Genomic DNA, 143166 nt, shown 5'->3' on the forward strand with positions numbered 1-143166 from the left:
CACTTCAGAAGGCTGGTGGTTGTAGAAGCTACACTGTAAAAGAAGAAATGGCTAGTGTAGTAGTCAGGAGTGTGGTATACAAATACTGTCTCTCCTTCAGAGCAGGCTGCAGTTGCACATCCTTGTCCCTTTGAAGTCAGGCTTGGTCACATGACTTGCTCTGGCCAATGAGATGTGGGCAGAACTGGCATGTATCATATCCAGGAAGAAGTTGTGCAAGTTACTCCCCCCCCACCCTATTTTTCCCCATGGCCAAGGGTCCCAGTGCCTGCATTCCCTCTGCTATGAACATATAGAGTAAATGAGAAAAAAAAGTGTTCAAAGGGGCATGAGTTTATAGCCCCTTTGGTAAACTCAGAGTTCTTTTTTGGTATAAGGGGGTTTATACTCATATAAAAAAAAAAATCCTGTTGTTTGAAACCTCTGATTTAGGGGCTACTACAGCTTAGCATAGTCTTCCCTAACTGGACAACTAGTGAAGAAACTGAACTAGTGAATGTAAGCCGCTCTTTGGAGGTTTTTTACTTTAAAAATGTATCATATGATCTCACTGATACGAGGAATTCTTAATCTCAGGAAACAAACTGAGGGTTGCTGGAGGGGTGGGGGGTGGGAGGGATAGTGTGGCTGGGTGATAGACACTGGGGAGGGTATGTGCTATGGTGAGCGCCGTGAATTGTGTAAGACTGTTGAATCACAGACCTGTACCTCTGAAATGAGTAATACATTATATGCTCAAAAAAAGAAGATGTAGGAAGGGTAAAATGAAGGGGGGAAATCAGAGGGGGAGACGAACCATGAGAGACTATGGACTCTGAGAAACAAACTGAGGGTTCTAGAGGGGAGGGGAGTGGGGGGATGGGTTAGCCTGGTGATGGGTATTAAAGAGGGCACGTCTTGAATGGAGCACTGGGTGTTATATGCAAACAATGAATCATGGAACACTACATCAAAAACTAATGATGTAATGTATGGTGATTAACATAACAATAAAATTTTAAAAAATCAACTTCGTTGAGGTATGATTTATGCACAATAAAATGCATCCATTTTATGTGTTCTCTTCGAAGAGTTTTTTAATAAATATATACATTTGTGTAACCACTACCCTAATTGAGATATGTAACATTTCCATCACCTCAAAACCTTTCCTCATGCCTCTCTGAAGTCTAATTCTTTTCCTCCCTCCTCCCACCCTTAAATCCAGCCTCAAGCGAGCTTTTTGTTGCTATAGATTAGATTTGCTCATTCTAGAATTTCATATAAATGCAATTATATAATATGTATTTTGTTTTGAGAAGTTTTTGTTTTGTTTTGTTTTGTTTTAGGATATATTTAGAGAGAGAGTGAGTGCGGGCGGGGGGGCGGGGAAGAGGGACAAAGGGAGAGAGAGAATTGGGCTCCATCCCAGGACCCTGAGATCATGACCTGAGCCAAAACCAAGGGAGTTGGCTGCTTAACCAATGACCTGAGCCAAAACCAACAGAGTTGGCTGCTTAACCGCTGAGCCACTCAGGCACCTCTGTTTTAAGAAGTTTTAAAAGTACAAATGGGCTTTATAATTCAGCATGCCTTTGCACATATATAAAAGGTGAAGGTTGATTCAGGCTAACTAGGGTAATTAATCTGTACCACCCCCCAATTTTTTTTTTAAAGATATACTAATTACAATTTCCTTTGCTCCATTACAATGGAGTTCCTATCCACCCTAGTAAAACTACTATTTTCTACTTAGGTGAGAATTTTACAAGACTTTGAGCTCCATGAGACGTTAAATTTTTTTGATTGCTATATATATACTCAATGCCTACAACAGTGTCAACAGCATAGTAGTTCAATAAATATTTGTGGACTAAATTGATGTATTTCCCTTGAATTGCCCTTATATAAATCTGTGTTAAATTGATGACTTAAGGTTAGAAGTTTAATTACCATGCACTCCCTAAGAAAAACGTGTCTAGTGCCTCATTCCACCTTAGGTGGAGGAAGAGGATGGAGATTGAGACTGGAGGAAGCATGGCCAATCGTACTGTGGAGTCCGTATCTGTAAATCCTGAAACAACATAGTATTGTGTGTTGTCCGGTTGTATTAAAACGATGACCAGGGCACCTGGGTGGCTCAGTTGGTTAAGCGACTGCCTTCGGCTCAGGTCATGATCCTGGAGTCCCGGGATCGAGTCCCGCATCGGGCTCCCTGCTCAGCGGGGAGTCTGCTTCTCCCTCTGACCCTCCCCCCTCTCATGCTCTCTCTAGCTCATTCTCTCTCAAATAAATGAATAAAATCTTACAAAAAAAAAAAAAAAAAAACGATGACCAAGAGAATAAAACTCCACTAGCAGCTTGTCCGAATATCTTTGTTTACCCATTCCCTGTTTTATTCATCTTATGTCGTGACAAGAGCCTCAGTCGAATTCTGCGTATTTGGATTTGTCATGAACAAATTTTTGGCCCTTGACTCTCACCTGTAAAATAGACACTCTGACTTTCTAATCTCTGAGGAGTGTGGTAAAAATCAAATGGGAGGAAAAGTGAGCGAGAACTTTGGAAAAAGTTACCAAGGTACGATACGTGATAATAATTTAAATCCCTACCATCCCTCTTCTCTGCCCCGACCGCCGCCAAGCGGCGGTGCGGACTGCGCAGGCGCGTCCCAGCCAACCCCGCCCAGCTCCCCGCCCGGTGCCTGGCGCCCGGCGCGCGCACGCCTCCCGGCGTCCTCGCTCCCGGGGCGTCGCCCCGCGTGCGCTGGAATCGCCGAGGCCAGCCCCAGCACCGGAAGTGACCCTGACGGGTTTGCCTTCAAATTCTCGGCGAGCTGAAGCAGCAGTGGGGGCTGGTGACGGTTGGCCACTGCCGTCCTGGGGCCGTGAGTACGGAGCAGAGTGGTTGGGGCTGGGCAGGGCCCTACTTCCTAGCCGCCCTGAGCCACGCACGGCTGTTCCCCTCCGCCTGGCGGTGGGCGGTTTCCCAAGGATCCTCCGCAGCCACAGGTGAGTGTTCACGCTCCGGGGAACCCCGGCCCCCGTGGCCAGCTTGGCGAGATTCGGGGCCGGCAATGAGAGCCGTCTGCGTATCCTGCCATGAGCCTGCCCTTGCCTGCGCCGAGGTCTTAGGTCCTCGCTGTTGTCGCTGACACCTGTAGCTCAGGTGACGGGTCCCCTACCTGAGGAATCCTGTCCAGCCTGGGACTTTCGGGGGTTCCTGGCGATCCTCTTTCTAGGCCTGTGTCATTAGAGAAGTCTCTGGTCGGAAAAACACATCTCTCTTTATTTCTTCGCTTTTTTGAGCAGTTCTCTCCCGAATTCGTCCACGCCCCCGCCCCATATTCTCACCCCTGAAAAACCTCGAAAGCCTTGAAATGGGATGCAGCTTCTTTTCTTACATTTTGTTAGGTAGGTGTGATATTGTTGAGGGTGTTTCTTTATTCTGGTGCTGGGCGTCCTCTGGGAGGTTTTTGGCCCTTTTGGTTTAGAGTTGGTACCTTTTAAATATATGTATCCCTCGAAACATTTGTTTCATATCGTATAGTATATGGTGACGAAGTTAGAGATAAACGTGGATCCTTAAGTACCTTACAGTGGATAGTCTCAGCCCTTATTTAATCAAAAATAATTTTTTCTTTTGACTGCGAAGTGCCATTTTATATCAGTTACTAAATTCCAACAGCACAACTTTGCATCCTTCTCTCTTGAAAGCATTCATTTATGTGTTCCTCTTTGAAATCAGACCTTTAGTTACTGCTGAAAACATTCCTAATGTTTTAGAATCTTTGCCACAATGATAGAACACCACGGTGTCAAGAAGATTCTTGTAAAGTTCACAGGACTAAATGTCTCAATGTGCAGCCCTATTGTCTTTTCCAAAGGAGATGATTTTTGTAATCAGTGAGTTCTCACACAGGAATCGAGTCAGAACTCTTTATTTTGTATTTCTATTACTATTACTGTATCATGCTTTAAAAAAAAAGGCAGTGCTGATCAATTTCCAACATTCCTAGACTGTGGAAAGCTATGTAAAGCTCCTCTATGGCTTTGGTTGTTCAAGAAGCTTTTACATTTTACAGATTCAGTACTTGGCATATTATAGAACAGATTCTGCATTTTATTTTGAAAGTGGTGTCCCAGTTCTGACAAATACTAAGAATTAGAGAATCTTGTAAAATTTGCTGTACTAACAGCATTGTTGAATTTCTGTTTACAACAATGGTTTAGGTTTTTCTTTTTAGGTACATGATTGGTTAAAAAGATAATATATCAAATCAATGTGGTCAATGTTGATTATATGATAAATAGATTTTGCTTGTAGTGTTTACTGATATGGCTTGAACATGGATTTTGAATTACATTTTACTTGTTATATTCACTGATTTATTTTTGTTTTGTTCAGGGTAAACAAAGTTTACCAAATACAGATATATGTATTCTTTTTTTTCCTGAGCAGGCATTCTTTTGATAACTTTCTCATGCTTCTTGAGAATTTATTATACAGTGATTATAAAGGTAAGAAGAATGTATTCCATGCTGTAATTGGTCATGGTTCACTCATTTATTGTATGTATTTATAATCATTAGTGACTGACTGTAAATTAGCATTATGGTTGTTTTCGTATCCCAGAGATGAACATTCTGAACACTGCTTAACAGTGTATTGTCACTTTTAAAGTTACACTCCATTTATTGAAATGCCTTCAAGAAAGTGTATGATTGAGGTTCATCTGTTTTTGTTTTAGGACATCAGTTTTACAGATAAGTGTTTTTAACATAGGTGTTGATTGCCTGTGCTTAATACTATGGTATGCTTGTTTCCTCCTCCTAAGTGAAGAAAATACACCTAGGATAGATCAAATGATGTCCCTTCTACTAAACTTCAAGGATTTAAAGGCTTAATTCTTATTTTTGTCTTCAGTGCAATTCCTTGCAACTGAGTAGGTGCTCTGTAAATACTTCTTGAATGAATGACCTATGCACATTACAGTAAAAACTGAAATATTAGTGGAACCCAGTCTAACTCCTTAAAAAATTAAGTGGATATGATATCCTTTTTAGGTGTGGAATAGGGAAGGCCCCATATTGGGAGAGCGTAGGAATCTTAGAACCTCAGATGTTTGGATCTATTGCCTATTCTTTTTCTGTCTCTTTAATCACTTCTTTTCCTTAATTCTGGAGGAGAAAAAGACACCCTAAGTCTCTTTGTAGAGATTCCACACCACAGCAACTATTAAGCTTGCTAGAAATTTTGCTGTAATATTTTTTATTGTCTAAAGTTTTTGACTCTTACTTGAATTAAAATTTCGTGTTGCACCTTACTTAGCTTAAAAAAATTGATTTAGTCATTAGTGAAAATGAATATATAAGCTGTGTAAGCAAAACATTGGTTCTACAGGATAATGTAAAGGAAATGCTTGCTGTGAGATAAAGTAGGCATCACATATGGTTATTTTTCTCTTTAGTAATCTGTCTAATCAAGAATCTGAGTTTTTGGGCAATATCATGTTTATAAGTGTTCTATTAATTGAACCAGTAGATGCCTTTTACTGTTATGGTGGTTAAAATTTGACTATAGGCTTTTCTCCAATATATTCATTTCTTCAAAAATTGCCAGATATTATGCCAGGTAGACCTCATTTTTGTACTCCTGCAGTGTAGTTTTAGCAATGATAAGAATATATTCTTGAAAATTGGAGTCTCGTAAATTTGCAGTGTTGATACTCATTTGAAAAGAAAGCTGTCTTAGAGACTACTACTAGAAGAATAGGAAAATTTATTTCTGTCTCACATTTAGTCAACTAAGGGTATTTTGATACTATTTTTCAGTAAACACATTGTTTCTTTGATAATCAAAAATTTTTCAGGTCATTTTTCAGGTGGCCTTGGATTGACTTTATATTTCTTTTTGTTAGAAAATGTCAATTCATTGGATGCTAAGGAATTTTATCTGACTAGAAAGAAGTATTCGTAACATAGAACCTTCAAAGAAGGCCTGGAGTGAACTCTATGCATTGTGGGACATTGAATCATGATCCTTAAAAAAAAGTAGGGGGGACACCTATATATCAGTAGCGACTTGATTTAGATTTTTTTTAGTAGAGGGGATGGGAAGAAAGATCTGGAGGGAGTCAGTTGAGGAAAAGAGGAAGAGAAGGGAGAAGACAACAGAGTCTTGCTATCCAGGCTCATCTAGATACACTGTATACTGGCAGCACCTGACCCCAGCTGTACTCTTCTAACATTGTTTCCCAGACTAGGTGTCACTATAGGGCATTTAGAGCCTTGGGGCAGAAGCAGTCACAGTTCTGGTAGGGATGAGTTGAGGATCAAGGAATGTGAGAGTGCTGAGTGAGGGTCAGGAACTAGACAAAGATAAGAAATCTTAGTAGTTCAAACAAAAACCTGGCATTCTTCATTCAAAGATTGTTTGAATATTTGCTGTGTGCCAGGCATGGTTCCAGGTGCTGGGGGTTTATCAGTAGATAACAGGGAGCCATGCTCCCTGGCCATGGAGCTTTTATTAAGATGGAATATTATCAGTGGTCATGACTCCATGGAATCACTATGTAGGTCATGGGTTTTTTTTCTTTTGGACCTCAAATGCTCAATCTTGAGTAACTTACAAACCTCAGTTCATAGCTGTATTGCTTCATAACAAATTACTCTAAAACTTAGTGGCTGGAAACAACAAACATTTCTCTCAGTTTCTTTGGTCAGGCTGTGGGCTTGGCATAGCTGGGTGCTTGTGATTCACGGTCTTTCACAGGCTGTAATCAAGTTATCAGTCAGGGCTGCAGTCGTCTGAGGACTCAACTGAGGAAGGATAGGCTTCCAGGCTCCCTCACTTGGTTATGGCAGGATTCAGCTCCTCTGGACTCTTGGATTGACTGCCTCAGTTCCTCACTGGCTTTTGGCCTGGAGCCTCGCTCAGTTCTTTGCCACGTGAGCCTCTGCACAGGCAGCTTAGAGCAGACCAGCAAGAGGCAGTCTAATCTCAGAAATGACATTCTGTTATTTTTGCATATTCTGTTTGTTACAAATTCACATTCAAGTGAAGGTGATGTCACAAGGGTATGGAAACGAGGGGACAGAGGCTACTGAGAGCCATCTTAGAGGCTGTCTCTAATTGTATATTGATAGAAGACCCTTCTTCTGTAGTATTTATTGTTTCTTCCTTACCCTTCATCCTCTTTCTCCACTTATATTTCTGTATCTTAATCCTCCAAGGCACTCTAATATATTTAATGTGTTTTTGGATGTGTGTATATCCCTGACAAAAGAGTGTTTTGTATAGCATATGTATTTTTTTAATTTATAAAATGGTATTGTAATCTAGATCTTGTTCTGTATCTAAGGCTTTTTTTTTTTTTTTTTTTTACCCAACCCTGTTTTTCGATGATCTGTGCATGTTGCTATTTGTAAATTTTGTTAATTGCTTCCATCTTTTTCATGGTATTCCAGAGTATGCATCCAGCACATTTTCTTTTCTTTTCTTTTTTTTTTAAGATTTTATTTATTTATTTGACAGGGGGAGAGAGAGAGCAAGCATAAGCAGTGGGGGAATGGCAGAGGGAGAGGGAGAAGCAGACTCCCCACCGAGCAGGGAGCCCAATGCAGGGCTTGATCCCAGGACCCTGAGATCATGACCTGAGCCAAAGGCAGAGGTTCAACTGACTGAGCCACCCAGGCACCCCTCCAGCACATTTTCTTACCCCTTTCTCTAGCAGGGACTAGATTGATTACCTCCAACTCCTTCATTTCTCAAACAGTTCTGTCATTAACATCCCAAAACAAGTCTCTGTGGATCTGTGTGAGACTTTCTCTGGAATATTTACAGAAGAGTGGGATTGCTGGGTCATAGGATATATGCATATGCAACTTCTCTAAGGACTGCCAGATTGCTCTCCAAAATAACTATACCAGTTTATGTCTACAAATTGTATGTGAGGGTTTCCTTTTTCCCAAATCCTTGCCAAGACTTAGTATTATTGGAGTTACTAATTTGTTTTTAATCTGGTGAATGTATAAGAGGGTCTCTGATTGCTTTCATTTGCATTTATCTGTGAATAGTATCTGTACTTTTAGCCATTTGGCTTTTCTTTTTCTTGAATTGTCCTTTATGCTCTTTACTTGTTTCTATATGAAGTCCTTTTGTCCATTAGTATGGGGAATTATAAGGATGGATTTTCTGATCTTAAATTATCCTTGCATTCCTGCAGTAAATCTTTTTTTTTTTTTTTTTAAGATTTATTCATTTATCCTAGAGAGGACAGGGGAGGGGCAAGGGAGGGAGAGGACCCCAGGCAGACTCCCTGCGGAGCTCAGGAGCTCACCCCAGCATCCCCAGATCATGACCTGAGCTGTGAAACCAAGAGGTGGACACTCAACCTACTGAGCCACCTAGGCACCCCTCTGCAGTAAATATTCTTGATCAGAGAGAGTGTGTGTGTCCTTTGAAAAATTTAGCTCCTATTTTGGATTTCCACATCTATATGTTCATAAGCAAAACGGGCTTTATATTGTTCTTATTCAATTTAAATTGAGGTGAGCCCAGCCTCCTAAAAAGAGTTGGTCAGTTTTTCCCTTGTTTTCTCAGTCAACTTTTATGTGATTAGAATTACTTTCTGTTTAGAAGGTAGGTAGAACCCACCTATAAAAAATCCTCTGGACCTGAAGCCTTTTAAAGGTAGAGGTCTTTCATTAAAACTCCATTTTCTAAGAAATAAGAGAAGAAAAATTTTTAAAGGAGAAAAAAATTTCCGGCACCTGGCGGCTCAGTTGGTTAAGTGTGTGCCTTCAGCTCAGGTCATGATCCTAGAGTCCCAGGATCCTACATACATACAGAGTCCCAGAGTCCTATACCAGGCTCCCCGCTCAGCGGGAAGTCTTCTCCTTCTGATCCTTCCCCCCTCATTGTCTCTCTCATATAAGTAAATAAAATCTTAAAAAAAAAAAATTTTATCTTTTTTTTTTTTTTAAGATTTTATTTATTTGACAGCATAAGCAGGGGGAGCGGCAGGCAGAAGGAGAAGAAGCAGGACCCCTTCGGAACAGGGAACCTGATGCGATGCGATGCAGGGCTTGATTCTGGGCTTGATCCTGGGACCCCAGGGTCATGACCTGAGCCAAAGGCAGTCGCTTAACCCAATGAGCCACCCAGGTGCCCCCAAAATTTCATTTTCTTTCAACTCAGATCCGTCTAGTTATTTTCTCTTTTTCATTCTGTTTTGTTTATTTGCATGTTCTTTTTTTTTTTTTTTAAGATTTTATTTATTTTTGACAGAGACAGCGAGAGAGGGAACACAAGTGGGGGAGTGGGGGAGGGAGAAGCAGGCTTCCCTCGGAGCAGGGAGGCCAATGTGGGGTTCAGTCCCAGTTCCCTGGAGTCATGACCTGAGCCGAAGGCAGACGCTGAGCCACCCAGGCGTCCCTGCATGTTCTTTTTTCTTTTCCTTTATCAGTTTTGCCAAGATTTGTTTCTCAATTTTTAAATGACCCATAGTTTGATTTTTTAAGTCTTTTCCAGTGTTTTGGGGTTTTCTTTCTCTTTTCTTTCTTTTTGTAAGATTTTATTTGTAAATAATCTCCACACCCAACGTGGGGCTTGAAAGCACATCCCTGAGATCAAGAGTCAAATGCTACACCAACTGAGCCAGCCAGGTGCCCTTTAGTTTTTATTTAAATTTGGCCCTTTAGCTCCTCCCTTCTTGTGCTTTTCAGTCTGCTTTGTTAGTCTTTTTCTAGCTTCCTGAATTGACAGCTTAGCTCAATTATTACCACGCTTTCTTATGGTGGCGGGGTGTGGTGAATCTGCAGTCATCTTCAACCACCCCTCATCGCTTCCTGATGTCCCGATTGTGTGCCATAAGGGATTCTCAGCCTGGGAACTGATCTTCCTAAGAACTGTGTTTCTCAGTTGTTCCCATCTAGCCTAACCTGAGTGGGAGAGTGGCAGCAGGAGACCACTCACAAGAGCTGTCCTGTTGACCTCTGTTTTTATCAGCTCCCCACTCTGTCCAGGCCTGGCTTTGCCGTGATGTATCCTGCTATCTCCATCAGGGACTGGGCTTGCACTGCTGCTTCTCTGTCCTGCAGTGGAAAGTGTGGGGAGGGTGAGCAAGGTTGGCAGGACAACAGACCTCAGAAAAGGCACAGTTAGAAACTCTAACCTGGCCCTATTTCCCTCTGAGCTGCCTTGTACTTTCCGACACACTAGGACCCAAATCACCATCTATTATGTCAGTGTTTTTCTGAACTTTATATTCAGTTCAAGGATCCATCAACCTTCTACGAATCAACTGTGGCTCTTCTAGGATTGGTTTTCTGGAAGGGGGCCAGTCGCTATCTTGGCTTCCTGGCTTGCCTTGTACTTAGGAATTGAACCTGATACTGAGATTCAAGATGTTTGGGTTTAAAGATCATAATAAATATACATGACATGTATTAATCAAACCTAACTGGGTAGAGGTGCAGCAGTTGTACCTTTAGCTGGTTAGAAATGAGAACTGCCAAGGACTGGCCGAGAACAGAAGCCTGAGGCTGTTGGTGTGATTTTGACATCTCTGCTTCTCCATTGAGGTTGTGATCCCATCTTCTCTAATCTCTGTCCTGAGGAGCATAGTACCCTCCCTCTTCTGCTCTGGTATGGATAGCAGTGCTGGTTTGTAACTCTTCTGCCCGCCAGCATTTCCCATTAATCTTGATTTATGCAGTCCTCTAATTCTGGGTTGTCTGAATATGATTACCTTCTCTTGTCTATTTGTAGACAATCTTTTGTCTGTTTGGTAGAAAATCTTTTTGGTCCTGTGTGTAACACATACTGTTAGATATTCCTGGTTGTCCTGCTCTGTGTGCCAGCTAAACAATCTACATTAAATTAAACTCAGGAAGTTTGCTTGGCATGCTTTTTCACAGAAAACCTCCTCCCTGAATGAAGGATTTAAATAATAAAAAACATAAGAGCCATAGTGGTCTCTATGGGACTTAAACTCTGTTGCATCACTTGACCTTAACCATAGGTGGGGTGAAGGAGGGAGGTGTCAAAAACCACAGTTTTAGGAAATGCCTCTGGCTAGATTAAATTAAGCTAGGTAGAGAGGTCCCCACGTTGAAGTTTTCTCTGTTCATCTATGAGATACATCTGTTTGAATATCCCACTGACAAACAAAAGGAGTAAAAAAAAATGATCCTTAATTTTTCCTTCATGCATCTATCTCTTCTCAGCTTTCCTGTGATCTTTTCACGATTCCTTCATTTTTTAGTTCCACCACCTTGAAACTTCATATTAACTGAGCATTTCTTTCACCAGGTGTTTCAAATTTCTTTTTATTTTGAAAGCCACAACCCTAACTTATTGCTCTCTCAAAAATATGCAGATCTTTCAGACTTTCAACTACACCATGCTATGTACAGTTAATAAATAATAGTAATTGTCAACATCAATAGAGCTGACATTTATCAAGTGCCTACTTCTGATGCTTTATATCCACATCCATATATCCATATCCTACTAATACAAAGACTGTGTTTGGTTCTCATATATAGCAAGTTCCAGGGAAGATGTAGTTAGCATTTATTGACATGCTATTATTTGCCAAGTAGTATGCTCGGTACTTTAAATAGTCATTTATTCCTTGTAGTGCAAGTCTTGGAAGTAGTTACTATCTCAGTTTTACATATTGAAAAACCGAAGCTTAGAAAAGTTAAGGGACTTGACCAGGGTGGCAGAATTATAATTCTAACCAAGAATTTCTTACTTTGAAACGCATGTGCTTTCTGCTGTTCCACACTGCCTTCCAAAAACTGTATCTGACATGGTGCATTTGTTCTTCAGATGCTCAGTAAGACTTGTGTGTCATGGGGCGCCTAGGTGGCTCAGTCGTTAAGCGTCTGCCTTCGGCTCAGGTCATGATCCCAGGGTCCTGGGATCGAGCCCCGCATCGGGCTCTCTGCTCAGTGGGAAGCCTGCTTCTCCCTCCCCCACTCCCCCTGCTTGTGTTCCCTCTCTCGCTGTGTCTCTGTCAAAAAATAAATAAAATCTTAAAAAAAAAAAGATTTGTGTGTCATGCACTGAGCATACAGTCTCATACCTTTCAGATATAAATCCTGCTCTCCAGGTAGAGATAAGATGCATATAGATGAGTAACTATAATTCAGAGTAGACAGGTGCCTTGAGTGAAAGGTCCAGGTAAAGCGCCAGGGGGTTTTAGAAGGGGGAGAGTTTATTTTAGACTGAGAAGTTCAGAGGGTAGACATGCTGGGAGAACTGCCCTCTGAGCTGGGTGGGGTTTGCTTGTGGGAACCAAGAACTTTCTTTGAAGGAGGAGAAAATGCTTGAGCAAATGGAGATGGAAAGTGCAGTGTGTGTGATTGTGAGCTTCTTGAAGGAGCCCCGCAAAGTATACTTTAGAGAAGGTCTTTGTATACTTATTTTTAGGAGACATATAATATTTCTTTCTTTTCTTTTTTTTTTTTTAGCTTACGATTGAGCATGAGTCTTGTTATGATTAGTGAGAATGTAAAATTGGCCCGTGAGTATGCGCTGCTGGGCAACTATGACTCTGCGATGGTGTATTATCAGGGCGTTCTTGACCAGATGAACAAGTATCTGTACTCGGTCAAAGATACCTATCTCCAGCAGAAATGGCAACAGGTGAGACTTGTGCTGCTGTGTGTTTAGTGGTTTCAGTACTCAGAAGACTTAAAGAGATCGTCACTGTCCTTTGCAGTTACACGTGAAGAGTGTATAACCATACACGTTACGTGGATTTGTATATAATGTTACTTGAAATTTGATTTGTTATATTAGTAATAGTCCATATTCACTGTCATCAGTAATTTGAGTTCTCAGTTTTAGTTGTTGGAATCTAATAGATTAAAAAAAATGGTTTTGACATATTTTTCTATATCACATTTTTTTACCTGTTAAAATCAGAATTGACTTTATTAAGCCATTATTGAAACTGCAGATGACAGCTGAATCTCATGGCTACAGTATTTTCTGTAGAATATTCTAAAGCAGACCATATTTGAATCCCATATGAGGAATGTTAGTCACTGGGGACCAGTACAAATTTACAGATGGAAAGTGTAGAACTTACAAGTCCACTTGAAGGTGGCATTTCTAACAAGTTTCAGCTACATCACAGAAGAAAGAAATGTTACAGAATTTGGGGCACCTGGGTGGTTCAGCCATTAAGTGTCTGCTTTCGGCTCAGGTCATGGTCCCAGGGTCCTGGGATCGAGCCCCGCATTGGGCTCCCTGCTCCATGGGAAGCCTGCTTCTCCCTTTCCCACTCCTGGTTGTGTTCCCACTCTCGCTGTCAAATAAATATATAAAATCCTTTAAAAAAAAAAAGTTACAGAATTTAATAGTCTTTTTGAGCTGTTCTTCTCGGTAGAACGTTATCCCACAGATTCTGCTAAACTGTTTTTTTTGATAGTATTCCATTTTTATACTTAATTTCTTTGAGAGAAATATCCTACCTCTTTGAACTTAAACCTTTTTCCTTAATCTGCCTCTGCATATCCCTTACATTACCAGAAGAGGAAAGTATTTTATTTCATAAAGAGTCTTAAATTTGTCACTGAAAGATTTATGTTCATTGGCTGGAGACTTTTTTTTTTTTAAAGATTTTATTTATTTATTTGAGAGAGAGAGAGAATGAGAGACAGAGAGCACGAGAGGGAAGAGGGCAGAGGGAGAAGCAGACCCCCTGCTGAGCAGGGAGCCCGATGTGGGACTCAATCCCGGGACTCCAGGATCATGACCTGAGCCGAAGGTAGTCGCTTAACCAACTGAGCCACCCAGGCGCCCTCATTGGCTGGAGACTTTTTTTTCAAGTAGGCTACACACCCATCATGGAGCCCAAGGTGGGGCTTGAACTCACAACCTGAGATCAAAACCTGAGCTGAGATCAAGAGTTGGACACTTAACTGACTGAGCCACTCAGGCGCCCCTGTGGGCTGGAGACTTTTATTTTAAAAGTCTAAGCTTTTTTTTTTTCTTTTTCTTTTTTTTTTTTTTTTTTAAAGATTTTATTTATTTATTTGACAGACAGCGAGAGAGGGAACACAAGCAGGGGGAGTGGGAGAGGGAGAAGCAGGCTTCCTGCCGAGCAGGGAGCCCGATGCGGGGCTCGATCCCAGGACCCTGGGATCATGACCTGAGCCGAAGGCAGACGCTTAACGACTGAGCCACCCAGGCGCCCCTAAGCTTTTTTTTCTTTAAGATTTATTTATTTATTTGAGGCAGGGGGTGGGCAGGAGGGAGAGGGGCAGAGGGAGAAAGAGAATCTCAAGCAGACTCCCTGCTGAATGCCTGGGTGGCTTAGTTGGAGCCAGACGTGGGGTTCAATCTCACAGCCCTGAGATCATGACCTGAGCCAAAATCCAGAGCCTGACGCTCAACCAACTAAGCCACCCAGGCACCCCTGTTAATTTATTTTTAGAGAGTAGAGTGCACACATGAGCAGGGGAGGGGGGGCAGAGGAAGAGGGGAAGCAGACTCCCTGCTGAGCACAGAGCCCAACACAGGGCTCTATCCCACAACATGAGATCATGACCTGAGCCAAAACCGAGAGAGTGGGACACAACTGACTGAGTCACCCAGGCACCCCAAAAGTCTACGCTTTTCTTGTAAAGATACTTAAATCATTTAGTTTTAAAACCAAACATTACCAACTTTTTTTCAATATTTTATATATATTATTTATAAATTGAGTCAAGAATGCTTAAAAAAAATCTTGGCTATATGTGATTTGGGCCATTTGTCATATGAAGCCATATTTTTCAAACTGTGGGTTTCAGTCCATTAATGATCTATGAAATTAGTGCATTCTCATCACCATTTTTTTTTTATTTAAAGATTTTATTTATTTGACAGAGAGAGACACAGTGAGAGAGGGAACACAAGCAGGGGGAGTGGGAGAGGGAGAAGCAGGCTCTCCGCCGAGCAGAGCCCGATGCGGGGCTCAATCCCAGGACCCTGAGATCATGACCTGAGCCGAAGGCAGACGCTTAACGACTGAGCCACCCAGGCGCCCCTCTCATCACCATTTTAAAAGTCCAGTAACATAGCATAAAAAACATCGAAGAAGCAATTTACAAAAGGATTATTTTTATCAAAAGTTCCGAAAAGAAAGTTAAAGCTAACTTCAATATATTATGCAGTTTGAATACGAACCGTAAGTTAGTAACATGGTTTAATTGGTCAGAATATTTAATTCATTTTCTCTTGCAATTGAAAACAAAAATTTAATGAACCATCCTTAAAATTTCAGCAATATTTTGGCGTGATTTATGGGATAACTGATGTCAAACTAGAAGTTTCCAACATCTCTAATAAATCGCCCTGGTTTAATCTTGGCAGTGATTTATTGGTTACCGATATTTAAAGAGCCATGTTCTCCTTTGAAACCAGGTTTGGCAGGAAATAAATGTGGAAGCTAAACATGTTAAGGATATTATGAAAACACTGGAGAGCTTTAAGCTAGACAACACTCCACTGAAAGCTGCACAACATGAGCTTCCAGCCTCTGAAGGAGAAGTCTGGTCCTTGCCTGTACCTGTTGAACGAAGGTAAGTCGAGACCTTTTAAGAAACAGATTAGCCCAGGAAACTAATAGCTTTGGCTATATCTAGAAGCGCTGGGTGGCCGAGAGACAGGAATGGGAGGTTTTTTACTGAATACCTTTTAGAACTCTTATGTTGTATATCATGTAACTATGACCCATATTGATAAATTAAACTTAGGTGGAAATAACCCAAAAATATGCTTTTGTGAATGAGCTTACAGTAGTGGAGACAACATTATCTTATAGAAGGAGCTGGGAATTGAAATATCTGAGCTCTCGATCTCTCTTTGCCACTATCTGTAGTTTTGGAAAAAATATGTAACCTTTTGGGCGCCAGGGTGGCTCAGTTGCTAAGAGTCTGCCTTCATCTCAGGTCATGATCCCAGTGTCCTGGGATCGAACTCGCATCGGGCTCCCTGCTCAGTGGGAAGCCTGCATCTCCCTCTCCCACTCCCGCTGTGTTTCCACTCTCGCTGTCTCTATCAAATAAATAAAATCTTGGGCGCCTGGGTGGCTCAGTTGGTTAAGCGACTGCCTTCGGCTCAGGTCATGATCCTGGAGTCCCTGGATCGAGTCCCACATCGGGCTCCCTGCTCGGCGGGGAGTCTGCTTCTCCCTCTGACCCTCCCCCCTCTCATGTGCTTGCTCTCTCTCATTCTCTCTCTCTCAAATAAATAAATAAAATCTTTAAAAAAAAAAAATAAATAAATAAATAAAATCTTAAAAAAAAAAGTAACCTCTCTAGGCTTCAGATTTTTCTAACGTAAAGTGAGGGAGTTAGATTAAAACACTGGTTCTCAAACAGGCTATCACAGAATACTGCTGTTCATCAAAATTGTTAAAATGAAAAATGGGCTTTTTAATTCACAGGAAGAAAAGGATAAAATGTTCTCTGTTTTAAGGTTTTTGTTTTTTTTTTTAAAGATTTATTTATTTGAGAGAGAGCATGAGAGGGGAGAGGGTCAGAGGGAGAAGCAGACTCCCTGCTGAGCAGGGAGCCCGATGCGGGACTCGATCCCAGGACTCAATCCTAGGACTCCGGGATCATGACCTGAGCTGAAGGCAGTCGCTTAACCAACTGAGCCAACCAGACCACCCATATTTTAGGTTTGTCTTCGGCACTTTTTCCCTCCGCTTCCTATTACCTGGAGCTGGCAAATGAACAATTAGTGAAAGTGATATTTACTGAAATTCTCTACACAGCCAGTAGTGCTTAGTTTCACTGCATATTTTTTACTGACAGGGATCAGATGGATGTTACTTGTCTATTCCACTCACGTAATAGATTTCCTAGTTTGTATTGTGGACTTAAACATGTGAGTGTATAATAGCATTCTACAAAAAACACTGACTTGCAGGTCCTTTGCCCCCTAATCAGTTTGAGAACCTTGCACTAAGGAAGACATTGTTCAGGTGTTTTTCAGTTTCACATTGTCATTTGTAACTCTCAATTCTTTTTTTTTTTTTTTAAAGATTTTACTTATTTATTTGAGAGGGAGAGAGTTAGCGAGAGCAGAAACACAAGCAGGGGGAGCGGGAGAGGGAGAAGCAATTCCCTGCTGAGCAGGGAACCCGATGCGGGGCTCGATCCCAGGACCCTGAGATCATGACCTGAGCCAAAGGCAGACGCTTAACCGACTGAGCCAGCCAGACGCCCCTGTAACTCTCAATTCTTGATTGTATTTTATGATAGGTGCTAGATGTTGAGTGCTCATGTGTCCTAAGCACATTAGAGGCTACACATGTTATTTCATTTATTCACAGTTAGCCTTTCAAATAAGTCATGTGTTCTTTATATTTCAGATAAGATAGTTTGATGTACAGTGAAGCTAGGTAACTTTCCCCCATTATCATAAAGCTAATAACTGGTGGAGCTAGAATTTCAACACAGATATATTTGATTACAAAGCTGGCATTCTCTGCCATACCAGTTATTCTCAAACTCTAGTATACCTAAAGATCTCTTGGGGCACTTATTAAAATGTGGATTCAGGGTTTCCACTCCCAGAGAGTCTGACACAACACAGGCATACCTAGGAGATATTGTAGGTTCAGGTCCAGACCACCACAATAAAGTATCACAGTAAACAAAGTCAAGTAAGTATTTTGGTTTCCCAGTGTGCACATAGAAGTTATTTACACTATACTGTAATCTATTAAGTGTATAATAGGATTATGTCTAAAAAACACGGTTTTTAATTGAAAAATACTTTATTCCTTTTTTTTTTTTAAAGATTTTATTTATTTATTTGACAGAAAGACAGCAAGAGAGGGAACACAAGCAGAGGGAGTGGGAGAGGGAGAAGCAGGCTTCCCGCCGAGCAGGGAGCCGGATGCGGGGCTCGATCCCAGGACTCTGGGATCATGACCTGAGCCAAAGGCAGACACTTAACGACTGAGCCACCCAGGTGCCCCAGAAATTTATGTCTTTATTTCTCACAGTTCTGGAGGCTAAAGGTCCAAGATCAAGGTGCTAGCTAGTTTGGTTCCTGAGGACTCTTCCAAACAGACAGCCTTGTCTCTGTCTTTGGGAATAATCAAGCTCCCTGGTGTCTCTCACAAGAACAAAGTCCTCAGATCAAGGCCTTATTTAACTTTATTTCATTTATTTATTTATTTTTAAGTAGGCTCCATGCCCAACATGGGGCTTGAACTCACCACCCAAGATCAAGAGTCACATGCTTTACTGACTGAGCCATCCAGGTGCCCCTAACTTTAAGTACTCCCTTACTCTAAATGGTCTCACTGGGGATGAGGGATTTAACATAATGAATTTTGGGGCACACAAACATTCAGTCCATAACAGCCCTGTAACTCCTTTCTCACTTATTGGTAAGAACTTTCCGATGAATACATGTGCCCAATGAAAATTTAGTTCATCTCAAATTTAATGAGTTATTTGGTCACCTCAATCTAACAAGCAGAGGCAGGAGGATTCTCTCTTGGGAGTGGTAGGAAATTGAATTACATGAGCCTCTTCATCTAGGAAATTCTATGATGATGAGTCCTAGTTTCCGTTCTGATTGCTTTTTGCTTTCTTCAGTATCTTTTTCTGTCCCTTATCTTAAATGCCTTGGATGGATCACTATTAACTGTAAAGTTCTCCTCTTTGACTTTCTTTGCTGCGTCTTTGCTTATTCCTGTAGTTTATTTTACTTGCTTCCTCAACTAGATAGCCCTCAAAACTTTTTATGTTTTGTTAGTCTTCATTTGTACTCATGCTTATGAGAACCTACTCTTTGTTGAACTGTTGGTGATTCTAACCTTGTCATCAGCTAGATTTTAGTCCCATTTAAAGAACAGATTCAGTCTCCTCTATGGTCATGCACAGAAATGTTTGTACAAGGAGGTTCACTGAGCCTTTTAGAGCAAAGATTAGAAATAGCTTCAAAGCTATTAAATGTGATTATTTAAAAATGTCTTTTAAAAGCCATTTAGCATCCCTCAGATATCTCATCTCACAATAAAACCCAAAGTTTTCATCATATCCTTCAACAGCACATGCAGTCCGGTTCCACACTACCTCTAGAACCTGAGTTCTTTTTTTTTTTTTTTTTTTTAAGATTTTATTCATTTATTTGAGACAGAGAGAATGAAAGACAGAGAGCATGAGAGGGAGGAGGGTCAGAGGGAGAAGCAGACTCCCCGCCGAGCAGGGAGCCCGATGCGGGACTCGATCCCGGGACTCCAGGATCATGACCTGAGCCGAAGGCAGTCGCTTAACCGACTGAGCCACCCAGGCGCCCTAGAACCTGAGTTCTTACAATTCTCTTCCTCCTCAAGCAAGTGAAACACACAGATACTTCAGTTCTTTGCACTTGCCTTTCCTTCAGCTCAGATGTTTGATGACTTGTTCTCTCGTTTCCTTCAGGTCTCACCTTAAATGTTACCTCAGAAAGGCCATCTCCAACCACCCTACCTGAAATACCCCCGCTCCCCCAATGGGAGCTCCTACCCTTCTTTATTTTTCTAGACTGCACATAACATCATATGATGTACTGTTTATGTCTTCATTGAGGCCTCCTCTCCACACACATATATACACACACGGATGTAAGTCCCTAAGGGTAAAGGTTTTATTAAACTTACTTGAAATTTTTTTATCCCCAGTGCATAGAATAATCAATAATAATATTTCAGTAAATTAGTTTTTGGAGAAATGAATACCTAACAGTAAGAAGTGGATAAAATGTGGCATATTTTACATGTAACTGCCATCTAGTCATTAAAAGCCATTTATGAGGTAATGATACAGGAAATGCCTTATGATAGGATCAGAGATAAATATGAATGCATGTGTATATAACAGTTCCAGTTCTGTTTAAATGAAAGACAGCTACAAGAAAATAGACTAATATGTTAAGTGGCTAACTCTGGGTAATGGGGTTACAGGTGACTTCTATTCTTATACTTGATTATATCTCAGTGTCTGTTTTATATTATTTTTCTAGTAAGAGGGGAATACATATTTTAAAAGAATATCTCTACTTGGCTATCCAGATGTCTAAATCGAAAATGAAACCCCCATCATTCCTTTTTGTCTTTATCATTCTGCCAAATCCTCATTATTTTTTTTTTTAAGATTTTATTTTTATTTTATTTTTTTAAGATTTTATTTATTTGACAGAGAGAGAGATAGCGAGAGCAAGAACACAAGCAGGGGGAGTGGGAGTGGGAGAAGCAGGCTCCCTGCTGAGCAAGGAGACCGATGTGGGGCTCGATCCCAGGATCCTGGGATCATGACCTGAGCCGAAGGCAGACTCTTAATGACTGAGCCACCCAGGTGCCCCAAGATTTTATTTATTTATTTGACAGGAGAGCAGGCGAGCACAAGCAGGGGAAGCGGCAGAGGGAGAAGCAAGCCCCCCGTCGATCAGTGAGCCCATGCGGGGCTCAATCCCAGAACCCTGGGTTCGTGACCTGAGCCGAAGGCAGTCGCTTAACCGACTGAGCCACCCAGGCGCCCCCCAGATCCTCATTCTCAACTTCCCATGTCTAGGAGTATCTTTTTTGATAGTGTATCTCTCGGACTTCCATTGCTCATTGCCTTAGGCCAGGCACTCATCTCAGGCCTCCATAACATTTGTAACCTGCAAATATCCCCCGGCTTTCTGTTTCCTTTATTGGTGTATCTTACTCAGCACTGGCCCCATCTTTCTAAAACCTTTGCAGCAGCAGTTAGCTAAAAGCTAAGCCTCTTGAACTAGTATTGAGATTTTCTACTTACCGAACCACCTTCTCTGTCCAGTACCCTCCCTGACTGCTCACCATTGTCTATAGTTAGTGTCTTTATAAACCTTTACGTAGATGAAGCTCATTTTGATTTTTTTGCTTTTCTACACTGATTTTCTTGTCTGCAGTTATACCCTCTTGTTTAGTTCATCTCCTGTGTTTCCAGGCCCAGTTTATTTTCTGTCCTCTAGAGGTTGTAGCACTTGGTCTCTTTTACATTTTCTGGCATACTTGCCTAGTTTTACATACCTTTTTCTTAACTATACTTGAGGTATTTGAAGATAGGCCTCTTTTACCTTTTTTATTTTTCACTTTAATGGCCCCAGCCAAGTCGAGGAGCCTGAGAAATATTTGAGAGGTCTGAGTCCTGCCGCAGAAATAAAGATGACATGAGGTGATGTGTGTAAACGTAAAGCGCTCTACATCACTTCTTGTGACTGTCCTCAGCCAGTGGTTATGTCAGTGTTTTAAGCGGGAAAATGATTTAATTTTATTAATTAAAATATGAGAACTATGATATATTCTAAATAAAATAGTTTCAGCTTGCACATGTACCAGTGGATAAATGTGAATCCTGTACCTGTGCTGTGTTCTGGTTCTTTTGATAAAACTCTCTTTGATAATTGCTGTCTTTTCAGTTTCTAAGAATCAGACTAAGTTGTCATTCATCCTTGATGTACACCAGTGATTTCCTCTCAAAAGAGAGGTGATGATCACTTGCCTTCTATTATTCTACCATATAACCGTATTGCAGTCCATTCTTCTCGTTAAATCACCACAGACCGCTGTGTCAGATATAAACAGCAGATCTTAGATTTCAGTGACTCGTTCATTCAGTGCTATCTTGTGTTCCGTTATTGCCTCTTTAGTTCATAGACTCTAACTTACACATGATATGTGTACGTCTGTTTTTGGACCACCTCCAGTTCATTATGATTTTCATGATCTTGTGTCTAATTAGACCCTCACCGGGACCTAGAAAACGCCAGTCTCCTCAGTACAATGACCCTAAGCCACACGGTAACCGTCCAAGTACAACCATCAGAGTTCACCGTTCATCTGCACACAATCTTCACAACGACAGAGGGAAAGCTGTTCGTTGTCGGGAAAAGAAAGAACAGAGTAAAGGAAGAGAGGAAAAGGTAAATGTTATTGGTTTTCATAAATGAAATATTTATTAACCATAAAAATGAAGACTGTATAAATTTTAATAATTTTTAGTCATTGAAACGACCAGACTGTATTAGAACCTTAGTCATATTCCACCTAGACTGGGATTTTTCCCACTCACTATTAAACAGATATTTTGGAGTATTTTTTGTATCTTTATATCTTGAAATAATTCCAGACTTGCAGACAGGTTGCAAGAACAGTATAAATTTACCCAGTTTTACCAATTATTAATATTTTGCCCCTTTTGCTTTATCTTCTACTTTCTATATACATTTTTTTCCTGCAGCATTGAGAGTAAATTGTAGATATCATGCCCTTTTACCCTTAAATACTTTAGAGTGTATTTCCTAGGTACTTGGACATTCTTTTACATAAACACAATACAGTTGTCAAAAGCCATACATTTTACAGTGATACAGTGTTGTATCAATCCATAGACCCTCATAAAATTCAGCTAGTTATCCCAGTGCTGACATACGTAGCTCATTGTGCCCCCGTGCCAGGACGCAGTAGGGAAGTGTACATTACATTTGGTTGTCATGTTTCTTTCATCTCTTTAATGTGAAAACTTTCTCAGCCTTTCTCTTTTTTGGTCTTTGGTATTTTTGAAGAGTACAGGCCAGTTGTTTTGTAGAATGCCTCTCAGTTTGGGCTTTTCTGATGTTTCCTCGTGATTAGATTAAGGGTATGCATTTTGGGCAGGAATACCATGGAAGGGAAGTCTTGTTCTTCACAGTGTATAAGAAGGAGACACAGGATGTTTATTGGTTCTGTGACTTGTGATAAATTGGAGTGCTTCGTTAGGGTGGTGTCTGCCTGGGCTTTCCACTATAAAGTTACTCTTTCTCCCTTTATATTAATTTGGGGGGGAGATACCTTGAGACTGTAAATATCCTATTTCTCATCAAAATTTTATCTACTTGTTTTAGCATTCAGTGATGCTTGCCTAAATCAGTTATTCCTGGAGCAGTTAAAAAATCATGATTTTCTAATGCTATTATTTCTTCTACATTAATTGGCATCCTGCTGTAAGGAAAAACTTCATCTCTTTCTCTTTATTTAATGTTATCAGTATGGAGTCATGGATTCTTATTTGATTCAGTGAATTATAATCTGTTGCTATCTTTTTGATGCTTAAATTGTTTAAGATTTGAGGGGTGACCTTTGAAACTAGATCACTATGTCTTTTTTGACATGTACTCATCATTCTCTGAGTACCTCCTCATTTTCTGGCACAGTAGTAATCAACAAATCAGTTGTCCAAGAGATTTTAAATTAATATGATCTTGCTGATAAGGCAGGAGAATATAAAGCTTTTCAAAAATATAGCATGACGATTAAGAGCATGGGCTTTAGATACAGGTAGACCTGCGTTGAAGCACCAACTCTGCTCTGTGTTACCATAAGCCGTTTGGTCTTCCTAAGTTTTATTTCCTCATATATAGAATTATTTTAACACCTGTCTCCTAGAGTTTTCGTAGGATAAGTGCAATAATCTTTTCTGGCCCCCAGCACATACTTCGTGAGTGTTAGCTGTTACTATTTCCCACACATTCCAGGTAACTGAGATTTTACTGTATTTACTGTTGCTTAAATAGTTTTATTATTGCATTTTTTCAAAAGTTTAATGAGATATTTTCAGATGTTGGCGACTACATTGAAAATGCTTCTTAAAGGATACAATGCAAAAGTAGAAATATTGGGTTAAAATCAAGACAAAAATAAATCCCTTAAAAGGAAACTCACTTAAGAAAAAAGTTCTTGTTTATCAGTGAAAGTATTTTAGCCTTCAGTTTTAAAACGTATAGTGTTTCCACCACTCTTTGGTTCTCTATTGTTTCAAGAAAGAGTAAGAGAAGAAAGTATACTAAATAAACATAAGATTAGCTGCAATAAGAGGAGGTCTTATCTGTGTCTCTGCTTAGTGTAGACTGCTTAATTGCTAAAATCCTCAGGACTTTGAGCGAGGGGTATAGGACAGCCAGAGAACAAATGTATAAAATAGGTTTTCTCCCTGAGTCAGCTAGTGTGTCTTGAAAATATGTACCCATTGTTGAGAAATTGTACTTGGGGAGACCAGATTAATATATTTCAGGTAATTATAGAATAATTAGATGCTTAACAGTGGTAGTAACTGATGACTACAAAGAACAGAATTCTTTTTTTTTTCTCTTTTTTTATGTTATGTTAATCACCATACATTACATCATTAGTTTTTGATGTAGTGTTCCATGATTCATTATTTGCATATAACACCCAGTGCTCCATGCAGTATGTGCCCTCTTTCATACCCATCACTGGGCTAACCCGTCCCCCCACTCCCCTCCCCTCTAGAACCCTCAGTTTGTTTTCAGAGTCCATAGTCTCTCATGGTTCATCTCCCCCTCTGATTTCCCCGCCTTCATTTTTCCCTTCCTACTATCTTCTTCTTTTTTTTAACATATAATGTATTATTTGTTTCAGAGGTACATGTCTGTGATTCAACAGTCTTAAACAATTCACAGCGCTCACCATAGCACATACCCTCCCCAATGTCTATCACCCAGCCGCCCCATCCCTCCCACCCCCCACCACTCCAGCAACCCTCAGTTTGTTTCCTGAGATTAAGGATTTGGATTTTGGGTTTATAATGTTGCCAGCTTTTACAATAACTGGTTTTAAACCTGGGTATTTATCTCCTGGGTAATTGGTTCATCTTTAGCATTATTTTGAGCACAAGAAGGAGGCGTGTTCTTTTTAGCCCTTCTCCTGCTCTGTTTCACCTACTAGTAGTTGTTAGCATTTTTACTCAGAGCAGGTTATTGAATCAATATGTGCTTCAAAGAAATGGTACTATTTCAGCTAATTAAATAAAATCCTATCAAAAACGTCAACACTTGAAATTCCATAGCTCCCTTTGGCTGACCTATTATTTGTTTCTCCTTTCTGCCTAGCTTAAATTCATTTTGCTTTGTCTACAGACATCCCTTCAGCACTGTGTTCTGTGGGAGGAAAGAAAACAACTAGAAAGTGCTTTTCTATCTGTGTCTTCCTAGGCTCACAGTGTGAGTTCCCACTATCAGGGACAGTGTCTTCTTTCTGTCCCCCACAGCTGCTAGCACAGAATGGGTTCTTGGTAAATATTTGTGAATGAATAACAGCTGCATAAATACTTAAAGATAACCATCTCTTTCTTTCTTTCCTTCCTTCCTTCCTGCTTTTCTTTTCTTTTTTCTTTTCTTTCTTAAAATTTACTTATTTGACAGAGAGCACAAGTAGGCAAAGCGGCAGGCAGAGGGAGAGGAAGGGAAGCAGGCTCCTTGCTGAGGAGGGAGTCCCACACGGGGCTCGATCCCAGGACCCTGGGATCATGACCCAAGCTGGAGGCAGATGCTTAACTGACTGAGCCACCCAGCTGCCCCTTATTTACTTTTTAAAAGTTTTTGGGTTTTTTTTTAAAATATTTATTTATTTGATAGAGAGACAGCAAGAGAGGGAACACAAGCAGGGGGAGTGGGAGAGGGAAAAGCAGGCTTCCCACTAAGCAGGGAGCCCGATGTGGGGCTTGATTCCAGGTCCCTGGGATCGTGACCTGAGCCAAAGGCAGACACTTAACCGACTGAGCCACCCAGGCGCCTCTGTAGGTCATTCTTGACATTAATAATAGGTGTTGTCTGTTTTTTTCATTTTCAGTGTTGCTAGAGGTTTGTCATTTTCATTCACGTTTTCAAGGAACTAGTTCTTTGTTTTATTGTTTACCGACTGAGCCACCCAGGCGCCCCTTATTTATTTATTTTTTTAAAGTTGTAGGGTTTTTTGTTTGTTTTTTGTTTTTAAGTAATGTCTACACCCAACATGGGGCTTGAACTCATGACCCTGAGATCAAAAGTCTCATGCTCTTCTGTCTGAGCCAGCCAGGTGCCCCAACCTTCTCCTAAAGGCTGCACAATACCTTCCTTGAATTTTTTATGTTCGCATTGGATAGTGAATATGTATATTGTAAGACAGACGCTTTTTTGACCATCTAGTTTAAGACTTTGAATATATAAATATTGGTTAAGCATAGATGTTAATACCTACTTTAGATAGCACCACTGACAAATCATGTATGGGCAAAACAATGTTAATGAGACAGGGTAAGAATTCTAGTACAAGACCAAGTAAATGACTGTTTACCCTAATGCAGAGCTTCATAAATTTTCTTGCCTTATAAAATTCATGAGTGTCTGTATGTTTTCACAGCACCTCAAGGACCAAAAGAATACCCGTCCATTGGTGAAGAAGTTAGGTTCAGACAACTTTGCTGTGTCCTAACAGCGCATGTTGGGCACTGCTCAGTTTCTCAGACTTTGGAGGCAGAGTGGATATTTCACTCTGATTCCTCTTTCACCTTGATTTTTCCCACTATTTCTTTTATCACAGAAACTGCCAGAAACCCAGCTTCACAAAAATATGGCATCATTGAAAGGAATGTAACAGGGTTTTTTGTTTTGTTTTGTTTTAAAGATTTTATTTATTTATTTGACAGAGAGAAACACAGCGAGAGAGGGAACACAGCAGGGGGAATGGGAGAGGGAGAAGCAGGCTTCCTGCTGAACAGGGAGCCCGATGTGGGGCTCGATCCCAGGACCCTGGGATCATGACCTAAGCTGAAGGCAGACGCTTAACGACTGAGCCACCCAGACGTCTGCCCAGGAATGTAGCAGTTTTAATGTAGAAACGGAACTACCTGGAGCTGGTAATTCACCCAGTGTTCAACAGATAATGCTGGGTTTCACTAAAAAATGTAAAATACCCTGCAGTGCTCTGTCAGTTTGCCGTCGTATCCTGGAGTACTTTAGTACAGGGCTTTGGAACTGTGGTCCTAAAGGTTGCCGTCACAGAGGGTGGGAGGGATTTGCACCGGGGAACTGAGAAGTCTCTTTTGCAGTGGGGTGGGAACAGTGAAAAAAGGAAAATTTTAGGAGCATTGATGAGGGCTGGGTAGGTAGTTAAGAGTGAGCCGTAGATGGGACGCCTGGGTGGCTCAGTCGGTTAAGTGTCTGACTCTTGGTTTTGGCTCAGGTTGCAACCTCGGGGTTGTGAGATGGAGCCCTGCATGGGACTCTGTGCTCAGCGTCAAGTTTGCTTGAGATTCTTTGCCTTTCCCTCTGCTCTTCCCTCAACTCAACGTGCGTACTCTCTCTCTCGCTCTCAAATAAATTAATTAAATCTTTAAAAAACAAAAAAAGTGAGCTGTAATCTTAGCTACATAAACCATCTGTCTTTAACCTTATCTCCTCTAAAGTTTTGAGATAAATGCCACACATATCTGATATTCACCAGTAACCACAGTTCATCTCAGTGTTGATTTTTTTGATTCTCACCAATTCGTATGCATAATATTTTTGTTTTTCTTTAACCCCTTTGTTATACTTTTTATGTAAAAGTAAAAGTTGAATATGAATCTGTAATAACTCATTCTGATGTTGGTATAGAACAATGACTTTAATAGTCTTTGACTCTCTCATTACTTGTACTATTATATTAGCTCTTCTAAAAATATCACTGGAGTCCAGTCTGTGTTTCTGAGTATAATCTTTGGGTCAATCAGAAGCTCTTGTGTTTTTCTCCCGATGTAGAACAAATCACCTGCTGCAGTTACCGACCCAGAGACAAGTAAATTTGATAGTACTGGATATGATAAGGACTTAGTAGAAGCTTTGGAAAGAGATATAATTTCTCAGAATCCCAATGTTCGATGGTAAGTTATATCATAACAAGATAATTGGGTGTTGATAATGCTTTTAGGAAAAGCAAAGGGAACCATTACTTTTTTAGTAAATGCACTGAAGATCAGTCCTTGGAGATGGAACGAGAGTGCATGCAATGTGAACCCAGGACTTGGTTCAGGCTATACCAAATTTTTGTCTGAGCTTTTTATTTAATAAAGTAACAAATGATACATAAGTTTCTATTAAATAAAAAAAATCTTCTAAAGATCACAGAAATTTCATCTTCTTTTGGGGACATCCTCTAATGGTGAAATGGCAGGGATTCTTACACATGTGCATTGTTTGCTTTTGGTTTTTGTTCTTATGTAAGCTCTGTGCTTGAAGTGGGGCTTGAACTCACAACCCCGACCAAGATCAGGAGTTGCAGTGCTCTGTTGACTGAGCCAATCAGGTGCCCCATTGTTGCTTGTTATCTATAGTTTATCCCATGGATGTTGCTTGTATTTTCTGACTTTGAGCAGTGATTCTCAACTTGACTTATTATATCTAATCGAAGAACTGTAATTATCACTCTGAGTTCTAAAAGCTCCCTTTCAAAAAAAAATTAAAAAAATAAGAGGCCCCCTTTCTCACAAAGGTACATTCTGTTAAATATTTTTCATTAAAATCTTAACGATTTTTAGGGGCGCCTGGGTGGCTCAGTCGTTAAGCGTCTGCCTTCGGCTCAGGTCATGATCCTAGGGTCCTGGGATCGAGCCCCGCATTGGGCTCCCTGCTCAGTGGGAAGCCTGCTTCTCCCTCTCCCACTCCCCCTGCTTGTGTTCCCTCTCTCACTGTGTCTCTCTCTGTCAAAAAAAAAAAAACAAAAAAAAAACCTTTGAAAAAAAAATCTTAACGATTTTTAGGTATGCTTTTGGGGATATTTTAAAAATATTTTTTGGTATTTGGTACTTACACAGTGAACATATATTTTCATGAAAATGCCACATATGCCAGTAATAGTAATAGCAGTAAGAGTTTTCTAGTGGTTGGTGATGACTTCATAGTAGTCTCTATGATACTCTGTCCTTGGTGTCTATCTCTTAATAGGGTTGGGGGCAAAGCAGCAAGACTGTAGCCTTGTCTCTGCTTTATGCCCTTTTTGGTACTTTTTTTTTTTTTTAATGGGCTCATTGTTTTTAAATCATGGAGTTTATGGGATGAGCATCACAGGGGCAGGAATTTAAAATGAGACGGCATGATAAATACTTGGGTGCCTATAGACCAGTGGTCTCATTCACCAAGTTGGAAATCATTATTGCCAAGAATTGAAGATTCCGATTGTGCTCCATGTAGACTGGCTGGTGTGGCAGGCCTCATCACAGTGTGCCGGCTCACCGCGCCCAGGCAGGGGCTTCGCAGTCTGGTGGCAGTGTAAGCCATGCTGCTTTGGTTTGTAAGGATGCCTGCATACAGTTAAATATGTCATCTGAGAGGGTACTGATGAAATATCTCCTCTTTCAGGGATGATATTGCTGACTTAGTAGAAGCTAAAAAGTTGCTTAAGGAAGCTGTGGTGTTACCAATGTGGATGCCAGAATTCTTTAAGGGCATTAGGAGACCATGGAAAGTAAGTTTATTGTTGTTAATGGTGTTGTCAAAGTGAATGGCAAGTACATTGCTATAGAAAACCAGTATTTATCTTACTCAGGGGAGTGAGAGGATAGAATTAGGTAAGGAAAATTTTATTTTATTTTATTTTATTTTATTTTTATTTTATTTTAAGGAAAATTTTAAATTAAAAAATATGTTACTCCAAATTTTATTTAGACCAAAAGCTTATTGCAAGGTTCCCAGAATAAGAAATAGGTATAGTGTGACCTTTGGAAAGTTGATTTAGAATGAGCTCGTATTTGCAAATAAGAACAAGTTGCCTAATGCAGAACTCCTCCATTTGGTGTATCTGCTACAGAACTTGTATCCTCTACTTCTTGCAGTTGTCCTTAAGAAATTGAGACCTGTCTGCATCAAATGGGTACTGTTTAAAAAAGTTGTGAGCTGATCTGAAAAGAGACTGAAAGAAACTTTCTTGGATTTAGAAAATGTGCCAATGGCTAACTCTGTACTTATTAAGTGAGAAGCAAGCTACAAAATTCTGGACATTCTTTGAGTAACAAAGTTTGTAACAAAAAAACTAATTTGTTTGACCTAAAGACTAGCAGGAAATATATCCAAATAATATTGGTACCTGGGTTAGGGTATGATTATTATAATGTCAGTGTTATAACATTGATTATATTTTTCTCATTTCTGAGTTCCAAATTTTTAATAATGTGGTTACCTTTTATAATGAAAAAGTAATTTGGTGATAAAGTATCCTTTTGTTTATTTTTTATTTATCTTAATATTATTTGTTAGTTGAAAATTAATTCTTAGTAATGGAATTCTTGTGAATTAGAACAGTGGCAGGTAAATCTTTTCACTTATGGGGCGCCTGGGTGGCTCAGTTGGTTGGGCGACTGCCTTCAGCTCAGGTCATGATCCTGGAGTCCCGGGATCGAGTCCCGCATCGGGCTCCCTGCTCAGCGGGCAGTCTGCTTCTCCCTCTCCCGCTCCCCACTCTCGTGCTCTCTCTCTCTCTCTCAAATAAATAAATAAAATCTTTAAAAAAAAAAAAATCTTTCACTTATGTTATTCTTTTCCCTATAGGGAGTGTTGATGGTTGGCCCACCTGGCACAGGAAAGACCCTCCTTGCTAAAGCAGTAGCTACGGAATGCAAGACAACATTCTTCAATGTGTCTTCGTCAACTCTGACTTCCAAATACAGAGGGGAGTCTGAGAAGCTTGTTCGTCTTCTGTTCGAAATGGTGAATGTTTGAGACCACTCTGATGATGCTCTACCTCTAAGCAGGGAGGAAGTGAGTCGTACTATCTCCAGTGTGTAGAAAAGCTAGGCAGGATGGCACTGCGCCCAGAGTGTGAGTCCCGTGCCCTCGAAGCACATGAGTAGTTGGGAGTTTTTCTGTCTCCTTTCCTCTAGAGGAAGAGCCATCTCTCTTGGCTTATGGGCATGCTCACATTATGGGATCATTCCTAATCTGTCCTGGGAGTTTGAAATTACTATGTTTTTTTAAATCAGTAGGCTTATTTATAATATGGTAAATTCAGTGTTGTGACCGTAATGTGGAACAGTGAAAATCAAGTAGTTATGGAATTGAGATCACCTCCAATCTGTTAACTGTGCTGAATACCTTGAGTTTAATGATCCAGACTTTGGATTGCTACTCCTTTACTTGTTACTTTGAGTTCCTTTTTCCTTCTTCAACTCCTACTAATCTGAGTATCAGTAGAAGGAATCATAATTCAACAAGTTCGTAGTAAGAGTGTTTGGATTAATTTCAACAGCTTTTTAGACTTCAGACCCTGGTAAGCTTCACTGATTGTTTCAGTCTTGCCTCATTTAAGAAATAGTGTAGTTATATGTATCAGGACAGAGTTATGCTTATTATGTGGACAGTGACTTGGCATTCTTAACTCTAAAGACTCCCATTGTGGACAAAACCTTAGATGACCATGTTAATATGATACTAGATCTTACTTCCTAGACTCAGAATAAAACAAAACAAGCAAATGAAAACCCATACAATTTCAGGTTATCCATTTTCATTTTCTGTAAAGGTTTCTCCCTGTTTCAATTCCCATTTTCTCCTTCAAGTTTGATAATTCATATGGCAGGATGCAAATTCTAACAGGTTCTTAATAGTTTATCAGTAGTTTATACTGCAGTAGGGGAATCTGGTGGAGAACCTCTTAAGTGAGTTTGGAAAATTAGTTTGCCCTTTGCTTCAGGGAGAAAGAATTCTATTGCCAGGATTCCAGAATATCTAGGCTTTTTAAAGATGTAAGGTAAATAGAATGAATGGCTAAGTATGGAGTCTTTAGGGTCAGGTCACCCGGCTTCAGATCCCACATCTCTTGTCACTTTCTTAGCTGGCTAACTGTGGGCATATTCCCTGATCCTCAGTTGCTTTCTCTGTAAGAGGATGAGCGTAATACAGGAGATACCTCTGTAATGTTCGGATGGTGAAACGAGCTAATGCATGTGAATTGCTTACTACAGAGTCTGACTCACAGGGGCTAATAGATATTAGCTGTTCTGTTTCAGGATTATTTGATATATTTTCTAATGGAGAGTTTATATTCAAGAAAAATGACCATTTTCTTCTGTGTGGGGAAGCCTCTGACAGAGTGCTAATTTACATTATTTTATATGGTGAGATTTATGAAGGCATATCAAACGGCTTGTTTTTTACCGGCTTCCCTCATGTTAGCCATCTTTAAATATGTGCCTGCTTCTCTGGAGTCTGTGACTTTGAGTTGCCTACTACTGAGTAGGGGCTCAGTCACAGGCCAGTTTGGAACTTCTGCCTTTGGAACTTTTGATTAGGGCTCATATTTAAAACTCAAATTAAAACTGGCTTAATTTTTTTTTCCTGTTCATCCTATGGACTCTCCCCAGGAGTGAAGTTGTACAGCCTCTCACATCTTGTTTTGCCTGCTCTGTAGATGACTTGCCTCTCCCCGAGGGCCCAGGCCCATTCCCCAGAATCCCTCAAAGCAAACATGTCTCAAGGCCTGTATTTTCTTTTCTTTTTTTTTTCTTCAAGGGCTGTATTTTAAATAATGCCACTTAAATATAAGTCTGTCCAGGAATTTTCTCATGACATGGTAACAAACACATACCAAAACTTAATGGTATAATTTTTGTTGTATTGTCAAGAATTTTCAAGTATCAGAAACCTAATCAAATGAGTTTAAACCAAAAGAATAATATATTGGGTCATGTAAGTAGGAATTTTCAGAAGTTATGTTCCAGCTTTTTAGACCTAGCAGGATCTAACAATTCACATGTTTTGGGGGATGTCTCTTTGACCTTTGCCTCTCTGTTTACCTGTGCGTTGGCTTTGATTTTATGTGGTGGCCACTATAGCCATGAGTGCCTTAAGCCTTGTTTTTATTGTCTTTATTGGTAATCCCCAAGAAATTAGCCCTCGTTGGATATTTCATTTAAAAATAATTAACTATAGGGGCGCCTGGATGACTCAATCAGTTAGGTGTCCGACTCTCCATTTTGGCTCAGGTCATGATCTCAGGGTTGTGAGATTGAGCCCCACACTGGGCTCTGTGCTCAGAGGGGGAGTCTGCTTCTCTACCTCTCTGTCCCCCTCGTCACTCTTGCTCTCTCATTATAAATCTTTAAAAATAAAAAAGATTAACTGTGAACTTCTTTAGTTACTGTATTGTCATTGTCAATGACAATGTCAAATGAAAAATGGCAATTTAATTAGGATTTCTTAGAAGGAATCTATATGATTTTATTTAAGGTACTGATTCTCTGAAACCAATTTTTTTTCTAGAACTGTAGAACACTTACCAATATCTGTAAATATTTTCCCACCATTGTTGACCTTATTGTTGTAGCATACATGATAATTCTGTATTTATATCACTCATGAATAAACAGATATCACCTGCCATGTAATATTTAAGTCTATGGTAAGTTTCCATTAGAAGCTGTCCAGTTTATCTTTTCCCAATATTAGGACCAGAGAGAGATGTGGTGTGGTAGGCTCCTGGGCTCTTTTCTAATTGCTGTAGATTATTTTTTAAATGAAATAAAAATGAAATAAAAACCTGGTGTTACATGGTTTCTTTATTTAGGCTCGATTTTACTCTCCAGCCACCATATTTATCGATGAGATAGATTCCATTTGTAGTCGCAGAGGGACTTCTGAAGAGCACGAAGCAAGCAGAAGGGTGAAAGCCGAGCTGCTGGTTCAAATGGATGGTATGCATGTGTCTGTGCATTGACTAAGCGCTACTCCTAGGGCTAAGCCACACAGCTCCTGCCAACTAGAGAGGGCTGGCAAGTAGGTCCTGGAGATCGACAATATACTGGGGACACGGACTGTGGGGACATGCCAGAAATAATGGCTGTTCATAGAGCACTCATGGGCATATGCTCGGATTTCTTATGTTCAGCAATGAAACTGAAATAAATGCAAATAAATTTGCCTTAGGGATATGTATGCTTTTGAAAAATTTTAGAAATTGGTATGTAGTTAAGCTGAGCTGGTCTTTTGAATAAATCTATTTTGAGTCCTATTTTTTTGCATATTAAAATTTACTTTTCTTGGGCCACAAATTCATATATGTGCCATTTAGCTTTAGAAGTCCTAGGGAAGCTTAACAATTACACTACTTTGCAATTTAGTGCTAAATATATGATGATCTTTTAAGTAGTTGAGCTTTATTTTCTATACTCTGACTTCCTGTCTTTTTACATTCTCCTCTCCCTTTTTTTTAGGTGTTGGAGGTGCTTCTGAAAATGATGACCCTTCCAAAATGGTTATGGTTCTGGCAGCTACTAATTTTCCCTGGGATATTGATGAGGCATTAAGACGACGTCTTGAAAAAAGAATCTATATTCCATTACCATCAGGTTATCTGCATTTGAATCTTGTCTGAAAGCTCATGTTAACTCTTAGGTAGTTTTGCTTATAGATTTTAAAATTTGGTAGTAATTAACTTTCCTTTAAAGAGACAAATGTAGGATGTCTTTCCTTATATTAACTGATTTGGCTATATCTAGAACCTGAAAGCCTTGGTACCAGAAATTTTTTTTTTAAGATTATTTATTTATTTGAGACAGAGAGCGAGTGCACAAGCAGGGGGAGAGGGAGAAGCAGACTCCCCGCCAAGCAGGGATCCCGGCGCGGGGCTTGATCCCAGGACCGGAGACCATGACCCAAGCTGAAGGCGGACACTCAGCTGACTGAGTCACCTGGTACCAGGAAATTTTAAATTTAGAAGGGCTCTTAAATTTTTAAGCAAATGAACTCTAAGAATTGGAAAACAACTTCTCATACAAAGTAGACTTGAGAAAAAAATAACAGTATATTTATGTTGAAGGCTTACATTTTTAAATTTGTTTCCATCATTAGCAAAAGGCAGGGAGGAGCTGTTACGAATAAGTCTACGTGAACTGGAATTGGCTGATGATGTTGACCTTGCAAGCATAGCAGAAAATATGGAAGGTTATTCAGGTGCAGACATTACCAATGTGTGCAGGTATGAATTATTTTGAAAGCATAGGGTTTTGTGGGTATAAACTTCTGTTACGAAGTTTTGTGCTGAATTAATAAGATGGGTGAAGAATAAAGACCCACATTAGAATCTCTAGTCAGCGACACGAGTTTTGGTATGAAGTTTATGTGATAAGGTGCTGGTAAGAACTTGGGTATCTTGCATGTCACTGAACAGTCTGCAGTGCATTTGAAAGCTACAAGTTCAAGAAGCTAATGTTAGAACAGTTGATAGAATATCGAAAATCAGTAATTGTCTTGGATTAAAAAAATGTTGGGTCTACTTATTCAGTATACTTTTTACTAAGAAATGTGAAATGGATTGGGCATACTCCAGGAGAGTACAATCTCTTTCAGTACAAGTGTCCTAAATATGATAGGAACAGGAGTAAGAAAGAAAAAAGACAGTCTCTAATCCAGTTGATTCAAGTAGGTTTTGTCCTGAGTATTAGTTCATATGTTTATTAGCAAGGTACTCGTTACAAAGTAAGCATACTACACAGGCTTGTGGGCGTCAGAATGTGTGTGAATGGAAAGCAGCTGCAGGTTGCTGTCCCTCTGCATAAATGGTGCCTGTTATTAAAGATGAAATTTGGTGAAAGGAGAGGTCCTTGAGTGTAAAGTTTCTTCTTTAAAAACAAAAAACACAACCCCCCCCCAAAAAAAAACCCAAAAAGACAAAGCTAATACAGAGGGGAAAGCTGAAACATGCTAACTTGATCATTTAGTTTTTCCTACACGTGTAGAAAATAGTTTTTCTCTGGTTCTCTCCTGTCTCTCTGATGTTGTTTAGTCTTCATTTTATTGGACACTTACAATGATTCAATTGCTAGCTTCTTTATTACACCTTTACTCTTTCTTGGGCTCCTTACCTCAGTATCAGTTATTTAAATTGATTAATATCCTTAATTCATCATGGAAGATTTAACTGCTAAAAAACAACTCCAAAGAGGTTCTGTATTCTTTTTTTTTTTTCCTTAAGATTTTATTTATTTGAGAGAGAATGAGATAGAGCATGAGAAGGGGGAGTGTCAGAGGGAGAAGCAGACTCCCCGCTGAGCAGGGAGCCCGATGTGGGACTCCATCCTGGGACTCCAGGATCATAACCTGAGCCGAAGGCAGTTGCTTAACCAACTGAGCCACCCAGGCGCCCCAGGCCTTGTATTCTGATAAAAGATTCTGTGCAGTACTAAGTATCTGTGGTCGGATAATTACAAAATAACACATACTGAAAAGATTTTCTGTTCACGGGTTTTTATTCAATCAAAATAACACTTTGTGTGTGTGTTTTAATTAACCTAGGGATGCATCCTTGATGGCAATGAGAAGGCGTATTGAAGGTTTGACCCCAGAGGAAATCAGAAATCTTTCAAGAGAAGAAATGCACATGCCTACAACTATGGAGGATTTTGAAATGGCTTTAAAAAAGGTCTCTAAGTCCGTTTCTGCTGCAGACATTGAAAGATATGAGAAGTGGATATTTGAGTTTGGATCATGCTGAATTCTCACATGTAAACTGTGAGAAGCCTGCCTTAAGTGTTTGAGTAATAATTAAATGTAGTATTTCATTGCACTGAGTGCTATATTTTTTTTAAACTTTGATAATGGTAAGATTAAAAAAAAAGTGTGATTCTGAATAAAGGCAATTTTTTAAAGCTGAAAGCAAATTTGTTTTGAGTATTACCCCACTTCTCTCTCACTGCCCACGTTGTTTGCAGTGCAGGTGCGATTACTTAGCTTGCAGAAGTGTCTTTATGTGCGCTTCTGAGTACAGCATCTTCTCTTCCACTGTCCAGCTGCCATTCCTTCTAGGGAGTAAGACTGGCTCTAGCTCCTTGGGTGCCAGTGGATAACTGAAAATTCCCGAACATTATTACACAAGTAGCCAATTGATGCACAAACCATGCCCCCGTTGTGCCTCCCTGCTTTGGGTTACAGTAGCTTCCATGCTCTTCCTGGGAGAGCTTTAAAGACCCTTCATTTTATAATGCACTTAAAAAGAAAAAAAAAATACATACATATACACACTCTTGCTTGACCTTATCCTGCCTACATACGAGGCTGCCCTGTAGGCAAGCAGATGCTCATAAGCCAGTGCTGCTCACTGTGCTCGAATGAATGAAACTCATGAACCCGTTCACTCGTGGATACAAAGCATAATGAAAATAATGGTGCAACGGTAAGTTAATAAATGAAAGTTAATGGTATAAGACCTTATAGGTAAGATACCCATTTAGGACTTTTTAAAAAATAACTTACTGTATCATCCCAACCATAGAAAAGAGCAGCATGCCACGGTCCCAGGTCTCACTGGTAGGGAGGGAAGGCAGGACAGGACTCTGCTGAAGCCCACACTGTGCAATGGGCCACGTAGCCCCCTGCGTGAGTCTCCTCACTAGAGCCTCTGTAAACTTAATGGATGCAGTAGACCCTGTCATTACTTGGAGTCAGAACTGGAGATTTCTAGCATCTTAAAGGACAGAGGAAGGACGTAAAGTGTTACTAGCTGGGTGATGTGAGGATCAAACAATCTCCTGCTATTATTTCTTCTTCTATAATATGGAGAAAGTGTGTTTCACAGGGCTGTTTTCCTTATTAAAAACAGGCAAAATGAAACCTCACTTCTTCACTCTGCTACCTGTCATCCTTCCCCCATACATACATACCTATTTAGCCTAACTCTAAGGGGGTTTTACTTTTGCCCCCCCTCCCTGCTTAAGGTGGTTTTAAAAACCAGTCATTACTTTCTTGAACGATACGTTTAAAATGATGAGTTGCAATAAAAAATTAATAAAATGGTAGGAAATATCTACCACTTGGAATAAAGGTATTTTATGTACTAGATCACATAAAATAGATGTCAGTGTGAGTGATGGTTAAAAAAAAAGACCAAACACTGCTGAAGGGTAAATAGCACTAAGAACCACGAGAGCAAGGGCACGGTCAAATTCCAGGACACTGATGGATGGACTCCTTAACTCATCTGAGCCCTGGTTTCAGCCAGTGTATGTGAAAGGAGCTCTTAAACACAGAAGCAGTTCTTGCCTGGGAAATGTTTTTATACCAAAACTCTATACTGTTTCCTCAAAAAAAAAGTTTATTTTAGAGTGAAAACATGTCACTACTATTTTTAAATCCTGGTGCATTCAGGTAAGTAGTCTTGGTACAGGATACAATCAAATCATGATACACTTCAGTGATTTTATACTGAGTCACATACTTAATATAAAGGCACATTTTACTGAATAAAAAAATATGTTAAATTCTTGAGCTTTTAAATTAGAATTTCATAAAGTGCTTTTCATAAAGTCTCATATATTATAGTAATTAAGTGGACAGAATTTCCCTTACAAAGGCACCTTGAAAAGTATTGGCACGTGGCATTTTGTCCTGCCCTTTTTTTTTTTTTGGTAATTTTGAAGTTTCTTCACATCTTCTCTTCTACTTCATTTAAATTTCCCTTAATTCATCATCTGAATAGCCAGCCCTGTTATAGAATAAGGTGAACTTTAACCTGTCACTTCAAGGTCAAGTTTTAGGCAGTTTTAGGAGTTCAGCAATTTCCCTAGTGTATAAACAGATTCTTAGCGATTTAAAGAAAATTCTATTCAAGTGGCAAATTTAGAGCCAAAAGACTAATTCAGAGTCCATGATTTGAGATGGTGTTTTAAACACATGCTTTATCTTCAAGGTTTTCTGCTCTTTTCTCAGGATTATCCGGAAATAAGTTGATAGCTGTGACAGGTATAACACTTACTTTATCCAATTGAAGAATTCCTCTGAAATATAAAAATAGAAATTAAATATTTCCTCTGTCTACAGTTTGATAGTAAGACAAGGCTACCTCAAGGATCTTTAGGCAGTATTTTCCCTTTTGTTACTTAAGTATCTGACCAAAGAGGAGGTCTCTGGATTGGATCCAAGACCTGTTCTGCAAGTTCAGTCTCATCCCAATCAAGATGTCAACAGAAGTTAAGTTGTTTATAGAACTGACCAAGCTGATTCTAAAAGTTCACAAGGGAGTATAGCAAGAACAGCTGCAACATTTTTTTTTTTTAAGTATTTTTTTAAGGATTTTATTTATTTATTTGACAGAGACAGAGGTAGCGAGAGCAGGAACACAAGCAGGGGGAGTGGGAGAGGGAGAAGCAGGGAGCCCGATGCGTGGCTCGATCCCAGGACCCTGGGACCATGACCTGAGCCGAAGGCAGATGCTCAACGACTGAGCCACCCAGGCGCCCAAGAATAGCTGTAACATTTTTTAAAAAGAACAATGGGGAGAAGAGACAGTTGCCCGGTTTTCTTAAAGCAGTACAGTGATTAAAACCGTGCTACCGTCACGGCATGAAGAAGAGTCCAGAAATAACACGAATGTATGTGGGAATTTGGTTTATAATAAGGTAACGTTCCGATTCAGGGAAATGAAGAGGTATTTTAAGTTAATTGCTCTCTGTATTTCTGTACTGACGCAATCTTTTACTACCAGAAAGTATCCTTAGTACAACTGCCATTGATAAAAGTATACTGCAAATCTGGTTTTTAATTTTGCACTGCGTCTCTTCCCAAAGAGAAGCCCATAACAAAACATTTGGTAAAAGAACTGTAAAAAAAAAGTGGTTTTCTAGGCAGATTTACCTAATAAAGTTAAAAAAGGTCCTGAGCTTCCTGGAAGTCAAAGGAAAAAGGAAGAAACTATTAAGTTCCAGAATTTTCATTTTCAGAAAGAAACAGGAAATGGGAATTCTTCAGGGGAAACCAAACTAAAAGGTGGGAAGGATACTAGTATTTCTTTACTCCGCAGGCTCTCTGCTTGCATGATGGCCTTTTAACAAACCCTTTAAGGGAGGAATTAGTTCAATGTTACACATGAAGAAACGGGAGTTTCAAAGACCTTACGACAAGCAAGTGCTTGAAAAGTGAATGTTTGAATTGGGTCTTTTTTCCTATAAATCCTATGGCTTTTCCAACATAGTACAATATAATTTAAGCCAAAAACTGTGGCTCACTGTGTGAGATTTACTTCAGTCAAGACTACTAAAATGACTATTTAACTTCTTTTTTTTTTTCTTCTGAGTAAACTCTACTGCCAACATGGTGCTCCCACTAATGACCCCACGATCATGAGCTGCATGTTCCACCAAGTGAGTCGACCAGGTGCCCCCTGTTTTAACTTGTAAAAATGCTAACAATAAATTCGCTTTTACATTTATAAAATAATTTCTTATGGTTAAAAAAATCAAGGGGCACCTGGGTGGCTCAGATGGTTAAGCGTCTACCTTCGGCTCAGGTCATGATCCCAGGGTCCTGGGATCGAGTCCTGCATCAGGCTCCCTGCTCAGCAGGGAGTCTGCTCCTCTCTCTCCCACTGCCCCTCCCCCGGCTCTGCTCTCTCTTGCTCACTCTCTCTCTCTCAAATAAATAAATAAAATCTTAAAAAAAAAAACACGAATGCTGGGGCAACCCTCTCGGTCCCCTCCCTCCTTGGGAGCTTTGTACCATCACTTTGCTATCACTCAACAAACCTTGCTTTTTTTAAAAAAATAAAAACACTAATGCTGTTTCAAAAACAATAATTACTTACTTGTATTCACAAACTGGGAAGAGCACCTTTAAGATGGTTATTACCATAGCTGCTCCTGTAATTCCAACCACCATGACGTTGAGAAACATAAAGAATACTGGAAAAACACTGCTCCAGAACCGACACAGATCTTTTCTGAATTTTTCCATCCACTGACACATCACCTAAAAAAGGAGTTTTGATTAGACAAGCCAAGTATCATTCGATCTCTAAGAGACTTTAAAAATCATGTTCCAGTTTTAGGTGATGATAAAATTCTGTATCTTGACTGTGATGCTGGTTTCATGGGTGCCTACATTTACCAATAACTGTACATTTTAAATGGGTGCATTTTATTTTAAAATGTACCTTGATAAAGTTATTTACAATCTTAAAAATTATGTTCTAATAATACAGGCATAGGAATGTTACTTTGTTATCCTTTACAATTATTTATACCATTGTCTATAAATTAAGTGGAAGTTATTGCTACATGGTAAGAGGTTCGGCTAGTCTACGCAAAACAGACCAAATTTGGGCAACCGTGGGTTTCTAATAGTTGGAGGACAACCGCAGAAGAGAAAGACAAACGTCTGTTTGTGGCTTTTGGCCCAGATGGGGAATTCACTGTGCACAAAACATGTCATTGTAGTTAGAGACTCAGAGGAGACACTAAGGCGCACGGATGGTGTGGGAGGCCTCGCTCCAAGGGAGGCAGGTGGGCAGGGTGAGGGTGCTGGCGTTCGGGCAGCAAAAAGTGACCAGAGTTTCTCCAGCAACCCCAAATAAGCAATCCCAACCTTCAGTGGGAACTTAAAAGAAGCCTCTGGAATCCTTTGAGACTAACCACAGACCTTGCTCACTTAAAGAGAAATTATTTCAAGTAAGAGGCCTAGCTAATACATACAGAGGTATCAAGATACTCAGTATGAACCACGAATATATTTCCAGGCAGCCATATCATGCCCTTAGTAATACAGGAATACTTAATAGGTAGAAATACACACTTACGTTTGCACCCAGTTTATTTAATCCTGGTAACAACTGCATGATTTTACCGATTAAAGTGGATGCCCCATTGTACAGATAAAGAAACTGAGGTTAGAGAGACTCAGAACTTGTCCAAGATCACACAACTAGTACGTGGCAGAACCAGAATTCAAACCCACGCGGTTCGACTCCTTAAAGTACACCCTTCACCACGGGCGCTCGGTCCCCGTGAAGATCCCGAGGGTACTGTGCGTGAGCACGCGCATGCGCCAGGTACCAGTCACAGAAGCAATAAACGGGAATATGGGAATGACCCTGGAACTGAAAAGCCCCCCGCAAAATGAAATCCAATGACTTGATAATCATTATCTAACTGTATTATTACATGAAACTTGAAAATGGGAAAACCTGAAAAGCTCACACTGCAACAGCGATGAGTCCACTATTAATAACGATGTTTCACACTCCCAATCCTCATGGTTTCCACCTCATCTGGAATGCTATTTTCTTCCACAAATGTCTGTAATATAAAGATAATCCCAAATACCTGATTTACCTTATAGGAAGATGGAGGCTCTGCTCTGAGAGGAGTCTCAGGTAGTTTGCCAGGTAAAGCGTCTTCATCCACGGTGGTTTCCACATTCCTGATAAGATACTGGCTGGTGGTCTGCAGTGAGCTGACACTTTCTACTGAGAAGGAAGAGCCACGTTACCAAAACACTAGCTACATGCTCCTGTCTCTCTTACTAGTTCTAATGTTACTATGCCAAACACATGCAGGATACTAAGAATATACTTTGCCGTAGGAGAAAAAAAAATAACATTTGATTGTTCATGTTTAAATGCCATAAACTCAGACAGTTATAGGAAGCTATACCAGTTATGATTCTATCACACAGAAAGCAGAAAGTCAAATTTTCAAAAAGTTCCATGTTTCAATAGAAAAAAATGAATACTTCTTTCTCTAAATGAACCTAAACAATATTCTTATTGTGTATTTGGTGACGATTGCCCAGAGTAAGGGTAGCTATTTACCACAAAATGTCACCAAGCAGTCATCACTGATCACTTTTTGTTTTGATCACTTTCTATTAAGACTCAAGATAGGTTCCGGAAGTTCTTAAATGGACATATAAAGTAATAGTGGTGTTATAAAGCATTTCTGGAAGAAGCCTACTTCCAAACACATTAACTACAGTTAGGAAGCTATCCACTAAAGAAATGATTTCCTTAACACTTTAAGTGACACTCTTTCAAAGTACCTTTTTTGGAGAGGTTGGGAAGGGTAAAAAAAATGTCACTGTCTCGGGAAATAGAATACAGCATGCTTTCCTCCAAAGGTAGGGTAGAGTTTGAATGTCTGAGTATTCCCTGGTTCTTAACTAAAATATCAATTTCAGTAACATCCTTTTGTTGAGCCTATGAAAGAAAAACAATTATTCTTTATTTTAAATAATGGCACAACCCCGTAAGACTCTAAACGTAACTTTTCCTCCTTGTTCTCTTTAACTAAAAAACTTACCCTCTTCACAATCACTCGGTATTCCCCACACTTTGAGGCATTTAATTAGCAACTTTAATCTGAGTGTTGTAGCATTCAGTGTTACAAGCTTGCTCTCCATCCCACTTCATTCCCTTCACTCACTTGCTCTATTTACTAATGTTTATATTTTATTTTATTTTTTAATTTTTTTAATTTTTTTATTTTTTAAAGATTTTATTTATTTGCGAGAGAGAGAATGAGAGACAGAGAGCATGAGAGGGAGGAGGGTCAGAGGGAGAAGCAGACTCCCTGCTCCTTGGGAGCCTACTTCTCCCTCTGCCTCTGTCTCTCTCTCTGTCTCTCATGAATAAATAAATACAATCTTAAAAAAAAAAAAATTCTAAATGATTGTATACAGGCAACATTAGGGTACCATTTTTCCTTATCAAGCCAGAAATAAATAATAATACAACACAGGCATAATACCCAGCATAAATCTTTAGAGTTTAATTCCCAACTAATAATCATATTATCTTACCTGTTTTCCATCAATCTCTACTACCTCTTCTTGAATGACAATTAGTTGCAAACTGGAACCAGATGTCATAGGCCACTCATGAACTAAAATCCTTACACTGACAATTCCAAAATATTCTTTTTCCTCCACATTTTCCAGATTTTCATTCTTCACTATAAAAAAAAGAAGGGACAGCTTTGAACAAAACAAATGCCACCAAATCTATTACTGAATTTGATTATTTTGATGACATTTACATGGAACAAGACAGTTGTGTTAATAATTTCTTTGCCTTTCTTAATCTCTGACTTCACTGATGTTACAGAATTTATGAAAATAAAGACAACTTGACAAATCTTCACAATGTTTACGGTCATTTGAAAAGGGAAAAACGCTTGATGGTCTTTAGACTACCATGCTAGCAACATCATTCCTATTCTTTTAGATAGTTTGTCAAGGAGGAACGAACAAGGCATAACTACCTAGAAGCAGGCCAGAAGACACAGCTAATCCCATGTTATAGTAAAGTAAGTCCATTCATTCATCCCTTCACTCATTCACAAAATCCAGGGATACAAGGGGCCCAAGCAGTAAGGACACGGAGTTGTTTTCTCAATTCTTTCTCCAGGAAGTGACCTGTTGCTGTTGGAGAGGGCAGGAATGGGGAAGAGGATGGGACAGCCCTGTAATCACTCCCCACTAAGGGACAATAGGGCAGGATTAGCTGCTGGTCATATCCCTCTCTAGCGAAGAACCCCCCCCAAACCCAGCAGTGGAGGAGGGGTGTGACAGTGCAGCTGATCCACAGAGCCAGTGACTACCCTACAGAGGCAGAAAACACTACGCAAAAAGATAAATCAATATAAATCAATGAAACTAGTGCAAAAGGAACATTTAGTTTCTCAAACGTTAGTCCCTCAAATGTTATCGTATAAGGATTGTTAGCCAAAAAGGAACCCAGATGGATATTCTGCATACAGATCCAGCTGTTTAAATGGATTCTGTGCCTTTATAGGGCTATTCCCCTTTATCTGGAATGTTCTCTACTACTCACTCGCTCCTCATCTATTTTTAATAAACTCCTACTTAAGTAATTCTAGCTACTGTACCCCTATATCGCTGAGTTCATGCCTTTTTTTAAGCACTAACTTTCTTGCAGTGTAGCTCTTCGTTTATAAGCCTGTCTCCTTGACTAGGCGGTGTCCCCTTGACAGTATGCATCGTGTTTATTGTTCTATGGCTTTTGTTCAGTAGTGATTCCGTCCAGAATTATAAATGCATAATTTTAAAAAAATATGCCATCATAAGTTATCAGTACTATTCAAACACCGGTCTAGTGGTTCTAAATCCGACCAATGCATCAGAATCAGCTGGGGAATGGTACAGGGGCCAGAGCCTCATCTCAATCTCAATAAATCAAAATCTCTGGGGGGTACAGACTACCATTTCTAACTTTGTAAACAGGTACAGACATTTCCATTGAGAACCAAGTGACCTAACATTTTAGTTCAACCTAAGTCTTCACAAAACTGTTCCTCCTTGACGTCCTTGTTTCTGTAAATAAATCCACCCTTCTCCAGACTTGCAAGGTTACATTTGATTTCTTCACCCTCATTTCCTGTATCCAGTTAGTTGCTTCCTTTGGGCCATTCCAGGTCCAGCTTCTCTTGTATTTGTCATTTCCATGCCCCGCTACCTCCCCATCCAATATGTAGCTCATCAACTACTTGCCCATCATAACAGTTACCTAACTGTTCCCTTCTTTAGTCCCTCCCCTTCACAGCATTCATGTAACGGTGCCAGATTAGTCTTCTGCAACCGAGTTCTGATGATACAGCCGCCTTGCTCAAACACCTTCAAGCAGCATCCCTCTGACTTATTGGCTAGTTCTCTGAATGCTCCTTCTTCAGGCTCCTCCTGGGGGGACTTGCTGCTCTTCTCTCTCTGGTCTGCCTAACCTCCCTCCCATCCTCTACGGCTCCGAACTGTAAAACTTCCCCTCTCCTGTGGTCCAGCTCAGCGTTTTCCCTGGTTGCCCACTGGTCTTGCTCACAGACCAGTAGGCTCCTCATCAGCTTATCTGTCTGTCCAAAGGCTGGTGCACTAGGCCCCAAGAGATTCAATGGATGAGAAAATGCAGTCATATAAAGACATCAAAGTGGTGACTCTTCAGCCCCCAAATCTGGCACCCCTGATGTAGAATAAAATAAAATTAAAAACAAAAAAGCCCTTGATATTCTGACTTTCCTGACTGCGGTAGGCAGCTTTCAAAAATGGCTCTCCATGACCCCTGACTCCGGCAATTCATGTCCTTGTGTGATTCCCTCCCACTAAGTGTGGGCTGGACCTCATGACTTATTCCTAACAAACAGAATAAAGTAAAAGTGATGGAAAGTCACTTCTGTGATTAGATTATAAAGGCTGTGCCTTCTGTCTTGTGAGTATTCGCTCCTACCGGCAGTCTCCCTCGTCCTCTCACTGATACAGCCGGCTGCCATGTTGTGAGACGCCCACAGAGAGGTCCATGCGGCCAGGGAATGAGGGAGCCCTGCGGCCAACCTCTTGCGAGGAATGGAGGCCTCAGTCCAACAGTTCACAAGAACTAAATCCTGTCAACAACCATGATTGAGCTAGGAAGCAGATCTTCCCCAGCTAAGCCAAGCTCAGGTTCTTGATCTACAGGAGCCATGAGATAATACTGTTGTCAGCTACTAAGTTTAGAATTAAACTGTTACATAGCAACAACTAACTAATACACCTAACAAAGAAGTTGTTTTTAAAAGCATTAAGAAGAAGAAGACTTCATGTTGTTGTTGTATTTGTTTTGAAGGTTGTTGTAACTGATAGGATGGGCATTTACTTCAGCCATCAAAGAAACTCAATGCAACAACTGGGATGACCAGCAAGGTGACTGTCATACAGTAATACAGAGGGCAGCCAGGTCACACTCTGTGGCAAATTCCTAATGAATATGCCATCAATGGAATCATTACTTAAACCAATAACGGCACTTCTTTTCCTAGCTATGAACAATTAGCTTGTTGTATGCCAACCTTCTCACCGAGAGCCACTAGAAAAGATGTAAAAAAAGAAACACACACATATACACTCAAAACCCACATCTGTCTAGAGGCAGCGTAGAGCTAAGAAGTTAGCCAGCGCCCTCCCAAGGCATTTACTGATTCCCAAGCGGAACAGGTAGAGAAGCTGGAGAGCTCAATAGAAAGTAATGCCTCAGAGGCAGAGAAGCTAAACAGAGCTAAATGGGCAGATTTTGGCAGTCCCACGTAGAGGGGCATACAATAAAGATTATGGCTACAAAGTATCTAGGACTTGTGACAAGATCCTAGAGAGAAGGGAAGAATAGAAGTGAACATTCTATGCAATCTTCCACCCCTCCCCCCCCCCGGCCCAAAACATGCACTGATTAGTAAGTCAGGCTGGGCTGAGAAACTGACCCTATACCTAAGACACTAAGAAGAAGTTAAGCAGAACCTCTGGCAGGCTCATGACAGTGGGAGTGTGGGAACCACAAAAGAAGGGGCCCTCATAAACACCCCCAAGTTTTCACTTGGGACCTATGATGAGCTACATCTGAGGAATAACAGTTAATAAGAAATAGACTAAGCCTTACAAAGATGAGAATCCAGCCTTTAATCAACCCAATCCTTGATTTAAAAATTAAGGTATTCTGCCCCTTATTATCATGCCTGCCAGGGGTTAAAATAAAGTAAATCCTCTTTGGAGTAAGGTAATATTATCCAGAGACTTTATAACTTTTCATACACAATTTCAAAAATAATATATTGAAGGAGAAGAATCAAAACAAAACAGATCCAGAGGGGCTCAAAAAATTAGACTGGGCAGACATGAACTTTAAATTTACTGTAAGTAATAGGTTCAAGACAAATAGATGATGGGGCACCTGCATGGCTCAGTCAGTTAAGTGTCTGCCTTTGGCTCAGGTCATGATCCCAGGGTCCTGGAATCGAGCCCCACGTCAGGCTCCCCACTCAGTAGGGAGTCTGCTTCTCCCTCTGCCCCGTCCCCTGCTCATGCTCTCTCTCAAATAAACAAAATCTAAAAAAAAACAGAAAAAGAAAAAAATAGGGGCACCTGGGTGATGCAGTCTGTTGGGTATCTGACTCTTGGTTTCGGCTCAGGTGGTGATCTCATTGCCGTGGGACCACACACCCTACTGCTGGGCTCATGCACAGTGCAGAGTGTGTTTGAGATTCTCTCCCTCTTCCCTCTGCCCCCACCCCGTTCATGCTCTCTCTAAAATAAATAAATAAATCTTAAAAAAAATAGATGATAAAATGGAGAATTTCACCAGATAAGTGTAAGCTATTAAAATCAAAATTAAAAATATAAAATAAAAAAAATTGAAAAAAAAAAAAAAAAAGGGTGGGGCCAGAACCCGGGGCCGGGGCGAAGGTGGAAAAAAAAGAAAAAAGAGGCGCCCCTGGGTGGCTGCCTTCGGCTTGGGTTGTGGTCCCGTGGTCCTGGGATCGAGCCCCACGTCGGGCTCCCCGCTTGGCGGGAAGCCTGCTTCTCCCTCTCCCTCTGCCTGCCGCTCTGCCTACCTGTGCTCTCTCTATCTCTCTGTCAAATAAATAAATGAAATCTTCAAAAAAAATTTTTTAGAAGAATAAAATGGACATCCTAGAAGTAAAGTCCAGTAAATGAAATTAACTCAATTAGGCAGAGCTGATGAATTCGTGTGTGGGGAGGATGAAAAGAAAAAAAGGATAGAAAAAAAAAAACAGAAAACAGTGTAAAATCTATATGGAACCCTGTGAAAACATACATGTAAATGAAAAGCAAGAAGGGAATAAGAAAGAGGACTTGTGGCACTTTTTGAAAAGACAATGGTCAAAAATTTTTCCAGGAAGGCATCAAGTCACAGATTAAAGAACCCTACACCTGGGCACATCACAGTGAAACTACTGAAAACCAAAAACTAAGAAAAAAATATTAAGGGCAACCGAAAAAAACAAAAACAAAAACCCAACCTTAATTTATCCTCCCTGGAGCAACAAGCCTGACGCTGACTCGCAACAGAAACCACAGAAGTGAGAAGATCATGAAATTGGTCTTTAAAATGCTAACCTAGGGGCGCCTGGGTGGCTCAGTTGTTAAATGTCTGCCTTCGGCTCAGGTCATGATCCCAGGGCCCTGGGATCAAGCCCCGCATCGGGCTCCCTGCTCCGCGGGAAGCCTGCTTCTCCCTCTCCCACTCCCCCTGCTTGTGTTCCCTCTCTCACTATCTCTCTCTCTCTGTCAAATAAATAAAATCTTAAAAAAAAAAATGCTAACCTAGGAAGTACTAACCTGTTTCCCTACCCAATAAAAAGATCCTCCTAAAATGAAGGCAAAGTAAAGATGTTTTCAAACAAAAGCTCACATACTTCACAGCTAACAAATCTGCACTAAGTGGATTTCTTGATCCCCTACTAAGGGGAATATTTTAGGCAGGGGGAAGATAAGCCCCAAGGGGAACAAGAAACACACACATACACGTTAATTCAGTGTCTATGTGCCTCTAGACAGATGTGGGTTTTGTGGTTCTTGTTCCCCTAAATTTATTTCTTCATTCAGAAAGGAATGAAGAGCTATGGAAAGGGCAACCATTAAGGTAAACATAAATGAGTACTGGATTACACAATATAGTAAGAACAATTATGTTACATAATTACAGGCAAGTACGTAATATTAGAATTTAAGAACACAGAGAGTTAAAATGTAGGACAGTAACAACACAAAAGTAGAAAGGGAATAAATGGAGTTTCCATGTTCTGAGGTTCCTGCTTTGTTTGGGAAGTGATAAAAATACTAGTTTATTGATCTCAGAGGTAACCATTAAAAGAATAGGAAAAGGGGCGCCTGGGTGGCTCAGTCGTTAAGCATCTGCCTTCAGCTCGGGTCGTGATCCCAGGGTCCTGGTTTCGAGCCCCGCATCGGGCTCTCTGCTTAGCGGGAAGCCTGCTTCTCCCTCTCCCGCTCCCCCTGCTTGTGTTCCCTCTCTCGCTGTGTCTCTCTCTGTCAAATAAATAAATAAAATCTTAAAAAAAAAATAGGAAAACAATATAAAAACCAACAAGATAGAGGCGAATGATGAAAGAAAAAATAACCTAGAAGAGGGCCAAAAGGAGAAGAAAAAGGGACACGGAATGGGGAGTGGGACACAAATAGGAAACAAATGATTCAGATTAAAGACTTAAATCCAAATATATTAGTTATTACATTAATATAAATAAATCAAAATCCAAAATGAAAGACAGATTGACGGACTGATTTAAAATAAGACCCACCAGTATATGCTGCTTATAACAGATTCACCTTAATTATAAGGACCCAGAAAGATTGAAAGAAAATGGAAAGATACCACACAACAATCCACCTCCCACCAACTTGTGCCTGGCCAAAAAGCAATTACTGTTAAAATAATATAGATAAAGCTGACTTTAAGGCAAAAATATCACTAGAGATAAAGAAGGCCATATTACAATGATAAAAAAATCAATCTACAAGGAAGACATAATAGTTCAAATCTGTACGAATTTGGTAATATTATGTCAAAATATAGAAAGCAAAAACTGACAAAGCCGGGAGAACAGACAAATCTAGAGAGTAGAGATTTAACATACCATTCTCAATAACTGATAGAACAAGCAAACAAACAGAAAAAGCAGTACTTCTCTAACAGACTGAACAATATGATTAACAAAAAATTTTACCTGACATATATAGAACATCATATCCAAGTAATTATATGATGTACTTTCTTTTCAAGGACACACGGACATCACCATTTTTTAAAACTGACCATCTGCTAAGCCACAGAGCAAGTCTCTAATTTCAGGGGTTAAAATTACACACAGTGTACCTCTGATGACAGAGGTGGAAACAATAAAAACAGAAGTTCCAAAACGTTTGGAAATTAAGCACCTTAACTTCTAAATGACCCACAGGACAAGAGACTATCAAGACAAATAACTGGAAAACACTGTGAACTGAATGACAATGAAAGTACGTAACAAATCAAGCACAAAATACAATTGTTTAGAGAAAAATTTACTGCCTTCAATGCATATGTTACAAGAATACTATACATATTTCTCATATTCTTTATTTCCTCCAAATACTGTGATATAACATAACATATAACATATTTGCTTGTCTTTAAACAACTCAAGATTTTAAAAGGTTAAAAAAATGTTATCTGGACATAAGGGTAGAAGAAACAGAAAACTAGAGAATTAGAGCAACAATTTATTTTTCTATTTTCTTACAACTGTGATAAGCACTCCTCCAAGATTTTGCCTCGTACTTGTAAATCTCTACTTATTACCTCTCCATACATTCTTACATTGATATCAACCTACCAGAAATGCAGCTCCAGTCAATGACAATCTCATGAGAAAGAAATGTGAATATGCCAGGAATAACCAATATAAAGTAGGATTTGAATTTTAAACACATTAGTTTTATTATACATTCCAGTAATGATGTACATTATTATTTTAAAATGGAAATACATCACATCAAAGAACCGTGTTTCACGAGTTTAGTATTACTAAAAACGGAACAATTATGGAAATAATTTAGTAGTACTTACCTATCAAAGTCTGACAGCTTATTCGGGTTACACCACTATTTACAGGGAAGTCATTTACATATACCTGTCCACTCTCATAGGTTATGTTAAGAACAACCTTAAAATAAAGCAGCATATACATTAATTCCAATGGTTTGTAAATGATGACAAATTCTTCATGTCAAAAATACATTATCTAACTAAATTAGATGTGCAGGGAAAAATAACATAGGCTGCCTACTACTTCGCTAAGTGATATATTAAAACATAATCCAAAAGAGACAAACCTGTTCTTTAGATACTTCCCCATCACCTTTCAGGGTAGTTACATTAATTCTGATGCTGTCCTGCAAAACATATATAAAGTGGATAGGTAATGCATTTCACAAAGTAAAAACAGCTCAGTTCTTTTTCTTTTCCCCTCAACTATATTTATTGTATAACCGCTTATAACATCTAAAGAACATTTTTTTAAAAGCCAGCATTTTTATTTTTACAGCCTTTTTTATGTCCTCACAATTCCAACTTTTCATAATCTGTATTTCTTCCACTTAATTATGAAATATGTCACATTTACGAGCATATAATATGCAAATGTAGAGTTTAAAAAAAAATAACACTCACGTACCTACTACCTAGGTTAAAAACTCAAGTATTGTCTACACCTCCCAAGTCCCCCGCGTGACCCTCTTTGTCCTGTTCCCCTCCCTCCCCTCAAAAGGAATCCCTATATTGTCTTCCACGTTAATCATTTCTTGCTTTTCTTTATAGTTTTACCGTGCTTGTCTCTCTCTAAACAATATGTTGTTTAGTTTTATCTGTTTCTAAGCTTTATGTAAAACAATTTTGTATGTATTCTTCTGGAACTTCTTTTATTTAAAACTGTTGATGCCTGCAGGTGAAGACATTTATTTACAGTGCTGTATAAAAGCCCATCAAATGATTACCAATTTACTTATGTGTTCCACTATCAATGGACATTTGAGTCTTTTCCAATTTTTTTGTTTTCATAAACAAAACTGCTCTAACCCTTCTTCTTCTTCTTTTTTAAAAATTTTCCTATTTTTCCTAGTAATCTCTACACCCAGTGTAAGGCTCGAACTCAAGAGCTGCATGTTCCTCCAACTGAGCCAGCCAGGCATCCCTGCTCTAACCCTTCTTCTTAAATATGTCCCCTAGTGTCTGTGGAGAAGTATGTACTGTGCACAGTCCGCTTTAGTGCCTCTCAAGGTATGCTCAAAAGCAGTTACTCAAATATTTAAGTTTATTAATGACCTGCTTTCTAAAGAGAAGAAAGCACAATTTTAAGAAGTATTCACCAATACTCACAGGAATTACAATTTGTCATTTGTAAAGCAAATCCTTCCCTACGTTTATTCACAGTTAGACACTGTTATCCTAGAATTAAAAAAATATTTTTTTCCTGGGGGGTATTCTTAACTTAGAAAATAGGAAAATTATTCATAGTCAAAATAATATACAAGTGTATCTCTTGGCACCATGACTATCTCTAATACTTTATATATTTCCAACAAATGAGAGAATAAGACTGAAGTGATTTTATGAGGTTGAAGTGATTCTACTCAAGGAACAGGACCCTAAGCATGGAAAGCCTATACCATACATTTGGGACACTTGCCAACTTGCATGGGGGCCTATGAAGCTTCAGAATCAGCCTGGTCCGGGTGCCTGGGTGGCTCAGTCGTTAAGCGTCTGCCTTCGGCTCAGGTCATGATCCCAGAGTCCTGGGATCAGGTCCCACATCGGGCTCCCTGCTTCTCCCTCTCCCACTCCCCCTGCTTGTGTTCCTGCTCTCGCTATCTCTCTGTCAAATAAATAAATAAAATCTTTAACAACAACAACAAAAAAGAATCAGCCTGGTCCATCCTAATCTAGAACTAAGCATAGGCTAGAACCAGTACACTCATCTCTAGAACAAACCAACATTCAGTAAGTCATCAAACTGGTGGTTATATTTTTTTGTGTTCTAATTCCAGCCAAGAATTCCTCTTTTCAAACTAGAGGATCTGTTAACTATACACTCTATTGTTCTTCTAACAGCCAGAGATAACCCTCCAATGATCGTATTCTAAGAAACCTTTCCCTAGCTTCTGCCTTTCAGTAGTGAACATACACTATATTGTTAGTAATTTACTGCACTTACATATATCACTTGCCTAGTAAAATCTGGGGTTTGTAAAAGACAATTAACAGATACTATCCTGCTGTATTTTGCAGGAACCAAATTCAATTAATTTTTTTGCTCTTTCGAAATGATTTCATTTCAGAGGAGACCCTAATCCCTTACTGCCTCCTGGGCCCAAGTTCGGAGATAGGTCATATTTCTTGCTCTTCCTGAGAACCTCCACCAGAACTGGAAGTTCAAGATTGTGAGCCAGGACGACAGATACTTAAAGAGTGGGTGGCGGAACTGAAGTTTCTACCCACCCATTTTCAATTCTTCCTCTAACTCCTTCACTCACAAGATGCCCAGCTGGTTCACATGGCTTCCTAAGGACAAAGGTAATAGATACCACGTTTAAAATAAATGAATTAAGTCGGGGAGCCTGGGTGGCTCAGTCGGTTAAGCGGCTGCCTTCAGCTCAGGTCATGATCCCAGGGTACTGGGATCGAGCCCCGCATCGGGCTCCCTGCTCGGCGGAGAGCCTGCTTCTCCCTCTCCCTCTGTCTGCCACTCTGCCTACTTGTGCTCTCTCTCTCTGTGTTAAATAAATAAAAATCTTAAAAAATAATAATAATAAATGAATTAAGTCTCAGGGAAATATATGAAATAAATATTTACAAATATGTGTCCTCTGGATGCCTCTCTTTGGTGACCAAGTTATTTTAATATTAGAAGAATGTACTATAAAAATTTGCATTATTTTACAATCTGGGTAACCTCGACTTCTAACAACTGCACATGTAAACAAAACAGAAAAATGCCTATAATCCAGTAGATCTGCATCATTGAGAGAATTTTCCTGACTTTGTTTTCTTACATTCAGATCAGGTTAGATACAAAAATGAACACATGAACAGATAGGTGATAAAGCATAAAGTAAGTACAGTAAAATATTAATGGTGGTCTAAGTTTGCACTATTCAATATGGTATCCAATAACCACATGTGGTTATTTGCATTTAAATTAATTAAAATTAAATAAATAAAAGTTTAAAAACCAGTTCCTCAGTCTCCCTAGTCAGCCACATTTCAAGCACTCACTAACCACAGCAGTCCGATGGCTACTGTAATGGACAGAGCAGACAAACACCATCACTACACCAAAGTCTACTAGATGGCACTCATCTAACATGGTGACCACCATAACATTCTTTCAAATGTTCTGTACATTTGAAAATTTTCAAAATAGGGGTGCTTGGGTGGCTCAGTCAGTTAAGCATCCAACTGCTGATCTCAGCTAAGGTCTTGATCTCAGGGTCTTGAGCTCAAGTCCCGAACTGGGGCTTAAACATTAAAAAAAAAGAAAGGAAAAATTAAAAAATAAAACACTGAACAATTTAGATCAAGAGGCTTCAGCTTCCCATATAAACATTTCCAAGGAATGAGAGTCTCCCTCTCCCTGCTCAGCTTTCTTTCATCTATGAAATTCTGAGTTTAGATCTGGACTTTCCAAAAGTGGAAGGAGGGCATAAAAAGGGAGGACTGAAATGATGAGCTCGCTAAGCTCACAGCACAGTATACTTTCAGCTTGCACTCAAAATGCATTTTTCTCAGACTATAGATTTAAGTATCCTTGGATTCACAAGTTATTATGATGAATCTTTAAAATTTGGAAAACAATGGAGTTCCAGAACTTTAAGAATCATTTCATTTTTATTTGGTCTCTTGGCGCTCACCAATCACATTCATATTTTTTATGGACTGTGGTCCATAAAATTTCAGATACAAGTGGTTCTTATGGCTTGCATTGTTGTGCCTTCTTGAAATGTCCCAGCAGAATTGAAAGTGAGATATCCTCGTTATTTTTGTTCTCAGAGAGAGTAATGTCATTAAAAGTAAAAAAAAAAATTTTAAAGTGATATTTATGGTGTAAGTCACCCCTGAATTTAGAGTATTCAAGTCTTGACCAGTAAGAAAAAGTATACCTGTATTGTTTCTTTTCATTCTGGGAAAACTCCTATTTTAAAATCCTCAAACTTTTCCCAACCATACATTCAATCGATGAACGGCAAATACTGGTTTATTTAAGCATGACTCCCCGGCAAAAGCGAGAAGAACCAAATACCCTCTAGTACAAGGGCGCAGTGGTTATCCAACTTTAGCTAGCTTCAGAATCACCTGGAGGGCTTGCTGACACAAATTATTGGGCCCCACCCCCAGGGCATCGGATTTGTGCGTTTCCAGCCGGTTTCCAGTGGATGCTGGTGAGGCTGGTACCGCCACGCTTAAAGATCCACTCCTCCTAACATGCACCAAAGAAAGGCACGACGTCAGGGTTAAGTGTCGGGTCTCCAGCCCTTCTCCTTCTCCCGCCCCGACGACCCGGCGTTGGCGCACCCCCGAGCCCTGCACGCCGTGGGGAAGGCAGTGCTTCCCGCCGCCGCGGGAGCAGACAGGTGGCCTGGAATCGCTCTTGTTCTTCACCCAGCCACTTCCACATTTCCCGAACACTGCCTGGCCCCAGTGCCGGCTCTACCCCAGGAAGGCGCCATTACAAAAGCCTGAGAGCACTTGTGATCGCGTACTTTCGACAGCAAAACCCCCTCCGGCTGGCAACAGTTGGGACTGCCCTAAGAATCCCTAAGTTTCGCTGCACTAGGCTTAACCACACATTAAGTAACCCTTTTCGCTCTCTCGCCGCCTTCTCCTAGGCTGCCCCCATTTCCTTGGATGCTTCGCCCCACTCCTCTCTTGGGCACCCGGACCCCTGCCCCTGGCCCGCCGGCCGGTGGCAAGAGGCGTCGATGCGGACGCCAAAGTCCCACGGCTCCGGCCCGGGCCTCCCGGGAGGGTCCGTGCGAAGGAGCGGCCGAGCCGCGCCCGCCTTGCCCTACCTTCGGGGCTTGGGGCGGCAATGGCAGCTCATTGGTAACCGTCATCAGCCACCCGGCGGCCGGCAGCGCCGCGAGCAGGAGCAGCCGGAGGGCAAACGGTGCCGGTGGAGAGCCCTCCATTTTGGACAGGCCAGCGGCGGCAGACAGCCGGGAGCTGAGGGCCGAGCCAGCCCGAGGGGCGGTGCCAGGGGCGGGGCTAGGCTACCGGAGGGTGGGACCCTGGGGACGGGGCGGGGCGGAGGCGAGACGGGCCCGGGAAGGAGCGGGTGGCCGCGGACGGCTGGGGCTCCGGGGAAAGCGAGTTGCGCATGCGCGCCGCCGCGAAACGTCGGGGGGTGGAGTCAAGCGGGGGAAGGTCGGCTTTGGTCGTTAGACTGGCGGTCTGGATTGGAGAGAAGTGCCAATCCGAAGGAGTGAAAATGTTTTCATTGACATTATTTTTAAAATTAGTATATATGCTAAGGAGACTAGTATGTATACGTATGCACATAGCTATATCTCTGTGTGTACATATTTTACATATGTATAAAATGAAAATAATGGTAATATCGCAGAAAACTATACATTATAAACAGAATATGTCACGTTTAGAGGGGGAATTTTATTAAATCGGTAGTTCTCACCCATGACTGCGCATGGGAATTGCCTGGGCAGTTTTAAAAATTACTGACTCTGGGGTCTTACGGGACACCCGAGTGTCTGATTTAGTCTGGGCTGCTGTTCGGCATCGGTGGTTCCCCAAGTGATTTACTGTGCCAGGGTTGAGGATCAACCACGCATCAAATGTTCAACATTCAGCGGATCACTGTGAGACGCCATGGGAACAACACTCAACAGGAAACCACTCCACCTGGGCTCTGGGGGCTTTTCTAGTCAGTTCCTTAATCTACAAAATGAAGATGGTAGACTTTTCTTACCCCTTTAATATTTTTAAAAAAATATTTTATGAAACTATCTAAAGCAGAGAATGCCAAGAAATTCAGGCATTTCAGATTAATAGGATTGAATATTGATTGAGAACTTGGAGACATTGCCATTCAAGGCAGAATAAGAAACATTTAACCTTTTTTTAAAATAAAACTTTGGACATGGAAAGAACACAAGTCTCTCTCTTAGCCCTTCTTCTTTATCAACCCCTCTCCCCGTGGATACTTTTCTAGCTAGGGTAATTATAAAATCTTTGTAGGGTGTACTACAAAATCATTCAACTAACTCCTTGCCTACTGTGAGATATGCAACAACATTATTAACTTGCACGTGGTTTCTGCAGTGAAGTCCCAACCACTCTTGGGTTCCAACTACAACCACTTGGTTTTTCACTCTATTTCAGACTTCTGGGATTAAAAACAAATCTGGAGATCAGAACACATGACATGTGGATCTGCATAATTTGAATTAGTAATATATGTATAAGATTTTAAAGTACATTTATATGAAAAAGTAGACAGGGAAAGTGAAGTAGCCTGTTTCCCAACAGATCACTCCCCATAGTCTGACTATCCATTATCCGTCCACTTGTTTTGTCTCCATAGCTAGCTCTGAGCTCCAGGAAGGCTGTGGACAAAAAACAGTAAAGAAGCTTGCTAGAGTTGGAGTTTGTTGGAAGTTTTGGAACACACCAACAGGCAATTGTCTGCCACACCAACTAAGTGTCCCACAATTTAATTCAATTCTGATATTATCTACCTAGAGATTGCATCAGATCCCACAGGATAAGGGATCAGTCCCCCAAGACAGCCCCCGCCTACTCTCACCCACACACACTTCAGATGCCAATTGCACGCCCAGGTTATTACCTGTGCTTTTGACCAATCAGCTACAGAGCATAGGTTCCAATAACCCCCTCCTTGGATTGGATTAATTTGCTAGAGCGACTCATAGAACTCAGGGAAACACTTACTTATATTTGCCAGTTTGTTAAAGGATATAATAAAAGATAGAACAGCCAGATGGAAAGAGCTGCATAGGGTAAGGTATGTGGGAAGGGGCAGAGCTTCCATGCCCTCCCCCAGGCACACCATATTCCTAGCACCTCCCCCTGTTCACCAACCGTGAAGCTCTCTGAACCGTGTACTTATGGGATTTTAATGGAGGCATCATCAATCATTAACTCCATTTTCAGCCCTTGTCCCATTTCAAGAGTATGAGGGGCAGGGCTGAAAATTCTAAGCTTCTAGTCACATCTTGGTCTTTCTGGTGACCAGCCCTCATCCAGGAGCCAGCCAGAAGCCCACCCAGAATTACCACAGTAGAACAAAAGACACTCTTATCACCCAGGAAATCACAAGGGTTTCAGAAGCTCTGTGTCAGAGACAGAGTCAAAGAGCAATATTACGGGTGCCTGACTGGTTCATTTGGTAGAGCATGTAACTTTCAATCTTGGGGTTGTGAGTTCAAGCCCCATATTGGGCCTAGAACTTACTTTAAAAAAAACAAAAAGAGGCGGCACCTGGGTGGCTCAGTTGGTTAAGTGTCTGCCTTCCACTCAGGTCATGATCGCAGGGTCCTGGGATCGAGCCCGTGTCGGGCTCTCTGCTCGGTGGGAAGCCTGCTTCTCCCTCTCCCACTCCCCCTGCTTGTGTTCCCTCTCTCGCTGTGTCTCTGTCAAATAAATAAAATCTTTAAAAAAAATAAAATAAAAATAAAAACAAAATAAAAAAAAGAGAGAGAGAGAGACCAATCTTAGAACAAGAGATGCTCCTAGTGTTCTTATCGCTTAGGAAATTACAGGGTTTCAGGAGCTCCATGCCAGGAGCTGGGGCAGGGACCAAAATATTTTCTATTAATTCACAGCATGTCTTTTATATGCAAAACAACCAATCCAGAGCCCATATTCTGAATCCCTTCTTCCACCAGGCTTTTATGGTCCAGGAGGCAATATTCCTCTGTCCTAATCATCCCAGGACCAGGTACCAGACAACTAGAGACAGCCTATAATATACCCCAGAGCCCACTGATATTATTAAAACTAGCCAATTCTAAGCCTGTTTATCCTACCTTGTCTCACCTTCCCCCCATGGAAACCACAATAAGGACTCCTGCCTATAGTTTCCTCTTGGCTCCTTCCACCTCCTGACCAACCCTGATATTTTCTATTTGGCCCTGCATGGCATGTTGTGTCCCCCCCGCCCCTTTGGGAACTGTGAGTAACAAACTGTCTTTTCAGTGGCAATCATCTCCTGACCTGTTGGCTTCACCATACATGAATAATAATAAAACCTACATTTTATTTTTTTTAAAGATTTTATTTACTTATTTGAGAGAGAGACGCAGTGAGAGAGGGAACACAGGCAGGGGGAGTGGGAGAGAGAGAAGCAGGCTTCCCGCTGAGCAGGGAGCCCAATGCGGGGCTCGATCCCAGGACCCTGGGATCATGACCTGAGCCGAAGGCAGACGCTTAACGACTGAGACACCCAGGTGCCCCTAAAACCTACATTTTAAAACACCATACTAATATCTACTGAAAAGGCCAATACTGTAATAATCACAACAAAGAAAAGGCGGTTGAAGTTCTTGACAAGGCAGATGAAGAAGCAGGTAAAGATTGCTTCCAAAGAGGGCAAAATGTCCTGCTTTCTAGCCAGCCAGAAATGTTCTCTAGCCCCTGGACTGTCACTGTCCCAGATATCTTACTGTAAATGTTATGACAACAGTGACTACGATGAATCTCTGTTCACCAAACTGAGATTCCTCAGGATGTGAGGAGAAAAAGCAGGAAAAGGAACAGATAAAGAAAATCATGCTGGACTTGTCAAGCACATGAATGCTTCTGCACCATATAATATTATATTTGATCATAAATATGTGTTTTTGTTGTTCATACATTTAATCATTTAAAATCATGATTTTACTTTTGGCAATTTTAGTAAGGCTACAGACATTTGAATGTGATTGTTCAGATTAGTATATGAAATGATGTCAACAAAAATTCGTCATAATGGTTGGTGATGTTGATATTCGGAAGGCAATACAAATTTACTAATCTTTTCTCTAGACTAAATCTACTTTAGTAGTTACATTTGGTAGAATTGTGAAGGTTGTATCTCATTTCGTTTCACCTATATATCTACTATATAAACCACTTAAGTATTTATACCATTAGAATTCAAAGTGTAATACGATGCTGACAAGCATAAACTATATAACATCATGAAATAATATTTTTCCCATGAAGGTAGAATATTTGATATTTAGTGATATATCAGTGTGTATATGTGTGTATATATATTCAGGATAGCATAATTTAAAGATATAGCAAATTACACACTGAAGAATAAATAAGGTATTCTATCTTTGGCTTAAGATATCACACCTGGGCCTTGAGTCTGCTGAAGAGTCTAGCCATATCATTTATGGTGATTAGTGTATCACTTTCTATGTTAAATCATTCCTCGTATTTATTATGTCAATCTCTAATTCTCTTTGAATAGTCCAAATTTGTCTTTAAAAATTATTTAACTTTTCCAAATCCTCTCTTTTTCTTGATCTATTTCTTTTAAGCATACACAGAAATTTTTTTTTTTCAATTTAAATTCAATTAATTGGTGCGCCTGGGTGGCTTAGTCGGTTAAGCTTCTGCCTTGGGCTCAGGTCATGATTCCAGGGTCCTGGGATCAAGCCCTGTATCATTAGGCTCCCTGCTCAGAGGGGAGCCTGCTTCTCCCTCTCCCTTTGCCTCTTCCCCAGCTTGTGCTTCCTCACTTGCTCTCTGTCAAATAAATAAAATCTTAAAAAACTAAATTCAAGTAACATATAGTGTATTATGAGTTTCAGAGGTAGAGTTCAGTGATTCATCAGTCTTATAGAATACCCAGTCCTCATTACATCACATGCCTTCCTAATGTCCATCACCCAGTTACCCCATCCTCCCACCCTCTCCCCTCCAGCAACTCTGTTTGCTTTCTATGATTAAGAGTCTCTCATGGTTTGTCTCTGTCTCTGATTTCATCTTGTTTTATTTTTCCCTCCCTTCGCCTATGATCCTCTGTTTTGTTTCTTAAATTCTACATTATCAGTGAGATCATATGATAATTGTTTTTCTCTGATTGACTTATTTTGCTTAGCATAATACCCTCTAGTTCTATCCATGTTGTTGCAAACAACAAGATTTCATTTTTCTGTGAGGGCTGAGTAATATTCCATTATAAATGTATACACACACACACACACACACCCCTTCTTTATCCATTCATCTGGGCTCTTTCCATAGTTTGGCTATTGTGGACATTGCTGCTATAAACATTGGGGTGCAGGTGCCCCTTCCGATCACTACATTTGCATACATAGAACTTTACCAAATATTATCCTGTAATTTCTAGTCTTACTATTAAAATTATATTGGGAAAAGATTAGTATATGTGCTGCCTAAGTGAGCACTATATTGGGAAAAGATTAGATGAGTTTTATACAGTATCCAAAATAGCTGTACCACTTTATATTCCCATCAACAATCCCATTGTTACTTTAATTTGTATGTCTTTTTTTTTTTAAGATTTTATTTATTTATTTGAGAGAGAGAGAGAGAATGAGAGACAGAGAGCACGAGAGGGAAGGGGATCAGAGGGAGAAGCAGACCCCCCGCTGAGCGGGGAGCCCGATGTGGGACTCGATCCCGGGACTCCAGGATCATGACCTGAGCTGAAGGCAGTCGCTTAACCAACTGAGCCACCCAGGCACCCTTAATTTGTATTTCTTTAATTAATTGCCAATGTTCATCAATTCACTCAACTAATATTTATTCACCCATTATGTGGCAGGCTGTTATAGGCACTAGGGATACAGCAATAAACAAAACTGGCAAGATTGGCTATAGCCTTCTAGAGCTTATATTTTAGTAATATAAAAATAATTTATATTTATCATAAACAAATTCATAAATAGCGTGTTAGATAGTAAAGAGAGCCATGGGGAAAAAGCTTTATGGAGAAAAACAAAAGTGTATGTGTGTGGGTTTAATTTTAATTATGGTAGTCAGGGAAAGCTTCACTGAGAGGTGACAAGTGAGCAAGAGGCCTAAAGGAGGTGAAGGAGAGCCATGAAAATATCTGGAGGAAGAGGGTTGTAACTGGAGTGGGCAGCCAGCCCAAAGGCCCAGAGGCAGAAGTGCCGCCAACAGTGTTCAAAGAATAGCAAAAGTCTAGTGTGGCTTCAAAGTAAGAGAGAAGACAGGTAGATACGGCAGCAGAGAGAGTATCATGTATGGCCTTGCAGACTATTATAAAAACGGTGGCTTTTGGTGAGATGTGAAGTAATTGGAAGCTGTAATTGTACAAAATGGTATAAAAGTGACTGACCTGTTTGGTCAGATTTAGGGGAATAAACTGCATGAAAACTCTCAACAGAGGCCAAAAATCGTTTTATAAGTCTTCAAATTGAAAGATTATTGATAAACCAGTAGAGATTTGGGGCTGAAGCCTACTGTCTTTTAGCTTGTCGCAGTACGGACCTGTCACTATTAGCAGAGCTTCTGTCCTAGGCACGATTAGCCAGGGAAGAACTCCTTGTTAATCACCTTTCTGGGTAACAAACTGTACATTTAAGGCCTAAAGGTTTTGATTCAGGACGACGAAAAACACTGATTAGGAAATCCAGAGTAGTTGTCCCAATAACGTGGGAGAAGCTGGCGCCGTGGTCGCTCTGGATGCTCCCCGAGGAGCAGAGAAGCGCTGCTCGAAGGTCCGCCCTGTTCTTGAGAAGGACACAAAAGGGACACAAAACCCTTTACAAAAGTCCTTTTGAGCGACGGGCTCCCGCGCCAGTCGCCCAGGAAGAACCAGGATTTTCAAAGAAGGCCGCCTCGGAGGCAGGGTGGGTAGGCGCCGACCAGGCGGGCCGCGACGGGAGGGGCGTCGCCGAAGGGAGGGGCGTCGCCGAAGGGATGACGTAAAAAGGCGTCGCGCCGAGAGTGACGCGTGGCGTAGATCACGACGGGCTGCGCCTGTCACACCCGCGGCTTGTTGCGGAGGAGGAGCGGGCGCCATGGCGGTTCTGCTGGAGACCACTTTGGGCGACGTCGTCATCGATCTGTACACTGAGGAGCGGCCGCGCGGTGAGACCCGGGCCCCGCTCACGTCTCGCCAGGGCCACGATCTCCTTTCCCTACTGTCCCTTCGCTGCCCGGTCCCCTTGACTGGGTTCGAGCTTCTAGGCTGCTGGTGCCCACGACTGGGCTGTTTTATTAGCGGGCCGTGGTTCGAAAAGTTTTTGTGGGGAGCAGCCTCTCTCCTGTATCTGGGTCTGGCCAATCGGGTGGCGGGTGCTTGTGGCATTAAATGCCTATGGGGTGTGTGTGTGTGTGGGGGGGGTGCAGGCTGCATATACCATAGCCATAGCTTTTGTGGCTTTACTGCGCTTTACTCGTGAGAGGAACACAACCTGTATTCCTTGGTGTGTAATCAGTAAGTCCTAATGGAAGCGGGAAGGATGTGTTTGGAGCAGTGAGTGTGAGCATCCCGCCTGGGTGGAAGAAGGGCTGTCCAGAGATGTGCACGGAGCCCTAGCAAACACTCACTTATCGTCTGCTGTGCAAGACTGCCAAGCTCTGGGATAGGCGTCTTGTCCTGGAGGGTCTAATTTTCCACTGGGAGAAATAGACGTGGGAGCCCCTTTAAGTGTTGTAGGTCTTACAACCCATTGTAAGTGGTGTAGTTGAAGAATGTGTAAGTTGCTATGGAAACCAGTGGAGGGAGTAATTCTTCCCGCTTGGGGGCGGGGAGAAGCGAAGAAAGCCAAGAAAGTAGACCACTTGAACTAGCTCTTTAAAAAGATGAGTGGGAATGAGGGTGGTTTTTTTTTTTTTTTTGCTTGGAATTTTCTGGAAACAGCAAGTAGTTTGGCATGGCTTGAAGGAATGATACGTGCCGTGGAATGGCAGACTACGAGTCTGGTCCTATAGGTTATATTGGTTAGATCAGATGTGAATAGTCTTGTGTGCTGTACTGATGGCTAGGGTCTTTGAAGGTTTTAAAAGCAGGATCGAGGCATGGCAAATTTGTTTTAGGAAGATAACAGGCAACAGTGTGGAGACTGTATCAGAATTGGGAGAAACTAGAGGCCGCAGAGATTAGTTACAGTCAGGATCCTGTCCCCTTGGAATGCAGAGTCTATCAAAGAGGATGAAACAGTATGTACAATAAGTGTCTTTCTGCCATATTACACTCTATCTCACACTGAGTTGTTCCGCACCCCCCCCCCCCCCACTGCATGCTCAATCATACATCCATACCTTTCTCATACTGTTGCCTCTACTCCAATGATTCTCTCTACTGTTGTCCTTTTGGCAAACTTCCTGCTTATTATTCAGACCTTGGATCAAGCATGATTTCTTCTGTGAAGCTCTCCCTTGCCCCTAAGAGGAATTAGATCTGTTTTTTCTGCTGTCTTTTTAAACAGCATGTAACACATTTTGTTATATCATTTACCTGTTATCCTGGAATTGTTTGCAAAGGCTTAGTCGCCTTCTTGTCTATCCTAAGCACCTGGTGCAATGCCTGCCACTTTGCACACATTAAAGGCTCATTACAGTGACTAATGTGTGTGTGTATATATATATATATGTATATATAGTCTAATGTATATATATAGTCTAATGTGTATATATATATACATTATGTCTAATGTATATATACATGTTTATTAGTTAGGATTCTCAGTGCAGATGATAGAAACTCAAACTGGCTTAAACAAAGAAAATAATTGATTGCCTCCTGTTACTGAGGTAAGCTTGGCTTTAAGGATGGTGGGATCCAGAAATTCAAAGGATGTTATAGGGAATTGTATTTTTCATCTCTTGGTTTTGCTTTCCTTTGAATTTGTTTGACACTCTCTTCATGTGGGACAGCAACTCGCAAATGAATGGGCCCCTTTCCCCAGGGTTGTGAAGAACTAAAGGGGAGGTAGGGTTATCCTACCTAGTTAACACAGACAGAATAGACAAATAGCGATTCTGCAAAGATCGTTTGGAAGACTAAAAAGATAAGCCCACCCCATTTGTATGTATTTGTAAGCCTGTGATCGGATATTTACTTACATGTATAACTACTTACCGCTTTAGAGTAAATATATCCAGACTTAGTTTTCTTCCTCTTTCCCTCCCCCTCTCCCTTCCTTCTATTTTTTCCTTTTTTTACTTTTTATTATAGAAAACTTATATACAGAAGGAGAGTCATGAAAATGAGCCCTCATGTGCCAATGACCAGTTAACGAACGGTTGTCAACACATAACCAATATTGTTTCATTTATACTGGATTTTTTGTAATAAATCCATTACATGGGACTTATTTAATCTGCAGTTACTTCAATTCGTATTTCTAAAAAGTGATTAAAAAAATAACCACAAATCAGGGCGCCTGGGTGGCTCAGTTGGTTAAGCGACTGCCTTCGGCTCAGGTCATGATCCTGGAGTCCCGGGATCGAGTCCCGCATCGGGCTCCCTGCTCAGCAGGGGGTCTGCTTCTCCCTCTGCCCTCTTCCCTCTCGTGCTCTCTGTCTCTCATTCTCTCTCTCTCAAATAAATAAATAAAATCTTTAAAAAAAAAATAACCACAAATCATTATCACATCTGAAAAAATTGGCAATAATTTTTTGGTATCATTCATATTTTCCTTTTGTCTCATAAGTGTTTTAAAAATATTTGGTAATTTAAGGATGCAGACAAGGTTCATTTATTATATTGGCTGATATAGCTCTTAAATATCTTTTAATCTATAGCTTCTCCCCCTTGCCTTATTTATTTATTTATTTTAAATTTTATTTATTTATTTGACAGAGAGAGACACAGCAAAAGAGGAAACACGAGCAGGGGGAGTGGGAGAGGGAAAAGCAGGCTTCCTGCTGAGCAGGGAGCCTGATGCGTTGTGGGGGCTCCATCCAAGGGCCCTGGGATCATGACCTGAGCTGAAGGCAGTAGCTTAATGACTGAGCCACCCAGGAGCCCCTCCCCTTGCCTTTTTTTTTTTTTTTAAATTTTGTTTATTTGAATTTAGGTGACACATAATGTCACATTAGTTTCAGGTGCAAGATAGTGATTCACCTTCTCTATACGTTATGCTATGTTCACAACCCCCCCCCCCGCCTATTTTTAAAGACTTTATTTTTTTAGAGCAATTTAAGGTTCATAGCAAAACTAGGGGGAAGATATATAGAGAGATTTCCCATAGACCCCTATCGCCACGTATGTGCAGCCTCTCCCATTTTCAGTATCCCCCACCAGGGTCTACCTTTGTTGTACATCTGTACCATTTGTACTATGTAACACTGTACACTTGTTATTACAGTGGTACATTTGATGAACCTACATCGACACGTCATAATCCATAGTTTACATTGAGGTACACTCTTGGGTGTTGTACATTCTATGGGTTTGGACAAATGTATAATACATATATCCACCATTACGGTATCATACAGGAAAATCATGTAAATCATGCCCTAAAAATCTTCTGTGCTCTGCCTATTTATTTGCATCCCTCTCCTCAACTCCTGGCAACCAGTGATCTTTTACTGTATCCATAGATTTGTTTTTTCCAGAATGTTATATGGATGGAATCATACAGTAAGTAATCTTTACAGATTGGTTTCTTTCAATTTGTAATATGCATTTAAGGTTCCTCCATATCTTTTCATGGCTTGATAGCTCATTTCTTTTTAGTAGCAAATAATAATACTCCATTGTCTGGATGTACCACATACTATTTATTCAGTAACCTACTTAAGGACATCTTGGTGGTTTCCATATTTTGGCAATTGTGAGCAAACCTGCTATAAACATGTGTATGCAGGTTTTTGTGTGAACATACATTTTCATCTCCTTTGAGTAAATACCAAGAGGTGTGACTGCTAGATTTTATGGTAAGAATGTGTTCAGTTTTGTAAGAAACTGCCAAGGTCCATACGTTATATTGGTTGATATCTTTTAATCTACAGTTTCTTCCCCACCCCAACCCCCATTTTTCCCTTAATGGGTTTTGTTTTGTTTTGTTTTGTTTTTGAGAGTTTACTTATTTATTTATTTGAGAGAAAGGAGAGTGTATGAGCGGGGGAGGAGCAGAGGGAGAGGGACAAGCGGACTCCGCATGGAGCCGTCGCAGAGCTTGATCCCAGGACCCTGAGATCATGACCTGACTTGAAATAAAGAGTCTGAAGCTTAACTGACTGAGCCACCCAGGCGCCTCTACCTTAACAACTTTTTGAGAAGGAATCTGAGTCATTTGTTTTATAGAATTTCCCTCATTTTGGATTTGACTGATTTTATCTTTGTTGTATCTTTAAATATATTTTTATCTCTTCTGTTTCTCATAAATTGCCACTTAGATCTAGAGCCTTGATAAGGTACCGGTTTAATGTTTTTGGCAAGAATATTTTCATATAAGGTAGTCTGCACTTCAGCTGCATCACATTCAGGAAGTACTTGATGTCTGGTTGGTTCTTACTGCAAAGTTAAAATTGGTCGGTGGGTTCAGGCGTGTCCACCTGATGTATCTGTTATAGTGTCCCCATTAGCTTTTCATCTAAGGATTTTGGCAGCCATTGATCACTACCTAGATCCATTATTTTTGTTTTCTAGTTAAAGGACTACTCTTTTGTATTTAACAGTAATCCCAGAAATGTATTTTTCTAGGAAAACAGTCAAAATCCTGATATTCAAGACCTTTCAATACCTTGGCCCCATCTTACCCCTCCGGTCTATTTACCCTCTATTACTTTGTATTACCAGAGTGTTACAGAGCTTAGACTGGTCTTTTGGACCCTTCAAAAAACATTTATATTTGCACATCCAGACTTATTCATACTGTCTTCCTAGTTTGAAATGCTTACTCTCTACTCGTTGCCTGTCTAGTTCTTGTATTTTTTTTTTTTTTTAAAGATTTCATTTATTTATTTGACACATAGAGACACAGTGAGAAAGGAACACAAGCAGGGGAAATGGGAGAGGGAGAAGCAGGCTTCCCGCAGAGCAGGGAGCCCGATGCAGGTCTCGATCCCAGGACCCTGGGATCATGACCCGAGCCGAAGGCAGATGCTTAACGACTGAGCCACCCAGGCGCCCCTGTCTAGTTCTTTTAATGTCCACCTTCAGCCTCTATGAGGTCTTCTAATTTCCCTAGCCAGAAACAATCTTCCTTTTGAACTTTGTGGCTTTTTTAAAACCACTTTTTACCATTTTACTATATAAGTGGCACAGATGGTATTATTAGATATATCCAGTATTGTAATTATTTTGCTCGGGTGTAAGGACCCTGGACAGCCTCATAGATCTTTCTGTCTGGTTTCTAGCTTAGTGTTTTGAGAGTTGGTTAGTGTACAACTAGACTATGAACTTGTTGAGGGGAGGGACTATGGTTTAATGGCATTTGTGATAGTAGTGCCAAGCACCTAGAAGATACTCCATAAATATTTACTGAATAAATGAGTGTATTTATATGAGAAAGCTGGTACATGATAAGTATATGGATTTTTGTGAAGAGCTGTTTAGTCATCATTAAAGAAATTGGTCTCAGATATTTGATTTTATCTAATTTATGTAATTTGTACCCATTTTCAGATACTCTGATAGATTCTTTTCCATCATAGTATCCTCTTTGGGTTTTTTTTCTCTTGCAAAACTAATCCATTAGTTAATGGTTGCCTATCCCAAATAAGTGTCAGTTTCCTGCATTAGCTCAGATGCCCAAGAAGTCCTAAGAAAAAGAGAATAAAAAGATAATTTAAAATATATTGCCTTTTTCTAGACTTACTGCCTTTTTTATGATTTAGGATATTTGACCATTGGGGGGTGTTTGTATGGTAATTTAGAAATGAAATTATGCCAACTAAGCATTTACTTGCTTAAAAATGTTTTTGTGAACCCCTATGATAAATTTAGTATTTACTTTTCTTTCAGCCTGCTTGAATTTCCTGAAGTTGTGCAAAATAAAGTATTACAATTATTGTCTTATTCACAATGTACAGGTGAGTTGGTGGATATAAGTCATGTCCTTTATTATTGGAACCATCTAGCAAACTCTGTGAATTAACAAAGTATCTTGTTTATTATAGAGGGATTTTATCATACAAACTGGTGATCCTACAGGGACTGGCCGTGGAGGAGAGTCTGTTTTTGGGTGAGTTCTTTTATTTTTAAATGAGAAAAAATAGAATTGCCTCTTAACAGTGTTATCTAACATATTTCAATCTGCATTTTAAAATACAATTCAAATATAGATTTTTTTCCAAGTTCCCTAAATGTCTATAGCAAATAAAAAAAAAAGAGAGTATTTTGAATCATAGTGGCATTTCTATAAAGAAATGGTAATCCTATTTGTTACTAGTACTTTGTATTTCATGTTGAGAGTACTTATATTTTATAACTTTACTGTATGTATTTTCAGTCAACTGTATGGTGATCAAGCAAGCTTTTTCGAGGCTGAAAAAGTACCAAGAATTAAGCACAAGAAGAAAGGCACTGTGTCCATGGTGAACAATGGCAGTGATCAACATGGATCTCAGGTTAGGAAATGAGTAAGAAGATGAGTTTTGTTTCATTTTTAAATTTTTATTTACTTTTTTTATAGAGAACATTTTTTTAAAGATTTTATTTATTTATTTGAAGAGCGAGGGCATGAGCAGGGGGAGAGGGAGCCCAGTGCAAGGCTCAATCCCAGGACCCTGGGATCATGACGTGAGCTGAAGGCAGATGCTTAACTGATTGTGCCACCCAGGCGCCCCAAGATGAGTTTTGTTTTAAAATGAAGGACTGGAAAGAGCCACAAGTTATCGCTTTAAGCTATCCAATAAGAAGAGAATTTCAAAGATAATTGTTAGAAGAAAAATATTATACTATATTTTTTTTTTTTAAAGATTTTATTTATTTGAGAGAGAGAGAATGAGAGAGAGAGAACACCTGAGAGGGGATAGGGTCAGAGGACGAAGCAGACTCCCTGCCAAGCAGGGAGCCCGATGCGGGACTCGATCCCGGAACTCCAGGATCATGACCCGAGCCGAAGGCAGTCGCTTAACTGACTGAGCCACCCAGGCACCCCTATATACTATATTTTTTTATATAAAAAAATTATTTTGGGGGGGCACCTGGCTGGCTCAGTCCGTAGAGCATGTGACTCCTCAGGGTTGTGAGTTTGAGCCCCATGTTGGGTGTAGAGGTTACTTAAAAATAAAATATTTTAAAAAAATTACTTTGTTCTTTTAAAAATTTTATTTATTTATTTATTTATTTATTTTTTATTAGAGAGAGAAGGGGGGTCAGAGGGAGAGATAGAATCTTAAGCAGGCTCCACCCCAGCATGAGCCTGACACAGGGCTCGATCTCACAACCTTGAGATAATGACCTGAGCTGAAATCAAGAGTCAGATGCTTAAGCAACTGAGCCACCCAGCCACCTGTACTTTTTTCTTTTAAAGGCATGTCCAGTGTGAGGACTTCAGAAGATACAAAAACGTATAACATTATCCACAATCCTCCTATCCATGGATCATCACTGTTCACATTGTGGTCTCTTTCCTTTTGGTATTTATTACATCAGAACAGATCATGTTGAGAACCTTTCATTCATTGTCTGATCCTCACAACAACCCATTTTGGGGTAGATGCTTTTTTTCCCCTCACAATTCACATGTGAAGAAACTGAGCTTTGGTTTGCCCAAGTATTTTAAACAATCAGGGAAGCATCTGTATGTGTATTGATATTTTATGTATAAGCTTGTACTTTTTAATTACTACTAGTAACAAGTGGGTAAGAATCCATGCAGTGAATGTAGAGTATTGTGTTTGTATATTTTTGTCAGTCTGTAACTGATTTCAGTTTGAATTACAGATATATATTTATATTTTTCTGTGTCTTTCTATTCAGTTTCTTATTACTACAGGAGATAATCTAGATTATCTTGATGGTGTTCATACAGTGTTCGGTGAGGTGACAGAAGGCATGGACATAATTAAGAAAATTAATGAGACCTTTGTTGACAAGGACTTTGTACCATATCAAGATATCAGGTGTGGTTGCTATCTCAATGTACTAGAATGTTTTAATACTGTGATGTTTGTGGAGATGGCAAGCATAGAACTGGTTTTTGGATAATTCCAAAATGTGAATTAATACGAGACTATACGAATCCATAAAGTAAAAAAGACCTTTTGTATTTTTATACTTCTTTTTTTTTTTTTAAAGATTTTATTTATTTATTTGAGAGAGAGAGAGAGAGAATGAGAGAGAGAACACGAGAGGGGGGAGGGTCAGAGGGAGAAGCAGACTCCCTGCTGAGCAGGGAGCCCGATGTGGGACTCAATCCCGGGACTCCAGGATCATGACGTGAGCCGAGGGCAGTCGCTTAACCAACTGAGCCACCCAGGCGCCCTTGTATTTTTATACTTCTACTAATTATTTATAATTGCTTATGTTGGGAGGAATTATTAATCCTTAATTTAGGTTTAGTTTTTTGTTTTTTTTTTTTAAAGATTTTTATTTATTTATTTAACAGAGAGAAAGACAGCGAGAGAGGGAACACAAGCAGGGGGAGTGGGAGAGGGAGAAGCAGGCTTCCCGCTGAGCAGGGAGCCCGATGCGGGGCTTGATTCCAGGCCCCTGGGATCATGACCTGAGCCGAAGGCAGACACCCAATGACTGAGCCACCCAGGCGCCCCTCCTTAATTTAGTTTTAAAAAATGTATATTATTGAGAAATATGGCAAAAGTACTAAGATTTAGACATATTGATATTAGATATATTATTTTAGAGTAATGCAGAGTAGTAAATCTAATATCAAACAATGAAAAACAGTAACACTGATTGTGAAAGTATACTCTCGTATACTTGTGCATTAAAATTTAAGTGCCTATGATTTTTGGGCGTTAGAGATACTTAAGACATTTGTTACAATCTTTATAAAAAGTAAAACGTGAATTCTGAAATAATGTAAATGAAACCTTTGACTTGGATTTATTTTGTAAGGATAAATCATACAGTGATTTTAGATGATCCGTTTGATGACCCTCCTGATTTATTAATTCCTGATCGATCACCAGAACCTACAAGGGAACAGCTAGATGTAAGTAGAGTCCTCTTGTAATTGAATGTACATGCATATTAATGCTTTGTATAGATTTTGCTTTTTAGTTTATTAAAACTTATTTCTTCAGAATGACTATCTTGCTTGATCAATTCTACTAGGACAAGTTTAGCCTTCTTTTTCTCTTCCATAGAGATACTAATTTTTCTAGCTATCTTTTGATTTCCCTAATTTCCTTTCTTCAATTTCTGTTCCACTAGAAGAGCCTTAGCTCTGGAAGCTTATGTGAATACCTTGCGAAAATGTTTTTCTTGTCTCCTAACTCTAGGAATGTAGCTTTAAGGCTAAGGTAAACTATCATCTTGTAAGGGAGTTTTCAACTGGGAACACTCTGGAGCCATGCTAGAACCCAGAAATTTTTGTGAAATAATGTAGACTTTTCCTTCATATTTTTTAAGATATAAGTTTCTGTTTATGAGGCTTTCTCAAAGCGGAATTGATCTTCATAGTTGGGATTTGGTGCATAATTTTTAAGGTCATTTATTTTCTGCATTCAGCACTGAGTTGGATACCAGATAATTTCTTTATAATGTTTATCTTGATTTAATAATAAATTAGAAGCTTAGTCTGGCTCATATTATCAAATTAATTTAAATCAATTTTCAGAGGCTTGTAAGTTTCAGTCTATTCTAACACATTTGATGGAACCAAGGACAAAGCATCACATCTCCCGTATTTCTCAGATTTTTCAATTCTTTCACTATATGTTTAAGTAACTTCTGCCTTACAGAGTGGTCGAATAGGAGCAGATGAAGAAATTGATGATTTCAAAGGAAGATCAGCTGAAGAAGTAGAAGAAATAAAGGCAGAAAAAGAGGCCAAAACTCAGGCTATTCTATTAGAAATGGTAAGATGATTATCTTTGTTCAGATAGTTGTTCTGCAATTTATTTAATATACAATTCATTGTGAGTTTATTTTTTGGTTCTTTTTCTTTTTTTTTTAGGTTGGGAGAGGGCGGGACGCGGAGGGGCGAGGGAGAGAGAGAATCTCAAGCAGGTTCCACACCCAGCACAGAGCCCAATGTGGGGCTCAGTCCCACAACGCTGACATAATAACCTGAGCCGAAATTAAGAGTTGGATGCTCATCCAGCTGAGCCACTCAGGCACCCCTATTTTTGGCTCTTTGATAGTCAAAGTATTAAAAATTTAGCTAAGAGTTCTCTTCTGGATTAAATTTTATATGACATAATACATGAAAGTAAACAAATTTGGTTCCAAGATCAATACAGTACCAAGTGCCTTTTTAAAAAATGAGCAGTGGATATACAATTTACAAATATGCATTGAATTTCAATTGTTTATATTCATCCCATTTTTGAAGACTGTTTATTGGATCGAATTTTATTTGTATTAAAGAACAATTCTTTGGGGGTGCCTGGGTGGCTTAGTTGGTTAAGCGGCTGCCTTCGGCTCAGGTCACGATCCTGGGGTCCTGGGATCGAGCCCCACGTCCGGCTCCCTGCTCAGCAGAGAGCCTGCTTCTCCCTCTCCCTCTGCCTGCCACTCTGCCTACTTGTGCTCTCTCTTTCTCTGTCAAATAAATAAATAAAATCTTTAAAAAAACAAAAACAAAACAAAACAATTCTTTGTTGAAAAGAATTGTTGTAAAGTGTTGAGGTTAAGTAGTTACAGGATACAAGGAACCTGGGTAGAAATTGAGTACTGTAAAACATACTCCTTTGTATTACAGTATGAAGTCATTTGGGGAACAGTTCTTTAGTACTGATTAATTGACCTACTAGACATTTTTTCCATTTGTTAATTTTTTGTGGAATAGGCATATCTGTCCCATAGTAGATCATCAATAAATATTTGAATGGATAATTCAGTTTTTATTATTATCATTGTTTTATATAGTAGAGTTTTCAAATTCTTCATCTGTTTCAAAATTCATATTCACATCACCAGTCTGGAGGAACAAATATTAAAGACTATAATTCAAGAAAACTTCACTGAATTAAAAAAAATTTGAAAATCTACACTGTGTAGCTGAGACTATTGGCCCAGAACAACCAACAGCATGACAAATTCTAAGAAAGTTACTGAACTTAAAAGAAAAATCTTTTTCTCTTTTAAGATTTATTTATTTTAGAGAGAATGCAGTGGGGAGGGGCAGAGGGAGAGGGAGAGAGTGTAAAGCAGACTCCACCCTGAGTGGGGAGCCTGATAAGGGGCTCAGTCTCACCACCCTGAGATCATGACCTGAGCAGAAACCAAGAGTCGAACGCTTAACCGACTGTTCCACCCAGGCAGCCCAAAAGAAGAATCTTTTGAGCAACTGGGCAGCAAAAATGACTTATAGGGAAAGAATATTAGATTATCATCAGAGGTTTTTGTGTTTGTTTTTGTTTTTAAAGATTTTATTTGTTTATTTGAGAGAGAGAGAGAGCACAAGCAGGGGGAGCGGCAGGCAGAGGGAGAAGCAGTCTCCCTTCTGAGCAAGGAGCCTGATGCAGGGCTCGATCCCAGGACCCTGGGATCATGACCTGAGTTGAAGGCAGACACCCAACCTGCTGAGCCACTCAGGTGTCCCTATCATCAGAATTTTTAATAGCAAAAGTGTAGGCAGTTTATGCCAGAAAGATGTTGGATTAACATAACAAAACTTTATTTTCAGATAATTTCAAATTTATGAGAAAGTTACAAAAAATAGTATAGAGAACTTCTCTATACCTTTTATTCCGATTCACCAATTTTTTTTTTTTTAAGAGAGGGAGAGAGGCAGGGAGGTGCAGAGAGAGAGGGAGAGAGAGAATCTTAAGCAGGTTCCACGCCCAGTGCCAAGCCCAGTGCGGAGCTCAATCTCATGACGCTGAGACCAAGACCTGAGCCAAAATCAAGAGTCAGATGCTTAACCGACTAAGCCACCCAGGCACCCCCAAATTCACCAGTTTTTAACATTTTTGACAATTCTGCTGATTATTTGTTCTCTCTCTCTCTCTGATTATACGTGCACATACACATGCTATTTTTCCTGGACCCATAGAAAGTAAGACCTAAACATCATACCTTTTTACCTCTTACATCAGTGTGTATTTCCAAAGATCAAAAATATTATCATACATATTCACAGTAGTTATCAAAATCAGGATATTTAAAATTGATAGAAATTACAGCCCATATTTCAATTTTGTCAGTTATTTCAGTAATATCTTTTACAGGTTTTCCCATTCGGTCTAGAATCAAGCTCATAATCATCTGTTGCATTTTTTATTTTTATTTTTTTTAATTTTTAAAAAAGATTTTTATTTATTTATTTGACAGAGAGAGTGCACAAGTAGCAGAGTAGCAGGGAGAGGGAGAGGGAGAAGCAGGCTCTCCGCTGAGCAGGGAGCCTAATGCTGGGCTCGATCCCAGGATCCCAGGTTCATGACCTGAGCCAAAGGCAGACGCTTAACCAACTGAGCCACCTGGGCATTTGTTGCATTTAGTTATCATATTTCTTCTAACATCTGGGGGAATTCCTTAACCTGTCTTTATTTTTCGTGCTATTAACATTTTAGAGGAGTATAGGTCATCTGTTTTATAGAATATTCTTCAATTTAGGTTATCTACTGTTGCCTTGAGATTCGATTCAGATTACGTACACAGCCAGAATACTACACAAGTGACCTTCTCAGATGTTGTATTTGCAGGTATACAATAGCTATATGCCCTTCACTGGGAAGTGTTCATTTTGATTACTTCAGCAAGGTAGTCCACTGCCTAGTGTCTCCATTGCATACTTTCTGTTTTCCCCTTGCGACTAGTAGCAGTCTGTAGCATTTGAGACCTTTTAAATATCTTGTTCCTTATCAAATTGTCCCTGTGGATTTCTTAGCTGTTCATGATTCTTACCTAAACCAGTGTTGACTCTAATGGGTGCAAAATGGTGATTTTCTAACTCCCCTACTCCTTCCATATTGCCAGCCTGCCTTCTACTGTAAGGAATGGCCCTCCTTTCTTATCTTTTTATTATATGTTCATTTTTAGTATGGACTCATGGATTCCTTTTTTGGCTTTGATTTTAATAAATAGGCTTTATTTTTTAGAGCTGTTTTAGGTTTATTTATTTTTGTATTTAAAAGATTTTATTTATTTGAGAGAGAGAGCACATGAGCAGGGGAAGGGGCAGAGAGAGAGGGAGAAGCAGACTCCCTGCTGAGCAGGGAGCCAGATGTGGGGCTCATGATCTGAGCCGAAAGCAGACGCTTAACTGACTGAGCAACCCAGGCACCCCACTGTTTTAAGTTTATAAAAAAAATTGAACAGAAAGTACAGAGAATTCTTCTGTGTACTCCCCTCCACGTCCCCAACAGTTTTTCTTATTAACATATTGCATTTGTGTGGTACAATTGGTGAGTCAATAGTGATAATATTATTAAGTAAAGTCCATAATTTACATTAGGTTTTACTCTTTGTGTTGTACATTCTGTGGGTTTTGAGAAATGTATAATGATATATATCTACCATCATAGTATCATAGAGAATAGTTTCATTCCCTAAAAATCCCCGCATATTTATCCCTCCCTGCCCCCAACCCCTGGCAACCACTGATCTTTTTTATTGCCTGCATACTTATGCGTTTTCCAGAATGTCATATGGTTGGAATCATACAGTATATATCCTTTTAAGATTGACTTCTTTCACTTGGCCATATGCATTTACGTTTCCTCCATGTCTTTTTGTGGCTTGATAGCTTATTTCTTTTGATCAAAAAATTTATTCCATTGTTTGGACGTACCATGGTTTGTTTATCCATTCACCTATTAAAAAACGTCTTAATTGCTTCCAAGTTTTGGCAAGTATGCCTAAAACTGCTATAAAACTATAACTAAATATAAAACTGCAGTTACTAGAATTTATGGTAAGATTATGTTTATCTTTGTAAGAAACTGCCAAGCTGTCTTCCAAACTGGCTGTCCATTTTGCATTCCCACTAGTAATGATTGAGAGTTCCTGGGATGCCTGGGTGGCTCAGTCAGTTAAGCTCAGTCATGATCCCAGGGTCCTGGGATCAAGTCCCGCATCTGGCTTCTTGCTCAGCAGGGAGCCTGCTTCTTCTGCCTGCCATTCCCCCTGCTTTTCACGCATGCTTTCTTTCTCTCTCCCTGACAAATAAATAAAATCTTTAAAAAAAAATTGAAAGTTCCCGTTGCTCAACATCCTTGTCAGCATTTGGTATTGTCAGTGTTTTGGATTTTAGCCATTCTAATAGGTGATCCTGTGTTGTTTTGATTCTCAATATTAACAGGTTTCACCTTTTTTTTTTTTTTAAGTTTTATTTACGTAAGTAATCTCGGGGCTTGAACTCACTACCCTGAGATCAAGAGTCACACACTCCTCCTACTGAGCCAGCCGGGTGCCCCTGTTTTTTTTTTTTGAAGTAGGCTCTATGACCAACCATGAGGCTTGAACTCAAAACCCTGAGATCAAGAGTCACATGCTCTACCAGCTGAGCCAGTCAGGTGCCCCTCTATCTTCTATTTTTTATTTTTTAATTATTGTTATTTTTAATGTGGGGCTTGAGCTCATGATCCTGGGATCAAGACCTGAGCTGAGATCAAGGGTTGGACACTTAACTGACTGAGCCACGCAGGTGCTTTTTTAAAGATTTTATTTATTTATTTGACAGAGAGAGACACAGCGAGAGAGGGAACACAAGCAGGGGGGCAGTGGGCGAGGTAGAAGCAGGCCCCCCATGGAGCAGAGAGCCCGATGCGGGGCTCGATCCCAGGACCCTGGGATCACGACCCGAGCTGAAGGCAGACGCTTAACAACCAAGCCACCCAGGCGCACCTCCTATCTTCTGTTTTTAAAAATCATAAAACTGAAAGCAAACCAAACGAAAAAAACCATTAGTTCCTTTTACTTTGTGTCTAATAAAATGATAATTCAACTAGTATTTTGCAGTGTTAGTTTTGAACTTCATAGTTACGAATATTTAAATTTCCTTGTATTATTTATTGTTTTTAATTTTTTAAAAGATGTTATTTTTATTTTTTTTTAAGACTTTATTTATTTGTGAGAGAGAGTGAGCAAGCACAAGCAGGGGGAGCAGCAGGCTGAGGGAGAAGGAGGCTCCCTGCTGAGCAAGGAGACTGATGCGGGACTTGATCCCAGACGCTTAACTGACTGAGCCATGCAGGCGTCCCTAAGATTTTATTTTTAAGTAATCTCTACACCCAGTGTAGGGCTCAAACTTAGAACTCCAAGATCAAGAGTCATATGTCCCACTGGCTGAGCCAGTCAGGTGCCCCCCCCCATAGTATTTTAAAGTTACTTTTGACTAAGTAGTATATATAGCAAGTTCTTTTTTAACTCATTAACCTTTTTTTTTCTTCTGTGCTTCCTTTAGATGTGGTATTATAGGTGCTTTTCAGAATTTTTTACTGATATGCTCTTCCCCTTACATACTGTGATATTGTTTATTGAACATAGATTATTGTCTTTTTAAAAAAAAATTTTTTTTAAAGTAAGCTTTACGCCCAACATGGGACTTGAACTCATGACCCTGAGATCAAGGGTTGCATGTTCTACTGACTGAGCCAGGCAGGCACCCCGGATTATTGTCTTTTGATGGGCTTCAGAAACACTGAGCAGATCTTACTGGCTCTGTTGCTTATTACTGTTCCTGATTAAAAAAAGTTTTTTTAAGTGTGTTTATCTAAGAGGAGACAGTTTACATGATAACGTTATCAGAAATTATCTCTTGAGAGTTTTTGAATATATGTATAAAGGAATATTGTTTTCCTATCTAAAGGTCCATGGGAAATACAGTTTTCCCACAATGAAACCAATTCTATCATCATGGTTTTCTCCCAGAGTCACCCTCACTGGTTCTTCATTAGGAAGTGGGATTCCCTGCTCAGTGCAGTAGTTGTCTGTGAAGTTGACTTCAGTTTGGCCAAAGTAGAAGATGATAGGATAAGAGTAAAAAGCTAGAAACACTGTCCAGGAATTGTTGCTGTTTCGTATTGAACAGCAGTGTGGAAAGAATGGGGCATTACTAATGCAGAAGCCTAGAGTCAGGATGATAATATTTTTCAAAAGTTTGTTAAAAACAAGCAAAACTAAAACTATATTTCTGGGGATACATACATACGTGGGAAAACTGAAGATCTAGGGGAATGGCCAAAAAGGAAAACCAAAAAGCAGAACGTTTGGTATTCTGGTGAGAAAGGCAGAGTCATGGGATTGGGGGACATTTTAGTTCTTTAGCTAGTTGTTGGCATCATGGGTGTTTTTTATTTTCATGCTTCGTAACTTAGATATACTTTATATAAATTCTTTTTAAAATATATCAAATACTTGAAAAAAGAAAAACAGGAGATAAAATTGGGACTTGGAAGCCAGATAGATCTGTGTTCAAATCCCAACTGTTGCTTACTACTGTGTGGTAAGTTAGTTAAATAAGTTAGTTATTTAACGTTTTTGAATTTTACTTTATTCATTTTTAAAATGGAAACCACATGGTTGTTTTAAGAATTAGTTAGTAGTTGAGCGCCTGGGTGGCTCAGTTGTTAAGCGTCTGCCTTTGGCTCAGGTATCCCAGGGTCCTGGGATGGAGTCCCACATCAGGCTCCCTGCTCAGCGGGGAGTCTGCTTCTCCCTCTGCCTCTGCCTGCCGCTCTGCCTACTTGTGCTCTATCTCTCTGTCTAATAAATAAAATCTTTAAAAAAAAAAAAAAGAATTAGTAGTGTATATGAAGTGCCAAGCATGGTGTTCATACAAAGTCAGAGGTAGACAAGTATTAGCTATTAATATTACTACCAGGAACATTGTAATTCCTTTTTTTTTTTTTTTTTTTAAGATTTTATTTATTTATTTGACAGAGAGAGACACAGCGAGAGAGGGAACACAGCAGGGGGAGTGGGAGAGGGAGAAGCAGGCTTCCCGCGGAGCGGGGAGCCCGATGGAGGGCTCGATCCCAGGATCCTGGGATCATGACCTGAGCCGAAGGCAGACGCTTAACAACTGAGGCAGGTGCCCCTAGGAACATTGTAATTTCAAATTTTGAAATCTTACCTAGATTTCTTTTCCTAAGCCTGTAGATTCCTAATGTAAATTTAGTTGTTTAGAGAAATCAGCATTTTGGGCTAGATAGGGTATTTAGAATAGAAACAACAAAGGAATTGATTTAAATTTTTGTTTACTTATAATTTAGGTGGGAGACCTACCTGATGCAGATATTAAGCCTCCAGAAAATGTGCTGTTTGTGTGTAAATTGAATCCAGTGACCACTGATGAAGATCTGGAGATAATATTCTCAAGATTTGGGCCAATAAGAAGGTAATCTCTAGAATTAGTGAAAGATTTTAGAAAAACTAGGTATTGGTGGTTTTCTAATGACATTTTTTTTTATCAATCTGTGAACTCTGGAATTTTGTAGTGGTGAATTTTACAGATGAGTCTTTTGTACAGTAGGGAAGAAAACTAAGTATATGTGTGTGTATGTGTGCATACAAATATATATATACATAATTGAATGTTTGTCCCACTTCCAGCACACACATTTTTGCTTTAAAACAAGAAGTAAATGGAACAGGCCCCTCATTTCATGTTTTTAAAATGAGACTTATAGGGCGCCTGGGTGGCTCAGTCGGTTAAGTGTCTGCCTTTAGCTCAGGTCATGATCCCGGGGTCCTGGGATGGAGGGAGCCCCACGTCAGGCTCTCTGCTTAGTGGGAGCCTGCTTCTCCCTCTCCCTACCACTCCCCCTGCTTGTACTCTCTCTCTCTCTGTCAAATAAATAAAATAAAAAATAAAAAATAAAATAAAATGAGACTTATGAAATGTGAGGAAATGGATAAGCTGCATGGTTTCAACTCCCATCTTACTGGTCCTTTTACTTGTCAAGATGGATTCGTTCTATATAACAGCTATACTTATGGGGTAAAATTTGAGCTTGGTTTATATTAAAATTCAAAAACTACAAAGCATAAACTTATTAAATGTGTATATATGTATGAATGTACATACATTATTTTACAGTAACATTAGATATTCTGTAATTCCTCTACATTTGGACCAGAAGTGAATTATGACTTAAAAGAATTTTTTAGCAGTAGTTTACTTTTGGCACAGGGAAGTAAATAGTTTTATCTTACACTTTCTTCAGTGCATTAGAAATTTAGGACTATAGGGGTGCCTGGGTGGCTCAGTCGTTAAGCGTCTGCCTTCGGCTCAGGTCATAATCTCAGGGTCCTGGGATCGAGCCCCGCATCGGGCTCCCTGCTTGGCGGGAAGCCTGCTTCTTCCTTTCCCACTCCCACTCCCCCTGCTTGTAGTTCTTCTCTTGCTGTGTCTCTCTCTGTCAAATTAAAAAATTCTTAAAAAAAAAAAAAGAAATTTAGGACTGTAGGCCAAGATTGGGCATTTAGAGTAGAATTGAGATAATTTTGTTACTACACTGGTGAACTACTTTTTTTTAATTGTTATTGAAGAAATTTGGAGGAGTATAGTTCCACGAGTTTAACTTTGATTTTTTTTATAAGAGGTTTTTTGTTTTTTTTTAAATATTTTATTTGTCAGAGAGAGAGCACAAGCAGGGGGAGCGGCAGGCAGAGGGAGAAGCAGGCTCCCCTCTGAGCAAGGAGCTGGATGTGGGACTCGATCCCAGGATCTTGAGATCATGACCTGAGCCGAAGGCAGATGCTTAACGCTTAACCGGCTGTGCCACCGAGGCGCCCCATAAGAGGTTTTTTTTTTTTTAAGATTATTTATTTATGTGAGAGAGAATGAGACAGAGACAGAGGGAGAAGCAGACTCCCTGCTGAGCAGGGAGCCCGACTCAGGATGTGATCCCAGGACTCCGGGATCATGACCTGAGCCAAAGGCAGATGCTTAACTGACTGAGCACCCAGGTGCCCCTTAACTTTGACTTTTAGTAATTGCTTATTTTGTTCTTCACTTTTGAAGAGTAAGGGTGAATGCTTTTTCTTTAAAGTCACTTTTTCCAAACTTTCTTTCAGTTGTGAAGTTATTCGGGATTGGAAGACAGGAGAATCCCTCTGTTATGCTTTTATTGAATTTGAAAAGGTAGGTCATAGTATATATATTTTAAGTTTATATTTATTTTGTTCTTATATAGTGTTAAAATGTGAAAAATTATAGAACTTTCTAGTCTCTGAAATTACAAAATTAGTTTACCCTTTTTCTAGGCACCCAAGAAAAATAATTTTATTATATTCAAATAGAGGGTAAATTCAACATCTGTTGTTGTTAATATATGTACCTTTAGTTTAGGGTCAGGTGCAGTCTGAGTTTATGTATCTTTAAAACTTTAAAGTTTTAGGTGAAATCCTTCACATTGTATATATATGATGATTTTTCAGCATTGTTTATGTAGATCTGTAATTGAGTAATAGAGAACTGGACTGGGTGTAAAGTTCTAGATATTAACCTGAGCTCTGTCATTGACCACCTATTGTATGATATTTGTCAGTTTGTTTAGAACTCTTATTTCTAGGCATTAGCCTCCTTATAAATACAACTTGAATATTGGATTAGATAGTATCTTCTAGATCTATAATAATAATGATGATAGCTTATGTCACTCAAATAACTTTCTTTTTTTTAAAATATTTATTTATTTATTTATTTATTTATTTATTTGACAGAGAGAGAGATAGCGAGAGAGGGAACACAAGCAGGGGGAGTGGGAGAGGGAGAAGCAGGCTTCCCGCAGAGCAGGGAGCCCGATGCGGGGCTCGATCCCAGGACCCTGGGATCATGACCTGAGCCGAAGGCAGACGCTTAACGACTGAGCCACCCAGGCGCCCCTCAAATAACTTTCTTTAAGCTAGGCATTATACTACTTGACCTGCATTTTACCCTCACAACTCTGTGAAATAGATAGGTACTTTCCTCCTTTTCCAAATAACTAAACTGGTGAGACATATAGTGGTCGTGTGACTTGATTAAAGTCATGCCCCTAGTGAATGTCATAGCTGGGATTTGAATTTAGAAAAATCTGACACTGTTCCTATTGCTTTTAGCCACTGTGTGAGGCTGTGTCATTTCTATGCAGCTTTGGACTGATGTGTGTCCAATAGTAGCTCCTTCCAAGTGATAGTTATTCTAGAGCATTTATAGAATACCTTCTATATTTTAGGCACTGCGATAGCAGAAAAAACCAGAATTCCAGAGACCCTCCCTATCACTGCTACTTCTAACATTATAGGCCTGTTTTGTCTAATTTTTAAACTTGCTATAAATGTAAACACAGTATGTGTTTTTTTGTGTCCAGCATCTTTTGCTTAATTTGTAAGATTTACAGGTTACTACATATGTAGTAGCATGTTAACTTTTTTCATTAATTTCCATTGACATGGTATTTCATGGTGTGTATATGGATTTTTGTTGCTATAGAGTATTTTATTATGTGTATATAAAACAATTTAGATTTCCATTCAGCTGTTATGGACACTTGGGTCCTTTGTAGTTTTGAGCTATTATGAAAGGTTCTACTGTAAGCCGTTTCTTCCGTGTGTTTTGGTGTACATATGTATGCATTTCTGTTGGGTGTGTACCTGTGAGTGCATTGCTAGGTCATAGGGTACTTGTGGCTATAGTAGATTTATTTTAATTAGTTTTCCAGGGTGGTTTTGTTTTTTTACCCCCGAAGTGGTTATACTAATTTTCGCTTCCACTAGCAATGTGTGAGAGTCCCTGTTAGTTCTTGGTGTGGTCAGTCTTGAAGATTTTTATCCATTCTGGTGAGTGTGTAGGGGTATCTTATGATGATTTTATTTTGCATTTCCTTGGTTGCGCCCCCTTTCATACATTTATTGCATTTGGATGTCTTTTTTTTTTAAATGAAGTAACTGTTCAAGACTTGGCCACTTTTTGATTGGGTGTTTGGCTGCCTTTTTCTTGATTTGTAAGAATTCTTTACATTTTCTGGATACAAGCTTATTTTTTGGTTATATGTGTTGCAAGTATCTTTTCTATAGATTTGCCTTTTCCCCATTTTTAATGGTGTCTTTTGATAAGCAGAAATTTCTGATTTTTAGTTCAGTTTGTCAATATTTTTCTTATGGCTGGTTTTAAAAAACTTTGTTTACCCCCACAGACATGAAAATATTCTCCAATGCTACCTTTAGAAGGTTTGCTGTGAAAAATCTTTCCCATTTAGATCGGTAATTTGATTTTTGTGTAGTATGTGTATCGTGTTAAATTTCATTTTTCTTACATTGGATAGCAAGGGCACTCAGTATAGTTTATTGAAAAGGTTGTCCTATCCACACAGCTTGGCAGTGCCATCTTTGTCATAAGTCAGGTGCCTACGTAAGTGTAAAATATCTGAGAACTTTCTCTTTAGGGAAAGGGCACAGTGATGCAGTTATGCCTGCCCAAGTATAATCATTACAGATTCATCAAACATACATTGATTGTTGTGGCATCTGGCTGGCTCAGTCAGTAGAGCATGCGACTCTTGGGTCATGAGTTTGAGCCCCATGTTGGATGTAGAGCTTACTTTAAAAGAAAAAAAAATACACTGATTGCCTATCATGTGCCAGATGATGTTCTAAATGATGTAGATACAAAGATGAATAAAGCTTTATATCTTTATGGAGTTTATAATCCATTTAATTCTTTTTTTTTTTTTTTTTTAAAGATTTTATTTATTTATTTGAGACAGAGAATGAGAGACAGAGAGCATGAGAGGGAGGAGGGTCAGAGGGAGAAGCAGACTCCCTGCCGAGCAGGGAGCCCGATGCGGGACTCGATCCCGGAACTCTAGGATCATGACCTGAGCCGAAGGCAGTTGCTTAACCAACTGAGCCACCCAGGTGCCCCTAATCCATTTAATTCTTGACATACATGGTAAATAAATAAATTATAATGTAGTTTTTGTTTTTTTATCTTCTTCTCTGAATTGTCTCTAGTAAGTTGTGAGCACACCAAAGAATATGTTTCCAGGAATATAGGAGATAATTGATCAATGCTGGGTTGAAATGCATTACTTCTAGTCTTCAGATGTCAGAAATGGAGATGGGGCTTTGTAAAGTTGCTGACAGGAAGAATCCTTATGTAACACCGACCTTGGTATCTCAGGCCCACAGTCCATTATCCACACCCCTGGGCGTAGCTGTTTCTGATTTCAGGCTTTTTCAGAACTTAGAAAGGTGTGGACTGTGTAATACTCATCTGGGTCAGCACTCCATAATCATTCACAAAATGTTTCTGCACTGAAACAAATGCGTATTCATACTAAGTGGAATAAATCAAGGCCATGGTCTTCTGTTAGGTCAAGTTTTGTTGTCAAATGGATTTTATTTTATTTTTTTAAAGATTTTATTTATTTGACAGAGAGAGAGACAGCCAGAGAGGGAACACAGCAGGGGGAGTGGGAGAGGGAGAAGCAGGCCTCCTGCCGAGCAGGGAGTCTGATGCGGGGCTCCATCCCAGGACCCTGGAATCATGACCTGCGCCAAAGGCAGACGCTTAACGGCTGAGCCTCCCAGGCTCCCCTGTCAAATGGATTTTAACACCAGATTTATAAAAACAGCTTTCAACTTTCAGAATATTTTTGGGTTTCAAATGAAAGGGTTTGTGGATGGACGTGTACAGCACGATTTGTAAGTGTATGTATGTCCACTACAATCACACTGCCTCGGCTCAAATCCTGGCTCTCACCTTTGCCAGCTGACCTTTGGCAGCTTATGTACCTTTCTAAACGTATGTTTTCTCTTCGAGAAAATGGAGATAATAATAGGTAGTACTTCATATGCTTGTTCTCAGAGTTAACTGAGCTCATAGATGCAGAGCATGCAACAGCATGTGGTGTGTGATAGGCACTCAAATATTAGTGTTAGTAACAACAGACTTGCTGTATTTTCAGTATTTGTTCTAGCTGTAGAAATTTTTTCCATAAAGATTTATGCTTGAGTTTTTGTAATTACTATCAGGAAGAAGATTGTGAGAAAGCATTCTTCAAAATGGACAATGTCCTTATAGACGACAGAAGAATACATGTGGATTTTAGCCAGTCTGTTGCAAAGGTTAAGTGGAAAGGAAAAGGTATGTTGGTTCAGCTTCCTTTGTTTCTGTTCACTGTACATGCATGTGTGTGCATTGTGTGTGTGCGTTTGCACGCGTGTGCCTCTACTTCCTTTGTCTTAGTGCTGTTCATTAGGAGAAATGTTCATTGATGGAACTCTGCCATTTATGGTTTCACGTAGGTGCTAGCAAGAACCTAACATACAGGGGAGTGTGTGAGTGTGTCTGTGTATTTAAGCTGATAGTGAATATATTTACTATTTTTGTGTTATAAATTATTTATAATTACCCATTGCAAACATGGCATATTTGCAAAGTAATGATTTTGATGGTTGTGATGGCTTGGTTCTTCTAGATGCAAAACTCTTTTAAGTTTTTTTGAAGTTTGTTTGTTTTAGTGATCATATGGTAGAAAATTGAAAAGGTGGTGTAAAAAACTCTCCCTTCCCTCATCTATCCATTTCCCTCCCCAGAGGTAACCACTCTTACCTGTTTCTTGTATTATTTTCCACATACATTCTTTGAACATACATACGTATGTATTTATTTTGTTAGAATTTCCTCTTATTTCATGTTTTTATTCCCATGAAGGTTTTATGTATATTTGTAGCTTTCTCTTTTAAAAAAGGAAGTATATATATTTTATACATACAGTTTTCATCTTGGGAGCAGAGGGGCTGCATAGGATGCTTTTTCCTGGCCCTGCCACTGAGGGCCAGTCAAGATATAACAGTAGAGGGGCGCCTGGGTGGCTCAGTTGGTTAAGCGACTGCCTTCGGCTCAGGTCATGATCCTGGAGTCCGGGGATCGAGTCCTGCATCGGGCTCCCTGCTCAGCAGGGAGTCTGCTTCTCCGTCTGACCCTGCCCCTCTCATGCTCTCTCTCTATCTCATTCTCTCTCTCAAATAAATAAAATCTTAAAAAAAAAAAAAGATAATAACAGTAGGTCCTATTTTTCTGAAGGGATTGTTGATTTCATTTCTGGCACTTGGGAGGGAATATAGGTGACTTAAGCAAGAATTTCAAAGCAGAGACAGTTTGTCTTCGGTGTTGTTGCCAGCCCTCCCCTTTCACACCCTTTAGTGAACTTCTGTGTACATTCCTGCTGTCCTGCTATCTGCTTGGTGCTCTGGAGATCTTGGTCAGTGTCTCTTCTGACAGATCAGAGATCTTTAAAGCCTCACTTCTTCCAAACTTCTAAGCCTCTCACATCTCAGACTCCAGTCTCAAGCCCTCAATTTCCTTTGGACCTAAATTTCTCATGGACTTAATGGCCCTACTTAAATACTGCATTATTTCCCAGTGAAATGTATTCACTGTGTCATTTAGGATTTGAAAGTTTGATGTTGTAATACTCACATATATCGTTAGGTGGCAGCATATAGCTACTTAGCAAAACGGGTTTCATTTGAAATAGTAATGGAGAATGAATTACTCTTCTTTTGTTTTCTTCTCAGCCTTTTTCTGTCCGCCAGTATATATGCCACTTATAAAATAGCTGATGTATTATACCTCTTAAAATTAATTTTTGTTCTTTAATAAATTAGGTGAGTTTTTTTACTAAGTCTTTTTTTTTTTTTTTTTTTAAATAAATAGGTGGGAAATACACCAAGAGTGATTTCAAGGAGTATGAAAAGGAACAGGATAAACCGTCTAATTTAGTTTTGAAAGATAAAGTAAAGCCCAAGCAGGAGTATCCTTTACAAGAACCAATTAGTCAATATGTGTAGACCATCCACTCTGTGTAGAATACTGTGTGATATGTTATAAAAAGTCACAGTCTGTAGAAGACAAGGTTCCTGAATCCAGTGGTTTGTGAAGACATCGTTTAGTTTATTGTAATCCTGTTTCAACATCTTACATAAACTTTTCTTTTTTGGTATATTCTCTAATGTATGGATAAGGTTAGGGTTGAAAAAAATCTCTAGCCTAATTCTTTTCCCTCCTTACTCTTAGGTTAAGGTTAACACTTACTCTGAAATCTTCAGGTAAGATTCGTATTTTGTATACAATTGTAATGTTTTAAATTCCTCATACTCAGAAATTTTCTTCATGTAGCTACGCTAAATTCTTGGTGTTAACCTTCCTCATAATATTTAACTCCTTTGGATGGTAAATACGTAGATTAACAAAATCCTGTTGTTCTCTTACATGATTAGGTTGCTTCTTTCTGCTTAGTACATTGTCAGTCTAGCAACAAATATTTATTGGGCTCCTATTTGTATGCAAGAGTTAGCTTTTATAGGATTAAAAAATCCATTGACTTGACCATTTTAATTTAGGTTCTTCCAAGTTTTAGTTGAGACAAGTAAAAATCAGTGAAACATACTATTTACATTATGTCATTTTAATTTGTTCATTGATATTCTCATTATAAATCTATCACTCTTCACATTGCTAAAGTTATTTCTTTTGTGATTCTTTCTGGTAAATGGTTTCTTTGTTTCCTAATTCCTGTTGGTGTTTTAGGGATTCTTTTTCCCACACTGTCTTAGACATTTCTTTTCCAAGTATTCATCAAGGAAAGATGAATATCAGGTTGACTTGTTACATACTCATTTTAAAAAATGTGTTGACTGTCTACAGTGCATAAAGCATTGTAAGGCATAAGAGGTGTAAGAGGAGGATAAAGTCTGATACGTACTGACATGAGGAGGAGGCTTTCACACGCAAGCACACCGAACAGTAAGCTGAGATATAGTCTAAAAAGATGGAACATAAGGGGGGATATGATTGAAATATTAAAATCATAAAAGGTATGGATGGAATACACTTGAGATTTATTTGACAAATCTTTGAAATTAAATTTAGGCTAACCACTAGTAGCTGCAGCTGGCAGAAGGGAAGTGTGTAGGGCAGATAAAAGGAAGTACAGACATAGAGTGTAAGGTACAAGGAGGTGTCTTTCATCTTTTCCCTCATAGAGGTAAGTAGTTCAGGCTGAAAAGAAAGAATATGTAGTATTAAAATGTTCTAAATTCAAGATGATAGATTACTAAAAGTTAAGAAAAGAAACCAGGCATGTTTGAGAATAAATCTGTAGCCCAGTTACTATCCAATAGAAGTTTCTACAGTGATGGAAACTATCTCCACCATCCAGTGTGGCTACTAACCACATGTGGTTTTTGAACATGTGAAATGGACTGAGGAACTGAATTGTAAAGTTTGCTTAATTTTAATTAATTTAAACAACCACATGTGGCTAGTATTGAACAGTGTCTGCTTTCAGTCTTTTGAAATTAATGGAGAAGACAGACATGACCTGATGCAAACCATTGTTAATTATTCTCAAACAGAATATTAAACAAGGAAAAAGGAAATTCTTGAGTCTGACCCAGTAAGATAGTCTTTCTTGGTAACTGATTTCATTTTAGCAAGGCATTTATAATCTCAGGTACAATAATAGAGTGACAGAACATGTGTTTGTAATATGTAAGAGATATATATATATTTTTTCCCCCCCCACCTTGTATATTATGTATTATGTGACTTAATATGGCAGGGAAAGGAGATTCAGAGGACAGTCTAATAATCAGATTAAGTTTAGTGGGGTTTTTTAAATATATAATTAGATAAGCTTTAAGTTAAAAAGGCATGGTGGAGATACACTTTTATGGCTCTGGAGAGAAAGTGAAATTATTGTAAATTAGACTACTAATAAGATTAAAAATAGAACAAAAGGAAAGGCAAGTTTAATTTGACCGGGGTAGACCTTGGGGAATAAATTGGGGAAAGGAAGTCAGAGAGATCACAAATCTATGGTTAATTCAAAGGACTTTGGAAAGATTTGACACATGCAAGTGTTGCCTATAGTAGTGAGTAGAAGATAGTGGGTAAGCGAGGGAGAAGAGATGTGACAAGTGTCTTGGCGATATGGTAAATAATCAACAAGTACTTATTTGGCGTCTGTTACACACCCAGCTTAGCAGTGAAACATAGCCCCTGCCCTCATAGACCTTACGTTTTATTGTTGGAGGGGTGATGAACAGACATTAAATAATTACCAGGAATCAAATATAAATATGTCTAGAGTGTTGCAAAGAAGTACATTTGTGGGATATGGGCTTATAGAGGTGAGGAGTCAGGGAGGACCCTCAGGTAACACTAAGAGAAGTGACATTAAAGCTGCACCTTGAATATGGGGGGAGAGCTATGATGGGAGGCTGTTTTCTCTGACTTGATCCATCATTTAAGAAATCCAGTTTATGTTATGCCCAGCACAATCCAAGTACAGCCATTTACACGCACACATAATTGAAACAGAAATGCCATAGTATTTTTATTAGGTGCCATATATTGTTTTCTATTCTACATTATTACAAAATGCTGGCTGTGACACACTAAATGGATTTTGGACGGAGGGAGCTGCATGTGTAAAGCAACACAGTGAGTGAAATCCTGGGCAAGGCTGTTGAATTTGTCCCTGCAAAAGGAGAGGCTCCAGAAGCTACTCTGGAAACAGTGTGACATAGTATAAAGGAGAAAAGAAGTTAGAGATAATGGAGTAGGAATAGGATATGGTACAGGCTGACTGGCCATCTTTAGCCATCTTGTGAAAAGCCAAGAGGATGCGGCATTTTCCTGCTCAATGTTATGTAGAAGTGAGACGTCCCCGAGGAAGGCATAGAGCTGCAGTGTCGTGCAAACAGACCCGACGTTCTGGTCCTGAGGGAAGTGTGTCCCCCATTCCTCTAGTTGCACATGCCCTCTAAAACAGCTTTGTGTGGTGGGCTTCCTCCTAAGCTTTTTTTTTGAAAACCACTATTGTGGCCCTTGTCAGCCTTCCTCAAACACTATTTTAGAATTTGAGATTATTTTCAACAGAGTGTAACGGTTTTGTATTTTCTCTTATTCTAAGACATAATAGTATATTAGAGAAAATACATCTCTCTGAATTAAAACACATTATCATAATTTTTATACCACATTTATGTGAAATTAAGACAAGATTCACTCATGTCTATAAATATTGAGTCACTGTGTTGTACACCTGAAACTAATACAATATTGTATGTCAGCTACACTTCAACTAAGAAAAAAAGATCCACTCACAATTTACCATCTAGACAAATGATACCATTTCTCATTGTTTCTTTCATATCTTGATCTTTTATAATTTGTAAAGTTATGATTACCATATGGTATAAATATTTCAAGCTTTTTCCACTTTTAATTTTTCATAAACACTTTTCTGGTTTTTTTCATAGCATTCACTTATCATTGCTAATAACTTTCTTTGTATATCCTGTTGAAGTTCTACAGTATATTTAAGAATGTCCTTATTACTAGGCTTTTGTTACTCTCGGTTTCTGTTACAAAAAATAATTGTTGTATATACCTTTGTTCGTTTAACTTATTTTAATCTATTATAAATTCTTCAATTTAAATATGGCGGCTCTTGCGAGGCATTGCTAAATTTCCTCCTATAGGATTGAACTAATTAGTACTTCAAAAGAGGTGTCACATGAATGTATCTTCTATCTCCTGTAGCTCCTCTGGCATTGGGGTTTGTCATATCTTAATTTTTTCCAGTGAAACTTACCTCATTTTGTAAGTTTAAGTTTTTTTCAATCCTGACAAATAGGTTTCCTTATTTTTTATGGCTACTTAAATTTTCATTTGTGGATTTAGCTTTTTTTGCCCTCCATGTTTTTTGCCCACTCACTTGCCAGTTGTTAATTGTTTATTTAAGGTCAGGGTTCTTTCCATTTTTCCTGAAAGAAAATACGAAGTAGTTATGTTTCAGAAAAAGACTCTATGCTGTGAGGTGCTTTTTGCTTTAAAAAATTACCTTTAGCCTCATGGCCTCCTTTGGTTACCAGATTCTTATGTTTTGATGTATTATCAGTGTCAGTTCTCACATCTGTCCTTAACTAGCTGCTGCAGTGCAAAATATGATCTTGTACTAGATGAGCAAGCCGAAGATTCAAAATCAAGTCACTCACACACAAGTAAAAAACACAAGAAGAAAACTCGTCACTGCTCTGAAGAAAAAGAAGATGAGGACTACATGCCGATCAGAAATACTAATCAGGTACTTGTAATGTCCAGCCTTAGCTGTAGAGAGAAATATTTTATCCCTCTGTAAATTACTTCTGAGTGACATAATATAGGGGGTAAGGGTATAGTTCTGAACAGGGTGGCCATGTTCCTAACTCTAGAACATAGAATGGTTTCACTGGGGTGATGGACTGTAGTTTTTGAGAATGTATCTCACAAATGGTAAAAGATTGTTTTCAGAGTAACTTAGTATATCATCCAGTTCCATATTGTGAAACGAGTGATTTCTGAACCTGTGGACACTTACTTAACTCCCATCAGGTGCAAGTGTGGTTGTGCTGAAAAAGTGCTCATTTGTCATTTTAACTTACCACCAAGTGCTATGGATAGTACTTACAGCTCTTGAAGTTTTTTTTTTTAAATTTATTTTTTATTATTTATATATTTTTAAAAGATTTTTATTTATTTATTTGAAAGAGAGAGCATGAGCAGGGGGAGGGGGAGAAGCAGACTCCCCTGCTGAGCAGGGAGCCCGATGCGGGACTCGATCCCGGGACTCCAGGATCATGACCTGAGCCAAAGGCAGTCACTTAACCGACTGAGCCACTCAGGCTCCCGGCTCTTGAAGTTTTAAGACCTGTGAAACATTTATGCCCTTCCATATTGTGTATCTGAAATAAAAAGAGCACTCATAATTAACTTGATCATCCCAAATGTGTTCTTGAACAATACATGTTCTTTTTTTTTAAGATTTATTTATTTATTTGTGTGTGTATGAGAGAGAGAGAAAGAGGGAGAACCATCACTAGCAGGGGAGGGGCAGAGAGATAAGCAGACTGCCTGCTGAGCTCAGAGCCTGACAGGGGGCTTAATCGCAGGACCCTGAGATCATGACCTGAGCGGAAGTCAAAGTCAGACCCTCAGCTGACTGAGCCACCCAGGTGCCCCAACAATACATTTTCTAAGACAGTGATACTAATAATTCCTCAAAGAAAATTGATTCTAGTGAGAAGTCATTTCTAGCCTGCGTTTTGGCTCTCAGTTAAATGAAAAGCAAATTACAGGACAGCCCCTTGCTTTTGTGTTACCATGGGAGGACTTTGGAGCAGGGCCTGGTGGGTAAAGAGATTTTAGTAGGCAGAGGTGAGAGGGTGAAAATTCAAGATGGTGAGAATGGCACGTCAAGCAAAGACCCAGAGAAGGAGAGATGTAGTATGGTTGGCAAAGTGCAGGATTGGCTTCAGAGAAGCTAGGTGGAAGTTTCTGCATCACTAGCCATTGATGTGGCCTCAACAAGTTACTGCGCTTTCTGAGCCACAGCTGCCTCCTCTGTGAAATTGAGATTATACTTATCTCACAGGTATGTTGTCAAGATTAAGTGAAGAGAAGTGTGTGTGCACACATTTTCTACACTGGCTGTTATTTTACTATTACAGTCAAATTACTGTGTTTTGTCATGATTATTCTTTTTTTAAATTACTGTGTTTTAAATCAGAATAGTTTCTGTGGTAAGGCCATTCATTGGATTCATATTTTAATTAATTTGTTTCTTTTCAGTGTTTAGAGATTGCTTTAAATAATTTTTTGTGTGTTTTGTAGTTTTAAAATTTTCTTGTATGCTTCCAAAGTAAAATCTGCGAAGCGGTACGTGTGGAGAACCTAGATTCTTCCCCCTACCCTTCACTTCTGCCCCCACGGCAGCCCCTCAGTATGTTTCATGGGTTGTTCTTCATTTTTAAAAAATTTCAGCAGATATGTATTTTATATATAATATTCTTAGTTTCCTCTGTTCTAGATAGCATGTATTCCTACTCCTCGCTGTCATCTTGAGGACCTCTCTTTTTCCATAGCCTTTTTGCTGTTTAAAGAGTGCCCTCGTTCATGCCCTGCCCTCAGTGTTTAAGTCACACCTTTCCTCTGTTCCTCAGTTCTCCCAACTAAGACGCACATGAATCAGTGACAGCTAGCGGCGTCTGTGTGCGTACAGTGTGAGGTGGATACGATTTTCCCCATTTCACAACCGAGAAAGTGAAAACTGAAGAGTTTAAGTGACTTGCCCTGGTTTTACAGCGCTCATCAGTAGCAGAGCCACAGTGTGAATCCGGACTTGTTCTCCTAGCCGCTCTGCTGCTGCTCTGACCTGGAGTATATTGCTGGCGGTTTGCTATTGCTAGTCGGATAAAATTGGTCTCCTCGTGTGATATTCCAGTGTCATCTGCCTGGCACAGCTCCCTCTTAATTTCTGTACTGTATTAGTTTGGCCTGAAACCACCCCAGTCTTTTGAAATGGTGGCTGTGTCACATTTCTATGAATATTTAGCATGTTTTCCACTGGAACTCGTTGATCTCCGCCCCCTGCGTCACCCCGGACCACCGTCCATGTTTTTTTAGCCGCGGCTTCCCGTCCTGCACTTGCACATGGACTCCTCAGTGAGTTTAGGCCTGACGTGCAGTATGTTGGTCTATTTGCAATAATCAGAGGTCCAAGAAATCCAAAATCTGGCTGCATTTTGAGTCTCTGATTTTGTGCATCCCTTTTGTGCATCTTTTTTTATCCTGCTGTTTGATTACTTTAAAACTTTACAATAGAAAATATTTTTCTTTTTTGGCATGGAGTAAAAGCCATCAAGTAGTTTTTTGGGGGAATGTGGTTAGAACTTTTTAAAATAATTTTAAATCAGTTGGCAATTACAAAGTTGTTAAGTTCCAACTAATAATCTCCTAACTTATTTCTCCCCTCAAAGCAAATGTTTTTTGATTTTGTACTTTGATTTAATAATACAAGTATACTAATTTTCTTTCCAATAAAATAGCGTCTGTATTTAACAGTTTAGTGGGCCCTATTTTTTGTTTTATTATTCTGATTTTTATCCTTTTGATTTCAGTCTCAAAAATATAATCATTAAAGGGAATTTTCAGTACTAGGTTATTCTCAGGTATAGCTCAGATTTTCCTATTTGTTGGTATTTTGCTTGGTGGGCCTAGTTTCCTAAGAATATTTTAACTTATTTCTTCAAGTTCTTTGTTTTTTATTGAGTGACAGCCTTACTGTTCAATTTGAAAACTTCTGTGTTTAATTTTTCCACCTCATGTCTTTATTCCAGAGATGGTTACTATGTTGTTGAGGTTTGGGTTTTACTGGGGTTCCAGGAAGTGAGTTTTCGGCTGTGGGTTGCCTGGCTGAGAAGTACGCATCCTGGTTGTCAATCCTCCTCTGTGGCTTTCGTAGGTGTTTATTATTCTTATAATTGGGGACTCTATTTTTGCTGTCATTTTGATCAGTTAATGTTATTTTAGTGATTTAGATTTAACTAAATCTTTGATTTACTCCTAGAGACCTGAGCAAGGATAGCTTTTAGTTTAGATTTTTTTGGACTGCTTTACATGAAATCATTGGATAGGTTAAGGTGATTGCTTTAAATTGTCCACTTAAAAAATAAATAAATTGGCCATTTTATGGTGTTTTTTCTTTCCTTTTTAGCCACATACTAGTTTAGTCATTTTGTCTTATGGCTTAAGTGTATAAAATGATAGAATTTTTTTAAAGTCTGTACTGGAAGGGACTTACAGCCCATCTAATTCATTCCCTTCCCCTTAGATGTAAAGATCCTGACCCCACAGGCCTGTGGCCCTTTGTAGTTTAATGAGAGAGCTAGAACTTTAACATTATATTGATTCAGTCAGGTATGGGTTTTTTTCATTATTCTGTACCACCCCCTTTTCAATTTTATATGTCAAGTTACTGATCAATTAAAAAATTATCTCCACCCTGTACAGATCTCTTGAGTCTCACTTTCCTTATTTGCTAGAATGAGGGTAATATTGTACTCCAAAAGCACTTAGCACTGTGCTAGCACATACTTAAAGGATCAGTTCTAATATGGCTTCATCCAGCCATCTGACCTTTTCCTCTTCATGAACATGGTGCTGATTCTTCCTTGCTTTTCAGTTTTCACTTCTACTCCGTGCATTAGCCTTCTTGCAGCCAATCCACAGCCAAACCCACTCATTCTTTGAGGTTAATCTCAAGTCCTAACTTCTCTATGAAACCTTCCCTGGTAAATCTAACCTCAAGATTATTTCTTGTTTGACACATCTCCTAAATGGCAAAGACCATTTGAACCTAGAGTTGCCCAACTTTAAAGCTTGTATAGCTTTGAAAAATACTCCCAAGTAGGAGAGGTTTTAAGGTTTCAGTGCATTTCAGATTTTCAGCTTCATCAAGTTTTTCAAAGAATTAAATACTGTATAATCTTTTATCTCCTTCTCTCTTATTTTAAACACTCAAAGCACTTAAGTGCCTCTTTGTATAATTACTAAAGATTTTATACTTATACATCAGTTAGCAGTCTCTCCATTTTAAAAGTTTGTTGTCTCAACCAATACAGGAGTTAAGTATACAGACAGAATAGTACACAGATATTTACATTTTGTATATGTTACAGGAAGCACAAAAAATTCTTTTATCTAGGGCTGTCATATATTGCTAGAAAGTAGTAGTTAAAGAGTTAAACCAAGTACTCACTTTCTACCTCTGGAACTCTTACAGAGTGAGAATAACTATTTAGGGATTGTGCAGGAAATCATGAAACAGTTTATAAAGTTGTATTCCACAAACACTGATTATAACAATCATGTTAGATCTATTTTCACATGCTGCAATCTCCATGCCAGGTGTAATATACAGTATCTAGACAATATATCGAATAATTATGAATCCTTTGCTTGAAACCCAGTCCTTAACCATGGGTATTCATCACTCTAGATTTGAAAGCTTGACATTTACATCTATTTTATTTATTTATTTTTTTAAAATTTTTTTTTAAAGATTTTATTTATTTATTAGAGAGAGAGAGAGAGAATGAGAGAGAGAGAGCATGAGAGGGGGGAGGGTCAGAGGGAGAAGCAGACTCCTTGCTGAACAGGGAGCCCGATATGGGACTCGATCCTGGGACTCCAGGATCATGACCTGAGCCGAAGGCAGTCGCTTAACCAACTGAGCCACCCAGGCGCCCCTACATCTATTTTAATAATGTCTGTGGTGATAGAGTTGGGACCCTTGGGAACTCAATCCTTAGGATTTTGCTTTCCTCTGAGAGAAATCTTTTAAGGAAGTTGAATTTTATGAACTGTCTCTTGAAAGAACATTGGCTCTGGTCTCTTTAGATTTTGGCCACTTGCTGAGATACTCATTTTATTTTACTTTATTTTTTTAAGTAGGCTCCATGCCCAGTGTGGAGTCCAAGGCAGGGCTTGAACTCATGACCCTGAGATCAAGACCTGAGCTGAGATGAAGAGTCAGATGCTCAACCAACTGAGCCACCCAGGTGCCCCCAAGATAGTCATTTTAATTAGGGATAGAACACAAACAGAAATAGAATTGTTGTAACTAGCCCTCTTCATATAGGAAAATTAGTATTGTTACTTAAAAATTAGTAAGAATAGAATTTAGGGTCACTGGGTGGCTCACCTGCTTAAGATTCTCTCCCTCTACCCCCCTCCTCTCTCTGTCTCTGTCTCTATCTCTCTCACCGCCCCCCCCCAAAAGAATTTAATGTATCTACTCTGGTGGCCCATTGTTTCTTAACTCATTTTTAAAGAAATATGTAAATAAACGATTTTATTTATTTATTTATTTATTTATTATTTTTTAAAGAGTTCCTTATTAGAGAAAGAGTGCATGCACATGCAGGGGGAGGGGCAGAGGGAATCTCAGGCAGACTCCCCTCCGAGTGTAGAGCCTGACATGGGTCTCCGTCTCATGACCCATGAGATCATGACTTGAGTCAAAACCAAGAGTCAGATGCTTAACTGACTGAGCCACCCAGGCACCCCAATAAATGATTTTAATAAAAAACATATATCAGCCTAATATAAACAAGGAAAATATATTTGAAGATTTGAAGAGTTGTTATAAAATAAACACTTTAAAAATAATCACTCAGACTAAAGTATGCAGTATCTGTTTTATCGACTTGTCTAAAACCTCTTCCGGCTATGTTATTTAAATGTCTTCCTTATAGGGTTTTTATGGGAATTTTAGTAATTCCATTGCAGATCAATTGGGGAGTGGAGGAGGGAATGGGTAGAAAGGTGACCAGCCACAGCCAGAATTCTTGGTATTGCGATTTTCTCTAAACAGTTGTTCTAATTTCAGTTGGGTGGATTTCAGTTCTTTGTTTTTGGATCTGATCCTTCAGTTCAGCTGAAGTAGTAGTTACAAAGCAATGAGATTGATAAGAAAAATGATTAAGTCTTTTTCTGAATTATTTTTGCTTTCTAATTTATGAGATTCTTGGGATTAGTGGTGGTGGTCAAATTTGAGCTGTTACAGCTTCTTGCTATGGTAGACTTTCTGAGTTTTATTAATTGACAGTACCTATAAAATGATTATTTTACGGATTCACTTGTAACTCTCTCTCCATTCCTTTGACAGGATATCTACAGGGAGATGGGGTTTGGTCACTATGAAGAAGAAGAAAGCTGTTGGGAGAAACAGAAGAGTGAAAAGAGAGACCGACCTCAAAACCGAAGTCGTAGCCGATCTCGAGAAAGGGATGGCCACTATAGTAGTAGTCACAAATCCAAATATCAGACTGACCCCTACGAAAGAGAACGGAGTAAAAAGAGAGACCGAAGCAGGAGTCCCAAGAAATCCAAAGATAAAGAAAAATCTAAGTACAGATGAAAAATGAGGAATCAGACATGAGTGGCTAATGTATTCACTGTTGTCTAACTTAGAGCATCAGCTATTCAGATTTTGTGTCAAAGCCGTTAAAGACTCTGCTTGTTACTTTTTTTCACACTAGGGTTATGGCCCTTTTCAGTTGATACTGATTGTATAGGGCACAGAAAGACAATAAAAAACTGAACATTTTCTTTGTATACTTTTTTACACTACTTTTATTGTTATACATAAACAGTAGTCTTCATTTTTAAAGTCTTTCACATTTTCCACTCTTCTTTTTTTTAAATGAAGTATTTCATACTTACAAAAATTCACAAACATGTATATATAAGGTATAAAGAATAGTAAATATTTGTGTGCCCATGAGCCAGCTTAAGAAATAGAATATCACCTGCATTTTAGAAACTTTCTTTATGCTCTCTCCTCAAATGATGATTATTCTGAATTTTGTATTTGTCATTCTCTTGCTTGTTATAGTTTTACACCAATGTATGTATTCTGAAATGAAATGTTAAATTTTGTATGTTTTTGAATTTTATATAAATGGCATAATGTATGTTTACTTCTGTGACTTGCTTTTTTCAACTTAGTATTTTTTAGAGAGTCATTCATTTTTATTGCTTTATAGTATTGTACAAATAGACCACAATTTACCCATTCTTCTGTTAATGGACATTTGGAGTTGTTGGTTTGTTTTTGTTTTTGTTATTGCAAACAGTGCTGCTATGAACATTCTGTATCTAGGAGTGATATTGCTTGCTCACATGGTATGAATATTTTCATCTTTACAAGATAATGCCAAATTATATTCTGCAGTGGCTGAACCAGTTTATACCCCAACCAGCTCTATGTGAGTTACCTTTGTTTTACATCATCTCGAACACGTCTTAGTTTCAGACTTTTAAATTTTGCCAATGTAGTGGATGCTTAGTGGTACCTTCTTGTGGTTTCCAGCAAGAAGACTACTATTATTCTTATATTTGTTCTTCTATATGTAACTTGTTCTTTTTCTCTGGCTGCTTTTACTGTTTTCTCTTTATCACTGCTGTTGTGCAATTTGATTATGATGTGCTTGGTGTAGTTTTTTTTCACGTTTCTTCTGCTGGGGCTGTTTACCTACAGGTTTATGGTTTTCACCAAATTTGGAAGAACTATGGGTATTATTTATTCAGTTTTTTTTCTGTCCCTCCCCTCCTCTCACTCCTCTCCTAAGACTCCAATGACTTGTATGTTAGGCCATCTGATGTTGTCACACATTATACTGATGTTCCATTTGGGTGAAGTCTTTTTCTCCTGTTCCATATTGAGTAGTTTCCATGGCTGTGTCCTCAAGTTCATTAATCTTTTCTCCTGAAGTATCTAATCTTCTGTTAATCCCATCCAGTTTATTTTTCACCTCAGACGTAATTTTTTAATTTTAGAAGTTCCATTTGGGTCTTTTTTATATCCCCCATGCTTTTCCTTAACAGGCTCATGCTTTCCTCCATTTTTTTTTTTTTTAAACACCTGGAGTACGTTAATAATAGCTGTGCTAATGTACTTGATCATTCTGTCATTGGTATCATTTCTGGTCTATTTCTATTGATTGATTTTTTTCCCCACCCATTATTGAGTTGTAATTTACTTTTCACTGGTAATTTTTGGATTTTACATTGCTGTGTACTAGAGTTCTTGTGTTCCTTTAAATATATTGAGCTTTTTCTGGAACATAAGTTACTTGGAAACAGTCTGAGCCTTTCATAGCTTGCCTTTTAAGTATAATGAGGTAGGACCAGAAGAGCTTTTAGGGCTAATTTGGCTCACTACTGAGGTAATACCCTCTGAATAATCTCCCCTTTGCTTAGTCTCTTAGGAGATTTCTCCTCTCTGGCTATTGGGAACAAGAACAATTTTGAGCCCTATATGAGCTCCCAGGTTGTGCTGCCTGCTCTTTTCTGGTGGTTCTTTCCCACCTTCGGGTAGTTTCCTCCTGTGTATACACTGATTAGGATTCAGCTGAAGACTCAGGCAAACCCTCTGTAGATGTGGAACTCTCCCTCTGTAGTTCCGTCCTCTTTCCAGTACTCTGCCCTACAAACTGCATCTTGGCTCTGCCAACTCTCTCCCCCCAGAGACTCCCAGGCTCTTCAGAGTCACACCCGTCATAGTGCTACAGTGTAGAAGTCGCACAGTTAGCTCAGGCAGTTGTCACTTTCTTGTTGGTTTTCCTTCTCTCAAGAGTCACTGGCTTGCGCTGGCTCCTGTCCAGCGCCTGAAAAACTTGGCAGCAGATCTTCTGCGCAGGTCTTTAGTTGTTTAAAACGGGGAAGGTAAATCCTGGTCCTGTCACTTCTTTTTGGCCTGAGTGGAATTCTCGCTATTTAAATTTGCATTTTTTTTTTTTTTTAAGATTTTATTTATTTGTGAGAGAGAGAATGAGAGACAGAGAGCATGAGAGGGAGGAGGGTCAGAGGGAGAAGCAGACTCCCTGCTGAGCAGGGAGCCGGATGTGGGACTCGATCCCGGGACTCCAGGATCATGACCTGAGCCGAAGGCAGTCGCTTAACCAACTGAGCCACCCAGGCGCCCTAAATTTGCATTTCTTAAATGCTAACAAGGTTGAGCATTTTTTGGTATGTATTTTTTTTTTAAAGATTTTATTTATTTGACACAGAGACACAGCGAGAGAGGCAACACAAGCAGGGGGAGTGGGAGAGGGAGAAGCAGGCTTCCTGCGGACCAGGGAGCCCAATGGGGGCTCGATCCCAGGACCCTGGGATCATGACGTGAGCCGAAGGCAGACGCTTAACGACTGAGCCACCCAGGCGCCCCTTTTTGTATGTATTATATTCATTCCCAGTTGCTCTCTGTGACGTTTTACATGTCTTTTGCCCATTTTATGTGAAGTTACTGTCTTTCTTACAGAATTCTTTAAGGAGTTTTTCTTCAGGACTGTGGATACTAATCCATTATTACGATTAGATGTTGTAAACATTTTCTCTCAGTTTGTGGCTTATTTTTTCACCTTTTTATTGATGCCCTTGGAAGAGCACAAGTTATGAATGTCTCCTCAACTTTGTAATATGAAAAGTTTCATAATACATAGAAACATGAAAATAATGAACATCCGTATACCTTCCATCCAGATTTAACAGTCAATAACACTTTGTTGTTGAACAGTTTGTAAGTAAATTGAAAACATCATGACCTTTCACTTTTCAGTATTTCACCATGCATTTCTTAAAAAGCAAGTATCCTGTATAACCACACTTGAGAAAATTAACAATAATATTATCACACTTGAGAAAATTAATAAGGGTGCCTGGCTGGCTCAGTCGGTAGAGCATGCAACTCGATCTCAGGGTCATGAGTTGCAGCCCCACGTTGGGTGTAGAGATTACTTAAAAAAGAAAAGTAACAATAATCCCATAATATATAACACATAGTCTATATTTGAATTTCCCTGTTGTCTCAAGAATACCATTTTTAGGTGTTGATTTGTTTTTAAACCCAAACTCAAGGTTCATGCATTGCATGTTGTTCTTGTCATTTTTATTTTCTTAATCTAGAAGTTTCTTACCCATCCATCCCACCTCTTTTTTTTTTAATGACATTGACTTTTTGAAGAGTTCAGGCCAGAATATTTCATAGAGTGTTTCAGATTCTGGGAATTACTTGATGGTATCTTCATGGTGTGTTCTAGCTCTTCTGTTTCCTATAAACTGGAAGTTAGGTCTAAATGTTTGATTAGAATTAGGTTATATATTTTAGGCAGAAAATTTTAAGTTGAATGTCAGATTTATTAGCCTTTCTCTGTGTGTTTTGTGCTTTTTGTATTTTGTTTAAGAAATCCTTAATAAAGACATTCTCCTATATTCTAAAATTTGTAAGTAAAGCTTTGGTTTTTTTTTTTTAAATAAAAAAAATTATTTGGAAATGGAAGAATGGTTCGGCACGAGTCAATCTATCATTGTAATTAAATGCATTAACAGAATAAAGGGAAAATAACTGATTATTTTATACATTTAGAAAAGAGACTTGATAAAATTCAATACTCATGATTTTTAAGATACAATAGTAAAGTTTTGTTCTTTACATTTAAATCTTTAATCTGCATTGTATGTGTGTATGTATATGGTGTGATACAATAAAAAAATTACCTTTTTTAAAAACCGTGATACAACCAGTTGTCCAAAACCCATTAGTAAATGGTTCATGTATTCCCTGTTGATCTACCCTTCCACTTCTGTCATATACATTTCCATATATAAGTGGATTTTGTTTCATGGGCTCTCTGTTCCATCGGTTTACTGTTTATCCCACTACCAGTACCAAACATCGACATTTCTGTGACTATAGAAAGTCTTTATTTAAGCAAGTCCCCTCGGGTGCCTGGGTGGCTCAGTTGGTTGAGCGACTGCCTTAGGCTCAGGTCATGATCCTGGAATCCCGGGATCGAGTCCCGCGTTGGGCTCCCTGCTCAGCAGGAAGTCTGCTTCTCCCTCTGACCCTCCCCCCTCTCATGTGCTCTCTCTCATTCTCTTTCTCAAATAAATAAATAAAATCTTTAAAAAAAAAAATCTAAGCAAGTCCCCTCACCTGTTTTATTAGTAATGCCTATGCCCTTTGTTTTGTGCAATTTTGGAATCAGCTTCCCTGGTTTCCCAAAGAATTCTGTTGGGATTTTAATTGCATTTGCATTCAAACGATAGGAACTTGCGTGGAAAAAACAACATCATAATATTAGATCTTCCTATTCATAAAAATAGCATAGCCCTCCAGTTCTTGAACCTTTTAGGATTTTCTTTATGAAGTTTTCCTTAGATTTACTCCTAGCTTCCGTAACTTTTATGAATAAGATTCGATTCTATTCCGTTCTATTATAAATAGTATTCTTTTTAAAGATTTTATTTATTTATTTATTTGAGAGAGAGAGCCCAAGCAGGGGGAGCGGCAGGCAGAGGGAGAGGGAGAAGCAGCCTCCCCGTGGAGCAGGAAGCTGGATGGATACTGGGCTCCATCCCAGGATCCTGAGATCATGACCTGAGCCAAAGGCAGACACCCGCGTGAGCCACCCAGGCGCCCCTAAATAGTATCTTTTAAACATATGATTTTGTTTCCTGACCTATGAGGTGGCACATTTCTTTCAACTTTTGATTTTGAGATAATTTGAGATTTACAGAAACATTGCAAAAATGAAAATATGGAATGCTTTGCTAATTTTCATGTCATTCTTGTGCAGGGTCCATGCCAGTCTCTGTTCCAATTCCAGTATATGTGCTACTGAAGTGAGTACACAAGTTGTTTTTGATCACTGCCCTTAATATCCAGCCATTTTACAAAAGTCTTATATTTAGAATTGGTCTCTAGGGTTTTTTGGGGTCTTTTGTGTGGACGATAATGTTATTTGCAAATACATTGTTTTTTTTTTTCTTTCCTCTTTCCCATTTTTAAAGTTATTTTTAAAAATATGTATATACTGGGGCGCCTGGGTGGCTCAGTCAGCTAAGCGTCTGCCTTCAGCTCAAGTCATGGTCCCAGGGTCCTGGGATCGAGCCCCGCATTGGGCTCCCTGCTCGGCGGGAAGCCTGCTTCTCCCTCTCCCACTCCCCCTGCTTGTGTTCCTCTCTTGCTGTGTCTCTCTCTGTCAAATAAATAAATAAAATCTTTAAAAAAAAGTGTATATACTTGAGGCACCTGGGTGGCTCACTCAGTTATGCTTTTAGCTCAGGTCATGATCCTGGAGTCCCGGGATCGAGCCCCACATCAGGCTCCCCACTCAGCAGGGAGTCTGCTTCTCCTTCTGACCCTCCCCTCTCTCATGCTCTCTCTCTTTCACTCTCTCAAATAAATAAATAAAATTAAAAAAAATATATATGTATATACTTATTTATAGTGGTGATGTTCTTTTAGTGCTTGCTGGCTATGATTTCTAGTACAGTGATGAAGTTGGCCTATAATTTTCCTTTTTTTGTGTTACTCTTTTCTGGTTTTGATGTCCAGGTTATAGAATCAGTTAGTGTTTTCTCTCTCTTTTTGTCTATTCTCTTCAAAGAGAAGAAAAAGATGTAAATTATCCATTCCTTGAAAATTGGTCCTTGAAAACTGGGTAGAGCTTGTCTATGACATTGTCTGAACTTTATATTTCCTTTGTGAGAAAATTTCTTTACTATTAGATTTCAATGATTATAGAATTACTAGCCTTTCTGTTTCTTTCAAGTGTTTAGTTATTTTTGTTATTACATTTTTTCTGGGAATTTGTTATTTTCATTGAAGTTTTCAATTTATTGGTATGAAATTATTTCTAATATATCTGGTAGATTTTTTACTATCCTTTTTTTACTTTTATTTTACACCTTATGTTTTAGTGTGCCTCTGAAACAATATATAGCCGGATTATTTTTTAACATAATTTTAACTTTAATCTTAATTGTTTACTGATATATTTGGATTTATTCCTACCACCTTATTTTGTGCCTTTTCAGTTCTGTTCCCCCCCCCCCACTTTCCTTTTTCTTTTTTTAGATTTTATTTGTTTATTTAGAGCATGTGGGTGGGGGGGGAGGGGCAGGAGGAGAGGGAGAAAAAATCTCAAGCAGACTCCCAGCTGAGCATGGAGCCCAACTCGAGGCTGGATCTCATCACGACCTGAGCCAAAATCAAGTCAGATGCTCAACTGTCTGAGCCAATTAGGCACCCCTCCCCACCTAATTTTTCTAATTTAAAACAGTAAAAGAAAATTCTACACACCTCTCCCCCCCCATATTTTTTTTTTTTTTTTTTTTTTTTTGAGAGGGAGAATGAGATAGAGAGAGAGCATGAGAGGGGCAGGGTCAGAGGGAGAAGCAGACTCCCTGCCGAGCAGGGAGCCCGATGCGGGACTCGATCCCGGGACTCCAGGATCATGACCTGAGCCGAAGGCAGTCGCTTAACCAACTGAGCCACCCAGGCGCCCCCCCATATTTTTTTAATTAGGGGAATTGCCTTTGAATTTTACCATCTGCATTTCAAGTGTTATGTAGGTATTCTTCACCTTTCTCTCTAATCGAAGATCTTGGGAATCTTTTTTTTTTTTTTTTATGATCTTGGGAATCTTAAAGTTTAAATTGTCCCTCTTCCAACTTTTGCACTACAATCCCTCCAGTATTTTAGTCTTAGCTTGTGATTTTTAACCTTGCAGATTACACCCTATGGTTATTATTGTTTTTATACTGGTAATTGTTTAGATTTGCCCATGTGTTAAATTAGTTTCTTTACTCACTTGTCTTCTTGCATCTCGGACCTCCCACCTAGGATAATTTTCCTGCTTTCTGAAGCATATCTTTGATGTCCCTTTAGCCAAGTCTGTTGGTGGCTAAGCCCTTTGTTTTTGTTTATCAAAAGTGTTTTTAATTCCCCCATGTTCTTTAAAGTTGATTTTTTATATACCCAGTTCTAAGGTGACAGTAATTTTTTTCTCAGCTCTAAGATACTGATTTTTGACTTACTATTGCTGTGGAGAAATCTATTGCCATTCCAAATGTCATTCTTTTGGAGGTTACTGTGTCTTTTCTTTCTGGCTACTTTATTGTCATTAATTAAACTTCTAATTTTGAACAATTTTTTAAAAGATTTTATTTATTTGAGAGAGAAAGAATGAGAGAGAGAGAGAGAGCACAAGACTGGGGAGGGTCAGAGGGAGAAGCAGACTCCCCGCTGAGCAGGGAACCCAGTGCCGGACTTGATCCCGGGACTCCAGGATCATGACCTGAGCTGAAGGCAGTTGCTTAACCAACTGAGCCATCCAGGCGCCCCTAAACTTCTAATTTTGAAGATCATTATAGGTTCACATGCAGTTGTAAGAAATAAGCAGAGAGATCTTATGGTACCCTTTATCCAGTTTCTCTGAATGGTAACATTTTCCAGAATATTGACACTAACACAGTAAAGATACAGAACATGCCCATCACAAGGATCCCTCATGTTGCCCTTTTATAGGTATACCCACTTCCTTACCTCCTATTCCGTCCTTTACCTCTAACAACCACTATCCTGTTCTCCATTCCTATAATTTTGGTCATTTCAAGAATTTTATATAAGTGAAATTATGTAGCCTTTTGGGGTTGGCTTTTTTCCACCACTCAGTGTAATTCTTTGAAGATTCTTCCAGGTTGTTGACTATATCGGTATTTCATCCATTGTTATTGTTGGTATTCCACAGTATGGATGTACCACAGTTTAGCCATTCACCCATTGAAGGACATCTAGGTTGTTCATGGTTTTGGACTATGATAAATAAAGCTGCTGTTGATTTTTGTTTAAACATAAGTCTTTATTTCTCTTGGGTAAAAGCCTAAGAGTGCAGTTGCTCTGTCATATGATAATTGCATCTTTAGATTTTTAAGAAACTACTGAACTGTTTTCCAGAGTGTTCATAAATTTTACATTCCCACCAGCAATACATGAGTGATCCAGGTTCTCCACATCCTTGTCAGTATTCGGCATTTTTGTTATGTTTATTTTAGCTATTCTGAGAGATGTGTAGTTATAGCTAATTGTGGTTTTAATTCTGTTGCCCTGATTGCTAATGATGTTGGATATCTTTTCATGTACTCATTTTTCCATCTTTGTCTCCTGGTGAAATGTCTCTTCATGTCCTTTGCCTGTTTCTAATTGGGGTTTTTTTTTTTCTTTTTTACTTTTCAGTTTTGAGAGGGTTTTTTTTGTTTTTTTTTTTTAAGATTTTTAAATTTATTTGAGAGAGAGTGAGCACAAGCAGGCGGAGGGACAGAGGGAGAGGGAGAAATGGACTCACTGCTGAGCAGGGAGCCCAACGCGGGGCTTGATCCCAGGACCCTGGATCATGACCTGAGCTAAAGGCAGACAATTAACCGACAGAGCCACCCAGGCACCCTTGAGAGTTCTTTACATATTCTAGATATTATTTCTTTGTTGGCTATGTTTGCAAATATTTTCACCCAGTGTGCAGCTTGTCTTTTCATCCTCTTACAGGGTCTTTGCAGGGCAAAAGATTTGAATTTTATTTAAGTTTAGTGTATCAGTTTTTCCTTTTATGCACTGTGCTTCTTGGTGTCAAGAGTAAGAACTCTTTGTCTAGCCCTAGATCCTGAGGTTTTCTTCTTACTTTTTTTTCTAAAAGTTTCAGAGTTTTACATTTAAGTTTGTGATCCATTCTGAGTTAACCCACTTGCTGTAGCAACCTTTGTTGGAAAGTCTCTGGCTGCTATTTTAAGGGTTTTTCTTTGTCTTGTGTGCCAGAGTTTCACTCTGATATGTCTAGATACAGATTTAGATTTCTTGGTATATCATTTGTCTCATGATTATTATGCCTTGTTGTATATTATGTCTGATGGTTTCAGATTTTTCATTATTCTGGAAACTTCACTGCCATTTTCTCTTCAAATATTGCCTCTCCCCTGTTCATTCTGTTCTTTCCTTTTGTAACTCCAGTCAGTTTTGTTAGGTCTCCTTCTTCTGTTCTTTGTATCTTCACTTTCATAATTTCCATATGGTGCATTCTGAATAATTTCTTCATGTCTGTTTTCTAGGGCACCCATTATTTCTTCATATAAGCCAAATCTGCTATTTAACCCATCCACTGATTTTTTTTCCATTCACTGAATTTTTAATTTCAGTGATTCGTTTTTAGAAGTCCTGTTTGATTCTTTTTCAAGTTGCCAGGGTTATTTTTATTTCCTTTTTTCTTTGATCACTTATTTCCACTCTGTTTTATTTTCATGGTTACTTTATATTGTGTTTTTGACAATTCCAGTATCTTAATTTCTTGAGAATTTAAATCTTTAGGTTTTTTTTTTTTCTGTTAACTCTTTTTTTTTTTTTAAGATTTTATTTATTTGAGAGAGAGAGAATGAGAGACAGAGAGCATGAGAGAAAGGAGGGTCAGAGGGAGAAGCAGGCTCCCTGCTGAGCAGGGAGCCCGATGCGGGACTCGATCCCGGGACTCCAGGATCATGACCTGAGCCGAAGGCAGTCAGTTAACCAACTGAGCCACCCAGGCGCCCTTTTCTGTTAACTCTTGTACATAGTGGCTTCTTGTGTGTTTTCATTTTTTTTTTTTAATTGGCAATACATAATTTGGGACTCCTAAGTTACCTAAATTGAGAATGCTTTTCTCCAAAGAGGATTTATATTTGCTTTTCAGGCAAATCACATGACCTGGAGCCACTTTGATTTCTTGGCTTATAGTTTCCATGTGCATGCATAGTGTAGACCATAGTGAGAGTTAACAAAATATCAGGGAAAACAGTCTGTTTTAAGGTCTGTTTCTGGGGTGGGGTGGGAGGGATGGGGTGACTGGGTGATAGACACTGGGGAGGGTATGTGCTCTGGTAAGCGCTGTGAATGGTGCAAGACTGTTGAATCTCAGATCTGTACCTCTGAAACAAATAATGCAATATATGTTAAGAAAAAAAAAGAAGAAGAAGAAGGTAGCAGGAGGGGAAGAATGAAGCAGGGGAAATCGGAGGGGTAGACGAACCATGAGAGATGATGGACTCTGAAAAACAAACTGAGGGTTCTAGAGGGGAGGGGGGTGGGAGGATGGGTTAGCCTGGTGATGGGTATTGAGGAGGGCACGTTCTGCATGGAGCACTGGGTGTTATGCACAAACAATGAATCATGGAATACTACATCTAAAACTAATGATGTAATGTATGGGGATTAACATAAGAAAAATCAATCAATAAATAAATAAGGTCTATTTCTATCTCCATCATTGCAGAGCTGGGAAGATGCCTGCAGATATTCTTTTCTAGTCTAGACTTTCTCCAGTAGTGAGCCCTTCTAGTCCCTGGCTTTAGGTTCCCAATTCTCAGGGCCCAGAGCCTGGTCTTTGTTGGCATCTCTCATCCCTGTGGCCTGAGGCCTTTACCCCCCCAAGCTCTGCATGAAGGCTGGTAGTTCGCTTACCATTTTGTTAATATATTTTTGGGTCTTGAGGAAATCCCTGTCTTCCAATCTCATTAGCGTATTTAAAGTATGACTGCTATAATTTATCTGGCGTGTGGGTGTTTTACAGGGACTGATATGGGGGGGAGGGTGGTATGGAGGGTGTCACAATTCATAACATCCCATCTACCATACTGCTAAGAGCAGTTGTCTCTCCAACTATTGTTCATAATTCTTAACCATCATTAGAAAACATTGTAATGTCATTACATAAGAAACTATCACCCTGAATATAGAAAAATAAAGGTTATCCATTCTAGAAGATTCTGGAATGTCTGAAAGAATGAACAAGAGAAAAATAATCGTTGAATATCATAGGAGTAGTAGGAAGAAATAACCTACTGACACCTAAAACTTGAATTCAGTAGGTTTAGTGGGAAAAATAAAAGCAGTACAAATTTCAGAATCAAGCATTTCAAGGAAAAATTATCCTTGATTGTAAAAGCCAGTATTTTAGGTGTGAAAGAGTAGGTTTTTTTGTTTTTGTTTTAATTTAGAAAGAGAGTGCTGGGGAAAGGGGCAGAGGGAGAAAGAGAATCTCAAGCAGACTCCCCACTGAGCCTGACGTGGGGCTAATCTCATCTCACAACCCTGAGATCATGACCTGAGCCGAAATCAAGAGTCAGATGCTTAACTGACTGAACCACCCAGGCGCCTCGAAGGACTGTAGTTTTAACAAAGATGTATGTATACAAGCACAGAGTTCTATTAATCAGAAAGTGGTTTTAATAGCGGTGACCTCTCATCACAGTGTCCGTCAAGTATCCTTGATGGCGCCGTATTCCTACTACTACCATCTACGGTAAAGTGACCATGTTTCCTGTGTCTTCTGTTTTGCTTCTCGAGGTTTTTGGTGAATTCAAAACCAGGCTCCAGTAACATGTCTTAGTCGCTTTTGCTAAAACCAGAGAAAAAAGCTGAACAAGATATAGTAAATTGTTTTCTATTAGCAGGAAAAAAAAAGTTTTTTTTTTTAAGTTATTTTAAGGCTAAAATTGCTCACTCATTATAACTTTGCTGTGAAGTTTCAGGTTGATCTGTCTTATCTATTGAATTTTCAAAGGTTTTGATCAGAATGAGCAAAAGCTAAAAGTAGAGAAGCCGTAAGTACGCACAGCAAAAGAAAGAAACTAAATAAGCTTCTACTTTCACAAGTGTCTTTAAATAAATTGGTTTTTTAGTTACTGAAAGATATATTTCATATCTATGTTTTCCATTCATCATAAAAAAATTTTAATTGCAAGTTTGACATTTCTTCCCCATCTAGACTGAGTCACAAAGAATGCATGGTAGGTAGTAAAATCGAAATCGCAGGAGTCTTACCTTTCAGAGGCTGTTGCTATGAAACCGTTTTGATGGGAAATTTTAGAGAAGCTTGCGCTTCCTGTTGTTAAATGATAGAATATGGAGATCCCCTTAATTTTCAAAATTGTCTTTTTTTTTAAAGCAAGTGATCTCAGTTATTGCAACTGGAACAATCTTCATTCTTACCCTATCTTACCCCACACAGGACTGCCCATTAGGTTTAATTTTGCTTTTGCCTTCTCTCTCTGTCTTGTGCAGTGAATGGGCAGATGGGCAGGGCTTTTGAGAGATGTTTCCTGTGCAGTGAAAGGCTGTATGACTATTATTTATTTTGCCTAGAACACTAGGAAGCTTGAGACACACAAGGGACTGCAGATAGGGTAAGCTACTTTATACGAGAGAGCAGTTATTACATGAAAAGAGAAGTTAGAAAGGTGCTGCTTTGTTGTCGTGAATCTAGAACAAGACCACAGTGACCACTGGCTCCTAAAAAAGAGGAAAGTTTGGTTTTGTTTCCTCCAAAGGCAGTTTAGTCTGGCCATGAGAGCTTGAGGTTCCGTGCCAGAAAACTTGAGAGCAAAGGCAAGCCGTGAGGGGAGAGCGACGTGATGGTGTGGCTAAGGCAGAGGACTGTGGAGGGTGCCAAGCATGGAAAGGGAGCGGGAAACCAGGAAAGGAGTGTGCTGAGTGCAAAACTGAGAAGCTAGGCTTTGATTTGCCAGACAGTGGAAAATTAGAACTTGTTCCTGAGAAGGGAAGTGGCGCTGGGATCGTTGAGGAAAGTTACTCTGGGAGCCATGGATAGGCTTGTCATCGGGGGTTGGCACCAAATCCCTCAGACGGCATCATGTACGATTCCTTCAACCTCCATTGAACACACAGTCCCAATCCAGATTCACATCAAAGTAGGCTTCCCAGAGGAGGTGATGTAGAAGCCAGAACCTGCCTGTGATATCCACTTGGTGTAGCGCCAGAATGTGGAACGGGCATCACAAGAAAAAAAAAAACGTGTCAAAGTCACACCATCTTTGCTACGTAACCACTCATTTGGCATTACAGGGAATAACTCAGATATCCTTGGAATGGTCACGGATGGACAGGCTTTTAATCAAACATCGTTGTGGTGCAGGGTCGGGATGGAGACTGCCGGTTGACCGGGGCTCGCCTCGTACTGTGTGGGTGGGATGCGAGGCAGAGGCTAGCCCGGGGCCAGCCTGAGCACAGGCACCTCACCTGATTCATCTTTTCGCATCTGGCCAGCAGGAGAGTGCCTCACGTCAAGTGGGAAACCAGCCTCACAATTCTGCAATCTCAGCAGATGGCAGTAAATGTATTTTTAACTTTATCATAAGTGTTGTTTCATAATTATGTTGATAATTATCTACTACTCATTCTCTGAAAATAAACCAAAGACACACATCTGTGGCCTTTTCTCCCAGCATATGCTTATGGGAAATAATGTGATGGGCCTCACGGTAAAGCTCACTATCTTCCAGTCTGTCCTAGGTGGGCCGGCCCAGGTGATGCTATATCACGGGAGAAGAGCTGCTCCTTGGCCTGGCAGCCGGCCCTCAGGCGCGAGGACTCACCCAGTTGCTCCTCTACCCGTCTCCCCATAAGGTATCAGTAGGCTTAGCTCAGTAAATGGTGGCCATAACTAAGAACTCGGAAAGAAAGGTGGCTTGGGGATTGAGGAGTATGTTCGTTTCCTAGAGCTGCCATTACAAATTACCACTAACTGGGCGGCTTAAAACAACAGATTCATTCTCACAGTTCTGGAGGCTAGAAGTCCAAAACCACTGTGTTGGCAGGCCCGCGCTCCCTCACCTCTTCCTAGCTTCCAGTGGTGTTTCTTGGCTTGCAGCTACATCACTCCAGTCTCTGCTTCTCTTCATCGGGCCTTCCCCGGGGCTCCTCTGTGTCCCCGCATCCAACTCTCCCTGTCCTTTCTCTACTTAACACACTGGACTTAGGGCCCACCCGAACCCAGCCTAACAACTTCCTTGATTACATCTCTGCAGGCCCTATTTCCAAATCAAGTCACATTCACATATATTGGAGCTTAGGACTTGAGCGTATCTTTTGGGGGGCACAATTCACCCCACTGTAAGGGGTGAGGTATTTGCAAAGTTCAAGAAAAGCCTCTGCAGCACTTTGGTCAGAAGCCAGCAAAGATGCTGTTGCGAGAAAACCAGGCTGAGCCCCAGAGCCCAAGTTTCTAGACACGGAACGTTGCAAGTGCTCACATGTGAGCATTAGCCCAGGAGAAGGTGCCTTAGTTTACGACATGTATCACCACTCATTCTTTGTCCTCAGCCTAGGTTCCTCCACCTGTCTTTCTCGCCATGGAGAGAGGGGTAGACCATCTCATATCCCCCTCAGAGCTTTTGTGAGAGAAGCCCAGACTCCAGAAAAGGCGGGCTCTCCAGAGTCACCTGACATCCATGGGAGCTATGTGTCACAGCAGCTTTAGGGACATTTTCCAGAATGCCAACTTATTTAGGTTATAGAGATACAATCTCGCTCTCTAAGTAGAGAATGTCTCCAGGACCAAACAGACACATCTGAGCCCAGGTTAGCGAACCAGGCAGTAAACAACAGGGCAGGGAATTCAGCAGCTCTGGACGGAGAAGGAGTAAAAGAAGTTTGCGAGTGTCCCGGCAGATCAGTACTTTTAGGGCTCTAGTTTGAACCTGGAGCACTCTGAGACCCGCCCGTTTTCCCAACCTGGTAGCTTCATTATGGCCCAGAAACGAAAATTATTTTGCTTAAAGAAGCAACAAAACAGCCTGGGTGAAAGAACATATTCATTAATGATTTAGTTAATTTAATTTAATTTAATTTTTTAAAGATTTTATTTATTAGAGGGAGAGAGAGCAGGGGGAAGGGGAGGCAGAGGGAGAAGCAGACTCCCTGCCGAGCAGGGAGCCTGATGTGGGGCTCGATCCCAGGACCCTGGGATCTTGACCTGAGCTGAAGGCAGACACTTGACTCACTGAGCCACCTAGGTGCCCCATTTAATTTTATTTTTAAAATTAAAATGCTCCTCGAAAAAGTTTTTCCTGAGCTGAGCTATTTCACCTCGAGGCTGAGTACCAGCCGTCTGGATCTTGTCAAGCTTCCTTGTGCCTCTGAGCCTAGGCCTAGACTTGCCCTCTATCTGGAATGTCCCAGAGAACCCAGACTTCTGGAAACTCCAGCCTGTCGTCTGAAATCAGCTGAGCCTTATTTCCTCCACGAAGCCTCCCCTGCCTCCTCACAGGGTGGGAGTTTCCTCTTCGATGGACCCCCTAGTCCAGTAGTTCTCAGTCAGGGGCCATTTTGCCCCCACGGGGACACTTGACAACGTCTGGGAACATTCATAGTTGTCACAATGTGACGATGGGTTGTCCTACTGCTTGCTAGTGAGTACAGGCCAGAGAAGGTGCTGAACATCCTCCAGTGCACAGGACGGTCCCTGCACGGCAAAGAATTTTCCAGCCCCAAACGTCAATAGCGCCAAGACTGAGAACGCCTGCTCTGGTCTAACGTTTACCCCGTGACCGTAACTCTTCGACTGCAGTCTTGCCTCCGCTCACTCAGGGGCAGAAACGTCGTTCAGTTGGTGCCGATGTTCTCAGCCTGGTGCACGGCGTGAAATGAAACTGGAATGTACTTAACAGCCTTTATTGCCTTGATCCCTGCAGTTAAGATCACATCTCAGGTGGAACTCAGAGGAGTGATGCATAGATATTATTTAATAAACTAAAATTGTTTTAAACGCACAATTGTTCTAAACACAATTAAATTAGATTTAAAAAGCTAAGCCCATACAGCAATGACAACTGCTTCCGCACTTTGCTTCGGTGTCTACTGTGGGCACACCGATTCCTACTGAGGACGGAGAGCGGTGTTTCCCTTGTCTCTGTAGCTCCCTGACCATGTTTCAGTTTTTCCTGGGTGCTAGACTCTGCCATCATCACTTCTGGAAATCCTATCCTCATTAAAGTTTGTGCTCAAGGGGTGCCTAGGTGGCTCAGTTGGTTAAGCGTCTGCCTTCGGCTAAGGTCATGATCCCAGGGTCCTGGGATCGAGCCCCGCATCGGGCTCCCTGCTCAGCAGGAAGCCTGCTTCTCCCTCTCCGTCTGCATGCATGTCTGCCCACTTGTGATCTCTCTCTCTGTCAAATAAATAAATAAAATCATAAAGTTTGTGCTCAAAATAGTAACAGCCATCCATTGAGCAATTAATACATGCGAAGTACTGTGCTAAGCACTTTTCATGCATGGATTAATTGAATTCTCCTCATATCCCACGAGATAGATCTGATTACTATCCCCATTTTACAGATGAGGGAACTGAGTCACAGAGAGATTAAACCATTTATTGAGGTTTCCACAGTTAATAGGTGGCAGGGCGGTCTGACTCTGAGTTTATGACGCCAAACTATGATAATAAGCTTAGATCCTTTCCCATATCACTCATCAGAACACATTCCAGATCAGGATTCAAGACCTGACCATAAAAAACAAAACATTACCACTTTAGAGAAAATACAGGAAAACATATTTACAATTTCAGGATAGGGAAGGATTTCTTAAACAACATTCAAAAGGCACAAACGATGAGGGAAGAGCCAACGATTTTGACGACACGAAAGTCAAACCGTTGGCAGAGCATCATAAACAAAGCTAAAAGACAAGCGCTTAGGCTGGGCGCGGACAGCTGCAGCGTCCCCGAAAGGTAAAGGCTTAGCCTGAGGACGATGTGAAGGTGAACAGCAATGAGTAAGAAGGAGGCTCCGGGAGAGCAGAGCGGGCCGTGGAGGGAAGAACAGGAAAACTGCATGGCCAGTAAACACGAAGCGATCCCCGAGTTCGCTGGCAATGTGGGAAATGCAAGTTAAAATAACCACGAGAAACGATACGGCATTTCTCACACATCGGATTGGCAGAAAGCAGAAGGTCTCACCCGCGGGGCTGCTGGCGAGGAGACCCGACGGGAGGTGAAGCGTCCGCGGGGAGCCGCCGAGTGCCATCCAGCGGGGCCTTTGCACGCCCAGGCCACGCCCCTTTGCACGCCCGGGCCCCCCCGCTGCAAATTTCCTCCGCGCTGGCTCAGCTCCCTGAGAAAACAGGATAGAAGCAAGACTGTTCTCGGGGCTCCCTGAGGCTGTAGAGCGAGGGGAGGCAGCCAGGCCCCGGGGGCCTGACGCGGGTGCGCAGGGCCCGCTGACACGCGGCGGGCCCGGCTCGTGTCTGCACGCTCGTGCGCTCCTCCCCGGGAAGGGTCTGTCCCCACACTTAGGATCCCCTGTCTCAACACCTCCGGGCCACTTCCTGAAAGCGCCGACCTCCGGCTCCCCGCCAGGGCCCGAGCGGGCAGAAGCAGCCTGGGGCCGCTGCAAGGCCCGGTCAAGCCGCGCGGAAGAGGGAAGCTGCGGGGCCCGGCCGGCTGCCCTTCTCAGTGCGTTCCCGGCTTCGCGGAGACGTCCCCGCAGCCCACTCGCCGCGGCCGCCTCCTCGGACGTCTCTCGTGGGCAGAGGCCGGCTTGGGGTCAGTGATAGCCTAACGAAGATGGTTACCTCTGGCAGACCCTATTTCTCATTCAGTCGGGAATAAGTGGCTTCATCCTTTTGGCTCCTCCGAGTTATGGCAACTAAGTCATTTTAGCTGTAGGGGATTCGGCCGAGGTTTCTCTGGATCGGATACCCTAAGGCCCCCCGCACCCCCACCCCCCATACGGTGGTCCTTTTCTTGGACAGAGGAGTCACAATTTTTCTTGTCTAAATAATGTCTCCAAGATTTCAGACATAGAATTTTGGGGCCTCAGGCAAGTTGTTACCTGATTAGTTGAGCAGGTTCAAAAGTCTTTCTTGCACAGCTCTTTGGTGCTAGCCCCTGCGGTCCCTCTCCCCCACACAGGTGCTACTCCCCTGGGGTGGAACACAAATCCGGATCCTTGTTCCATTGCCCAGGCTGAGCTGGTGGTGCCAAGTGCACAGCAGGGTGGCGCTCAGCATGATCCCCAGAGAATTCCCTCCTTGGTTGGTGGCTCCCCGGGCCCCTGAGCTTCTTCAGGACTTGAAAATACCGTCTGATGTGTTACTCGGCATAAGGAGTTAGATTTCTCCTGAAAGTTCATAGCAGGAAAATGTTTCTTTCGTTGGGAAAGCCTGCATGCTTTATTCGGGATCTGGGGACTGAGAGGCCACGTGTGACCGGGTACTTGGGAGACAGTACTTGGGGAGCTCTGTGGGCCTGGGTCTCAGTCCTGACCCAACCGCTTACTGAGTGAACTCGGGCAGTTGAGTTACCCTTTCTCACCTCAATGATCCTGTCTCAAAAGCGGGAATAATGACTCCGAGGCCCTCGAGCTGTTGTGGGGATAGGACGCTCCGATGGAGGGCGCTAAACCAACCATGGCTGTTCTTAGAAAACCCGTCGTGCCAGGAGACTCAAGGCTGGAACCAGTGCCCAGAGGAAGTGACTTTTTAAATCTAGGTTTTGATACCATGTTCGTTTTTGTTCTAATCATTTCTTTTAAGCCATCTCTATACCCAACGCGGGGCTCGAACCTACAACCTCGAGATCAAGAGTCGCGCGCTCTGCCGACTGAGCCAGCCAGGCACCCCCTGTTCTAATCATTTCTAATTGTACTTTTGTTGCAATGATGTCATTCCGTCTGCATTTTAGTATTCTGGACTGACTCACACCGTCTGTGAGAGACAGGTGGGGGATAAAGAAAGAGTAGTAGGGGCGCTTGGGTGACTCAAAGGGTTAAGCATCTGCCTTCGGCTCAGGTCATGATCCCAGGGTCCTGGGATTGAGTCCTGAGCCGGACTCCCTGCTCTCCCTCTGTCCCCCCCGCTGCTCGCTCTCTCTGTCTCTGTCTGTCTGTCTCTCTCTCAGATAAATAAATAAAATCTTAAAAAAAGAAAAAGAAAAAGAGGAGCGGCAAATTGCAGTTAACTTGTGCCATTCCTGAACTCTCAGATTCTAAACCCAGCTTGACCAACTGGCTCCCTGGGTGTCCTTGGGCAAGTCACTTTAGAGACCTGTCATTGTTGGGCGGTGGGCACTCGTGTGTTCTCTGCTCTCACTCTGACCCCATCGGGCCTCCCCCGATGCAGGAAAGAGACACCGAGTTCAGGGTGTGCTGCCCATGGCCGCCGGCTGCAGATGCCCTGGTCCGGTGGCCCCGAGGTCAGGCTCTCCCCGGCTCGGCGAGGGGCCGCTGCCCACCCCATGCAGGGCTGCAGTGAGGACACTCCTCGCCCTGTTGTCCTGTTGCAGACCGAGGCCTGTGCCCCTAGCCGGAAGGCTTCTGTGACTCGTTCGGGACTCCGACAGAATGGCCAGGGTCCTCGTCCGCGCCCAGGTGCCTGGACCCCCCTAGCTGGTAGGCGTTCCTATTCTCTCCCGGACCCTCTTCGCTCCCGCAGGCTTTAGTTTTGTTTGTGAAGTCGGGAGCACCGACCCTCCTCGGGAGCACCTCGGAGCAGATGCTCTTCTCAACTGAAGGCCTGAGTGGAAACTTGGAACGGAAACTGTGAGCGCTTTTGTTCTCTGAGTCTCTCCTGGCTTTCCTGTGCAGCCAGCCCATGCCCTCAGAGAGACTGTTTTGCATGTGGTTGTTAAACTTTGATTCCGTGACTCATGCTGGGGTGAAGGCTTCACGTATGCCTCCCTCATTTGATTGCTTTCTTCTTTTCCTTTTTTTTTTTAAGCTCAAAGCAAAACTACCTTGGCAGCTGACCGTGACTCTGGCTTCCAGGAAGGGGAGCTTTGGCATGAAGTGCCTCCCGATGGCTGTGTGGCCCAGGCCGGCCGCGCTGCCCCAGCTTGGGTGACACCTGGCTAACCGGGAGGACAGCTCGGGGGGCGGGGAGGAACATTGGCACCTACCGTGGGGGCTGGAGCAACGCACCCTCCTGGTGAGGGCCTGCTCCCCCCACCCCGTCAGTCAGTGTGACAGGCCCCTTGCAGACTCGGGTCCAGGGGTGGAGGAGGGAGACTGAACACAGGGGACAGGGGGCAGCTTGGAGGGCAGTTCTTGGATTAGCATTATTCTGAACAATTTGATTTCCCATGCCTTACATGATGTTAAGTATGCAGATAAAAAAAATAAGGTGAAATCCTTGCTCATTTTAGCACAATTATATTTAATTTCAAGAGGCCTTCCGTGGGAGAAAGATTAATTAGAGGAACTCTTCAGTTTAAGTAAAAACTCCTGCTGCGATCTTTGAAGATATTTTAATTTTATGAAGTCCGAAGGTCTAGGACTCTCAGGCACATTTTCAACCTGTCTCCAGGCTCTTGAAAGCATCTCTTAGACTAGATACTGATTTGCAGGTGTCTAGTTTCTGGGCAGATCAGGAATATTTGGGAGCAGGCCCAAGCCCCATCTCCCCCTAAAGGATGGCTCTGTGGGCTTCGAGAAGGCCCATGAGGACATGGAAATAAGTCTTAACCGCCGGCAGTGAAGACAATTTTGGCTAATGCCCTGTGACCCTCTGCCATGCCTCCAGGATTCTGAAGTCCTCTCCAAAGCCAGGTGATGCTAGCCCAGGAGCTCCGATACCTGACACGTGAATAGGTTGGGTGTGGAAGATAGTTGAAGGTGGTTTCTGAAAAACTTTGTTTCAGAGTTGCCCTGGGGTATGGATCAGGGCTTGTGTGTATATACTTGTGTGTATATCCAAAGTAACCTATAGCAGACAGAAGAACAAGGGACAAGTTCAAGGAGAAAACAAAGGCCAGGCCACCCCTGCTCACAGCAGCATTATTAACACTGGCCAAAAGGTGGCAGCACCCCAAGGGTCCATACGCAGGTGAATGGATAAACACAAGGTGGTCTCAATACACGATGGAAAATTATTCAGCCTTAAAAAGGAAGAAAATTCTGACATATGCTTGCAACAGAGTGAACCTTGAAAACATTATGCTGAGCAAAATAAGCCAGGTAGAGAAGGACAAATACTGTATGATTACACTTCTAGAAGGTACCTGGAGTCATCAAAGTCATAGAGATGGAAAGTAGCAGTGTGGTTACGAGGGGCAGGTGGGGGAGAGAGGGTGGGGAGTTAGTGTCTAATGGGGACAGGGTTTCAGTCTTACGAGATGAGAAAGTTCTGGAAATGGATGGTGGTAATGGTTGCTTAATGCCACCGAGCTGTCCTCTTAAAAATAGTTCCTATGGTAAATTTTATGTTATGTATAATTTACCACAACTTTTTAAAAATTATAATGCCCTTTAAAAATCCCCCAAAAGCCATGCCCAAAACACAAATCTCGTGGGCTGAAGTTTTTGCCTCTCTGTGACTTCCCCAAAATCTAACTGGCAACTCCACTGATCCGAGCTGAACCAGAACACTGCACGGACTATGTTCACAAGAGCTCTCTCCTCATCATGCCGGTGACTTCTGGCTGTCATCATGTGCTGGACTGCTGTGGGGCTGGCAGAGGTGAACAGGAACGCGATTTGAGGGTCAGGGGCATCCGGGGGCTGATGCGTGGGCTCGCCTTGCTCCGTGGCCCCCTAAGCCCCCCGGGCAGCACCCTCTGGGCCAGGTGGCAGCAGGAGTCACCACCCTCGGGAGTCTAGGCCGTCCCATTTATTAGCTGCGGGACCCTGGGTAAGTTCGCAAAACCTCTCTTTTCTTTAGTGTTCTTACTTGCAACATGAGTCATGAGGTAAGCTTTTTCCGTTTCCCACAGAGTCCGGGATCTCCAAAGATAATAGGCAAGGTGGCACCTTCTCACCATAAAATACCGGGTACCTGTGACCTGCTGGCTCTCTACTTGCCTTATCTAACGCCCCCTCCTTTTGTCCTTCTTCAGTTACTCTTGTATTCTCTTCCTCAGGGGCTCTTCCAGTCAGATGTCAACCTGGATTGGCTGATTCTGGAAGAACAGGTCTGCTCCGATTCCCATCATTAGAAAGTTCTCTCTCTCGCCCCTCCCTCTTCCTCCTCTCCTGCTCTTTGGTGAGGCCACCTCCGACGCTGGATTCCACCTGAGCGCATCTCCACGGCAGCCTTGGCCGCCCACCGTCAGGGAGCGTTGGGAGGCCGACCTCTGCGAGCAGAGCACCTGAGGAGACCGAGGATTTTCGCAGTGTTACTAATTAATCATCTGGGCTGTTTGTGACTTCCAGTCAAGCTTAAGGAAGAAAACAGAAGTGAAATTGCTCATACTTTCAGGACTTAAAAATAGAAAAGAGAGAGAAGCTGCTGGTGGGGTTGCTGCTCCAGGGGAGGGAGGTGTCCTGAGGGCCCGGGGAGGCTCCTGAGGACAGACCCCTCGCCCCCAGCTCAGGTTTCTTATTTAGAAGTTTTAAAAGGAAATGAAGTTGATTTTAAAGTCTCAAGGGCGCAAAAGAAAGCCTCTGAAGTAGGTGGATTCTTTCAGTTAGTGTTGTGTGAAAACAGCTCTCCTGTCCCATGCATAACCTTTCAAAAGTCTCCTCAGAAAAGGAGCTCTTTTGGGGCGCCTGGCTGGCTCAGTTGGTGGAGCGTGCAGCTCTTAGTTTCGGGGTTGTGAGTTCGAGCCCCATGTTGGGTGTAGAGACTACTTCCAAAAAATAAAATCTTAAAAAAAAAATAAAAGAAAGAAAAGGAGCCCTTTTGGAACCTGTGGGTGCTGTGGAGAGCTGCCGGGGATGGGGCCTCGCGTGGCCGCTCTCATTCCCCCACCCCAGGTAAAAGCCCCAGGTCCCAGCCCCAGGTCTTTTCATTGTGAAAATGTTTATGATGCTGTCATACCAGACCACAAAGTTATAAAACAAGCATGGATTCTCCTTGCAGCTGTTACTTTGTCACCAAAGAGAAGCCACCCAGCCCAGCTGTATTTTGGTTTTTCCACCTCTGTAGTAACAAGACCTTACCTCCATCTTGAACACAACTCAAAGCGACACATTACTTTTGGCATCTACGTATGGTCAGTCTCTGCCCCTGACTATATCACCTGGACCCTGTGCCATTCGGAGCCTCAGATTCTTCACCTGTGAAAAGGGAAGGCTGTTATCTCTAGTCTCCCCCCCCCCGTCCCCTCCCATCCCCAGGCACGAAGGGAAGTTCAAGGAAGAGTCTCCACGCAGGCGATGTGGAAACACTGAAGAGCTCCATGAACACAGACTGCTGTGTTCATGTTGCCTGTCCCAACCTTTCTTCTTTTTCCCCCTCTCTCACTTTCGTTCCCTCTCTCTTTTCTTTCTCCCACCCCTCCTCTCTCTTCCCTTCTCTGTCTTCCAAATCAAAATAAGTGCCACCTGCACGCCTAGGCAGGGAGGGGTGGAGGTGGGGGTGGAGCTGGGCTAGCAGGATTGGGAAGGACAGGAGTGACAGCGGGGTCAGGCCTGGGGCAGGAAGGGGCAGGCCTCCAGGCAGAGGGAGGAAGAGCCCGAATGAAACCCATGGGTCCTTCAGGGACAGTGAGCAACGCCTGGTGTGGGGCTGGCCTGCCAGGCTGGGTGAGGATCCTCTTCCTCCACGGAGACCAGACCAAAGCTGGACCCCAGTCTGAGAGAACAACTGTCCCGAGAGGAAGGACTGGTCACCGGTCAAGGAGCAGAAGGTGAAGCTGGACTGGAAGAACATGGCTGAGGGGGCTGGGGAGTGGGCCGGGCCTGGTGGAGAGGGCCTTAACTCTCCTGCCCAAGAGTTGTGACATTTACTCTGTACAGGACGGAGGAAAAGAAATCTTGGTCCGTGGACTAGCTAGATTAGTGTTGTGGTGGGTGGCAGTGTGGTGAGGAGTCCCCCCCCCCCCGGGCCCCCCGGGAGAGATGCCACAGCTCTTCCCCGACTGGGAAAAGCCAGCTTGTCCTTCGTTGTCCAGTCACATGAGGGTCTTTCTGGACTTTCCTTTCCCCTCAAAAGAAGATAAGTTATTCCTCACCTGAGTTTTGAAAGCACATTTTTTTTCTATTTGAAAGTATTGTGCTTATTGTCATGATTTATGGCTTGTTATTTACATTTTTGGCCTGTTTTCCTGAATAGGTTGGGAACAAATTGAAATTGGGCTGTATATTAGTTTATGGAACTGGGTCCCAGCACAGTGCCTGGTGCCTAGTAGGTGGTCAGGAAGTGTTTATTACATGAATGAATGAATGAATGAATGATGGATGAATGGATGAATGAATGAATGAACTAGGGTCCTGTTGTGTAAGGCAGAGGGGGTGCTTGTGGAAAATGTGCAGGAAGTAGAAATTGTCCAGTTGAGTGTAGAAGTGAGGCAAAGGGAAGAGTGAGAGGTGACCTTGAGATTTTTTCTTGGAGCCTGGGGGACTCCATTCAATGAGATGGGAGCCCAAGAAAAAGTATTTGAGGAGGGAAGATTATTTTCAGCTTTGGGCATCGATTGAAGAAAACTCTATTGAACTTCCCAATATACTGGCACTGTGCCAGGTGCTGGTGATTTTGAGGCAAATAGGTGGAAATGTAGTTCACAGTTTCTTGAGATCTAGATGAATGACAAATCAGTGCGTTCTAACAGAGGTGTGAGCAAAGTGCCTGGTAGATGGATGACCAAGCCACTCATTCTGTTTGTGGACTCAGGGGTGACCACTTTGAGTAGCACTTGAGCTAAATCTTGAAGTTTGCTGAACCAAAAAGAGCATTCCAGGTAGAGAGGAAAGCATATGCAGAAGCACAGTGATGAGAACCTTCTGGAATGCTTGGGGGGGCGGGGGTGGGGGTTGGGGGGAGATATAGCAGGGCTCAAGAGAAAGGGCCAGGTGGGCCAGTGGTGGGCGAGGAGGTGGACCAGGGTCAGCACTGCATGGTGGTGGCTCGGCAGACTGCTCAGGAATTTGGTGTCTTTCTTGTCGTCAACACGGGGTCTGAGGATGTTTCTAAGAAAGGGCGTGGTATGGTCAGACTTGTTCTAGAAATATACTGCTGGCTACAAACAGGGGCTGGGCCGGATGGGGTTGCGAAGGGAGGCCCGTAGGGGGCTGTGACAGTGAATTAGGTATGGGATGAAGAAGGTGTGGGGGCGTGGTGTAGGGGGCAGGTGGGCAGATGGGGGTGAGAGAGCCCAGGCTAAAGGAGGGAAAGACCCTGCACCTCTGTCCTGGGGCCTTGGGTGACATGTCTATGCGTCACCTCCATGGAACCATCTTCTTGGAAATACCTACTGGAAAGCTCTGGATTTAAGAAGAAACTTTTGGTTTCAGAACTCCTTTTCACTTTTAAAAATTATTAGGGATGCAAGAGAAGCTTTTGTTTATGTGGGGTTATATCCATCCATTGATATGTACCTTATGAGAAACTAAAATTAAGAAATTAAACAATATTCCTTTACCTTAAATAATAATAAACCATTACATTTATATGAATGATGCATTTTTATGAAAAATAACTGTTTTCCCAAACCAGAAAATTTGTAAGGAGACTGGCACTGATTTACATTGTGCAAATCTCTACTATGTGGCTTAACAGAAGACGGCCGGCTTTGCCTATGGGCCTCGGCATGGGCTCTCCCCAAGTTTCCACGGGCCACACTTTGAGAACCACTGAAGTAGATTCAGCAAATGTTTGGCGAGTTACCAGTATCCTGAGCTCCCCCCGCCCCCGGCACTTTATTCAAATAGCATGCATACCATTTACCTTACAGATTTATAACTGGGGGTGCCTGGTGCTTAGGGAGGTCTCAGCTAGAAGTGCAACTGTGGACCCCCGGGTGCAGGGGCAGGTGGGGAGCATGATGGGGAGAGCAGACGGCCTGGGCAGGACCCCATTGTCAAACACATGAGCAGAGACTAAGGAAAGAACTGGAAAGACTTAGAAACTCAGGCCAAGTTGTACGGCCTCAGGGAGAAGAGTTTCAAGAGGAGGTGGTCCAAAATGTTTTCCAAATGTTTTATTTAAAATGACACGCGAGGGTGTGGTCCCCGGCGTTGAGAGCTGCAGAGAGTTTGGATAAGGCACGTGAAGCTGCTGTTGGATCCGGCAGCGAGGAGGTCCCTGGTGAGCTTGCGGGGGGCAAGAGTGGGGGCGACATGCAGAAGAGCAGCCAGGCCGCTCTGTCCAGGTTGCAAAAGCCCTTGTCCTGCCAGAGCCGTCGGGGTCATTCTATTGGGGCTCCAGCCTCAGGGCAGTGGCCCTGCAGAGAACGGGGAGCCCCGCTGAGAACCTGGTAGGAAGGCGCGGTTGCTGCCAAGGATGTGGGCAGGAGACCAGGAAGGGGAGGTCGCGCACACCTGTCCTGCGGGGAAGACGGTGGGTGACAGGATGGATACGCACCTGTCCTGCTGGGAAGACGGCGGGTGACAGGATGGATGTGCGCGGGTGTTCCTTGAGCCTGATCTGTAATAGGGAGAAGGGGAAGGCAAGCTACACTTCCATCATGTGGCGTGGAGAGTCTGCTGGGCCAGGTGCTGTCCTAAATGCTGGGGATACGGGGAGCAGCAGAACAGAAGAACTGGCATGGAAAGATTTCCCAGATGCAGTTTTAATAAGAAAAGCAAGTTGCTGCACAACCATATAGTATGATACTATTTATGTAAAAACAAGCCCGCTAAGACAATACGTGTGGATTCATTCGATACGCAAGTCAGGACATCGGAAAAGCACAAGAAGGATACAAACAAATAGCAGGAGAGGCAAGTGGGATTTGGGGTTTGTACGAAGAGACATTTTATATTTTTATTCTTTATACTTTAGCATTGTTTCATTTTTTTCACAGTAAATATACTTTCATGATTCTTTTTTTTAAGATTTATTTCTTTTAGAGAGAGCGTGCACACAAGTGGGGGGAGGGGCAGAGGGAGAGAGAGGGGGAAGCGGACTCCTCACTGAGCGCAGAGCTGGGCTCCCTCGCAGGACCCTGAGATCATGACCTGAGCCCAAACCAAGAGTGGGGTGCTTAACTGACTGAGCCACCACATCCCCAAATCTCCTCTTCTTATAAGGACACTAGTCATATCGGACCAGGGATCACCCTAATGACCTCATTTTAACTTAATCAACTCTTTAAAGACCCTGTGTACAAACGTAGTCACAATCTGAGGTGCTGGGAGATAGGGCTTTAGCATATGGATTTGGGAGGTGGGATTCCATGCATGACAGAGCCTCAGGAACATTCCTCTGGCCTGTGCACAAATGTTCCAAGCGCTGGGTGGTCTGCTCAGCTGCCCTCCGTGCCTCCGGCCAGTGGATCCTTGCGGGGGCCCCTGTGTGGGGTGAAGGCCTCAGAAAGTGCACTAGTAAAAGCAGCATGATTGCATCTGTGGCTCCCCAACCACATTGAGCAACTGAAAATCCCCAAGGGGACCAGGCAACATGATTTCCTGACAGATAAGGCGGGGAGGGAGCGTGCATAATTTGCCCTCAGTAACCCGACAGCCTCCAGGCCCGGCAGCTCAGAAAACACCTGATGGAGGCTTTTTCTCTTTAGCTCATGCCACCGTGGCTCTGCCAAAAGGAAACCAGGGGCTGGACCCTCGCCGGGGGCCCAGCTGGCGCGGCATGGAGCGCTCAAGCAAGATGGAGTTCTTCCAGAAGTTGGGCTACAGCCCGGAGGATGTGGTCAGGGTGCTGGGCAAAATGGGTGAGGGCGCCCTGGTCAATGACGTGCTGCAGGAGCTGATCCAGACCGGCAGCCGCCCGGGGGCCCATGAGGGCAGCGCGGCGCCCCTGCTCATCCCCAGGGGCTCCTGCGCCACCCCAGACTCTGCCCTGCGCAGGCCGGCGGCAGAGCTGGAAGAGGATTGCGGAGACCCAGCCAGTTCCTTGCGACCCATAGTGATCGACGGCAGCAACGTGGCAATGAGGTACTTTGCTTCATCCTGTAGCCTTGGGGTGGGAGAACTGTCCCCCTTTTCAGTGGTTTCGTCCAAAGAGTTTTGGGGCTAATGGATGGGCCTTTGAATCCCCGTTCCATCCCCTTGGTAGCTGTGTGGCCTTACGTAAGTCACTTAACCTCTCTGAACCTCACTTTTTCCATCTGTAATGTGGGTATAAAGCCTCCCTAGAAAGTAGTTGTAAGACTTGGAGCTGCACCAAATACCTAGGAGGGTGCCTGACGAAGAGTAAGTGTTCAACAAGTGGTTCCTACTATCATGCCAACCCAGAGAGAGGCTCCCTTCTGAGGAGGGCAGTAGGGAACTGGGGAGGAGCCTAGCGTTGGGCCTTGGCAGATTGTGGCTTCTCGTCTCGAGTCTCCCATCTCCAGTTTCTTCTGTGGACACAGGCTACTAAGAGCTCTGCTACTTCCCTCGAGGTAACGAGAATCAGATGGGGAAAGGTGCTTGAACAGGAAGCTCTCTCCCGGGGGGGAGGAGACCTGTTGCTCCAGGGTGGCAGGTGGCGCTGTGGTTCCCCAGCTGGTCTGAGACGCGCCCGGTGGCCCCTGAGCTGCAGACACGGTGGTGGATATTCGTGTCTGGGCATCTTGGTGTGTTTCGGCGATGAGAGCCTGACGCCTGCGTGGCTAAAATCAGCTTGCAGACACTCTCACCGTCTCAGCCACGCTCCACGCGGGGCAAGCAGGAGGTTGTATTCATACAAGTGCAGTTCTGTGCTACGTGCCTTAGTTACAGGTGGGCAAAAGGGCAGATCCCTAGGAAATCAGTCCCTCATAGCTGTAAACAGAGGACTTCCCCTTTCAAAAGCCAAGCCACTGGCTGGAACTGAGAAAAGCTGTGTTACCCGCAGAGCTGAACGTGTCAGGAGGGCGTCTGTCCTTTGGCTGACAGGTCCAGTGGCCTTCCTTGGGGGGATTGGGAAGGCTCACTTTGGGCTTGGCACTGCAGGACAGAAGTGTGGAATGGTCCCACCCAGAATGGCCCAGCCCTGGGTGCTGTTCCTAGGTGTCCCGCTTCGTGTGTCCTGAGAGTGTTGGCTCAAGTTTGAGCCAGCCGGGTCACCCTGGGCTGGTCCTGGGGTCTCTGTAACATCCGCACACATGCTCCCGTGTAAGTACCTGATAGACCAGCCTATGAAATCCTGCTTAATTTGAGATATCAGGGGGAGTTGAAAGGACTTTTAAGAATTTTTAAGGTTCTGAGTGTCCTAGAAAGTCTGAGGATTGTGAGGGGGACCTGGCCTCTGTCTGATCAGGATGAGTCACCTCTCCTTCTGGACATCCATAGAGAGAAGGTTTTAAAGGTAAAAGGGTATTGCTTAAACTGAAGACCTTTCCAGCCCTAAGATCATACCAGCTCTGTGATTCCAGACTGAAAGAATGGCTATGGGCTAGAAGGACTATGTCAGGTGCTACAGGAAAGTGTGGGCAGGCTCTTGTGGGGGACCAGGCAGTTTTTAGAAATTATTTTGATAGGGTGGTTTTGGAGGATTTTCTGTTGATGAAAATCTCTGTTGCTGCTTGGAATTCAAACTTAAACTGCATCTTCTCCTTGTGTGTGACCACGATGTGTCCCAGGTAAATCCATTTATTCACACCCCCACCACCCACAGCTGTCATCCGTTTAACCCCTTCACTCTCCATCTGTGTGGGTGACAAATGGAAGCCATCACTCAGGCTTGTTATAAAGAGTGTGTCAGAACACTAATGCTTTCCCACGCTTGCTGCCTAAAAATCATCTCAGTCAACAAAGCACACTTGTGTCTGCGTGAGGTCTCAGCGTGTGGACATCTGTGTGCGTGCACACACGTGTCTGTATGCACACAAACATCCCATTCCTTTCCCCTGCCCCCTGCGTCTCTAGTTAGGAAAAAAAGACACATTGCACAGCCACCAGCTGGTGGGTGGGACTTGGTTTGCTCAGAGGCAAGTCTGGGAGACAGCTGGGGTCTGAGGTCCTGCCCCATCCCCCGCTCCTTCTCCTGCAACAGTGTCCTCCCACTGTGTCTTCCAGCCGGAGCTCCCACACGACCCGTGACCCTCAGGCTCCGCCAGGTCCCAGCTGCGAAGGACAGGTTTCAGGGTGGGGCTCACCCTTTAGAGGCAATGGGTAGTTTGAAACCCAACATAGTGTCTAGTTATGATCTGTTGACCTCAAAACTCAGTTAACCTCAGAAACGTGGTTTCTGAAAATTCTCCTTTCCTGAGGTTTTGTAGCATCACAGTCGTGGCCATTCTCTGCTTTTGAAGAGGATATGGCTTCATCTGGTGTCTGGCCCTGGAAGAAGTGGGGAAAGACTGAAAAGGCAGATTGGGACACATGTCCTTGCTGCCCTGAGGGGCTGCCAAGGGTCCCAAGCTCTCAGTCCTGACCTCTAGCTGAGAGCTGCCCAATAAAACTCCCTTCGATGATGGACAGTTCTATACCTGCACTGTCCATTACGATGGCCACTGGACGCATGGGGCTGCTAAGCACTTGGAATGTAGCTGTTGTGACCAAGGAGCTGAATTCTAAATTTTCTTTCTTTTGAATTAATTTGAATTTAAGTGTAAATAGCCACATGTGGTGAGTGCCTATGTACTGGACTGTACAGATCTAGCTTTTCAGCTGTGTGACCTCGGAGTGAGTCACCTGACGTTTTTGAGCCCTGTTTATACAATTAAGAGGTTGGATGAAATAATAATAATTTTAAATGGCTTTTCATCTGTAACATTCTAGGACTCAAGGTGATTATTTTATGCATGCATGAAAGAGATAAATGCATTCTTCTTATAAAGGAATTTCTCTTCTTCTGCCGAGGTTCAGAGAGGGTAGGTAACTTGCCCAAGGTCACAGAGCAGTAAGTGCCAGGCTCGGCTTTCAGAGCTCTTTCCAAAGAGCCGTGCATCTTTGGCTTTCTCTCTGTCCAGCCTTCGAAAGCGTCTCAGGCTGGGAGACTGACCCCACGGACTTCTGCTCTGGAGCCAGAGGCTGCCTGTGCTGCCCAGAGCCCTTCCCCAGCAGGATGAGCCCCGACTTGCCTGCTGCAGACAGGTTACGCTGCCCCCCCCCCCCCAGCCCCCCATCAGGGGGCAGGTGCTCTCTGCAGGACCGGTGCCCAGGACGCCTCTCCTGCTGCGGCCAGCCTGTTGGGACCGTGTGCTGAGCGCAGCGCTTGTGCACTGACCCGTGGCCCCGGTGCAGCCGTGCAGAGACTGATTTCCCAGCACAGTCTCCCCACGTCCGCGGGGCAGGGCGGCGCTGCGCCTGTGCGCATGCGCACGTGGTCCGGCCCGGAGCGACGAGGCGAGGAGCTCCGTACTCCAGGGCTCTGCCCTTGACCCCGGGGAAAGCGTCCAGCAGGCTTGAAGCCGAAGGCGGCTTTCGTGGCCGGCGTGTTAAGAGCTGCATGGGGCGTTGGGAGGAGCACGGCTTCTCACGGGCCGACTGCTGCCCGCTCTGCTTGCCAGGCCGGCTCTCGAGTGCCCCCTGGGTTGTGCATTCTGCGGGCAAGTGTAGGAAAAGAGAGATGTGAAGGACTTCAGCTTGGGGGAAAACCAGCTGATAATTTCACATCCTCTTGCTGCCCCAGACAAGGGTTTCATGTAAATGAGCCCTCATTTTGGTGTGCACCAGGCTTTTTGTTTGGGTTCTCATGTACATTTTTAAACTCTTAGGAACTTCAACAGAATCTGGCTTATTCTGGAGTCACAAATCTTCGGTGAGGAGGGCTCGGGCCTGCAAGGGGGTGGGGAGGTCATCAGCCCCCTCTCAGTGGGTTACTAGGGGAGGCTGCACACCCGGGCTGAGGTCAAACCTGCTTCTGAGCCCCTGAGTTGCCTCTGACCCACGCTGGCGAGGTCTGCACCCGTTTCTCCTTCTCTGAGATGAAGGTTCCCCGTCTCTCAGAGGCCACCCTCTCTCTTCCCCCTGACCTCAGCTGGGGAGAGGTCTTTGGGTGCAAAGGCTATAAACTGCAGGTCCCAGGGGTTAGCAGTTTAACCCCAAATAAGAAACGGAGTGGCAAGAGTGGCGTGCCTTCACATGTCATGCTCTGAAGGGACCACCACTTCTCTTTTCCTTCCCTCCCACCCCACAACCGCCACCTCAGGCTCCGTGGGACTGTTCCGTGAGCCGCTGACTTCGGCAGAACCTCCTGGGCAAGAGTCCACCATACAGTGAGGAGCCCCGAGGTGGGCTACTTCCTACACAAGGCTGCCGGACTGTGGCTGCCCACCTGGCCGGCAGACAAAGTTTGCCTCGGGTGCCAACCCACTTCCCCTCACCACCCTCCCTTTATTCAAAACCTCCCTCCTCTGTCTCCTTCTCCCAGGGCCGGGCTCTCAGCTTGCAGTCTGACGAGCTGGTTCGCAGTGACCGTTAGTAAGCGCTAAGGTCCCTCCCCAGACTCCAGCCTCGTAACAGCAGGGGACTTACGCTCCAAAGGAATTGCTGTCTCCATCGCAGGGGCAGAGACTGGGAGGGCCAGGAATACACGGGATAAGCCACAGAGGAGGAGGAGGAGGTTGCAGCCCTACGGATCAGGCTCTGAGATCTGTCTTTAGATCAGGGAGTTGGGCACATTTCTTTGCTTTAGTTTCCTCCAGGGTGCAGTGGGACAACGCTCACTTCCTCAGGGGCTCCTCATACCGACTGGAGCGCAGAGTGCGGAGTGGCCTGGTACACAGGACTCGCTACAGATATTAAAAATGAGCTCCAAGAAGCAGCAGGAATGAGGTCTGTCTTGTTCACCGGTCTCGAGGACCCAGCCCGAGCCTCGTTGAAGATGGTCATAGATCGATGTGGAGTGCGTGGAGCCATGCCTAAGTGAACGGGTCCTTCTGCATTTCCGTCTGTGGGCCGAGCGGTGCGGTCCTAGGGTGACCGTGGCCGCTTTCTTGCCTGACTGGGAGCTCTGCCGGCTCCTAGAGAGAGACCCCCACAAGTGGCGAGAAGGTAGCCCCTGCTTGCGGCTTAAATCCTGCCATGGCCCGGGCCTTTCTGTGGTCAGAAATAGGGCAGCCATACTGGGGTTTTGAGGTTGGTAAAAAAAAAAAAACCAAATGCGGCAAGGATTGAACAATAACAATCTTTGCATCTCAAAAGAGACCAGAAAGCTCAGAGGAGAGGTTAGGGTGGGGTGCGTGGGAATCCAGTCCTGCAAAACAACAGACCTGAATGAAAACCCTCCATTCCGGAGACACCAGCTTAGTGATTCTAGGGTTTAGTCCCTGACTTCCCTTGCCTAGAGTCAAAGCTGGAAAGGAGAGCACTTCTTAGGGAGGGAAGAAAGGCCATGGGCAGATGCATGTTTGTTCCGTCTTCTCCCGGACTTGCCCTTTTGAAACTCTTGGCTAAGGGTCTGCCATCTTGGAGTCTTGTGTCCGAGAAGCCATGGGACCGGTTTTCGATGCTGGAAGCCGATGGTAGCACCATTCCTCAGTTTTTCTCTTCCTGAACTCCTGAACTAGCAATCCCTTCCCCTCCATGTGCCCCCAGCAGGGCCACCGCAGGCTGTGGAGTTCATCACCAGAACTCATCACCCCTCTCACCTTTGCCTCTTCAGAGGGATTGGGTTCCTCCTCATCACTGAACGTGCCCCTTCCAGCCACCTACCCATCAAAGGTGTGTAGTCACAGAAACTGACGGGAAGTCACAGAAAAGAGAGCACTCAAGACACCATTTTAAAAGAATTGTGGCAGTGATAGGTTCACTCCAGAACTGACGGAGGGTAGACTTCGTGGCAGCCGACAGAGGCATGTTTGTGGATGGGGTGTCTTTAGTTGTTCACATTCCTGCTTCAGCGTGCACAGAAAATAGACCTTCTTTTCCAGGATAGATACGATCTCTTCCCTACCTGTTTAGGTAATGGAGAGGGACAAACCTAAACTTACCAATTTGTGATACCTCAGTGTCTTCTGCCGTCTGGATGATTTGTTGGAGTTCATGCTTCCTCTCCCTCCCCTGCTCTTCTCCCACGTGGCATCTGGGGGCTTTGAGACCTGATGTTGGCTGGGAGAGGAGGGTCTGGGACTATCACTGGGTTCTGCTAAAGAGCGGCTGGTCTGGCCTGGCCTGGCTTCTGAAGGGTCAGCGGAGAAAGGTCATTGGTCCCATTTGGCCTTTTGGAATGCCATCCTGGCTTACAGTTCTGCCCCCCTCCAGGGGCCTATTTGTCTATCCCAGGCCTCAGACAATCCACCAGGCCCGGGGGCATGTGAGGCATCCAGGGATGTTGCTTCCAGTTCACCTGTCCGTCCCTTTCCTCCAAGGCAGCCCTGCAGCCCCGTGGGATGCTGCACCTGCTACAACCAGGATTTCTCCGAGAGGCTTGTGACCTGCCTAGGCTGTGCTGGGAGACAAGCCTTCGGCCTCCTCTTCACACCCATCCTGATGTTTCTACCCCCCCACCCTCCCCTTCTGGCTCAGGCGGTGGAGCAGGTGGGGGATGCAGGGGTGAGGACCTCCTCTTTCTCCCTCCATCACCTTTCTTTTTTCAGCTTCTGCTGGGGCAGAGGGATGCGCTGTCAACTTCCTCTTGCTTTCACCACAGACATTGACGTATTTTCTTCTTACTGTTTGCATCAGCCTCCCAGTGCGGCCTCCATGGCCAGAGGGCTATTTTCTCTAAACCGGAAGACACCTACCGATGTAGGACGCAAGGCCTGGTTCCTGATCTGTCCCTGGAGCCAAAGCAATTCAGAGTTCTCATTCAGTCTCTCCACAAAGCCTGACTTGCAATACTATTGATTCGTGTTTCCGAAGACTCCCGTTTTTCTCTGGCAAACCCGGACCTATCCTGACCCCTCTGAGGAAATAGCAGGAGGGGCCACGCCCAAGACAAAGCCCAACACGAAAAATCTGGAGCGTTGTCCTTGTCTGGACGTAGGCGGACTGCTGCGGACCAGGCTTCTCAGCGGACGGGCGTCTCGGTGCCCTGTGGCTCTCCCCTTTGCTTCCTCCCCATGCCCCGGTCACTCTGTTCCCTCTTTGGTCCCTGGACAAGCCAAGCCTTTCCTGTGTTGGGCTCTTTCCAGCCGGCTCCTCCCCGGGGCTCTTCCTCCTCTAGCTGCTTGCTGGACCTGTGTCTTCGCAGCTGCTCCTGTGTTCAGCACATTTTTACTGACCCGCTACCAACCATCGGGCACCGCGCTAGGTGCTGGGAATTCAATGGGGAGCAAAAGGAGCTTGTGATTTAGAGAGGGGGAGACCTGTTCATCCTATGGGGGGTGTCATCCTTCAACTGTGATTAGTGCCGTGAGAACTTGTAATAGGGGGCGGGGGGGATGCTTTCCTGAGGAAGTAGAGATGAAGGTGAGATCTGAAGGAGGAGGAGGCGTGGACTGGGCTGAGAGGAGAAGAAATAGCTGGTTCAAAGGTCCTGCGGTAGGAGTGGGGAATGTGCCTGGCCAGGGTAAAGGTAGCTGGGCTGCAAGCAGAGTGGAGAGTGACCTCATCCTAAGGCAAGGCTGAGTTGCACCCAGGGCTAAGTCTGATCTGCAATCTCATTACCTCAGGTCTATCCACTTGTCTCCCTCGCCAGCAAAACACCACCAACCTGCACGGACTCAGTCTGAGGGATGTTCTCAGACTTCATGGGTCCCTTCGAGCAGCACTTGGCCACCTCCTTCCTGTGGTTTGCAAATGCAGGACTCCTCTGGTTTACTTCCTTGTGGCCTGATAGACCCTTTCTGTCTCTTCTGTAAGATTGCCCTACTCTCCCCGTCACCAGCTACTGAGTCCCAGAGCATCCCCGGACCCGTCTTCCAGGCCTCTTGCTCTCCCTCTGGGGAGCCAGGCAGTTCTCTCCATGCCCTGGTTCCAGCCCTTGTGTGAGCACAGATGCCCCCAGTGTCCATTGCCCAGAACTCTCTTCTAGACCCCAGCTGTGTACTTAGCGGTTCCACCCAGAGGCCGCAGAGGCTCCTCCCACTCAGTGTGTGTCCGTGACAACACTCTTTCCCTCCGAACCCTGTCCTCCTCCAGAACTCCCAGTCTCAACGAGGAGCCCATCAGCTACAGAAGCCAGAGATCTGGAAGTCTTCTCTATCACCCTGTATCCCATCAGTCACCACATTCTGGAGGTTTTCCCTCCTGATATCTCTCAGGTTCACCTGCCCTTCTCCCTTCTCCGCCGCCACCCACGCGGTCCACGTCACCATCCAGTTTTGCTGTGATGACTGTGACAGCTTTTTAACTGGGACCCCACCCCCACCTCCCTCCCTTCCGATGTAGCGTCCGCTGTGCTGCCGGATTGAGCTTCTAGAAACACACCCTGGGTCGTATCACATCACATCACATAGACCCCCCTCAGTCTTCAAATCCTTCTATGGCTTCTCATTCCTCTTAGGAGAAGGAAGTCTTCAGAAAGGCACGCAAGGCCCTGCCTGGTCTTGGGCCTCCTCTCACACTGCTCTCTCTTTCCTGCCTCCATCGACACTTCAGTGGCATTTGGCGGGCACATTGGCCTCCTTACTTGGACTTGGGGAGCCCCGTAACACATTTACACCCCTCTCTTAGGGCAAGAGTACTCTGCAGATGGCTACTGTCCTCCGCCTTATGTTGATCCTTATTAGCTTCAGGGGAAAAGGGGGGTCTTGTCTATTGACCCTCGGAATGCCCTTGCCTTGGAGCCCAGCCCCCACCCTGTATACAGACTATCACAAGCTGCGAGGTGCCGGTTAAGGGACACGTTTTTTGCAAAGAATGGACTATTTTTAAAATGCAGAGTTTCCTGATTCCCTTTGATTATGAGACTGTGATTCAGGATATTCCCAGGGGAAATCACCCTTCAGGAACCCTTCCTGTGACTCTACAGATTTCTCTGTTTTCCCGTCGTAGCCATGGAAATAAAGAAGCCTTCTCGTGCCGGGGAATCCAGCTGGCTGTGGACTGGTTCAGGGACAGAGGACACACCTACATCAAAGTTTTTGTCCCCTCCTGGAGGAAAGACCCACCAAGATCCGACACCCCTATTAGAGGTAGGCTGGAGCAGAGGTATGCTCAGGAAGTTCTATACACCTTTTCTTGGTAGTGCTCCTGACAATTATAGTCAGTTATCTCCTTAGCTATTTGTGTGATAATGTCTGTCTTTCTCACCGGACTATAAGCTCCTTGAACAAGCACTGATTATAGGTATTCACTGCCATCGCACCAGGACCCAGCATGTCTGGCGTATAGTAGGTGCTCAGTCCATAGTTGTTGAATAGATGAATAAAAAAATTATTTTGTGTTTAAGTGTGAATGATTAAGTCCCCAAAATTACTGTGTGCAGAGGGAGAGGGAGAAGCAATTCCCTGCTGAGCAGGGAGCCCGACGCGGGGCTCCATCCCAGGACCCTGGGATCATGACCTGAGCCGAAGGCAGACGCTTAGCCGACTGAGCCACCCAGGCGCCCCTGACGATTTCTTTAAACTTTAAACTTTAAAAAGTTCTCTTAAGTTCCGTGAATCCTATTTAATTTTTCTGGGGCCAGTTCTCTTCGTTCACCGCCGTATGTGTGTGTGTGCTGTTACATCTTCTCAAAAGTCTAGTGATTGCTTGGCGGCCAGCTTTTATTTGCAAATAAAGAGCCAGGTTGGTTAGATGCATACCTGTGTGATTTCCTTGTGTTTTCTCTCCTGGCATGTGGATCCTTCCCGGAGCGGCAGGGCTGAGCGGCAGGGCTGACCGTCAGTGCTGACTGGCAGATTTCACTTGGGCAGACCCTGTCTGCAGCGGGCATGTGGCTGGGCAGCCCAGCCCATGCTCACCGCAAAGCCACAACGATGATGGTTTTACTCTAGGAGGTCAAAGGCCACATGGGAACCTCCCCCTTCCTAGGGATACCTCACTTTCCTGATAGTGGTAAGGGTAGGGAAAGGATGGATGCACCTGCACCATGAGTAGCCATGACCCTGACTCTGCCCTCGTCCCACTCCCTCCACTTCAGCCTTCTTTTTAAGAGTTACCTTTTATTAGTATTATTTTTTTTAAAGATTTTATATATTTATTTGAGAGAGAAAGACAAAGATAGCGACAGAGACAGCAAGAGAGGGAACACAAGCAGGGGGAGTGGGAGAGGGAGAAGCAGACTTCCCGGGGAGCAGGGAGCCCGATGCGGGGCTCCACCCCAGGTTCCTGGGACCATGACCTGAGCCAAAGGCAGACGCTTAACCGACTGAGCCACCCAGGCGCCACTTCAGCCTTCTACACGCATTCTGGGCTGTGGCTCCTTATGGGCTACGGGGTCAATATGGTTTCTTGGGTTTGCTGCTCTCCTGGTTTCATTGCTGTTCTCCGGGGTTTGCTGCTGTTCCTTGGCCCGTTTTAATGTGATTATGGACCCCCTCCCTGTTGTGTGCATCTTCACTACCACTTCAATCCAATCATGAGAAGGAGGCGGGGATAAATACTTGTGTTCAGTTCTCTACCAGGAACCAGTCACCCCAAATCATTCTTTACTGTCTGAACATGGGGAATGGTGGCTCTCAACAGTTGTGTAATATGTAAATGTAGTATGGGTAAAGGGTAAGGAAATCACTTGGGGGTAGGGAGGGAATTTTTAAACAAGTCACAACAAGTACAAAGCTTCAGGGCAAAGATTCATAAATTTGACTGCACTAAAATAAAAGCTTCTGTTCATTAGTGGGTATCATGAAAACAAAAAAAATGAGAAGACAAGCCTTGAACTGGGAGAGGCCATCCATCACACATTCCTGATGAAGGATTACTGTCCAGAATCTATAGAGAGCTTCTCCAAATTAATAAGACAAAGACAAAGGACCAACAGAAAGATGAACTAAAGCATGAATAGGCCTTCCACCGAAGAGAAAACATAAATGGCCAATAAACATACGAAAAGATGCTCAATCTCGTTAGTATCCAAAGAAATGCAAAATTAAACCACAGTAAGAGGCCACTGTACACCCACCAGATTGGCAAAAATTCAGAAACCTGAAAATGCCAAGCATTGAGGAGGTCTTCTAAAATGCTGTGTTGGGTAGTAACTTAATATACCCACTTTGGAAAACAATTCGGCATTGTCTTAGAAAATGCCTTTCCCTATAACTCAGCAACAGCACTCTTAGAGGTACTCCCTAGAGAAATCCTTGTACTTCTGTCCCCGGGAGACTTACATGCAGAACCGACAGCAGTGAACCTATGGACATGGCCCAACCGCCCCGACACAACGTTAAAGGAAGAAAGCAAGGTGCATGAGAATATGTGCGCACGATCCCATTTGTGTAAAGTCTAGAGGGTCCTAATCACATTGAAAATAGTCGTTTTGGGGGATGGATACATGCACATTTTTTTAAAATGAAAGGAAGGGAATTATAAACACAAAGTTCTAAACATTGGGCTACGTTGCGGGGAGCAGCAAAGTGGGGGGGCCAATGGGAGCCTGGCACGTGCCATTTCTCTAAGGGAGTGCTGCATAGGTGGGCTTTAAAAAGTACCCTTTGTACCCTCTATGCATTGTGTACTTTTTAAAAGTCTGGACACCATGTCATGGAGGAATGGATGTCGACTTGAGGGAAGAAACAATTTGTGAAGAATATGCTGATGCGCTTCCAAGTTCTGAGTACCTGTTAGCGGTCGAAGGGATTTTCTTTTGCATGCCTCCAGAAGCACAGCTAAGGTCCAAGAGTAGACTTGCCAGGGATGTGGGTTTTAGCTCCCTTGTGGTACGTGATGCACGTTGGCTTCCTCACTACTCTGCTTGGGAGCTGTCGCCCACATGAGCTTAGCCAGTCTACGCACAGACACCGAGGACGTGAAGGAGGAGTTGCCCTCCTGATTTTATAGGAAATGTAAAAATCTGGTGTTCAGAGAGGGATGAGGGTCAAGTCCTCTTGACCCCAGTTTGCTGGCACGTGCCTCTCAGGACCTCCCTGCTCCTCATCTGCCAGGCTGGGCTGTGGGTGGGGGAGGAGGGAGTGGGCTGGGAGAGGCCCCTGAGCAGCCGAGCGTGCCGGGGGGTGTGCGAGTGGTTGTTGGGGTGGGGGCCCTGCCCCAGAGGCCGCTGCATCCCGTCTTCCGCCCCCCCTGTGGCCCCCAGAGCAACACGTGCTGGAGGTGCTGGAGAAGCAGGCAGTGCTCGTGTATACCCCGTCCCGCAAGGTGAACGGCAAGCGGGTGGTCTGCTACGACGACCGCTACATCGTGAAGGTGGCCTACGAGCTGGATGGCGTCATCGTCTCTAACGACAATTACCGCGACCTTCAGAGCGAGAACCCCGAGTGGAAGTGGTTCATCGAGCAGAGGCTGCTCATGTTCTCGTTTGTCAACGATCGGTATGTGGCAGCACGGGGGGTCCTGGCCCGGGTGGGGGGTGCTGGGGTGACTGGCAGAAAGCCACTCCAACCAGCCTAAGCCCGGGGAGGGGGCGGGCTTGCAGTCACGGGCACACCACGTCAAAGCAAAGGGCACCCAGCCCTGGAGATGGAGCCCATCGGAAGTCACCCACTCTGCCCCCGGGGCCGCGTAATCTCTCCCTGTCGCTCTGGGTCTCTCTTTCGTGACCACCTTTCCTCAACAGGGCTATTTTGGCCCAGCTGTCCGTGATCTTTCTGTCCCCATGCCTACACGTAGTTGACCTGGCACTGAGTTGCCCGCAGGTGGGCAAAGCACGAGCTGGGGCACCACCAACGTGTTGCTTTTATTTTTAAAGTATTTACTACTGCAAGTAAGAGCACTGGAACAGGCATCATGGGGAAAATCTGAACTTCACTGCACTTCCATTCACTTATTTTATGTTTATGTCTTTTTTCTTTTTTAAGTTTTGAATTACATATGGGACTCATTTTTTCTCTGGGGTTGTGAAGATCTTGGAACTGAGTCTGTCTCAATACCTGTTGGTTGAAATTTTCAAGAGAATCGAGTTGGTTCTCTGTCCCCTAGGTTGGTTCCCCTGGGTCAGGTCTGCCCTGAACCAACCAGCTATAGCTGGGGGAGGGCGATGTCAGGGACACAAGGTGCGAACCAGTTAGCGGGTGCTGGGCAAGGGCTCCCGGACGGAGCTAAGGCGGGGAGGAAGCAAGGCAGACGTCCTCAGGCGTGCTAAAGGCAAAGAAAGGCCAGGAGCCCGGCAAGGCAGGCATGGGTCTGAGGCTAGCCCAGGGTGGGCCGAGGTGGGGAGGGCACAGCAAGCTGGGACATCACTCCCACTGCAGTTTCTGTTCCAGGCAATGACAGCTTCGTCCTCCTTCTGGGTTCTAAGACTGGCCTTTAGAAATGTGGTTTAAGAGCCGCTCCCAACTCTGTGAGGACGGGGCCTGTATCATCTTGTCTGCCATGGCCCAGCATGCCTGGCACATCACAGGCCCTCAAGAACTAGTTGTAGATGAACGAATGAGTGAGTGTACCCGTGAGGGAGTGGCTGTGGCCCTGGGGAAGGGAGGATGGGGAGAGAGGTGACAGATTAGCTGGGTCAGGCCGCTTGCACGCAGCAGACCAGCTCCTGACCTTGAGGCCCAGGAGGCAGTGCGATGTGCTGCAAAGAGCTAGGGCTTTGGAGACAGCAGATGAGGTTTCAAATGGAGGCTCTGCCATTCGTGGGCTGTGTGTCATGGGGGAAATCCTTCAATCTCACCGAACTCAATGTTCTTCACCTTGAGTTAACCATATTCGGATTAACCATACTTCGTCTGCGATGGTTGTGAGGGCTAGGGAGAACTGTACCCCGTAAGAGGTAACAGGTACTTTCAGGCCACTGCAGGACATGCCTGCCCCCACTCGCACCCTCCTAAGCCCCAGGACAGATGCTTGCAAGCAGCTACCCCCAAGTAGCCCCCATGGTCATGTCCACATACCCAGGGCCAGCAGTTCCCTCTATCCAGCTCAGGCCCAGAGAAATCTGGCAAGTCTGATGACAGTGGGTTCCAGAAAATCCTCGCTGAGGTCTGATGGATCATGGCTGTCTTTGGCCTGGCGACAGCCCGGGGCCCCGGCCAAGTCCTTTTGACGCACTGGCCTCTGCTAAGGGCCTGCCAGAAGGTCCCCCGGCTGCCAGAAGGTCCCCCGGCTGCCAGAAGGCAGAGCCTGCCTGCCTGTGGACGAGGACACATGCCCCAGTGCCCTGGGCACGTCCATAGGGCCCTCTTGGCCCAGCACGCTGTGGCCGAGGTCCGGCGGAGAGCACAAGGTGAAGCCTTTGGGAACCTCTAATAACCGCAGTGGGCGGCTCCCCAAGATTCTTGGTCAGGGCCCAAGTCCGAGAAGCTGGCTGTGGAGCTGGGATCTGAGCCCCAGAGGCTGCCCGGGACTGGGGATTGCCCGGTTCTGGGCTGGCCTCGGGTACGTGGTCTGCATGGTGGGACTCAGTATGACCCTTGACTCTCAGAGGGACACCAACCCATTAAAAACAGCCCCCCCCCCCATTTAGGATCCACAACTCCTCTAGCGGAGCCTTTGTATGACCTGGAAGTACCTCCTGGGAATAAAACTATTCATATGGATGACACTAAAGGAGGGGAGTTTTCCTTCCAAGGAATGTTTGCCCCTCTGAGCTGCGGGCACACTGAGGATGCATGCCCTTCCTTGTGAGACTGCATGCCAGAGAGACGGGAAGGGGCAGAGAGGGGGCAGGGTGGTATCATCCGAGAACAGGGCTGGGGTCAGGCGGCCCCACAAGCTGAGACCAAACCCAGAGGCTCCTGGGTTTGCAGAGGAGGGGCTGGGCCTATACTGAGGCTCTGTGTGCCCGCCACACCCGGGATCTGCTTCTTCACTGGCTCCCCGGCTGGCATTTCAAAACTCTATTAAGATTAATCCCCCACCGGCATACGTCCAGAGCTGTGGGGCAACACGGGAGAAGTGGGATCTGAGTAAGGGGGCTCACAGGCCCAGGGCTGTTCGTAGCCCCGTGGCAGTCTCGGCCCTTCTGCTGAGGACCGTGGGAAAGCAGTTTAGAGTCGCTTTCAGATCAGGGCCCAGGGGAGTCCCAGAGCAAAGATGCTTCCATTTTAGTGGGTAAAAATCACTTGGAAAGTTGTTACAACGCAGACCCCTGAACCACCTGAGTGTCCGATTGAGCAGGACTTGTGTGAAGCCAGGAGCCTGCATTCTGAAAGGTGTCGCTAGGTGATTCTGCTGCTGCTGGAGGAGCTCCCCAAGAGGTCTGCGGCGGCTCTCCTGGGATCCACGCTCTGCCCCTCCCGGGATCCGGGAGAAGGAAGGGTGATACCGCTCTCAAATGCTACACACCCCCCAGGTGGGAGAAGGGGCCCTGCCCGGGGAGCCCAGGCCAGCGCAATGCCCGGGGCTGCCATTCTTGCGCTGGCTGGCTTGGGCCTGCTCCCCGTGCAGGTGCCAGGGGTGAGAGTCTAGGGGTCCTGCAGTTGCCCCCTTGTGCTTGTTTACAGGTTCATGCCTCCTGATGACCCCCTGGGCCGCCGGGGACCCACCCTGAGCAACTTCCTGAGCAGGAAGCCGAAGGCCCCGGAGCCCTCCTGGCAGCACTGCCCCTATGGTGGGTAGCACCCCACGCCCCATGATCCCGGGGCACGTCCCATTCGGGGCAGCACAGGGTGGAGTCAGCAGCCTGGGTTCTAGTGCGGGTTCCGCTCCCAACTCGCTGTGTGACACTGAAGAGCTAATTTAACCTCTCTGGCCCGCACGGGCTGACAGGGTTATTATAAGGATGAAGTGACATCCTGGATGCTTGTTGCACGGGAGCCTTTGCGAGGGCCACAGGCAGGGGGTCACACGCAGGGCAAAGCGTATCCAGGAAGCCCTGAGGCTGTGTGTACCCCAAGCTCCTCCTCCTCCGTCCCTTCACCTGGCACTCTGGGCCCTCCAGTCTGCGTCCTGCCCCACTGTCCCTCCACCCCCATCCGTTCACGGACTTTGGTCAGTGCTATCCATTAAGAATTACGGACTCTCTCCCACAGCACTTCTAGCCAGCTCTTTGCCTAACTTGCCTTGGCGAGTTTGTTTGTTTGTTGTTTGTTTAACATCCCCAGGTCTTGTTTCTTGCGTCCATAGAAGTTTAAAAAACCTTAGGTGATCTTCAAAGTCATTTCTTGTTAGAATCAAGGTGACCACACATACGTTCAGGTTGGCTCATCTTGCTCCCACTCTCAGCAGGGTCCAGGTTTGGGTGATAAATCACATGATCACCTCTATTAGAACAGCCTGTAGGGAGAGGGCAATGGTTAGCAGAAGGAATGAGGCCAATGGTGGAAACTGAGGCAGAACTGGAGGTGCATTCCTATGCCGTGAGCACCTGCTCCCCACCCTATCCCCAAGGCTGGCCCTATCCACAGGGTTCCTGGGGAAGTGGAGGTCGAAGGTCATTGACCTAGAGGTTTGGTCTCAGTTCTTGGCCAAAGGGAGTTTCCATACCGCCAATCTGGGTCCAGCGCCCTACACCACGGGCGGGGCGTACCACACCCTCACCCCTCTAACCCGGCCCCGGGGCACTTCTCCCCACCTCGTCCTGCCCCAGCCGGAGGAATCTCCAAGAAGGGCCGCG

The 143166-nt window shown here is 42.3% G+C and overlaps 4 protein-coding genes and 1 pseudogene across 6 annotated transcripts in view; 3 read left to right on the top strand and 2 right to left on the bottom strand.

Moving 5' to 3' along the window:
* Nucleotides 1-2708: 2708 nt before the first annotated feature.
* KATNA1 (katanin catalytic subunit A1) lies at nucleotides 2709-36444 on the top strand. The gene is made up of 11 exons (XM_021693133.1): nucleotides 2709-2990; nucleotides 12465-12639; nucleotides 15409-15566; nucleotides 21756-21936; nucleotides 27568-27689; nucleotides 29164-29269; nucleotides 30349-30507; nucleotides 33362-33488; nucleotides 34008-34142; nucleotides 34645-34771; nucleotides 36088-36444. Exons 2-11 carry the CDS (start codon nucleotides 12478-12480, stop codon nucleotides 36284-36286), a joined length of 1476 nt encoding a protein of 491 aa, XP_021548808.1. The 5' UTR covers nucleotides 2709-2990; nucleotides 12465-12477; the 3' UTR covers nucleotides 36287-36444.
* Nucleotides 36445-38167: 1723 nt separating this feature from the next.
* On the bottom strand, nucleotides 38168-56128 carry GINM1 (glycoprotein integral membrane 1). 3 transcript variants are annotated; one of them, XM_021693177.2, is made up of 9 exons: nucleotides 55954-56128; nucleotides 51223-51282; nucleotides 50957-51053; nucleotides 43357-43508; nucleotides 42743-42754; nucleotides 42598-42706; nucleotides 41892-42025; nucleotides 40367-40530; nucleotides 38168-38564 (listed from the first exon to the last, which is right to left on the bottom strand). In XM_021693177.2, the coding sequence occupies exons 1-9, from the start codon at nucleotides 56071-56073 to the stop codon at nucleotides 38453-38455; spliced, it is 960 nt and encodes a 319-aa protein (XP_021548852.1). In that variant the 5' UTR covers nucleotides 56074-56128; the 3' UTR covers nucleotides 38168-38452. The 3 variants fall into 3 exon arrangements, with proteins under 3 accessions (XP_021548852.1, XP_021548851.1, XP_021548849.1); XM_021693176.2 differs by having other exon boundaries at nucleotides 41892-42022; nucleotides 42598-42754; XM_021693174.2 differs by having other exon boundaries at nucleotides 42598-42754.
* A 6755-nt stretch (nucleotides 56129-62883) lies between these two features.
* On the top strand, nucleotides 62884-101111 carry PPIL4 (peptidylprolyl isomerase like 4). Its single transcript, XM_021693252.2, has 13 exons — nucleotides 62884-63001; nucleotides 68835-68902; nucleotides 68990-69054; nucleotides 69322-69439; nucleotides 70797-70939; nucleotides 71895-71991; nucleotides 72743-72859; nucleotides 80162-80286; nucleotides 81969-82035; nucleotides 85911-86022; nucleotides 87598-87694; nucleotides 91888-92035; nucleotides 98438-101111. The coding sequence occupies exons 1-13, from the start codon at nucleotides 62932-62934 to the stop codon at nucleotides 98687-98689; spliced, it is 1479 nt and encodes a 492-aa protein (XP_021548927.1). The 5' UTR covers nucleotides 62884-62931; the 3' UTR covers nucleotides 98690-101111.
* A 2754-nt stretch (nucleotides 101112-103865) lies between these two features.
* LOC123325614 lies at nucleotides 103866-103964 on the bottom strand (annotated as a pseudogene).
* Nucleotides 103965-126393: 22429 nt separating this feature from the next.
* Nucleotides 126394-143166, top strand: part of ZC3H12D (zinc finger CCCH-type containing 12D) — a 17666-nt gene continuing 893 nt past the window's right edge. Inside the window, exons 1-4 of the mRNA XM_021693250.1 lie at nucleotides 126394-126698; nucleotides 135552-135691; nucleotides 138751-138985; nucleotides 142055-142161. Coding sequence (XP_021548925.1) covers nucleotides 126394-126698; nucleotides 135552-135691; nucleotides 138751-138985; nucleotides 142055-142161 — 787 coding nt within the window. The remainder of the gene's footprint in view (nucleotides 126699-135551; nucleotides 135692-138750; nucleotides 138986-142054; nucleotides 142162-143166) is intronic.

This window comes from Neomonachus schauinslandi, chromosome 8 (genome assembly GCF_002201575.2).
Source record: "Neomonachus schauinslandi chromosome 8, ASM220157v2, whole genome shotgun sequence".
Lineage (NCBI taxonomy): Eukaryota > Metazoa > Chordata > Mammalia > Carnivora > Phocidae > Neomonachus > Neomonachus schauinslandi.

Bases quoted from the DNA above. Each gene is read 5' to 3' on its own strand.
- KATNA1 (XM_021693133.1), top strand. From the start codon at position 12,478: ATGAGTCTTGTTATGATTAGTGAGAATGTAAAATTGGCCCGTGAGTAT. The intron at 30,508-33,361 runs GTGAATGTTTGA...TTCTTTATTTAG, and splicing joins TTCGTCTTCTGTTCGAAATG to GCTCGATTTTACTCTCCAGC. The intron at 34,772-36,087 runs GTATGAATTATT...TAATTAACCTAG, and splicing joins GACATTACCAATGTGTGCAG to GGATGCATCCTTGATGGCAA.
- GINM1 (XM_021693174.2), bottom strand. From the start codon at position 56,073: ATGGAGGGCTCTCCACCGGCACCGTTTGCCCTCCGGCTGCTCCTGCTC. The intron at 40,531-41,891 runs GTAAATCAGGTA...CTCCTTTTTTAG, and splicing joins AGCCTCCATCTTCCTATAAG to GTGATGTGTCAGTGGATGGA. The intron at 38,565-40,366 runs GTAAGTAATTAT...TTTATATTTCAG, and splicing joins TTCCCAGTTTGTGAATACAA to AGGAATTCTTCAATTGGATA.
- PPIL4 (XM_021693252.2), top strand. From the start codon at position 62,932: ATGGCGGTTCTGCTGGAGACCACTTTGGGCGACGTCGTCATCGATCTG. The intron at 68,903-68,989 runs GTGAGTTGGTGG...TGTTTATTATAG, and splicing joins GTCTTATTCACAATGTACAG to AGGGATTTTATCATACAAAC. The intron at 87,695-91,887 runs GTATCCTTTACA...TAGCTGCTGCAG, and splicing joins AAAGTAAAGCCCAAGCAGGA to TGCAAAATATGATCTTGTAC.